This window comes from Protopterus annectens, chromosome 17.part0 (assembly GCF_019279795.1).
Source record: "Protopterus annectens isolate FY-2018-M chromosome 17.part0, PAN1.0, whole genome shotgun sequence".
Taxonomy (NCBI): Eukaryota; Metazoa; Chordata; order Ceratodontiformes; family Protopteridae; genus Protopterus; species Protopterus annectens.
In genome coordinates this window covers 619,171,767-619,301,902 of record NC_056751.1, presented here as the reverse complement: position 1 = coordinate 619,301,902, position 130,136 = coordinate 619,171,767, and the positions used below count along the sequence as shown (strand labels likewise).

The following is a 130,136-nucleotide window of genomic DNA, read 5'->3' as shown; positions in this document are numbered from 1 at the left end:
CAATCAGCTGTACTGTGCAAATTCTGTGGATGTAATAAAAGAACCATTTGGTGTTTTCAGCCTTCTACAGTGTTTTTTTTCTGTAATTCTTGACATATTTTGAATACTGCTCTCATAAACTGGGAGGATTGATAGAGTGACAGAATTTGTTTCATGATACACTTTTTGAAGGTTTTTAGATCTGACAATCAAATGTATGTCATTATTTGCTGACTACAAATCTGAGATCATCCCACTGATTTGCCACAGGGACAGAGGAACAGGCAGAAATATGAGTGAATTATCTGGACAGTCTGAAAGATTGCTTACAGTTGAGAGGTATATTTATGCATACAGCTTACTACCACTCCCAGGATTTGAACCATAGCTGTGTCTGATAAAAACACAAGTTAAGTATCAGCAGAGTGTGCTGTTTGGATACTGTTGTCTATCTCTTCAGTGGTGCTGTCTAAGTCTCTCATGGTTATACAGTCTGACCTTGTCATTACAACAGTCTCATACAAACATTACTAGATATATTTTTATGTAGCACAGTGTGAGAAACAATGGTTGACACAAGTACTATTTTGATATCCGATGTTACTGAATGCTACATGTCAGCCATAAAATACCAGAGTAAAAACTACCAGTCCAGGATTTCAGTCTTTATTGGCAGGCACACTTATCTTATCTGACAAACCTGTGGAGGGAATGTTTATTAACACTACCTGACTGTTTCCTCACATATTCCCAGATTCTGAGTTAATATTATGTACATACCTCTCAATCTCTTAATGCACACACTCTGGTCAAAGGGGGAACCATGAAGATGAAGCAAACATCTGGGCATTCTGCGAAAATCTGTACAGTTGAGAGGTATGCTTGGTAGGGACGATTGTCCCTTTTGACTTTGACCACTTTTGTTGGTTTCCTGACGGGTTGGCGATTTTATCAGCATTCTCGCTCATTTTTAATTGCCGAAAGGCAATTCTGGAGTGCAGGGGCATGTGTCTTGTGAGAGCTCAGCTCTCAGACACACCCCCTGCACTCGTATACAGCTCCATGTCCGTTTAACAGCAAAGGCAAAAAAAAAAATGAAGGATTTGCTAGCAGAGATACAACAGAGGATAAAAAACATTGAAAGTTTTGAAGCGGTGGTTAAGAAAGTAGGATTTTATTTTCATTTTTATTTTAATAAAAAGGAGATTGAGGTATTAGGTATACTGTTTGGGGACTATGAAAGAATAAAAACAGCAGTGGGAGAATTTACTAGAAGACCTACAAGAATTGATTAGACTACGGAAGGTTTTTTAATTAAGTCAAGAAAAAAGTCGATTTGATAAACATTACTATGCTAGGTAAATTTAGTTGTTTAGGATCAGTGGCAGCATTTCCAAGAGAAATGAAAAAAAAAGTTGTTGCTAACAGCTTTTTACTATTGTATGGTGACCAATGTTAAACCTTTTAAAGAAAGGTATTTCATATAATAAAGTGTATGTGTGTTGGGAGGGTGAATTTTAAAAAAATCCAGCTGTATTGCTGGCATTTTTCTGTCAACAATGGATTTTAAAAACTATAAAATATGACTTTATGGGATCACTAGCAAAATTCTTATAAAATATCAGGAATGGTGGGAGGAAGTAAAAGGTGGCAAAAGGATTTTAAATAATGTGAAACGTGTAGTGGAGAAAAATGAAAGAGTAGAATATAAGCATGGAAGAAGTAGAATAAAAAAGGTGTGGTAGGAGAACATGATAAAACATTATCATATTTAATCATGGAGGGATTTGGTCACAGAAGTAAAGTAGGCTGTTAGGAAGGGAAGAGAAGAGAAGAAAAATGCATTTTATTTTATTTATTTATTTATTTACATTTATTGGGCAGTCACGGTGGTGCAGTGGTTAGCGTTGTCACCTCACAGCAAGAGGTTCCCTGGTTTGATTCTTGGCTGGGGTGCCTTCTGTGTGGAGTCTGTATGTCCTCCCTGTGGTCACGTGGGTTTGCTCCGGTTTCCTCTCAAAGACATGCTGTAGGTGGATTGGACACTCTAAATTGGCTGTCGGTGTGAGTGTGTGCCTTCTGTGGAAGGTTGGGCACTGGGCTGGCAACTCAACACTATAAAACTCCACTGCCAATCATGAGTAGACAGGTGATCCACTGTGGCAACCCCTAACCGGGAAAAGAAGAAGATTTGTTGACCAGGAGATTCTGACTGGACATTGGTCAATTTTCAGCAGAGGCCCAGGGAGAAAAGCTCCACTGTTAAAATATTATAGACAGTAGTTTCATTGGATTTACATAGCAGTTAACAATTTGATCAACATAGCAATTAAAAATTACAAACATAGTTACAGATAAAGAACATAGTACATCAGTAGACAACTAGAATCTTTGTCATCTGCGAAGTACATAACAGACATTAACAATTGTTGCAATAAGAAGTTCCTGCTGTAAAATAAGTAGTTAGGCTTATGAGCATCTGAGCTTGCTATAATCAAAGTAGTTAGTGGGGTGGAAAGAGAGGTCATGGGTGGATGGGATGGACGATATTAGAGGGGGAGTCGCAAGGGCATAGCCAGCATGTTTTAAGTGTGCATTTAGTAAAGTTTTGAAGTGGGTGCATGATGGTATAGAGGTAATTATGGGTGGGAGGGAGTTCCATAATTTGGCTATGGAGCAGGAGAATAGTGCTTCTCTAGCAGAGTTATTGGCTCTAGTGACCTGTAATTGATTTTTGTTGCTGGATCTTAGTGGTCTGGTGGTGTGATAGGGTTGGAGTAGATTCTGGAGGGATGGGACTTTTAGTGGATGGTTTACTAGTTTGTGGGCAAGTGTGAGTTGATACCATTGAAGGAGGTAAGGGAGTTCTAGCCAGCCCAATTCAGCAAGTGAGATACAGTGGTGACTACAGCAGGATGCCCCTGTGGTAAATTTGGCAATTTTTTTGTAGCAGGTCTTGAGCTTGTTTAGATCGCATTGTCTTTGGTTGGTATATATTGGAGAGGCATAAAGTAGGGTGGAGATAAGGTGGAAATTTGCTACTGAAATATTTGCTGCTTTGGTGAGAAGTTGCTTATTTCTGTATAACACTCATAGTTTCTTGTGGACTTTTTTATGGTCATGGATATGTGAATGTCAAATTTTAGTTTATTATCTATTTCCACTTCTAGCAATTTGGTGTGTTCTGTTGGGTGAATAGTGGTGTTGTCTTTTGCTGTGATGTTAAAGTGAGAGTTGTTTTGAGTATGTTTGGTGGGTTGGAAGGTGAGTAGTTTAGTTTTGTTTGGGTTGAGTATTAATTGGGCATTGGATAACCAATTTTCAACAGAAGAAAAGGCTTCCTGTGTGACTTTTTGCAGTTTGGATATGGACTGAGCTGAGCAGATGATGGTTGAGTCATCTGCATATTGTATGAGTGTGCCATGTTTGGTGGCAGAGGCTAGATTATTGGTGAAAACAGAGAAGAGTAGGGGTCCAAGGATGGATCCTTGGGAACCCCTATAGAGACAGGTATTTGAGGAGATATGCCATTCTGCCATACAATGGATTGTTGGTAGTCTGACATGTAACTATGAAACCAGTTGGTGACTGACTGAAAGAAGGATAGGTTATTGAGAACAGAGATGAGTTGTTCATGTGGGACCATGTTGAATGCTTTAGATAGGTCTAGGAAAGTAGCAGAGGAGAGATGGCCATTGTTTTTATGCTGAAGGATAGTGTTAGTAAAAGAGAGTAAAACAGTGGTTGTGCTATGGTTTGGTCGGAAACCATGCTGAGTATTGGAAAGGAGGTCATTAGTAAGGAGGTAGTCTGAGACCTGAGAGTGAATGCATCTCTCTAGTATTTTGGAGAGTGGAGAGAGAATAGCTATAGGGAGTAATTGGCTAGTTCTGTGGAGGGGCCGCCTTTGTGGAAGGGAATTATCTGTGATACTTTCCATAGTGTTGGAACGTAGCTTTCTGACAGAGATTGGTTAATGGATACTGGGAAGGCTAGAGCGTCAGCTGCTATTTGTAGGTATTCATTTGGGAGGTTATCTGCAGCTAATTTGGTGGGCTTAAGTTTAGTTAAGAGTTTTTTATGTTGGGGGTAGGAACAGAAGAAAAAGAGAAGGCATTGGGGAGATTACTAGTTGAAGGTGTGGACTGGAGGGGAGGGGGGGTTGTGTTGTCTAGCTAGTGATAGCATGGTTTGTGTGAAGTGTGTGTTGAATGAGGTAGCAATATTTTTGGAGGAGTGAGGGATGTTTGGAGGAGGGGTACTGACTTTACCTGATTGGAGGATGGAGTTTATGAAGGACCAGAATTGTTTGGGGTTGTGTTGGGAGGAGTCTAGGGCAGACTAGTAGTACCAGATTTTGTCTTGTTTTATTAGCTTTCTGACTCTATTGCGTAGTTCTAGGAATTTCTGTCTAGTTGAGGGGATTTGGTTTTCCCCCAGTGCTCCCAGGCTTTATCCCTGTTTTTCATTTCTGACTTAGTAGTTTTCTGTAGCCATGGGGAGGGTTGGGCTTTGGTTCTGGAAAGTCTTATGGGGGCGTGGTAATTAAGGATGCTCAGGAAGGTAGTATTAAAAAATTACACTGCGTCATCAAGACTGAGGTACTTTAGAGGGTGCCAGTTACATTCTTTGAGGGATGAGATGAATGTGAGTGGGTTAAAGTTTAGTTTCTTTATGTATTTGATGGTAGATGACAGGTTTAACTTGGCATAGGTTTTTTTTTAGTAGGACTGTTGGGGAGTGATCACTGAGGCTATCTGATAGGCAGCCTGCTACATATGACTGGGGGCTCTTATTAACTAGTATCCCAGTCTAGGGTAGTGTGCTTGTTGGAGTTTTTATTTATCCTGGTTGGCGACTGGACTAGTTGGGTGAAGCCATGAAGGTTTAGATGATGGGTTGGATGGATGCCAGAACAGGATTGCCAGTCAATATTGAAATCACCTAAAATTATAGTTTCCTGGGGGAGGTGGTGGGTAGGCCAGTTGAGGAGGTTTTCTAGTGGAGGGATGTTTTGGCCAGGTAGGAAGTAGCTCCAGTTATATTGATGGTTTTATTTTGGTTTATTTTGAGGTTGGTATATATTATTTCTTCATTGCCTATTTGGGGAGCTGATGAGTTTAAGATCTAGATGTTTAGATGCTGTTTAAATATTATAGCTATACAGCCTCCTTTCTTGTTTAGCTGGTCTACTCTTAGTATGCTGTAACCGGTAGGGAGGATTTGCTCACTGGTAATGTGAGGTTTTAGCCAGGTATTTGTCAGGATGACTATATCTGGGGAGTACAAGTCTATGTTGGTATGCAGTTCATGGACCTTGTTGGATATGCTTCTAATGTTTAGGCTTAGCAGAAGGAGGTCATTTGGTTTTCTATTGGCTGTGATTTGGGAGAAGTTGTGGTTTTTAGTCTGATTATGACGAGTGGAGATGGAGATGGCGGGGCCAGGGTTGGGGTGGATGTCTCCACTTAGGGCTAGTTTTGATATGCATGAGGTTATTAGTTTTCTCAGTTTTTGAATGTGTTTGTTTATAAGGGAAACTTTATGATTGTGTTCTGTGGGTAATAGGTATGGTGGGAGGGTTACTATGTTAAGTTTTAGGGATGCTTTTTGTTTGAGTAATGTAGTTGATAGAATATGTGGGGGGTGCATAGGGATGGTTCTTGAGTTGGTGGGAGTGGAGCTGAGTGAGGGTGAGACATGAGTGGTGGTGTGAGTAGTAGTAAAGTGGAAGTGGTTGTGTGGGGGAATGATGGAGTTTTGGTATGATGTAAGATGTGCAAGGAGAGTGCATGCAGTGTGCATAGGTATGGTATGCTTATACATGTTAGCTGAGGAGGAGGGATAGTAGTGGGACGATGGAGGAGGTAGTGTTGGGTTTAGTGTTGTGGTTGGCTGTTGGACAGATAGGAGGGGGTTGCATGTGCAATAAAGGTAGGACCACTGGGGCTGGGTGGGACTTGGGGGCAGGGTGGGGAGCAAAGTGGGCAGAGTTAGTTGCTCTTAGGAGGAGGTTCAAAAAAGGGGATGACCAGCTATACGTTATGTTGAAGCTTTTGTTAAAACATTACCAGTGAAAGGGTTAATGTGCTATAACACAGTGAATGAAAGATCATGTATAAAATGTAGCACATATGAGACAAAAGAATATTTATTTTTGTAATGTCCTAGAGTGGTTAAGCAATGCGATATCTTAGAAAATATACTTTTTGAAGTTAGAAGGGGTGAAAATGGAAAATCTTGGTTATGGGTATTATAGAGAATGTGAAGGAAGTTTACAAGATCAGAAAGATAAATTCTACATCGCAACTGTCTTTCCAATATGGCAAAGTTCTTACATTCTTAAATGCATTGATGTATACTAGGCTAATGACCACTGGGCTTTTATAAGCCTCTCCATGCAGCCCAAATGTCTCCCACGAGTTATTCAGCCTTAGAGGTTATTTTTAAGGGGTGTGTGTTAGTTAGAGCATGATTTAATGACTGCCTCTGCCTTTCAGAGACATAGGCATCAGACCAGGGGGAATTTCCAATTTCCCATCCACTGGTCCAGTTTGCACTATTAGGGAAAGGCTCTGCTTTATATAGATGGGAAGCTTATTCCTGAGAATGGGGATTCTGAGTTACATACCCGTTCCTTCAACATATCCTTTTTAAGTTGCAAGCTAAGTTTAAATCCTTATATCTAGTAGTTCTGGTGATGTTTATTTTGTGGATATGCAAAGAGTCCATCAGGGTGGGATCCATACCTTGTATGCCAGACATAAATTGCCTCTTAGCAGTCTGTAAGAACCAGAGTAAAGAGATAGGGCTATGAGGCAATCTACATAAGGCATTGTATTTATGCCCTGTATTCTTTTTGTGAGAAACTTCTGCTGACATACCAGTTGTTGCATGTGCCTGGTCAGGTACATACAGAAGGGGGCTTTATACTCAATGATGGGCCTGATGATGGATGAGTACAGTGGCACAATTACTTCTCTGGACCTAGATACCATGCCCTTACTTATAAGCTGAGTGATATAAAATTAATTTCTTACAAACGTAGACACATTGTGGTCGAAAGTCAGGTTTCTATCTACATAAGTCCCCAAATCCCTGACTACTATGTCTATATTAAGATGTGCTTTATCACTGAGGTAGTTTCCCTGGGTGACCAACTTTAAGCAATGAATAAACAATTATTATTAAGTAAAATATGGGATGTGGTGGAGATTGTTAGAAGAATAAGATTCTGGTTATGGCAGAAAGAGTGGAGGAGGGAGTAAAATAAAGAAAAAAATAATTTGTTTATTTCTTATGCATGTAATTTTAAATGTCTGCTTTGTTTTTTATTTTAAACAATTATCTGAGATGTTTTAATTAGTTGTATATATTACCAAAGCACAGACTTTATTTATGAGATGAGGAGTATAGGATTTTGATAAAGTATACATTCTCTTTTCAATAAGTGTCATGGAATCCTTTACATCCACCTGAATTATCAACAGCTTAAGCAGATGGGACCTCAGTCTAATGTGTCATCCAAAGAACAACACACTCTGACGTAAAGTACCCCCAATGCTGCACTGCAGTGTCAGCAAATGAAATGGAATCTAGTCATCCGGAGTTGGATTACAACCCACAACCTTCTGATCTTCCAGCAACAAAGATAAGTGTGCTATACAATAAGCCACTAACACTAGCAGTTGCTTAAACTGAACTTAAAGGGGTTAGCACTGTGGGCGATGCCTATTCAAATACTGCTACCACTGTACACTGTATAGTAGTTGGTTCTGTAGATAAATACTGCACTGTTTATGATATCCATTCCTGTGTCACAAAAGGATAAAGCCCTTGCTGTGACCCAGATGACTTGGGTTCAACTAGTGGCATGGGCTCCGCAGGGAATGGACTGGGAGATGCAAGGAGTGAGTGACTGATGCTAGCTCACCCATCCTTGGGTGAGAGAGGCTGCCTAGACTCACTGCAATAGAGTATTAACAGCTATGCAATCTCTGCACTACAAGTCGAAGGCCATTTGGTATGATGTTATGCTTGGGTGGAAGTGTGTATCTCACATTGGCAGTAATTGCAGAGTCTGCAAGTCTGCTGCAGGATAAGAGGGAGTTAGGGCGGACTCCTCTCAACAATATAATGCCGCACCAGTGTCTTCAAATTCCTCACTGGCTACAGACATAGTTGGGATTAGTCTGGGAGAGGCTAAGGTGGGTCCAGCAGACCTGGAAAATGAGAATAGGAGCTGGTGGCAACTGATGGTCAGCTACAGGGAAGGGCAGCAAAAGAAAAAATATAATAAAAAATAAAAATACTCCTCTGTTTACAGTGTTCAAACTGGCTCTGTTGGTCTGCTGGCATATAGAAATAAAGCTCTGACAGCAACCCATTTAACCTGTGTTCATTTACAGGCTTGGACACTTGCTCGTTTAGAGGCCTGGACACTTGCTGGGGCTATTGTGAGGAAGGGGCAAGATTATTTCTGGTCAAATCCATTTCATAGGAGGGGCAGAAAGGTGCACAGGCTAAAGCAGATAGATCTACAGTCCTAGCTGACACACGGAATTAGGAGAGGCAGTTTTGTTACAGCTGCACAGCATTGATTTATGGTCACAGGCAAGCTTGGGGTGTAGCATTACTTAAGAGATGGTGTAGTGACTGTCCTAGACCATACCTTATTGTAAGCAGTGGCCTATGGATGTCTGCCAACATGGCTTGTACCAGTGATACAGAGAAATAAAGGTCTGATTATAACGTAAGCAACCAGAGTTTGAATAGCAGATCAGGAACTTGTCAGTGCAGGCAGAGAAAGTGAGCATGCCCATCTTTGGGTTGCACATGCTCAGGGAAAATCAAAGATATTGTTTATAGATATTTTAAACTAAATACAAATGTGTGATGCAGCCTCTGTCTGAAGGGGTGAAGTGTCCTTCTGGTATCAGCCCTTTGCTAAAGTGAGAGTCAGCTTAGCTCTGATACTCATGACCAATCCCACCCTGAGGGTGTTAATGTAATTGCATAGGGTGTGCTGGGAGTTAGAAGAAAACACTCCCTGTCAGCAGTCGGAAGCTGCCCATTGACTTCACCAACCTAGGAAGTGAGTCAGGGTAAGCCTGTGGGTGACTAAGGCAGGTCTGGTATTCCCTGTGAATGAGAAGGTGACCTACAAGCATCTGATGGTTAGAAGTGTAGAGCCAGAAGATGCCAAGAAGGGTAGTGACTGGAGGTCATAAAGATAACATTTGTTTTCCAGATAAAAATTAATTCCTTTCTGTCAATCTTGTAAAAGTAGCTGCTTGTAGCTGGTTGGCTTATATGCTGACAAAGCAAATTAAAACCATGGTCTAGCAGGTAATGCAACATTGTCTGTCTGTATATGGAACTACATAAGACAGGACATAATGGTGTATGACCATCAGCATTATTATGGGGTTTGGAAATGCCTCAAGGGTAAACAATGGTTAAGCAAACAAAAATCTGGCTTTTTTTATAGACAGTGTGGGTATAGCTGATTGTGCTGCTGGTATAACAAAGTTAGTGCACATCAAGTGTGAAGTGTGGGATGATGTGTCTGTCCTTATCAAAAGCTTTTAATAGCCTGACAAAGAGAGCGTCTAATGTTTGTGTTACAAATAAATATCTAGGATACTATTCTGAAATTCTGCTGCCTAGTTCTAATATATCAGCTCATTTTACAACACAAAATGATCTACTTTTCAAATGACCAGCTGCAGTATGTAAATTTATGGCTAAGTATGGAAAGCTATTTACATGTTACAAAGACATTGCTAGTGTGGTTGGTTGTTAGACACTGCACTGCCTTGAACAGTATAATTATCACAGGAAAAGCATCACTGTGCCTTCAGTAAAATATTATTTTTGCTTATGCTGTGTGAGCTCGTATCAACAGAATGGTTCAGAGAGAAAACGTTGTTTAGCTAAAACCAGCTGGGACTGACTCTTGTGAGGCTGACAAATATTTTCTATTCTACTGAAGCACATGTAACCAGATATCTGAGTTTGGTAATCATCTTCAATACAAAAAAATGTGCTTTCTGCATGTGAGTATTCTTAGTAATATGATTTTGCAAAACTGTATACCAGTTGATAGACTGTAATAAGTGTATATTTTGACATGGTTACAGAAGCTCTGATGACTGACTATTAATTTCAGGTATAATTATCCCACGATTAGTGATACATGATCTGAAGAGACTATATTTAGTATGACGGACCTTTAAAGCTAACAAAATCATGCTGTTTTCAAAATAATACATCTTGTGCCTGTGACCATTGTAGTATAATTTATTTTAGTAGTATGCTTTACATTTAACATTTGCGAGCAGTTTTCTATATTTAATTTGGAATAAAAGACTGTATGTAAATTTGCACGCCATATAAACGAATGGTTTTATGTCTGGGGTCAACAGTGTCATTGGTAATTTACCATTATAACTAATTCCTCATACTTTGTACTCTCTAGCTGTTTTCAAATTATCCCTATTTTCCTATTTTTACAGATTTAATGATTCCAACTACTGAATTTTTTTTTGATCCCCTTGGACCTCATGGTAAAGGCCCAGTGCCTAGTGCTCCATGTCCATACTGGGACTACCTGGACTACTCCTGTATTGCTGGGATGCAGCATATATCCTAAGTGTGTCCTCAAGGCTCAGCTGTCTGTGCTTCCATCTGAGGAGTTCTTTTATATGGCCTATCCACTCCCTTTTCCTACCCCCATGCTTATCGACTACATCTGAGGGCAACCCCCTCGTTGCTGTTTGGTACATGCCTCCCCTTAAGGAGCATCACTGATGAGTGCTCTCCCACCCATCTGAGGGAAACCCCCTCGTTGCTGTTTGGTACATGCCTCCCCTTAAGGAGCATCACTGATGAGTGCTCTCCCACCCATCCGAGGGCAACCCCCTCGTTGCTGTTTGGTACATGCCTCCCCTTAAGGAGCATCACTGATGAGTGCTCTCCCACCCATCCGAGGGCAACCCCCTCGTTGCTGTTTGGTACATGCCTCCCTTAAGGAGCATCACTGATGAGTGCTCTCCCACCCATCTGAGGGCAACCCCCTCGTTGCTGTTTGGTACATGCCTCCCCTTAAGGAGCATCACTGATGAGTGCTCTCCCACCCATCTGAGGGCAACCCCCTCATTGCTGTTTGGTACATGCCTCCCCTTAAGGAGCATCACTGATGAGTGCTCTCCCACCCATCTGAGGGCAACCCCCTCGTTGCTGTTTGGTACATGCCTCCCCTTAAGGAGCATCACTGATGAGTGCTCTCCCACCCATCTGAGGGCAACCCCCTCGTTGCTGTTTGGTACATGCCTCCCCTTAAGGAGCATCACTGATGAGTGCTCCCCCACCTAGGATGGGCACTCCCATACCGTCTTGCTGCTCTATCAGTCACCAGAGCTGCTAAGTGAACCAGTGTTGCCTGAGCCATAGTAAGAAATGTATCCTTCTGCACTTATTGACTGGTCTGCCTTCTGAATATTTTAACATCATTGTCATATAGTCATACTCAAAATTCCCTAACAGATGGACAGGCTGTCTACTAGACAGCCTTCTTCTGTTTGAATTAGTTGTGCTATTTCAGTTCATAGCTATGTGTACTGTCTCTGACTTACATTGCATTCATCTATCTTATTCCTGTGAAATATTAAAGTAAGGTTATGCTAAAATGGCAATTGTTAAAGCAACTGCGAGATGTTTAAATTTCACAGTTTTTGTCTGGCAATTAAAAAACAATATATATTAGATCTGGTAGAGTTTTTGTGGGCTTGCATTTTGGGCTGTGTGATGTCTGGTAGAAAGGTTATAGAGGAATGTGCAGTGACAGTTTTCAGCAGTCCTGGAGGAAATTTTGGTAAAAGTTTCAATTCTGATGTACATTTGGTCGGTATGAGCGCAGGAAGACAGGGCAGGAAAAGAGAGGTTAAGAGAGAGAGAGAGAATGGCAAAAAGTGAGGTTATATTTATAATACAGGAAAATATTTATGGCATTTGGAAACTGTAGGGCTGACTGGAAGGATTAGATATGGATGCAACTCCATAGGAAGAAAAGAGGGGAGAGGGATTTTTGAATTTTGAATGGTAACAATGAATATGTCATATTGCTTCATACTATATATATATATATATATATATATATATATATATATATATATATATATATATAATGTTGAAAATGTTTATGTAATACAGCATCTTATCCAATGGTATGTGTTAAAAAGTATTGTAATGACATGCTAATGATATCAAACATCAATAAAAAAATATTTTAAAAAGCTTCAAATCCAGATATAATTGTAATAGACTTGGAGGGAATGATGTAGATGTTATTGCTAAGTGCAGAATACTTTCTTATATAATGCATAATTTACTTAACTGGAGCCAGAATCTGCCAAGTTATGCACACAATCAAGTCACTACATCAAAGATACCAGTATGAATTTGTCATAGACCTTGTGGGCGTTAATGACCTGAGACTTACTTCCACAGATTATATGAAGAGAGGCATTGTTGATCTCTCTGAATATGTCTCAGGCAGGTATGTGCCTGGCATTGATCAGCATTCTACCTTCACCAAGGTTGATAGCACAGTACAAACAAAAATGACAGACTTCAATAACTGTCTTAATTTCTGATGTCTTTCCAGGGGGATTTAATATTTGTTAGCATGGGAGAACATGGTTAACAAGCCATGTTGCTTTACAAAGGATGGTCTGTACTTTTCTCACCCAGGGTTCCAAATATTGGCTAAAACTTTATCCAAACCCTCAGAGGCTTTCTTGGGCAATGCCACATTGATGAACCTACTGACATAGAAAATAAAAATCAAAGAAACCTAAAGGTGCTACTGCTCAGTGCTAGGAGCCTAAACATGAAATTCCACACCCTACAGGCTCTGCTCACTGTGGAGAATATAGGTGTCTGTGCTCTTACATAGACATGGTTCAAGTCAGCAGACAGAACTCCAGCAGTACAAAGCTTCAGTGCCTTCCATACATTCTCACTATCAGCTTCATAGAAAGGGACAAAACATAAATGAGTCTCAACCTATATTAGCAACAAGCATAACTCTAGGTTGGTTTAACAGGACAATGCCCTGGAATTTATCCACATGGAAATTACCATAGGCAAAGTCCTATACCATATCATATTGTAGGAAGCTATAAGTTACCCTCTGCATCCCTAGAATCCCATATCTCATACCTAGACCTACTGGAAAGACTAACCAATAAACCAAACACCCTATTAAGAAGAGACTTTAACAACCCCTCTCTAGACTGGAAAAAATACACTGCCTCAGACTTGCAGGTACAAAGACTTGCAGACCTTATTAACACAAATATCCTTGACCAGATAGTGCATACATATATCAGAGACTCAAACATACTGTACCTGGTACTCATCAATATGACAGAGTGCTGCACCCCTGTCTTCACAGTACATGTCCTCACTGGTGAGATCGGACTCCAAAGCTGTCTCGTACAAAATAAAAATCAACTTGGTAACCCCAGTAAACTCTGTAACAGATACAATCTATTCCAAAGAAAACCACATCCTATTAAGTTATTTATCTGTTTAATGGCATTTGTTTACCGGGAAAGTCCACTGGGCCAAAAGAACCAATTTTCAGTGGAGGCCTGGGGAGAAAATCTCCACAAGGAAATTAGTATAACAGTACATAAAATTGAAAACAGTTACTAGATAAAAGCAACATTAACAAAAACAGACAATATTATACAATAGTAGAAAATAAGTGTGTAAACACACAATATGTGCAGATATGTATGGTTAAAATTTACATACTAATGAAGTAATCATATATACATTTAGAGATAATATGGTGATAAAACAGTCATTTAGCAATATTTACAAGGTATTCTAAGAGTATAAGCCAGCACAATAGTACAGGGCAGAGTGGAAGAGTAGATAGATACATAATAAAACAAAGATAGATAATAAGGCAAAATAGATAAGTTATATGTGTTTTAAGTAGTGGTAAAAGAAAATTTGAAGAGATGAGGATGTAAATTAAGTTGAGTTTGTCAAAATTAAATTCCACTCCCAACACCGAGTTCCCAGCAACCTATGTGAAATTATTTACAGAGACCCTGTACAATCATGTAAATGGCTATATAGAGGCTGCTGTACCTACTAGAAGTAAGCCCAAAACAATCTCTAAAAACAAGCCATACTGGTGGATTCCTAACCTTAATAGGGTATATAACAAAAGGAAAAAAGTCATGGCTGAAATCAGGTACAGCAACTCCTATAATGATGCCAGCGCTCTAATTAGACTAAACAGGAAACTAAGAGGACTAGTTAAGTCCAACAAGGACAGTTATGAGGTCAGGATAGCTTCATAGGCTAAAGATGACCACAAGACCTTCTACAGCTATGTTGGAAACCACAAAGGCAGTACACATCAGTGTGCGAAACTGGTGGTCAATGGTGTCATCTTCATCGAGCAGAGCGACATAGCAAATTTGCCGGCAGAGAAATTCAGCTTAAACTTCAATTCACTTCAACCAAACCTATCATTAGGTATAGTGCCCTTTCAGCATGTGCCTGACCAGACATATGTAACAGGTGAAACACTCACAAAGGTTCCTTACCAGGAGAATACTGGATATAAACTCATTGTCCTATATGGATTACCTTAAAGCCCCATCTCTATATTTGGTCTCCTACAGGTTACTGACAGGTAATCTATGCCTGGCATATAGGACATCATTGTATCAAGCTCTGATGAACCTTTTGCATATCTGCAAAACAAGCATCATCAGAACCACAAGATCCAAATATTTAAATTTTGCTTGTGACATAAATAAGACATGTTGGGGAGACAGATATGTGTCCCAGAGGATCCCCATGCTTTGAAAAAGGCTCTCCATCCATTTGAAGTAGAATCCATCCCTAATCCTATTTAAGCCTAACCTTGACAAATGGATGGGAAATCAGAAATTTACCCTAGGTATGGCCTCGATGTCTTTGATAGACACAGGCAAACATTATTGCCCAAACTAACATACCCCTTACATAACCTCTAGAAAGTTCTTAACTAATATACCTTCTTCTAATAAACATCCATGATACATAGGGACACAATTGGAATGGATTGCATGGCAAGGCTTATAAAGACCATGGTGGTTGTTAGCCTAGTATATACCTATGAACCTATGGTGCAGTAAAAATGTCTGGGGGCTTGTGTTATTAGGTTGTCTAGTATTCCTAAACACAGGAAAGTAAGTATCTGCGGGAAGCAATAGCCAGGGAAGCATTATGGCTAGGTTTGTATAGGCCATAGGGCCGATAGCCTAGTACCTACCTGTGAACCTATGAACATGAGCAGAGTTGTAGCTAGATCATTTGGCATCTTGTCTGTATACAGCATAAGACAACTCAAAACACAATAATACTTTACAAAATGTGGGACTTTCTAAAGTAAAAATAGTCCTGATATGTCAATATGAGCAACTGAGCTGTCTTGAGTTTCCAAAGAAAATTGGCTTAGAAGTTTGTACCTTGCTATGCTAATATTTATTTAAAAATGTTATACTTGAATTCTCAGCATTCCTGCTGAAATGCCCTAATGATTCTATGTTCAGAGTTTCAGGGATTGTATGCTAAGCAGGACTACTTTCCTAGTGCCTGGAACAATAAATTCAATGTAGAACCTACATTTGTTCAGTATTACATAACTGTGCACTTCCCCTATGTAATATAGGATCTTCTTTAAAACACCGACATGCAAAACACCGACGACGAGAACACTGAGACCGGAAGATCGACACCTGAGATGACCGACAGTTTAAAAGCATGAAACTTCACATGCCTGACAAACCACAATCCCGACAATCAACAAAACAAAACAAATACCTTTTCCGAAAAACACACACACAACACAAGCACAACAAAAACCTTACAAACCTACACTAAACCTTACATACACAACTATCTATGCACGAACCTTAACCCAAACCCTAACCCTAAGGTCTGTCACTATCGCACACTCACCTAACCCACGCCCTAACCCTAACTCACTTAACCCGCCCCTAACCCTAAAGTCTGTCACTATAGCACACTTACCTTAACATGTCAGTGTTCTCAGCGTTGGGCTTTTAAACTGTCGGTCATCTCAGTTGTCGATCTTCCGGTCTCGGTGTTCTCGTCATTGGTGTTTTGCGTGTCGGTGTTTTAAAGTAGACCAGTAATATAATACCAGATGTAATGTAATTCCCAGCACTGGCAGGCATTTATTTGTTAAGTTTTCAGTAACACATTTCTGTACTTTTTTGTCTATGTGCAGTAAAAGAAGGTCTCGTGTTACTGTATGTGGGCAGCATTAATTAGTATTGTATGTCACTGCATGTAGTAATGTGTATATGTTATAAAACATAATCATATGTTATATCATAATCATCTACAGCAGAATATCATGTTTTTAAACATTTTGCAATTAAATTTTAAGATGCATTACCTGGCAGCTCTACATGCTATAATGCATGCTCATTTCCCAAACCAAATCACTGAGTATTGTTTAACTATACAGACTGAAATTTCCTTATACCTGTCCCAGGTAACATACCATGTGACTGCTTAAAAACTGCTGCTGATGCCCTAGCTTTTCATGTCTCTATTCTGATCAACCACTCCATCACTGAAAAATACTCAGATGAGCTCTAAAACGTCAGGCCTAGCCACACTGTCTCCACTCTCAAAAAGTCTGGAGAAGAGTATCCAGTCTCAACTCCTCAGCTTTGTCACTGACATTTACCTGTTTTCCCCTATACATTATGATTTCAGTCCTTTTCATAATACATATACAGCTCTCGTTAGTTTTATAATATATATTAACCAATATCAAAATTTTTGGAATTTAGTATCAGCACTTTGACTAGATTTATCCAAAGCTTTCAATATGTTATACCATCAGAAATTACTTCAAAAATTAGCTTGACTAGGAATACATGAAATTGCACTATCTTGGTTCTCCAGCTACCTCTGAAATAGGCAATATGTATTAAAATGGCAAAATAGCATCTCCTTTTTCCTTCCCATTACAGGGGTGTACCTCAAGGATCCATTTTAAGTCCCATGTTCTTCAAAGTATTGATTAATGATACCCACATAGCTTCTAAACAAGCCATTATCATACAGTAAACAGATGGGCCAGGCAGGTATGACCCTAGCCCTGAGTAGCATCCTGCCTTTGCCCAGAATGATACCACAATATAAGGACAAAATGATTGACTTCAACAATTGGCTAAGCTTCTGGTGTCATTCAAAGGAGATCCAGTATCTGTCTGCCTGGGATGACATGATCGACAGACCACGATACTTTGCCAGAGATGGTCTGCACCTGTTGCCCCTGGGATTCAGATTACTGGCTAAGGCTCTTGCCACCCCTATAGTGACTTTTTTAGGCAAAGTTCAAAGGACAAAACCACCACCGTAACAGGTACAAGCATGCAAAATCTGAAGGTAATGTTCTTCAGTGCTAGAAGTCTAAACCTCAAAATGCACTCTCTCGAGGCACTCCTAAAAATGGAGAACATCGATATCTGTGCAGTAACTAAGACCTAGTTCAAGGCTCCAGAGAGCACCCCTGCAATACCAGGCTACAACTCGGCCACCAAACCAGGATTGAAACACTATAGGTGGAGGAGTGTCCATATTCACCAAGGATATTCACACCACCAGGTTAGTTGCCTAACACAATGCATCTGAAACTCTCCAGGTGCAACTAACACTAGGTAAGACTGCAATCCAAATTGTAGCTTGCTACAGGTCCCCCACCATGCCCAAAGATTCTCACTACATGTTTCTAAACACACTGGAAAATATTAATATACAACCAAACACCCTAATACTGGGTGATTTCAACTACCCTGCCATTAACTGGGAAAACTACTCATGTACCAACACCTTTGCCCAACAGTTGTTGGAATTCATAAATTCCAATGCCCTGGATCAACTAATCCATAGTTCCACCAGGGGCTCCAATATCCTAGACCTGGTCATCACCAACATGGGAAATCGATGTTCCACACCTATGGTCACCCCCTCGTTGGTCAGGTCAGACCATAAGCTAATCACCCTTAACATCCACATCCCACCCCCACCCCCCAGTAAGGAAACCTCCATAAAAAACTTCTCCAAAGCCAACTTCATGCTACTCAAGTCAGAAGTTACAAACTTCATGACACCCATGCAGACAGGAACTGAAAGTTCAACTGCTGAGTCCTACACTAAGGCACTGTATGAGCATATCCACTCATGCATGAATCGTGCCATCCCAAATAGAACCAAGATGCTCTCCTCCAAAAAAAGGAAGCCAATCTGGTGGTCCCCTGCCATAAAAAAACTTTACAATAAAAGGAAGAAACTGTTGCAGAAAAGAGGAAAATCCCAGGATGCAAAATACTTCCTTACCAGCCTCAATAAGAAGCTGAGATCCCTCATAAAATCCTCCAAAGCTAGTTACAAAAATAAAATTGCCAAAGATTCCAAAGACAACCGCAAGGCATTCTATAACTATGTCAAGAATCTAAATGGCAATGTTCAGATCTGCTGTGAGCTACAGCAGAATGGCATTAGATATACTGATCCCAAGGATATTGCCAATATCCTGGCAGATCGATTCAGTGGCAACTTCATCCCCCTCTCACCCCCTAAATGTCCCATCTCAATACCGGAAGATCGCTAAATACCGGTAATAATGGCCACACAGGTAAAAAACACACTCCCCAAAGATAAGAATACAGCATCCATTGGGCCAGATGGCATCCCGGGCTGTGTACTACATGAACTACAAAATTAACTGGCACCTCACCTAAGTGTCATGTTTAATCATACCCTTATCTCGGGCTTCGTGCCCACTGAGAGGCGCACAGCTACAGTTATCCCACTCCACAAGGGGGGATCCACCTTGGATCCAGGGAACTACCTTCCCATCAGTCTGACAAGCCTGATCTGCAAGGCCATGGAATGCATTATCATGGAACTTATAAACAAAGACATTGGCAACCTTCAAACACTGGACCCCAACCAATTTGGGCTCGTGAAGGGCCAATCTTGTCTCCTGAATCTGATTGACTTTTTCGAATCAGTCTCCAGAGTCGTGGACAAGGCTAAGGCAGTCCACACAGCCTATCTGGACCTCACCAAGGCCTTTGACACCATCCACCACTCTGGAATCATAGATAAACTTACTAAGCTGGGCATTAATCCCTATGTCACTCAATTGGTTGCCAAATGCCTTACTGACAGAACCCACACTGTAAAAGTAGCTGACTCCAAATCCAGCTCCAGACAAGTGACAAGTGGAGTACCTCAGGGTTCAGTCCTGGGACCTCTCTTATTTGGCATCTACTTCTCTGAAGTACAGGCCAACACTAAGGGACTCTGGCTAACAAAGTTCACAGATGAATGCAAACTGGGAGCCATTATTGAGTCCCCAAATGATGTAGATACTCTACAAAAGGGCCTTACAGAAACAGATGCTTGATGCCAGAGCCATGGGCTCAAGCTCAATGCCAATAAATGTATAGTTATCCCCTTTGGGAAAAAATATGTACCCATGAATTACCACATAGGTGGCAGTACACTAAACACTGAAAGTGTGATAAGAGACTTAGGGACAAAGGTGGACAGTGGTCTCACCTTCAATAACCACATCGCCACAACAGTCAGGAAATCCTTCTATGTGGCACATCTCATCACTAAGGGCTTTTCATCCAGAAAAAAGGAGGTCATTGTCCCACTGTACTCATCCCTCATTAGACCCATTATAGAATATAGTGCCCCATTTGGTATGTACCTCTCAAGACATCTGCAACAACTGGAAGGGCCACAGTAATACCTCACTAAAAGAAAAACAGGCCTAAAGCAGATGCCCTATGCTGACCGCCTTAAAAAACTCCAGCTATACTCTATCACATATAATCTACTCCGAGGCATTCTCTGCTTAACATACAAGGCCATGTCAAACCCAGAGCTGTTGGACATGTTACACTTAAAGAAATCCCAATCCCTCAGAGCCACATGCTCCAGGGATCTAAACCTTGTCATCACAATAAACAAAACATGCTGGATGGATAGGTTCCTGACCCAGAGACTCCCCAGACTCTGGAATAGACTGCCCATACTTGTCAAGCAGAGCACCTTTTTGGCCCTCTTCAAAAGGAACCTTGATGATTGTATGGGAGAAAGGAAATTCACCCTGGGGATCACATCAGTCACCCTGCTATACAAGGGTCCAGGGAAGTAAATAGTGTGAGAAGAAATAGCCAGAAAATTGTTATGGCTAGGCTTGTATAGGCCCTAGGGCCGATAGCCTAGTACCGACCTATGAACCTATGAACCTATCATCTGTTCTACTACAAGCATAAATAAATCAAAACAACTTACCCAAGGGTCTTTGTCCACTACAGAAGCCTGGCTGTCTGATACACAGCTGATCCTTAACCCTAGAAAAACAAAACTGATCTTATTTACCCTAAAGCATTCAACTGACTATAAAAACAAATGCAAAGTCACTTCCTCCAACAACACTAACATTAAATTAATAAGTCAAACTTAGCTTCTAGGAATTACTATTGACAGAAACTTAAAATGTGATCATCCCATAAAACAAGCAGAAAAAACATCCACCAAAAGCTATGTGCGCCATATAGTGTCAAACAATACCTCATAGATAATGCCAGAAAAACTATTCTTCATTCCCTTCTCATCTCTATATTAATTTAAACTTCTTCCATCTAGATTAACCTACAACCCACTCAGTTCTCTCACTCTTGGAACAGTGCTATAATAATGTGGTAAACTTTGCCACCAATCGTCATTATAGGACACATCACTGTTTAGCACTAAAAAAATTAGTTGTTACAGATAAGGCGTTACCTTACACTTTCCCAGCTCAACGCTTCCAATAAACTGATATATTATCCAGACAAATGCCCTAGTTTGAAAAATATTCTCCAGTTTTATAACTCAAGTAGGTAGCTGAGATCTACTGACAAATGCCATTAACTGTTACAAAAAACTAACAACTCAGATGGTGACTGCTGTGAATCTTTGTACTCCTCTTTCCTGGACAAAATTTGGAACTCCTTTCTGTCTGAGAAACACAATAAACAAAACTCTTTTAAGGCACAACGAAGATAATACCTAAAAGATACAAGGTTCTGTACTTGCACAACTCCTGGATGATAAATGTCCTGCCCCTTCCTTTCCCTTTTTCTTTCCAAGCACTATACCTTCAGTCACTGGTCCAAAATCTCTACCTCGTCCTTTACCGGTCACTCTTCTTCCTTTTACCTATCCTAAAACATTCCTTTTCATCTCTTAATAGTAATCCTGCATTTCTTCCTTTTCTCTTTTTCTACCTGGAGCATTTCAAATATGTTTCACAGCTCCTTAGATGTTGCTGCTATTAATTTATAGGTTCTATATTAAATATTCGAATGCTTATACGTTCGAATCACTAAAGATCGAACTTTAGTGATCGTATGCCTAAATGTTCAAATATTTAAAAAAAAATTAAAAAAAGAAAATAAATGTAAAGTGTTTAAGCAGGGGGGCAAGCCCCTTGCACCCCTTACTTGGGTAGCTGTGCTCCCACACCCCCTGCTAATTAAATATATCAAGTCTGAGATCGCACTTCAGTGCACTACAGTGCGGAAATGGAAAATTTCCATTTCCTACACTGTAGCAAGTTCTTGGAGTTGGTATATTTAAGTAGTGGGGGGTGTAGGGAGTGCAGGGGGAATTGCCCCCCCCCTGCTTATACCCTTTAGTTTTCATTTATTTTTGTTTTATTTTATTTTTTTAATTTTTAAAATATTCGAAGATTTAAGCATTCGATCACTAAAGTTCAATCTTTAGTGATTCGAACATTTAAGTGTTCGAATATTTCATATAGACCCAATTGATAATCTATTTAAATATTGTATATTTGTTGATTACTTGCATACCTCTGTTTACTATGTTCTTTATGCATTTTATTTTTTTCTGGAGCTTTTCTAACCTCATTACATGATGCTGCTATTAATTAATGATATTCTGTACCCTACAAACATCGATTACAAGGTCATGTAATACTTCAGAGTCAAGCACTGAGCTACATATCTTCAGCTCATGCAGCTTAAAGCAGCATTCCTTTCAAGTCAATAAAGTATAAGTAAACAGAGATGGAATCACGCTAAACTTGGATGTCAAGACTGGTGCCCATTCCAAGAAAGAAAAATAAACAGCATGTCTTAAAGCTGCAAGGGGAGTATAGTAAACATATTATTTGCTTTAGTTTTGGAAGGGGAAGGAATATTTAAGAATGTGTTAAGATCAGTTCATTGATAGTTACTAAACATACATTCTTTGAGATTATTAATGCGTTTAGCTCAATTTCTAATTTGCACCAAAGCACTGTCTGGTTAAGTGACTCACTCAAGATCACACTATAGGTAAATGAAGACTGAGGGACTCGAACCTTGTAGCACAAGAAGCAGTTCATAGCATTAAAACTCTGCACTAACTGCCAGACTAGAGATCACTGAAGAGGGCTGATAACTACAGTTTAAAAATGTTAATGTTTGCAAGATGGATGGAAAAGGGGAAGATTCTGTAGCAGTATTGTTGGAAGGGTTTGCTCAAATAACACAGCTCCACCATTCTAAGAGAGGTGAATTATAACGAGAAAAGTGAACCCTGCTACACCATTAGAAAACTGAATACATCAGAGACAAATATCACATCATAAAACAGAGTACATGAAAATGTTGTGCAATGCCTTCACATCATACTCGTCACTGGACTGCTCTGAAACATACCTAGTATTCATGTTTATGACATTAAAAACTGGTACAGTTCAATGTATAGGGAGGCAGCTACACTGAAATTAATTGTAGGATCTGCCCGTGTATGAAGGTGTCATTGTTCTCACATATAGTCACAGTTCTAACAAACAGGCTGCAGATAATTCATATTGAATGTATATTGTCACAGTGAAGCATGTGAAGGTCTGGCAGCCTTGATCTTATCCTTGCATAAGCAATGCATAACTTTGCAAAAGTGTCTATATTTATTTTGGAGCTGTAGATGTACAAGACATCTCAGGCTCATGTGATTCTGCACTGCCAACCCTATCACCAGTATTTTAACACAACATTTAATACTTTTGTAAGCCACAGTTCCACCTTTTGTTAACATAGCTCTGGCTTCATCTGTATAGTTACAAATCACCAGTCCAGTGGTCATATTTATCCAGAGTTTTGTTTGTTACAAAATTGTGGTTTGTCCTGTTTATTCCTGCATTCTTTTTTATGCAGTATCAATTCCCTTCAATCAGAGGCAACAGTGGCTGAAAAAGTTATGCTCAAAAATATCATCATCACCAGTTGGGAGTGTGCACTAGAGACCCCAGCCAAAATGGCTAAGTCCAAAGCTTTGGACAGGACCTGTAAAAATGTGGATAAAAATATTATTTTCAGGCAAAGAATGGGAATTCAAAAAGTAAGTGACTTGGGCAGGACAATATATTTAACTGAAAAGATCTTCATCTTGTCAAGAATAACCCAGGAAAAATTAACATCAAAACTTAACTACCTGTTTTAAAAATATAAAAGAATCCAGCAAAAGGAGCAAGGATGGTAGTCTGGATCAATGTCCAGGCTAATGATGGGTGATGCATCCAAGGAAGCACAATCCAAGCTTGCAAAGTAAGCAGTATATTTGTCTTAGCTACTTATTGGTTTACAGTAAAATATAATAAATAGAAGCGTAATATCCAAGTCCAAAAATTACTGATGTGAAAACAGAAGGAAATGAAAAGGAATGTACAGGGGTAAAATATGTAATATAAATGTGAAATAAAGAAATGGTTGTGAATAAGTAGCTTAGTAAATAAAGAGCTATAAGACTGCAGAAAAAGGTGGGCCATTACACCAGACATGAACAACAGCTAGAAGGGGAGACCAATGCATGAGACTGTTGTGATATAAAAAGAACTGTGACATCAGTACTGGTTTAGCATGTGATGAGTGTGAGGGACAAATGAAAGGAACAAAATAACATTTTAAATGGCTGATATGCAGGGCATACCCAAGCAAATGTAAGCACCAAAAAGGCAAGGATCCAGAAGCTCAGATAGGAAAGACGATTCTAAGAATAAGAAGCTGCCACAGAATGCAATGATCAGCTCAAAGTACAGACCAATAAGAATGATTATACTGGAAAGGTAGAGAGAAACATAGACAAAAACAACAAAAAAAATGCAGATAATTACATAGAACATTGGGGGATCATCAAATTCTGTCAAAAGAAGGACAATACAAGAAATATTAAAGATAACGGGGCAGACATAACTCTATTGGAAGAGACAAAACTGAAAATCAGTGATGAGGAGAGGATACCGTGTTATGACTACCAAAAGAGAAAAATGAACAAGACGGGGGAGGAAAGAAAAGAGCAGCAAGTGTATTTCATGGGGGATTTCAGACAACCATAGAGAAAGTGATAAAAAGAGGGATAGACAGATGGATTTTCTGGTACTGAATGCTGGAAGGTGCACACTTGTTAAAAAGAAACATATGTCCAGCAAATGAGCAAAGAAGGATTCTACAAGATGTTTTTATTAAATGGACACACAAGAAGAAATTGAATAGAGATAATTGTGGTGTACAATGTCACCATAGAAGCAGAAAAGGACAGGTTGTACAGAAGAAAGGAATACAACAGCTAGATCAGACAAGACCTAGCCTAAAGAATGAAAGAGTGAAGGTGGCTGGACATATGGAAGGAAAGATACCCAATTGAGAGGGAATACATTTTCACAAGAAACATTTTGGTACAGGCACGTAGATTAGATAAGTTCATAGGGAAGAAACCCCCTAGAAGCAAAAATGCAATACATCCAAATACAGGAGAGACACATATCATGTAGCCCTGACACTTAAGGTAAGTGTGCCAGAACAGAAAGCAATATGAAGTGAGTGGAGGTAGGAGAGCTATAAATGGAAGGAAACAGAGGACAATGAAATACTACAAATATAAATAAATGAATCAGAGCAGTACAAAATAAAAATAGTGACTAACTGGAAGGGGGTGGTGGGATGGGATCAAGGTCACCTGATGAGTGCAGAAGGACAGAAGAGTAGGAAGGAAAGCAGGGTGACTGAGGAGAGTGACCTAGAGAGAGAGGAGCTACAGAAGGAAGTTGTCAAAAAGAGAGAGGATAGTACTCTGGAGAAAATGAAAGAGGTTAGGGAGGAAGGCTATGAGAAGGGAAAAAAGGAACAAAGTAAAAGAAGAAAGATTAAGAAAGAACTGGAAAGGGAGGTGGTCTGGAGGGGAGTTAAATAATACTGGCAGAAGCTGATTCATGCAGTGAAGCGCATGCGACAGTACATGGAGCTGGCATTCAAAGCCTGAGAATACTGCATAGGTGGTATTTAATACCCATGATATTCGTAAAGGGAGGCAGAAAGGAGGACAGTAGATGCTGGAGGTGTCAGGAGAAGGAGGAACAGCAGCAGTGATACACATGTGCTAGGACTGTAGGGATGCACAAGTCTGGAAGCAGGCCAAAAGATTTGTGGAGACATACATAATAAGGAAGCAAAGCTTATTTGGGAATTCTGTGTATGGAATACAAAGACAGAGAGAAACATCTGAAAAGAAAAATAAATGAATATTATCATACTGTTAAGTACCAAGGTTAAATTCATCATCACTCAAAGCTGGAAGGAGCGAAAAACAGTATGGGTGCAGAATTACACAAGAGGTTCTTGGGCATGGGGAGAAGATGGAAAAACTCATTAGAATGAGGAAAGGAGGGAAAGAAAAATGAAAAGGTATTGAAAAGAGAAATTAGAACACTACAAAAGTGAAAATAATACCAGAAGGAAGGACAATGTGAACACAAAGCAAAGCTGAGGGCAGAGAGGCAAAGAAAGGATAGGAGATGAAACAGCCAACAGTTGATGAGATACGGTGCAACATACACGCAGACTGCATGTGAATATACTATACTGTATATTGGAGTTGATAAATTTTTTTAAAAAAATTATCACCACCAGTTATCTTATTTAACCTTTCCTATATCCATTACATCCCATGCCTTTTGAAAAATGTCTTCCTATTAGGCCATTCATGCAGAATAAAACAAATGAGTGAGGTCCCACTCCTAGACTACAGATTCAAGACCCTGCAGAATGATCCATACAAAAAGTCCCATACAACCTGAGATGCTTTATATAAAGGACTTCATCAAAAACACTTTCTAAATATTTTAAGGAGCCCAAAAACTGAATTTGTCTCCTGCAAGGTTTGCTATATCACCAGTCTCAGTGATTGTGACACCATTAACCACCACTTCCACACAGTGCTGTGCTGCCCTTGAGGTTTCTGACATAGCTGTAGAAGGCCTTATGGTTACCTTTCAAATGGGAGGCTACTTGAACCACAAAGCTGGCTTTGCTTGATCTAATTAGCCCTCTTATTTTCCTATTTACTTTGATGAGAGTGTTTCTATTTTTACCCTTTCTGATTTTTGCCATTTTTTTCTTTTGTTGTATATCCTCTTTAATTTGGGATGCCACCAAGGTGATTTGTTTCCAGGGCTATTCCTGGCCTTACTTTCGGTAAGTACAGCTGCTTCTGTGCAGCCATTGACATTGTTATACAGAGTTTGTGAGAGAAATTCATCATGGGCTGCTGTGTTCTCTAGGTTTGGAAAGGCATTGAATTTTGACAATCCATCACTTAATAAAAGGTAATATGCCTTGGAATAGTTCCTAACTGTTACTGGTTTTAATGGGATTATGGAGTTAACTTTGATTTCAGAGGAGACAATTTTATGTATGGATCTTGCCAGGGAGGAAGAGAGACTGGGGGCAGGGGTGCAGTGTACTCCCATATTTGTAAGCACAAGGCCCAGTATGTTGGAACCTCTTGTGAGTGCATTCACTATTTCATCAAGGGTGTTTGTATTTATGAAGCCAGAAATATCTGTGCCTATAGATATGAGCCTGTGTAGGATTTCCAAACTATAGAGGGGATAATTAAATTCTCCCATGAGTAGAATATTAGGTTGGATGGTAAGTGTGCACAGTAGGTCCAAGTATGCATTGTGAGGTTCTTGGAACATGTAGGGTGACCTATTGCTGGCTAGGATATCATATGTTATCTTGTCTATGGTGATCTACATGTGCAGGAACGCTAGCATATCATTCTGTTTGACCACTCTAGAGGTATGCCTGTCATTGATGCATATTGAGACACCACCTCCATTAACTGTTTTCTGTGTAGCTACTGGTCTAAAAGTGGGGAAGGCACTGATATCCTGCCAGGGTACTCTCTGCCATTTTAAAACTATGTCTCAATAACCGAACAGAGGTCTATATTGCTGAATATGAGGAGGGCTTGGAGGGAGTGTAGTTTTTTTAGTTTCCTGGTATTGAGCATTAGCACCTTGAAGTTCAGTTGAGTTGATTTTGCTTTGTTGGCAGGTTTCTTAATTTGGATTACCTAAAAAAGGGCACTATGGGGGTGGATAAAGTTTTAGCCAGTATTTGAAAGTCTAGAGGAGAGAGATGCAGACCATCCTTGTCAAAGCAATGTGGTCTGTAAACCATGTCCTCCCAAGTTGACAAATATCGCATCCCCATAGACTGACACCAGAAAGATACCCATTTGTTGAAATCAATCATATTGTGGCATCATCCTTGGTAATGGTAATATGCTGCTCAATGCTAGGCTAGTACCAAGCTGAGGCACATAGCCTGAAATCTCCATAGTGTCTCTCTTCATATAGTCTAGGGTGGTACATCTCAGGTCATTTACACCTACATGGATTATGATGGAATCATACTGGTACCTGTGGTATAATGACTTGCATGCATGCATGAATTGGCAGATTCTGGTTTCAGATAAACAGCTAGCAATTACCTTGTCCTTGTTCAGCCTGGGTAGAAAGGCATCAGTATGTCTTACAATGGAGGGCTGTATGATGAGAGTCCTGAGAAGTGGGTTTAGTTGCCTAAGGGGTTTAGTATTTGTAGTGCCACTGAGAGGGACAGTATGTGTGGTGTTAGATGTCATTTTTTCTGACTGCCTTTGGGCTTGCTGAGGCATAGGTTTGACATCAAGTGATATAGGCAATGTTTGTTGTTTAGGAAGATTGCTTTTATATGCTTCAGCATACGTTAGTCTATGTGTGTGTTGTGTAATAGGTGAGGTGGGTGTTGTGTGCATGCTTTTGACAACCAGATGTGCATTTGTATGCATGGGTTTAGCCTTCAGTGTCACTGTGTAAGTACACCTGTCTCATAACGTGTCTGCTTCTTTAAGGATTAAGTGGTTGTCAGTGCACATGAGACAAATGCTACATTGTCAGAAGATGCCTAAATCCACCAGTCCGGTTACAGAAGCCCTTTGATTTGTGAGCTAAAAGGCGATGGTGTATTGGGGTTAGAAGGCTATTAAGAGTGCTTTACTGAAGCAGAGTATGCTAAACAGTATTAAATTCTACTAACGTTAAAACTTACACAATACTGAATTCAACTTAGCCTATAGTTATAGTCAATTGGCTCCCAACTAGCAGCTCTAAGCTTGTTGGCTCATAAGGTATCTGTACTATATAACTTTTCAGCAGGGTATAGCCTTATGAATCATTATTTCTAGGTGTTTCTCACTGTACAGGGCGTTGCTAACCCACACAAACTCACAAAACACCTAGTAACCAGGAAAAAAATGAAAACTATCTAATAAAACCTCTAGCCAATAAAATGACTATACTAAGAGGGGAAGACACTAAAATCTTGCCTTTCGTGTATTTCCCAACTCAGACCAGGCAAAGACCTGCTGCCAGAAGATGAATAAACCCTGTCCTCCTAATGTAAAAGCCACAGTAGAAGAGACCCACAGGTGCAATGTTTCCACAAACATTTAAACAACTAGTTGGAAATCCCTTGCTGAATGCAATTTCAAGATAGTCTTACAGCAGTAACAGTGCAAGAAAAAGCAATTTTTTACACAAAAAAAATCAGTTAAATGCACACATAAAAGCAGGAAACATCACTCAAATAACTTGTGTAATTTAGCAATCAAAGCAACTTAACTTTGCCCTTATGGCACTACATACAAGTAAAATACGACCTAATGCTAAAAATGCTAAAAGGCTAAAACTCCAAGCTTTGTTAAGTTCCTGGAAGGTGAGCAGGAGACAATATGTTGTAAAGGAGATTTAGTCTACAGCAATACTAGTTTGCTGGGTGGGCACTCATTATTTTATGCATCTATAGAGAACTATGGGTGAGAAGAGTACATAAATAGCTTATACAACAGTATATATCAATGAAAGAGGGGGAGGACGACTTAGAAATCAGATTATCATAAAAGATGGAGGACACAGCCTTGTTATAGAACAACACCAGCAATAAGGGTGGGACGGTTGGTGAAAACAAATGAGGCTAGCTAGAAAGGGATACAATCATATAAAGGCAACATTGGAGCACTTATTTTTCAGAAACTTTAGCTTATTGTGTTAGCGGAGGATTGGACAGACACAAAATGTAACTTTAAGCAGGTAAAAGATAAGTAGAATATTAAATCATTGAAATACAAACTAGCGCAGAGACAATTATCTTACTATTGACTTTCTAATACAGTTTAAAGTACCACTCTATGCAGACATTTACCAGTAAAGCTGTTCATGGAAAATGCAATAATAAATGACTAAGGCTAAAAATCTCACAGGATTATGCAGCTCTGCCACCACTTTGAATTAAACTACAACATTATAAGATAGCTGGGTTTAAGACACAAACAAATAGCTTTTACAAGTAATTCTACTCGTGGAAACATAAGCGCAAAATAATACAGAGAAACAATCTTCTCATACCTGTTAATAAACAAGAATAAGGTCCCAGAACAAACTTAAAAATGTAAACATATGGAATGAAGCAGAAAAGTACAAAGTATTTTTACCACGTAGGTTACTAAATGCAACTCAAATATTTAAGCAGAACTGAAATAATTAAAATAATTAATTATCTCTATATCCTATTTTTAAAATAAATGTACAACTGACTAGCTTTCTGGTCATGTGTTACTTTTAGAATAAAATACACATGAAAACCTTAAGTATCTTATCTTTTTCTGTCTCTGCTTTGGATTTTAGAAATGTTCAGATTACCTGAATCCAGGGTCTAAAAATTTGTTTGGTAGACCAATTCATATGTGTGCACTACTGAGGACAAAACAGCTCATACCACTTCATGTCATCTGTATGACAAATAAGCAATAACTTTTCTTTTAATATCATGGGATTTTGAAGACTTTTAACCACCCCATCCTCTTGTCAATTGGATGGCTATTTTTGTGGCTACTTTTACAGATAAACACTTTTAAATGTGCAAAGTAATCAGTTCAGTTCTGAAAATCAAGATGGCATGGTGCCATATGAGTTGCTGTAAATATTTTCTGATATTTCTCTGTTGTACATATGTATATAGCTATTGCTTTCAAACTCATGTTTGTCCTAATGCATTTCTACCTGTTGATAACACTTATAGACTGCCGATTTGCTAGTATTTAGACTCTGTATGTAGTGACTTGTTTCTTCCTAATCAGGTGTTTATTACTATGCTAATTCTATATGTTTAATTGGGTTTACTTTAGATAATCGAAATACCACTTACCTGACTTTCATAATGCTGAGACGACTTCACCGACAACCTAATTTCAATGACCAATTGGAATACTGACTGGAGACTCCAGGTAAGTAACCACTTGGCCACACAACAAAATAAATTAAAACCAAAGCAGATTGAAACAACACGATCCTATGTGAGGGACTGTGCCTCCCACACCCCCCAAACTAAATATACCAACTCTGAGATCAAACTACAGTGGGGGTAAGGGACAAAGTTCAACATGGTGGTCAAGTGGTTACTTGCATGGAATTTCCAGTTAGTGTTCTGGGAGGTTGTTTCAATTAGGTTGTCGGTGAAGTCATCTCGGTTCATAGGTTCATAGGTGGGTACTAGGCTATCTGCCCGAAGGCATTTATAAGCCTAGCCAGAATGTGTTGGCTTTCGCCGCCCCCTTAGATTAGTTCCTTGTGCCTCTGTTTAGCAGAGCCACTGAAGTGATCCCCGAGGTAAACTTTCTGTTTCCCATCCACTCGTCAAGGTTTCTTTTGAAGAGTGTTAGCGAGGAGCTCTGACTAATGTAGATTGGGATCTTGTTCCAAAGCATGGGAAGTCTCTGGGACAGGAATCTATCCCTGCAGCATGTCCTATTTATTGTTGTGGTGAGGTTTAGATCCCTAGAGCGTGTGGCTCGAGGGGATAAGGTTTTCTTTAGGTGGAGCATGTCCATCAATTCTGGGTTGCACATGGCCTTTGTATGTCAGGCAGTGATCATCTCTGAGTAGGTGGTATGCAGCCGAGTACAACTGGAGTTTCTTCAGTTGAGCTGCATAGGGCATCTGTTTGAAGCCATTGATCCTCTTGGTGAGGTACTTCTGTGGTCTTTCCAGCTGTTGCAGGTGTCTTGTAAGGTACATCGCAAATAGGGCATTGTACTCTAAGATGGGTCTGATGAGTGATGAGCAGAGGGGCACAATTACTTCTTTTGATCTGGATGCGAACCATTTTGTGATTAGGTGGACCATGTAGAAGGATTTTCTAATGACTTTGGCAATGTGATTATCAAAGGTATGATTACTATCTACTTGGGTCCCCAGTTCCCTTATTACGTTTTCTATATTTAGGGGACTACCACCTATGTGGTATTTTGTGGGTACTTTGTTTTTTCCAAAGGGGATGACTATGCACTTTTTGGCACTTAGCTTGGGGCCATGATTTTGACACTAGGTATCCATCTCAATGAGACCCTTTTGGAGGATGTCTGTGTCAGCTGGAGAGTCAATTATAGCCTCTAGTTTGCACTCGTCTGTGAACTTGGTCAGCCATATCATATTATGAATTATATTATTTGGTATTATGAAAGTTGGGTAAGTGGTATTTTGGTTATCTTAAGTAGACCCATTTAATTACATGTGCACTGCTGCTCACTGAGCTCATGTAATGGCTGAAAAGGATCAGTGGAGTAGCCCACCTACCTAAAAATAAATGGCCAGACTATTCTGCAGTACATTCTGCACATTTAATTCTTAATTCAATAAGCAGTAGTCAAAACATCTACAATTAATTTTCTTGTTTAACAATTTTAAATCAGTCTTGCATTACCAGAATGTTGTTTTATAAAATAGTGCGAACACGCAATTTATATGGTGAAACAAATCTTTTTACTGACTGATTGTTCTGTTATGCTTTTATTAGGGTCCTGGAGTTAAGTAGGTTTCATTAGCACTGAACATGCAACTTAAGTGCAACATCCTATAATATGAATGTTTTCCTGGTAAATAATCAAAATCAAAAGGATCATATCTCATATTGTAATGATATTAACAATAATGTACTTTTGTTTCTTTTTTTCTTTTGTATCTTAGGTATGCTAAGGCCAAGGCAAAATATATCCAGTTTTGCTGAGATAACTGGGATGAGATCCTACTGGTGATCTACATGAACTTTTTGTTTATTGAATAAACATTAATATCTAACAGCCTCATGGTTAATAGAGTTACACAAAGTCACATGCTGGAATAAGGCAAGTAAGTATATTAAGGCTTGCATACAAGATTGCATCTCTACTAAACTAGCCACTTTAAGACATAATGAGAACTAATTGCATATTTTTGTACTGAATTGTAGTTTATGTTGCCTTCATAATTTTAATAACAATTCATATTGTCTTCATAATTTTAATAACAATCACTTTCTGCACCTTACAACTCCAGGTCATTGTAATTATTCTATAACTTGTAGGTGTTAATTTTAACGTATAATTCTCACTACATTTCTTGAAAGGTGTTTTACCAATGTATGTACTGTCTTTTTATGCTAATGGCTATTATCTTAAATCTACAAATATCTACAGCTGTGCCTGATAGTTTAAAAGAGAACAAAAAATCTTTACAATGTTGCTAGTCAGTTTGCATAGTGTTGATGCTTGCCATGTTTGATTTCTAAATTTGCGTGCAGTAAATTCTAGAGACAGTTGTTGAAAATTCATTATATTTGCTTTATAAGCAAAGTTTATCGATTTTCATTCAGAGATCATTAATATAGCATCTCGACATTGTCAATGGGTTGCTGTTTGAAAAATGTTTATTATTATTATTATTATTATTTGGGTGCTACTCCCTGATTTTTATGACAATTTCCGTTAAATTAAAGCTAATTATTTACAGTGTGATATATACATATATTTACTTAGTTCAGAGTTATCCATGGATAAAATAGTTAGACAACATTCCACTATCTCCAACAGAATTTCTGCTGAGGCATTAAACAGTTCATTCCACAAGATGTTGAGTCGCCACACTATATACTCAGTGAATGAAGCTATATCTCCAGCAGTACAATAGTTTAGCAATATTAATGTCTTCATCCTCGGGCTGCAGTCACAAGGAAACATGCTAATAATAAATCCAGTCAGAAAAAAACAATATACTTGAAATAAAATCATATTTGGTGAATCCGTGATTATGTGCATTGACTCTCCATTCAAAAAATAGGATAAAGAAAGAGTGCTTTGGATCTAAGATAAAGGACGTCAAGTGTATTTAGGGTTCTCATAATAATTACAATTTTGTAGTTGTGCATATCAGAACCAATGTTACTGGATTCTTCTCTATACTCTTCACACTCTTCATTCGGAGGGATATGGCTGATCTTATGCGTACCTCAATGCAGGCTGTTAAATTGCTAATGTGAAGAAACTGAAAACACTGTCAGATGTGTTAGCATGTCTGGCAGGAGACTTGTGAACATTGGCACATTAACTTGTATTGTATGGCAGCATGCCTAACTGTGAAAATGTAAATAAGTTTTAAAATATTGAGTATTTTTCTGTTTAAACAGAATGTTTAAAGAATCTGTCACTGCTTTGATACTTTTCTAACTGTACACGTTTGAGAGGGAATTCTAAAGTACAAACTCTGGAGAATCAGCTGAACAGTGAGTGATGTAATTAGAATGCTCCTGGTTACTAAGAGACTACTTAAACAGCTGATTGACAGAAAAATCATTTTTTAAACTGCTAACTTTTATACATTGAAATTGAACAGATGAGACTGCAGTTTGTCAAGTACTGAGCAGTTTATCAAGTACTGAGCAGTCAGTGGACACCAAGAAAAGAGAACTCACTAAAACAACTGTAAGCTTGCCTTGGCCTTGCTATTATATGTCAGAGTAGATCAGGTACAGTATTCTTTAGCTAGACCAGGAAAGTTTAGTTATTTAGATAGAGTTTTTCTAAATAATGGACTCCTATCCTGTAGTTTGATTTTACATTTCTAGTCATTGAATTCTGGTGTTTATTGAGGGTTATTGATTTACAATCTGGTAATCATTTGTATTTATTATTGAATATTTTTCATTTCTTTACATTGTAGCTGGAAACCAATGTATTTCTTTAGAGATTAGAGAGAGTTTCTACCTGTTTGACACTCCCAAGGTCACCTCGATGGCCTGGCTGTTCTGGTCATAGCAATCATTTATTCTGATAATTAATTTTCATAATTGGACACCTCTTTAGCCTTTGAAATTGTCATGAAGGTAATGGGGAAGGAAATAACCAGACCCTAGAAGCTGAAAAGGTCAGTAAACCTTTTCATCAGTACAGGGTTGGAGATAACTTTGATAGTTGTATTCATATTTTTGAGATGGTATATAGACAATATGATGTTCACCATGAGCTCTGGGATCAGCTCCTTACTCCCTTACTCCATGGCAAAGCTGTTCAGACTGTAGCAAAGTTATTGTTTGAATTATGAAAAAGTGAAATGTTGCTTGCTTGACTGTTTCAAACTTACACCTGAAGCTTATAGAAAAAGTTTTGTGAACACAGATGCAAGACAGATGAAAGTGTACAAGATTATATTGCTGACTTAAGTACTTATTTTCACAGATGGGTGAGTGGGTGTTAGGTCACCCCTTTTGATGTATTGGAAGACCTTTTGGTGAGGGAACAAGCTCTCAGCACTTTGCCTGATGACATGATAATCTGGTTAGCAGACAGTGAGTGCAACTCTGCAGAGGAATTGGGGAGAAAAGGGGATCTCTACTTGGCAACCAGAGCACCACTGCATAGGAGAGGGATACCAAGTGCTGCACATGGACATAAGGGAAATTCATGTGGGGACAGTATAAACCACTCCAACAGAGTACACCATTAATGGGGGAAACTACCAATTTAAGTGCATGGTTAGGGATCAGCTGTTTCAAGTGTAACCAGAGGGGACACATAGCAGTCAAATGTCCATTGAGGCAAGGTGAGAAATAAAAAGTGAGCCAGCAAGTGGTGATGACAACCTGTCAGTATAAGTTGTTTAGGAACAATTGAGATGCCAAATTATCATGAACATTTATATCCAATCTTGGTAGATGATAAACATATAGCTGCTAAGAGGGACACAGTTTATGATATAACCCTTGTGAAATCTGTAGTGGTCAGAAAAGAGCAGTACTTCCTTGGGCAGTCTACTCCAATCAGAGCACTGGGAGGGACCCTGCTCCAAATACCTTTGGCTAGGGTTCATCTTGACTGGGAGGGTGGAAAAGGAAGCAAGCAAGTAGGTGTGTTTGAGGATATTCCTGCAGATGTCCTGATAAGGAATGACTTTGATGATGCAGTACCTTGTGTACATGCAGTGACATGCAGTCAGGCTTGGAGAAAGGCTTGTAGGTCCAGTGGTCAAGGAGGGTTCTATATCATGTCACTGAACGTGCTATTTAGTGAACACTTATTAGTTGAACACTCATACACAAAAACACTAAATAAATAATGTTTGTTTAAGCGAAATGTTTTGTTGGGAAAACAAATGGTCAGCCATCATCGTGGATTTGCCCTAATCCCCACTGTACTGTGATCTCATATTTGGTATATTTAGTTGGGGGGGGTGAAGCCTCCTACATTGAGGAGTGTGGGCGTAGCCCTCCACTACAATGGGTTTTATTTGGTGATGTTTTTCTGTAGATTGCTGGGTTTGACAACTCTTTTTAACCCAGTGAAATGTTCCACTTAAACATTTGCTATTTAGTGTTTTCACATATTAGTGTTCAACTAATAAGCATTCACTAAATAGTATGTTCAATGATATGAGAGTCCCAGATAGAGCTCATACCTGATGTGGGGACTGACATCTTGGCTGTTTCAGAGAAGGTGCTATCTGGTAGCAGCATGTCTGAATGTGAGCCACAGCTGCTGGGTGGTTTACTGATGTTCCCTTGAACACAGAGACTTTGAGGAAGGAGGTGAGTGGTGGTACCCAGAATGACAGAGAGGTACAGCTGCTGGAAGTGACCATGCTTCCTGCAGAAGGGGAGCTGTTGAAGGTCATGAAGGTAGAATTGAGACAGGCTCAACTTACAGATCCTACATTACAAAGCTTGAGAGAGATGGCTAAGTAGGCACCTCAGGCTCAAAGAAGATGTGAGTCTGTATACTGGAACAAAGGTTTGTTGTATAGAGAATGGACTCCTGCAGTTGTGTTAGAAGGTGAAGTGATTGGTAGTGCCTAGAGCTTACCATCTGCCATTCTTAGCCATAGCACATGACATTCCTTTCTCAGGTCATATGGGCATAAGACATACTAAGAGACATATTATGCAAAATTTATATTGGCCTGGGATTGTGAGGGATGTGGTAGGATACTGTAGGACTTGTGAACAGTGCCAAAAAGTTAGTAAAGGAGGGGACAATGCTAAGGCTCTGTTAATGCATTTGCCTGTAATCAAAGAGACATTTCAGAGAGTGACCTTGGATATTGTGGGACTCCTGAGCACTCCAAGTTCTACAGGAAAGAAATACATTTTGGTGATAGAAGACTATGCTAACAGATATCCTAAAGGGGTGGCTCTGTCATCTATTGATGCAGAGAAAGTGGCAATTGCTTTGCTAGAAATCTTAGCAGAGTAGGTTTCCAAAGGAAATATTAACTGACCAAGGTGCCAACTTCATGTCAGACCTGCTGATTTATCTGTGGAAGCACTGTGGGGTGAAACATCTAAAGACAACCTCCTACCATCCATAGACTAATGGTCTTGTAGAGAAGTTAAACTCCACATTGAAGACTATGCTACAGGCATTTGCAGACCAGTTCAAAAGGGAGTGGGTTAGGTATTTGTCCCATCTGTTATTGGTGAACAGGGAAGTACTGCAGGAATCTACAGGTTTTTCACCCTTTGAGTTGTCATACAGGCATAGGGTGGGGTATTTTAAAATGTTAAGTATTTCTCTGTTTAAACAGAATGTTTAAATAAGCTGTCACTGCTTTGTACATTTCTAACTGTACATGTTTGAGAGGGACATTCTAAAGTACAAACTGTGGATAATCAGCTGAACAGTGAGTGATGCAATTAGAATGTTCCTGGTTGCTAATAGATTATTTAAACAGCTGATTGACAGAAAAAAAATTCAAACAGCTGACTGTAATATTTTGAAATTAGATAGTTGAGATTGCAGCTTGTCAAGTACTGAGCAGTTTGTCAAGTACTGAGCAGTCAGTGGACACCAAGAAAACAGAACTCACCAAAAAAACTGTAAGCTTGCCTTGGCCTTGCTATTATATGTTAGAGTAGATCATGGACAGTATTCCTTAGTTAGATCAGGAAAGCTTGATTATTAAGATAGAGTTTTTTCTAGAATAATGAACTCTTATCCTGTAGTTTGATTTTACATTTCTGGTGATTGAATTCTGGTGTTTATTGAGAGTTAGTGATTTACAATCTGGTAATCAGTTTACTTATTATTAAATGTTTTCCATTACTTTACATTGTGGCTAGAAACCAATGTTTTTTTTCTTTAGAGATTAGAGAGTGCTTCTACCTGTTTGATACTCCCCAGGTCTCCTCAAAAGCCTAGATGTTCTGGTCATAGCTATCATTTATTTTGATAACTGGACACCCCTTTAGAAGGGCATGACAACCCTCTGATTGGTGACAGTGTTACTATATTACTTTGGGAAAGAGACACAGCTGGAAATCTGTGTCAGGCTTTCCCAAAAGTGTTTGGATGTGTGAGATTTAAATTTACTTTGTGTAAATGTATCAGAAGTCTTAAACTGGGATACTTTACATTTGAGTGGATAGAGGTATATAGTCCAGTATCAGGAAAATAGAGCATGTTCCTTTTGTGCTCTTAGGGGAAAATTGTGAAATATTACTTCTGCTTAAGTGACAGTCTCATATTGCAGGGTCAGTCGTGAGGATTGAAGCTCCTTAGTTACTGACCCAGGATAGTAAGGGATATAATTTAATTGTTGGCAGTCCGGTGAGGTATTGACCAGACATCACAACTTCTAATTACTTAAATCCACCCTTTCTAAAAATTACAACTGAATGAAATGGAAAATAGATTATTAGGTTCAACAACTGCCATAGATCATGTTCTTAATCCAGGGGGGTTCAGTGCCTCTCTACTTGCTAGGAAATGGTCAGGGCCCATACTTATTTTGCAGGGCATGGGCTGCACCTTTCCTCAAAAGGTGATTGATTATTTTATTCATCTTATTTGTTAACCAGATATGTGGACAGGTCCCCGAACACTTCTCAGCAATGACCCTGCCCACAAGACAGAACAAAATCATAACAAAAGTGTTTTAGAACTATACATTACAAAGAATTTATATACAATACAAAGAACTTCAAAGCACTTGAAAATAAAACAAAAATTAAATGATAAATATATATAGTTAATACAATTAAAAATATACACACACCATAGGAGTACTACAAAGAGTATCAGCAGCATATTTTTAATGGCAGTAGATGGAATTAGTTAAATATAACAGGAATAGGGATTGTAAAGCCATTTATCATCTGTAGAACTGACATCTTTATCAGAAGGTTAGTGTACTTAATAATTTGTGTTTCTTTCCCCTAGAGCCTTTGTTAGGCAGGGACAAATAAATGGACATCCCATGGGGAGGTCCACAGATTATAATATGCTGAAGTTGAAATTTATTGTTATCCATAGTCTAAATAAATCTTAAACTGCACAGAATTGCTATTTCCTTTTTGCGAATGTGCTATCACAGAACCATAGTTTAAACACTAGCCCTACATTCCAAAATTATCTGATTCTAATGCATTCCACTTGCCTTATCCCTCTGAGCAATAGGTGATGTATTCACTTGCATAAGTCAGTCATTCAAAAATCCAAAATTATCTGATTCTAATGCATTCCCCTTGCCTTAGCCCTCTGAGCAATAAGTGATATATTAATTTGCATAAGTCAATCTTTCAAAAACTGGGTTAACTAAACAAATTTTGAGCATGAGGTACTCTCACAAAGAAGTTAGAAAATACACAAACCAAAATTTTGTAACAATTTATTGCACTCCATGCATGTCACCTCAAGAACTTCACAGCTTCATTTCTAAACATACAACCCTTGTTATAACATAAAATACTTTTCTACACTATAGCCTAAATTATCACAACGATCATTTGAAAAACTGTGCCTCGAACAATAACAGAATGCAAAAACTAATAGAGTTAATAAACGTTAACAAGGTCCAAATGGAGAGATGGTAAAAGCAGAAAACAAAGGAGACTAGTATTGCTTGAAATTAATTCATCCTCAAATATTAGTGAGTATCTTCATGAGGTGGACTCTGCTTTTGCAAATTCTCACCAAGAGAACACTAATATATAGACTGTCCCCAGAATTCAGTAAGCTCTGCACAGTGTGCAGGAATAGTACAAGAGCTGCTGCACGCAATACGGCCGACAAGCGAGCCAAGAATGAGCTCCCGGGACATGCACGAGCGATCCTACACTATTCCTGCACAGACACAGTTCCTGTATGCTAATTACCCCATTTCAGGTGAAAACCATGCAAATGAGGTGAATTAATTATCCAGAAGGCAGGCAAGATTCTGTGCAGGAATAGTGTAAACTGCAGAAATGCATTCGGCTACTAACCGAATACATTTCTGCAAATTATAAAATGGAGGCATGTCAGCTCCAAATAAAACATGTATTCAATGTAGTAGGCATGCCAATGGCCAAATAGATGGTCAGTGGCATAGTAAATATTTGCAAAATTATAAAAAATAACTTTTATTTTTTTTTGGCTGATTTCGGCTGTTTAAGCGTAGGGCAGCAGTGGCAAACGGGATCGACCCGGAACCTGCAGAAATGCATTCGGCTACTAATCGAATACATTTCTGCAAATTATAAAATGGAGGCATGTCAGCTCCAAAGAAAACATGTATTCAATGTAGTAGGCATGCCAATGGCCAAATAGATGGTCATTGGCATAGTAAATAGTTGCAAAATTATAAAAAATAACTTTTATTTTTTTTGGCTGATTTCGGCTGTTTAAGCGTAGGGCAGCAGTGGCAAACGGGATCGACCCGGAAAAAAAAAAGTTGGAAATAAGCTTTTAAATCAAAATCAGCATTCTGCCATAATAGTCAATGGTATGCAGAAGACAACAATACCATTGAATTGTGGCTGCTAAGGGGGAAGGCTGAGTGTCAGTCTTTTAACTATTCAATAGCAGTCAGTTTTATGCAAATGAGGGAATTGATACTGAATCACAGATTTCTCCTCAGTGTTAGCAAGCACTCAACCATGTAAGTGCAGCAACACCATGGTACAAGCCTAAGAGGCAGATGACCTCATAAGGGGGGGTGTCATGCATGCTATAGGATTACTGGAGCTCTGTGGCTTGTGCTTGCCCTTAGCTAAGCACAGCTAAGGAGGAGGGGTGTGTCTGAGGCTGCCTAGCAGTGTTTACATTGCCTAATCAGGTGTGTGTGCTGCGCACCAGGTTTTAAATAAAACAGAACAAAAAAAGCACAGCAAATAGCAGCTCTGTTTACATCTGAGCACTGGGTATGCACAGTGCACCTCAGGGCTTAAATGGGAAGGCAATGGGAAAGGAAAACAGCAGTAGGAAGGCAATCAAGGAGAACTAGCATAGCTGGCAGGTGAAATGTATCAGAATCAGCGCCAATTACACAGGTAGCAGCCCGGCCCAGCCCAGCACACTACTATAAACTATGCAAAAATCTTTCACTCTGGTTTTTCCCACAAACTCTACACCACCAGTGTACACAGATGGGGAAATTTTACCTGACAAAACTAACAAAATGATAGGGGCTGCTGTTGCTCTCATACATCAATATGTGGAAGAGACTGAGGGTGGTGAGGATGAGAATGCTGCTGACCAACCCACAGTAAGGAGAACAAGAAGAGTGTACAGACTCAGGGTAACCTACCAGGGGCTACATGAGCTGGAGATAGTGAAGCAAAGGGTGCTAAAGGCTAAAGGGTGGACAGGGACATCCTACCGCAAATTGTTGAGCTGTGCCGGCCACACCTGACACACAGAACCAAAAGTGGGGAACCCATTCCAAGAGATACCAAGGTATGTGTAGGCTTAAGAATACTAGCCACAGGTACCTTCCAAAGGCCAAACTGGGGGTATCATGGGGATCTCACAGGCATCAGCATCCAGGGTACTCCACCAGTTCCTGCATGCCAAGTTAGCACATGCCAGTGAGGACATATATTTCCTCAACACCCGTGAGGCATTGATCAGCAATATGTATCTCTTCCACCAAATAGCAGAATACCCTGAGGTAGTGGGTGCTATAGACTGCATGCACATACACATCAAAGCATCACCTGGTGAGTGGGGTAGGGTCTAAATAAACCGCAATGGCTTCCCCTCCATCAACTGCCAGGTCATGTATGATGCACAGGGCATTATAATGAATGTGTGTGTGCTGACAGCCCTGGAAGCTATCACGACTCCCACATCTGGCATATGACACAGCTGTACCAGAGATTTGCCAGTGGGGACATCCCATATGGCCACCTAGTGGGGGATGCTGGTTATGCACTGGAGCCATGGCTGATGACACCCATCAGAAATGCACCCACACCAGAACAAGAGCTCCATAATGAGGCACATGCACAAATGAGAATCATAATAGAGCATTTGTTTGGGATGCTCACGTCATGGTTCCTGTGCCTGGATATATCTGGTGGAGCCTTGCAGTTCTCTCCAGCTATGTGTACACAGATTTTCATTGTATGTGCCATGCTACACAATATGATCCTGTGGAAACAGCTGCAGCAGGAACAGCACGGGGCAAGGCCACACCCTCCACCACCACTGCTAAGGCCAGCAGAGGCACAGAGTGACTTGGAGGAGGAACAACCTGAGTCTACCCATGTAGGCAGAAGTAGGCATGCCCTGTATGCCCAGGCTTTGGCAAGGAGGCAACGCATAGGACATACACTGACACGGTAGGAACCCAGGGAATGACACCTCTCTCTGACTTGCACATACAGTAAAAAGGATGCCAATCATGACATTAACTGTGCTTTACCATGTACAGGGAGTTTGCTATGTACACCTGACATAGTCAGCCCTCTAGCACCATCCTCAATACTGGCACAGCCACAAGTAACTCACTCTTCCTATCAATTGCTGAATGGAGTAGTATGTTCTGCTACTTGTAGCTATGGTAGGGATGTGAGCATGCAAGGGAATCAGGTGGCTGAATGGGATGGCAGCAGATAGTTGACACCTATATGGGCAGCATGGAATCCATAACAAATACTGGAGTCAACAAAGTAGGCAGTATTAGACAAGGTGGCAAATCTCACTGCAGTACATGTGGTGGCCCAAATGTGTATCCATAGAACACACACATGCATGTCAGTGAGTTTCACATACCAAACAACTGCCTCAGCCAGCGGGACAGAAAGAAAGGCTGTGCTAAGGCCTCCAATTAATAGCAATGGATAACAGCCCCCCTCCAGACCTACACAGGCAGACTGCAACAGGTCAGGCAGTTGTATGTTAGTTCTGCTGGGTATGATGTCTGAAACTGATATGTAGGTCAATAAAACCTAAGATCTGTACTCTACTGATATGCCTCTAGTTTTCATGATACGTCAGAATACAAAACAAAATGTAAGACAACAGAGTACCTGAAATACTAGTACAGTCATAGCAAATGTTTACAGTTGTCAGGTGTGCCCCCCCCTCACACAATCCTATGTAGAAATGCAGTAACATGTATGAGTGGGGTTTATAACAGTGGAGCACAGAAGACCTGAGCTGGCCAAATTTACAGGATAGATTGTTGCATGTGTACAATATGCAGAGCTCTGTGTGTTAGGTTGTTATGTGTTGTACATTGTGTGGATGTGGTCAGCATGTAGGCATAGAGGGTTGTGTCCTGGTGTCCTATGGCCAGTACTGTCGATGACAGGGTCATGTTCTGACAACTGCAGTGCCAACCATAATGCATCCCAGCAAGACCCAATTCAGCAGTCATCCATGCTCATTGTTCAGATGTCAATATCTGGCACCATCTGAAAGATGGACATGCCATAAATGTGGGCCCAAACATACACAAAGTAAACAGGTGGAAGTACCCTAGACAGAGTACATAAAATGTAACTGTCAACTGCACACACCTTTGGAATTGTGCATACAGGTTAGCAGCACATTAGTTGTCTGTGTAGTATGGAATACTGATATATTCTGGCCAATCACTGGCAGACCACAAAAGGCACAGTTATGTAGTAATGAGAAAATGCCTATGTCCTTGTACAAGGCAGCATAAGGGGAATATCCCAGGTATATCTGTGAGTCAGCTGCAAGAAGCCTTCATATCACACATGCACTCGACTTACTCCACCATCATCGGCAGGTTTATCACAGGTCATATCCCTGCTATCGGGAATGAGTACAGTATGACTCCCACTTCTGTATGGGAATACCCACAGAATGCAGCATGCTGAAGAGGTGTCCTATGCAGGTGTGTCCCTAGCAGTAAGCAGCACCCTGCCAGCATCCAGATCAATGGATTAATATGGACAGGAACTATTGCCATGAACACCTTACACACTTAACCTGTTATCCAGGGGAATACAGTGGCTCCCAAACTGGGACTGTAGGAGTGACAGAATGCACTGGCCTGCTACAGATGGCCTGCATCACTACCAAATGCCCTACAGTCCTCTGTCAAAGGCTTGTGTCTTGCCCGTACTGCCAATGTATGTTATCTCATGGGTTCCCAACTAACAACATAACACAGTCCACAGAACACAAATGCAAGGCCATGTTGACAAATCCCAGTAGCATGCCCACTATGTCCTACTGGATGAACTGTGGACCAACCCCTAAATAACGCTGGGATGAAGGGACGACTATAGGGATACTTCACAGATATCACTCACATAATGTTAGGAAGAGGATAGAATAACAGAGTGGGGGGGTGTAGAAGCATGGACGCCATGGAGTGTGTGAAGTCTGAAACTCTGATGTGTGCCCATACTACCCCTGTCTGCAAAGTCAGTAATGGGTGGCTACAAACACACTCATAAACCACAATGTGAACAGATATATGAGCCATGCCTCTGGGTAATCTGGGTGAATCTGTACATCTGAGAGGTACGGCCCCAGCAGGATATGGCCATTCTGTTATGTCAATAGATGTACAAGCAGGGGATCCTCACAGTACCAAGGTGCTGGACCATTTACACAGATCCATCAGTAAGTGTTTGCAGCTACCCCTCCAGAATGGCATGAGAGTGCAAGAATATGTAGGCTGCAGACCACAATACTGGGCACAGCTTCATTCATCTTGTATTTCCCATGAAATAACTGTGAGCAAATAAGTATATCTGTTGGTAGTTGATGACATAATACATCACAGTGTAAAACAGTACATGTCTGAATATCTCTGCTAATGCCAACCATGTAACACAAGCAGCACAGACAGCAATAGTTACAGTATCCCACTATCTTTCACACATTGTGACTCCATATTGCAGAAACAGGTTGCTATCTGTAGGTGGAGAACACAAAATCCTGCACTGCAGTACAACCTACCTGGAACAGATTCACACACTCAATACAGAAGGTCTTACTGGCCATGATCCTATACTTAGAGAAATGAAGCCCATGTCTGACAACCACAGTGAACTATACATATCTGTCAATTGCAGATGTCTGTGCCCACACACCACATTGCACAACCTTCATGCTTTGCACACACATTGGCTAGGAATACTCACACATATCCAAGGCCAACACACTATAATATGTCAAACATACACACACAGAGATGTGGGGAAGAGAGAGGTAAACAGTGACAAAGAGATTGCCATCATGAGGCCTGTCTCACTCACCACACATCCAATTGGCCAATATCACATGATGTGCCGATGTCAATCACTGTAGACATTTGCTTTTGATAACCCTCAGCCCTATAGTGTCTGTGGTGCTTGTGATAACTGTGTAACATGATAGTACAAATCAGTATTCATCTAGCATTTGTATACCCAGTCCTGTCAAATGTAAAGTTGTGTGTGACTGAGGGTTGTGTGTGTTACCAGAGGAACGGTTTATGGCCCATGCACACACACTGCACTTCCCATAGCCCATAGGTTCATAGGTTCATAGGTTCATACTAGGCTATCTGCCCGAGGGCATTTACAAGCCTAGCCCATAGTTTTGTGGCTTACGGCACCCCTTTAGTATGGGGAACTATACCCATTATTTTGCTGTGCCTCTGTCGAGCAGTGACACTGAGGTAATCACTGGGGTATATCTGCGATCTCCCATCCATTGGTCAAGATTTCTCTTGAACAAGGCCAGCGAGGTGCTCTGCCTCACATATACCGGGATTTTATTCCACAGCATAGGGAGTCTTTGGGTGATGAATCTATCCCTCCAGCTCGTCCTATTAATAGCCGTGTCGAGGTTTAAGTCTCCCGCCCTTGTGACTCTGACGGATCTAGATTTTTTGAGGTGCAGCATATTCATCAAATCTGGGTTTGACATGGCCTTGTATGTTAGGCAAAGGTCACCTCTGAGCAAGCGTGCGACTGAATAGAGCTGGAGTTCTTTCAGTCGGGCAGCATAGGACAGATGTTTGAGACCCTTTTGGTGAGGAACTTTTGTGGCCTCTCCAGCTGCTGCAAGTGTCGGGTCAGATACATTCCGAATGGGGCATTGTACTCAATCATTGGTCTGATGAGTGATGAGTATAGGGAGACTATTACCTCCCTTGATCTAGATGAGAATCCCTTCATGATAAGGTGGGCAATGTAGAAGGTCTTCCTAACTACTTTAGCTACATGGGTGTCAAATGACAGACTACTATCAACCTGGGTCCCCAGGTCCCTGATAACTTCTTCTGTGCTCAGTGGATTGCCACCTATTTGGTAGCTAGGGGTAACCTTGTTTTTCCCGAAGGGTATGACTATGCATTTTTTGGCATTTAACTTTAGGCCATGGCTCTGGCACCAGTTATCCATTTCTGTGAGACCCTTCTGAAGGATATCTGTGTCAGATGTGTTTTCTACTATGGCGCCCAGTTTGCAGTCATCTGCAAACTTTGTCAGCCATAACCCTCTTGTGTTTGCTTGTACTTCGGAAAAGTAGATGCCAAACAAGAGTGGGCCCAGGACTGAGCCCTGTGGTACACCACTTGTGACAGGCTTTGAGTCTGACATGGCGCCAGCAACTCTGACCCTGTGGGTTCTGTCACTCAGCCAGTTTGCAACCCATCTTGTGATGTATGGGTTAACATTTAATCTGATGAGTTTTTCAATGATACCCGAGTGGGGTATTGTATCGAAGGCCTTCGCTAGATCGAGGTAGGCTGTATGGACTGCCTTTCCCTCATCAATGGCTTTGGTGACTGTTTCTAAAAAGTCAACCAAGTTTAGAAGGCATGATCTGCCTTTGACAAAGCCAAACTGGGATGGATCCAAAGTCTGCAAATTCCCTATGTCTTTATTTATGAGGTCCATTATGATCCTCTCCATGGCTTTGCAGATAAGGCTTGTCAAGCTAATGGGCCGGTAATTTCCAGGGTCGGTGGAGGCACCGCCTTTGTGAAGTGGGACCACAGTTGCAGTGCGCCACTCCCTGGGTACGTATCCAGAGGTAAGACTATGATTAAACAGCTGTCCTAGCTGTGGGTTTAATTCCTCGTTGAGTTCGTGGAGCACACAGCCGGGGACACCATCAGGTCCCATGGATGCTGTGTTTTTTGCTTTGGAGAGAGCAGGTCTCACTTGGACGTTGGAGATGTTTGGGGGGGCTGCAATCGCTTGGTATAGATATCTCTCCTTTTGGGGGGGAGAAGTTTGCACTGAACCTGTCAGCCAGTATGTTGGCAATGTCTGTAGGATCAGTAATCTTCACATCATTTTGAACTAGTTCTGAGCATATCTGGGAGTTTCCTCCCAGGTTTCTAACATAGCTAAAGAAGGCCTTATGATTGTCTTTTGAGTCTTTAGCTATTTTTCTCTCAAAATTTGCTTTGGATGATTTTATGAGAGCTCTTAGTTTTTTACTTATAGTGATCAAGGGTGTCTTACCTTTTAAGGATTTTGCTCTATCTTGTAGTAGCTTCCTCCTTTTGATGTAGAGTTTGTTTATGGCTGGGGTCCACCAGACTGGACGCTTGCCTTTGGTACAAAGAGTCTTTGTTTTGCTTGGGAGTGCCTTATCCATGCAGTCCTGCAGGTGCTGGTAGAAGGCATTTGTAAGTGATTCAGCGGCTTGAGTACTGTTTTCCGCCGGCTCGGGGGCCTTAAAGGAGACCACACTAGTCTTTAGAAGTGTGAAGTCAGCTTTCGAGAAGTTCTTTACTGTGGTCTTTTTTATTTCAGGTGGGGTGGGATGAGGACCTCCAGCGAGATTAGTTTGTGATCTGATCTCACCAGTGAGGGGTATACTTCCGGTGTTGAACATTGTGCTCCCATGTTCGTGATGATGAGATCAAGTATGTTTTCTCCTCTTGTGGGGATGGTGACTAGTTGTTCCATGGCAATTGAGTTTATGAATTCCAGGAACTTTTGGGCTAGGGTGTTTGGGCTTGAGTAGTGTTCCCAGTCTATATTAGGGTAATTGAAGTCACCTAGTATGATGGTGTTTGGTGATACATTTATCCCCTCTAGTGTTTTCAGGAAGGCCATGTGAGGTTCCTGAGTTTGTGAGGGTGGCCTGTAACATGCTACAATTTGCAGAGCAGTCTTGCCTATGGTTAATTGCACCTGGATGGTCTCCAATGCATCGTGTGTTGCCACCAGTCTTGAGGTGTGGGTGTCCTTGATGAATATGGATACCCCCCTCCTTTCTTGGTATTGTCCGGATTTTGGGGCCGGAACGCATGATAAGAGGTAAAACCTGATAGTGCTGGGGTGCTCTCAGGAGCCTTGAACCAGGTTTCTGTCACTGCACAGACGTCGATGTTCTCCATACTGAGAAGGGCCTCGAGTGCGTACATTTTGAGATTTAGACTTCTGGCATTGAGCAGCATTACCCTTAGTTTTTTCCTTTTTTGTGTTCTAGGGTGGTAGGTTTAGAATTTGAGCCTTGCCTAAAAAAGACACTATGGGGGTGGCAAGAGCCTTTGCCAATATCCAGAATCCCAGGGGTGACAGGTGCAAGCCGTCCCTTGCGAAGCAGTGTGGCTTGTCCAGCATGTCATCCCAGGCAGACAGACATTGGATCCCCTTTGAATGACACCAGAGTTTAAGCCAATTGTTAAAGCTGATCATCTTATCTCTGTATTGTGGCATCATTCTTGGTGAAGGTAGGATACTGCTCAAGGTCAGGGTCATACCTGCCTGGGCTACATAATCAGAGAGCTCCTCAATGTCTCTTTTCATGTAGTCCAAGTAGGTACATCTCAGGTCATTTACACCAGCGTGGACAATGACTGAGTCGTATTTGTACCTGCTGTTGAGAGACCTGAGTGCTTGCGTTATGTGGCGGATTCTAGTGCCCGACAGGCAGCTTACTGTGACCTTCTCCTTACTCAGTCTGGTGAGCAGGACGTCAGTGTGTCTGACTATGGAGTCACCAATGACTAGTGTGTCTGGCATTGTGTTTGGCCTTAAGGGCTGTGACTGTTTGACACTCTGACTGTGAGGTCTATGTGTTGCAGGTGTTGTGTTCTGAGGTGGTGGCTGTTTGGGTGTCTGCTTTGGTGGCCTCTGCTGTTTTGGTAGATTTTTGATCAGAGCCGCCGAGTATGTCTTTGTGTGTTTATGTGTATGATTTGAGGTTGTGATGGTACTATGTGAGACTGGGTCTATAGTGTGTGTGGTAACCTTCTCCTCCTGACTGGTCTTGCCAGTCCTATGTTGAGAGAGCTCAGCCTCCAGTTTGGCCGTATAGTTGCATCTCTCGCATGTATTTGTGTTTTGTGGGAGGAGGAGAGGGTTGTCTGTGTACATGAGGCAATTGTAACATTGCCTCAATATTCCCAGGTTCACCAGCTGAGCAGGAGAGGACACTAGCAACTGATCCCTCGACATGCTAGAAGGACTAGACAAAAAACTTTAAAAGAGATTCCGGGGGACGTGGGTGACCGAGAAATGGGTGTTTGCCTTTTTGGGGTGCTTTCTATAAGAGTGCCGTATCAAGGTAATAAGTACTGTAGGAGCAAGTGCTAGGTTTAACAGATAGAGAAAAGTCTACTTGGAGTCAAGTAGAGATGATCTTTTTAGGTATTAGAGAAAGTGCTAGTGACAGGGATGCTTAAAGGTAAGATTGAAAAGAATGCACTCTGCAGTGTGCACTAGAGAAGTTAGATATGAAAGTAGGTAACTTGAGTTTTACCTGTTTAAACAGTTAAGGTTTAGTGGAGAGTTACTATTTTTAAAACAGCAAGATGGACTGAAAGGGGTGGTTACTTTTGTATTTTGGTACTATGAAATACTGTAGGATGGCCAATAAATTTAAATAATTGAAGGGGTGGGATTTCAAAAGTGATGGTTTTGTGATTACTCACATAAGCCAGTGAAAGTAGAGAGAAATGAGATATATGGTCAGATTAACATAAGAGGCGGGCAACTAGAAAGACAGTGGTATTTAACAAGACAACTTAAATGGGTGGGAGGGAGGGAAAAATTTCTGCCTGACTCAGAACAGAGAGAGCTGTGGTCTCTTTTGAAGTTTTAATATGCTGTTAAAACAGAATGCAAGCAAAACACAAGGTAAAGAAAACAAACTACAGTATTCAAAATATAGAAAGGCAATACAGAAATACAAAAAATAACAGCAAACTAACCTTTCCTTCACAGCAAAGTGTGGCAGAGTCTGGATGAGCCTTTCTGTTAGCACTCATGCTGATGTCAGTCACCTTGAAATAACCCTCTGGCCAGTTATCAGCCCTGTAATCTCTGTGGTGTGTGTGATAACTGTGTAATGCTGTAATGTAACATACTAGTTAGGTAGGAGTTCTAATCCAAGACATGGCAACTATGAGACTCTGTGTGCATGTAGAGGTTAGTCACCTTGAAATACACCTTTGGACAAGAGTTAACCCTGTAAGCTCTGTGGCATGTGCGATAAATGTGTAATGCTGTAATGTAACATACTAGTTAGGTAGGAGTTCTTATCCTAAACATGGCAACTGTGAAACTCTGTGTGCGTGTGTGTAGCGATTAATAATTTTGAGGCCAGTCACAGTCACTACACCTCCCATTGCCCTACTTTACCAAGCCTGCTGATGTCAGTCACCTTGAAATACCCCTTTGGACAAGGACCAACCCTATAAGCTCTGTAGTGTGTGTGATAACTGTGTAGTGCTATAGTGTAATATAACAGTTAAATAGGTGTTTTAATCCCAGATATATCAACTGTGAAACTCTGCGTGTGTGTAGCAATTAATGATTTTGAGGCCATTCACGGTCACTACACCTCCAATTGCCCTACTTTAGCAAGTCTGCTGATGTCAGTAACCTTGAAATACCCCTTTGGAGAAGGGCCAAGCTCTGTGGTGCATGCCATAAATGCAGAACAAAGTAATAGCAGTAACTGTACATGTATGGATTTGAATCTCATCTGCAGCAATTGTTTGTGTGTGTACCTCAAAGATTTAAGGCCCCATTTACAGCCAGTACACATCTCAAAGCCTAACTTTAGCAGTCCTGCAGATATCATCCACCTTACAAGTACCTGTTGCCAACCCCAAACCATGCCAGGTCATTGGTGCATGTGGTAAATGCATAACAAAATGGTCTGTAAAGATTGTTAGATAGAGGTTTAAACCTCCCCCCTGTCAAATGTGAATGCATGATTAGGGTAAAATTATCTTTGGGATCTGTCACCCACTACATCACCCAATGTCAGTATTTACAAGGGCTGGTGATGTTCCTCACCTTAGAAGTGCCTTGGGACAACATCCATGCAGTAAGCTCTGTGGCGTGTGTGATAAATGTGACACACTGTAGTAGCAATGCATAGCTATGTAGGGGGTTTGAATCTCAGTACTGGCAAGTGTGTGTGTCATTAGTATACTGTGTGGAGGTTGCTGCGATTTTGTAATAACAGGATGCATTGTGGGGTTGGTTTTGCTAAATGATTATATTGAGGACCTACTACATGTTACAATGTCCACCTTACAAGGACAACACATGTCAAACACCACAGAGGCTGGTGTAGACAATCTATAGCCCTACATGTGATGTTACAGATCAGTGAACAATATAGGCAACCCTTGCATTACTCAGAGAACACTCTCCACCCATGTCTCATACACAAACACACTTGGCTAGGCAACAACCACTATATTGGAAGTTCTCTGCATATTGCCTCACAGATAGTAAACATGGTGTGATTGCAGTGCACTACATGCCTATTGATCACAACAGTGCCACTGACATCAGAAAGTACTGTGATGTGTAACATCTCCTGACTGTGTGTTATCCAGCAAGTAAAAGGACATGGCACCCTGTTCCATCCCTACAGTAGACAAACGAATGCTTACAGAGGTCCTTTTACTATGTTCCCCACTGGACATCTACAACAGCTGTAGAGTCTACAAATGTAACCCACAAAATGAATACCATGCCTTATACACATGCCCTGTATGGACAGACACCACTAACTCACTGAATACCTGTATCATGCTGTCAATGTAGGTGCAAGCACAACCTCAGTTCCATAGCCAGGTCTCCCCAAATGAGATCAGGAATGCTACATCAGAAGATAACAATCTGTACACACAGCATGCCCTAGAGACCTCAAGTACACTTCCACATGTCAAAGAATATGTGTGTGAGACATGTGCACAACCCAGACACTGTCCATGTTATGGAATATAGATCACATATATGGGAAGCAGTGCACATTACTGGACACTTACAATAGTAACCCAGATGAGTGGAGGGTGAATACAGTACCCACCAGTGGGGATCACTCCAGGGACTACACTCCTGACACACACTGGAGACCATTGTTATGTGGTCTGGTGCCAAAGTATTCCCTTTGCTGCCTTGCACAGCTGTCAGGCCCATTCACCTACTACACACCTGCAATGAACCTATGCATCTCAGTACTGGCAAGTGTGTGCGTGTGTGTGTGTGTGTGTGTGTGTGTGTGTGTGTGTGTGTGTGTGTGTGTGTGTGTGTGTGTGTGTGTGTGTGTGTGTGTGTGTGTGTGTGTGTGTGTGTGTGTGTGTGTGTGGAGATTAATGATTTTGAAGCCATTCACAATCACTACACCTCCCACTGTTCTAGTTTAGCATGCCTGCTGATGTCATTCACCTTGAAATAACCCTTTGGCCATACATCAACCATATAAGCTTTGTGGTGCTTGTGATAACTGCATAATACTGTAGTGTAGCAAACTACTTAGGCAGAGGTTGTAATCTTGATCCTGCCAACTGTGATGATGTGTGTGTGTGTCTCCATTGACACCTGCTTTTGTGGACATTCACATGTACTACACTTCCCTTATCCCTTCTTTAGCACTGTTGCTGATGTCACTCACCTTCAAAGATACCTTTGAACAGCTTTCTAACGTGTAAGCTCTGTGGTGCATGCAGTAACTGCAAAACACTCTAATAGCAATACATAGTCAAGTAGGGGGTTGAAACCCAATACTGGCAAGTACGTGTGTCATCAGTATCCTGTTGGGGTGAGTGTGTGTACTGACAGGATCCATTGCAGTGTGGGTTTTTGTAACATCATTATACTGAGGATCAAAATGTCCCATTGTCCACATTACAAGGCCAACAGTTTTCAAATACTGTAGAGGTTGTTGTAGACAATCCTCAGCCATAAATGTGTACAGCCATGTGCAATTACTATGTGACAGTATGGATTAGTAAACAATATAGACAACTGTTATAATATCCAGATACCACTCTCCACCCATGGATCATACACAAACACGCTTGGCTCTTACTCTCTTACACCCTTCCTTTCTTACTTTGTCTCTGTCTCTCTGTCTCTCTCTCTCTCTCCCTCTCTGGTGGATGTGGAAAAGTACACCTGTTTTGCATAGACAGCAGCTTGAGTTTTGTAAGGAATGCTCATGATCAGCTGATGGCCTGTGCATGAATTGCAGTCCCCCGCTTGCTAATTGCATGTGGAACAGCTGTGGTATCATTCATATAGCCAAGTGTATGGAAACACTCTCCTATAACTAAGCACTTCATGTGGGTGTTGGCCCTTTTTCTTCACTGTGAGCAGGACTTAATGTGGGTGTTTGACAAACAGCATCAAAGAGGGTAGTTGGAAATACCTCTTACAACATACACTGTGAAGACAGGCCAACAAACAGGAAGGGGATGTTCCAGACATGAGAAAAGAATGTAAGTATTGGTGTTCTACATTTGAAGTAATGTTGGTTTAACAGGGTTTGTGTGGAAATGGCTGTTCTGCATGATTTCAAGTCTGGCATAACAGTATTATGTGGTTGAGGAAACTCTCACCTGTAGGGCTATCTGGAGACTGTCCAGAGTTTGGAGTCTTACATGTGTTATGTTACTCACACATTTCTTATCTTTAGATATGCAGTAGCATACTCCGATGACTGCAGACAGTACATGGTGACATCCATGTGAGTTACTGACTTCATATCCCTCAGAGAGATATGTCACAACAAACTCTGTTACACCAGGAAATTTCTCAGTTTATCACAGCAATATGTCAATATTGGCCCTGTGTTTGTGCCTCTGTCCCCCAAGTCTGGCACCCTTTGTCCATATGTCGTGCAGTAAGAGGTGCATATGTACAGTACATCATTATTTACTGACACCATACCTGATAACAAGCCAGTGAGATATCAGACTGCTAGACATATTATGTATATTAGGCCTCATATTTGAGGACAAAACCCGGACATTCTGTTGTAATGTGTACAGTAGTGAGGTCTGTGTACTTATGGTGATGTTGACGGAGTGTGTATTGTGAATATGTTACTTGGCCTATGTACAGATTGTGGTAGATGTCATCGCTCTTGGTCCTGTTCTAGCTGATGTTGCATGCTGCTCCAGTTTATGGTACCCTATCAGCGTACATGTTTGTAGGGCCAGACTGACACATGTCCCATATCACAGTCAGGCATCAGACTACACTGTGTATTGGCCCAGTATATGTAGGGTTATTGTGTGAGTGGCTCATATGAGGGTGGTTTTGTTCACACAGTCCATATAGTGTAATATTACTTAGGCTTACCATAATGTGACTGTGACTGTGCACAGATTGGGTGTGGGTATGTACTTTCACACTGGTATCTGTTATTCCGTGCTGTTATGTTCCTGTAGTGCCTGCTATATTTGCAAGTACATGTGTATTCCCCCATAGGAAACTTGGCTCAGTGGTCTTGCCGTCTGCCTGTGCATTGTGACATGCCTAGCAGCTCAGTGTATTTACCTAGTGTAATGTTATGTCACCCTTTGTCCATATGTCGTGCAGTAAGAGGTCCTTATGTACAGTACATCATTATTTACTGACATCAAAACTGATAACAAGCCAGTGAAATATCAGACTGTTAGACATATTATGTATAGTAGGCCTCATATTTGAGGACAGAACTTGGGCATTCTGTTGTAGTGTGTACAGTAGTAAGGTCTGTGTACTTATGGTGATGTTGACAGAGTGTGTATTGTGAATATGTTACTTGGCCTGTGTACAGATTGTGGTAGATATCATCGCTCTTGGTCCTGTTCTAGCTGATGTTGCATGCTGCTCCAGTTTATGGTATCCTATCAGCGTACATGTTTGTAGGGCCAGACTGACACATGTCCCATATCACAGTCAGGCATCAGACTACACTGTGTATTGGCCCAGTATATGTAGGGTTATTGTGTGAGTGGCTCATATGAGGGTGGTTTTGTTCACACAGTCCATATAGTGTAATATTACTTAGGCTTATCATAATGTGTCTGTGACTGTACACAGATTGGGTGTGGGTATGTACTTTCACACTGGTATCTGTTATTCCGTGCTGTTATGTGCCTGTAGTGCCTGCTATATTTGAAAGTACATGTGTATTCCCCATAGGAAACTTGGCTCAGTGTTCTTGCTGTCTGCTTGTGCATTGTGACATGCCTAGTAGCTCAGTGTATTTACTTAGTGTGATGTTATGTCCAGATATTTGTCAGATGTACTGTTGCCTGGCCACCATAACTGTTGTGTATTTCTGAAAAAGCAGTGGGATGTTGTATGTCACTAACTAGTGTGAAGTATGTGGGTTTGGGACATCAGCTCCTCCGGTTAATATGTGTTAGGACAGACAGGAGTGTGTGAATGCATCAACTGTGTGAGTTTATCTATTGCAGTATTTTTGTGATATCCCCATTTACATGGCTGTAAACATCCACTTTGTCAGGCTTGGTCCACACGTCTTGCACAAAGGAGTTCTGTGTATACCTCTGCACTGACCAGATTGTGTCAGACTATCCATGTTTATTAGTCATATCTCTGCTGTATTCCACAGGATCATTACTGTGATTTGTGTGGTACTTCATTATTATGATCTTATGATGTCTGTCAGTAACTGATGGCGTACATGTCAGTATCAGAAGTGACTTCCCTCACATGTCTGTTAACATAACATCTGTTACCGTAGCAACATTCCACATTTATACCTGCAATACCTACATGACATCCCCTTGCACTAAAAGGTTGTGACTACTGGTGCTGAGGCATGACTCCAGTACATGTTATGGGCATATGTTTTATATATATAATGCAGCACTCCGGTTTACAAATATATGTTATTTAGTAGGTAATACAAAAAAAATTGTTTATGCACTGCTGTTACATTTAAAATGTGTCTTGGTTACAGTGGGGATCAAACCAGAAATGGTTGCTTGCAAAGCATATGCGCTAACCCCTAGGCTATTGCAATATTGCTTATGTTGGATGTCTCCTGCTATTTAACTTCTTGTGCTGTTTAAGCTGGACTAAGCGTAGCTAAGCAATGCGCATTTATAAAAACAATTTTTGTTGTGTTATTTTAGCTACACCCTTCAGAATATCCCTGCTAATACTAAACCCTGTACTTTTATCAGCTTTCTGCTTTGTGGAGGTGGTGGGACATTTGTCCCTTTTGCCTTTGGCCACTTTTGTTTTCCTGACAGGTTGGGAATGTTATGAGCGTTCTCGCTTATTCGCTTATTTTAATTGCCAAAAGGCAATTTTGGAGTGCAGGGGCGTGTGTATTGTGAGAGCTCTACTCTCAGAAACACCCCCTGCACTCATACACAGCTCCACATCCATTTAACAGCACGGGCAGTGCGCCTTTATGAATATGCGAGGTGCACTGCCGTAATGTACAGGAACAGTCCCTGTCATGCAGGGATAACTTATTCCTGCACAGCTATTTGCTGAATCCTACGGTGTATTTTATATAGCATTTATCACGGACAGAAGTAGGTTAAAATATAAAAAAGACAGCTGGATGCACAAGTCCCAGTTTAAAAAATGCCCAGTCCTGGTATATGCACTGGTGCCAGGACTGGAAAAAAATCACAGTGTAGAATTCTAAAGACATGGAAACAATCCCTTCAATACTGTTGGACTAGGCTTGGGGGGAGCATGGTCCACCTTTTGTAAAAGGAAGTAGTAGTCCACAAAAAAAAAAAAAAAAAAAAAAAAAAAAAAAACCACAAACCTGACAGGCCAAAAAGAGCCATAAAGAGGACAGAGTGGGCTATCAAGGAAAATAAGGAAATTATGTATTTTTACTATTATGCAAGAAGCCCAACATTTCTGGATAGAAGATATTCAAAAAGATTAAGAGAGGAATTAGAGGAAAGGAAATTACTTGCACAAAACAAAACTGTCAAAAGCTTAAAATGCAAATGTGTGTCCATTAATACAACACATCTATGAAAAGCATTATATAGACCAATAGATTTTGGAACATTTAGAAAAAGAAGTGAGTGAGGAAGTACAAAAATATAAAGAAAAAAACCTAGAGATTTGTAAGATATAAAAGAGAAATATGGACATGAAAAAGGAAGAGACATCTGATATGGTGTGATATTTATGCAACAAAGAAAGCCAAACTAATTAATACAAAAAAACAGCTCCAAAGATATTTGAAGAGAAGTACAGGATAAGGCATCCAGATATGGAATATGTCACAATACAAAAAATAAGAAAACAAATGATGAAATTAGAAAGGATTAGTAATGGAGCAGTTAAGGAAATAGAAACTAAAGTTATGGATTACCTGCAAACTGAAAGATTTAGTTTAGAAAACCCATCTCTGGTAATGTCACAGCATGGTGGAACAAAGAGTCCCCAAATTATGTTGGAATGGGAAGCATCTGATCCACATGAAGATCCTCTGGAGCCTTCAGTAGGAAACCAGTACAAAAGTTCATTGGAAGTTGCACAGCAAGAGAAGGAGAAGGAAACAGTGGCAACTCTGACTCAGTCAATGATGTGGAGTGATAGGCTAGTGAGTTTCCATATTAAGCAGCAACAGATGAAGCAAAGGAAGATGTTCTGGAGCTTTCTGTATAATGCCTGCAGGAAATGGATGAAAAAAGAATGTGCCCTTAGTTTAGAAGAAAATGATCTAAGGGAAGAGTTGCTTCATTTAATAGAGATGGATAGAAAAATGAAGATCAATTAAAGAAATATATTACAGAAAGTCAATAAGACCTAAATCGTTAAAAGTCTGATACAACAAATGAAAGCATTAATCGAAACTATTAACAGAAATTCATGTGATATAACAGAAGTAAGTAGAATATATTAGTGTGCAACTAAATTAATAACAGATAAATTCTTTCCACAAACACACAAGGCAAAAAGGAAAGGACAGAAAAGAAATCAAATGTTATTATGGAAGTATCAAATAGAGAAAACTATAAAGCAGTTAAGACAAGAAGTGTCACTGTTGGAAGAGTATAGAGGGAACAGATCAACAAAAGTTCTTAGAAAGATAGACATGATAAAATGAATGTGTAGTATCTGAAAAGACCAGGATCTATCAATCTGTATTGCAAATAATAAACTAAATATATCAGCACAGGCAGAAAAACTTAGAAGATAAGCAGATAAATATAAAGGAAAAGTACAAAATAAGCAACTCATTATGACCCAAAAAAGTTTTATAGAAAATTGGGAAACAGAGCAAAAGGAATAGAAATACCACCAAAAAAAGAAGAAATCAACACATTTTAGAGAAATATCTTTGAGGACCCCGTGGAACAGAAATGCTGAATGGATAGAAAAAAGTAAAAGCAACAGTAAAAAGTTGAAATACATAGGATATGAAATACGATTAATAACAGCCACAGAATTTGAAACAAAATTGAGAAAATCTTCTAATTGGATAACCCACGGCCCAGATGCAGTACCTAACTTCTGGCTAAAAGTATTAATATCTTTACACAAAGATTTAGCCCAGAGTAAGATTTATTTATATGCACATCCCAAACAGATAGTACTCTGGTTATCAATAGGAAAAAAAGATACTCCTCCTTATAAGTGAACCTGCAAGCTGTCCTAAAATCTGTAGACCAATAACTTAACTTCCGAAAATGTTTTCAATCTTTTTTAATTTCTCCAAATCTTCTAGGTTTCTAATACCATGATGGAAATGGACCCCATTCCTAAGTCAAAGTATGACTAAAGTTCATGAAATTAGCATTGTTTCATTCTCTGATGTTAGCCAAAACTGCTCTTCACAGCACCCGCAGTTTGGCAAGTAATGACTCTTTCTGCAGTTTGTATGGAGTTACATGGATTGGTAACATATCTAAGTACAACTGTAAATTATTTTTTATAAAACATGGTGGTCCTACTACTATTGGAACTGTCTGAGTATCTTTCTTCCACGTTGCTCTCATTTCTGCCTGCAGATCCTGATATTGTATGACTTTGTGTCTCTGTATGCAAGACACTGTAGTCAATGGGTGTGGTGATTTCAATGATCAATGCTACTTTGTCTTCTTTTCTTGGACCACTGTATCTGGTTTTCTGGCATCTATCTTTTGAACTGTTGATAATGGGTGATCCCATGTAATATAAACTTCATAATTTTCTATGATGCTTTGTGCCTCATGTTTCCAGTGTTTTTCAGCCACTTCAATACCATAATGTTTGCACAATCCCCAGTTCAACAATCTTGCCACATTACTATGCCTTTCAGTATACAGTCCTTCTGCCATTAGTATGTCGCAACCAACAACAAGGTGTGCAACTGTCTCCAATTTGGTTTTACAAAACCTACATTTGTCTGTTTCTGCAACATGTTCAATAGACTTTGTAAACCAACATGTACATAGCCCACTGTCTTGAACTGCCATTAACCTTTCATCTCTTGGTATGAATTTGCCTCTACTTAACCATTTCCATGTTTGTTCCTGATCAACATGAGGTTCTTCCAGACGTTTTCTATACTTGCAACTATATTTATGCTTTTCCCACATTTCTTGCCTTCTCATCTGGTCCTTCACCTAATATTCTTTCTTTTTTTTTGGCTAATTCAGTTGCTGCCTGATTTTAATCTACTTCTGGTTTGATTTCCATTCCTGCTTGATGCCGATATGCTTCTACTAAATCAAACAGAGAAGTCATCTTAGATTTATTCTCTTCAAGTTTCAATACTTTCACTACATTTGGGTCTTGTGAGGTCAGCAGATATGTGTAGAGTCCCACAGTTGCAGATCTATACATGTAATTGCAGATCTATACATGTCATTGTCCATGTTGGTGTGAATGACCTCAGCTGTACCTCCCTGGACTACATGAAACAAGACATGGAAGAGCTCTCCGATCACATAGCCCAGGCCAGTATGACACTGATCTTGAGTAGCATCCTGCCATCACCAAGAATGATACCATGGTATAAAATAAAATGATCAATTTCAACAACTGGCTAAGCTTCTGATGTCATGCAAAGGGGATCCAGTGTCTGTCAGCCTGTGATGACATGCTGGACAAGTCACACTGCTTCCCTAGAGACGACTTGCACCTGCCACCCTTGGGCTTTCATGGCCAAGGCTCTTGCCACCCCCATAATGCCTTTTTTACAGAAGGCTCAAAAGACAAACCCACCACTGTAAATAGCACAAGTAACAAAAAACTAAGGGTAATGCTACTCAATGCCAGAAGTCTAAAACTCAAAATGCATGCACTAGAGGCACTCCTCAGTTTGGAGAAAATTGATATATGTGCAGTAAAAAAAAACTGGTTTAAGGCTCCAGGGAGCACCCCAGCACTACCAGGCTACAACTCATACCATGCATTTCGGCCACAAATCCCAGACCAAAATACAAAAGGCAGGGGCGTATCTATATTCATCAAGGATACACACACCTCCAGGTTAGTGGCACAGCACGATGCTTCAGAGATCATCCACGTGCAACTAACAATGGACAAAAATGCAATTCAAATTGTAGCTTGCTACAGAGCACCCACCATGTCCCAGGACCCCAATTCCGCATTTCTGTAAAGACTGGGAAACATAAGTTCCTACCAAACACCATGATATTGGTTGATTTCAATTACTCAAACATTAACTGGGAGAAGTACTAACTCCCTTGCCTAACATTTTCTAGAATTTATAAACTCAAATGCCCTGGATCAAACACCCCCACCAGAGGTGACAACATATTGGACCTGGTCATCACCAACATGGGAGACCGGTGTTCCACACCAGAGGTCAACCCCTCGCTGGTTAGATCTGACCATAAACAAATCACTCTGGATATCCACGTTCCACCCCCACCCCCGGTCAAAGAAACCACAGTGAAAAACTTTTCAAAAGCAAACTTCACATTACTTAAGACCGAGGTGGAAAGTTTCAAAGTCCCCGTGCTAAAGAATAACGCTGTCCAAGCTGCAAAATCCTTTACTAATGCACTCTATTGGCACCTACAAGAATGCATGGATCATGCTATCCCAAGCCAAACCAAGACTCACTCCTCCAAGAAAAGGAAACCAGTCTGGTGGACTCCTGCCATAAACAATCTATACAATAGAAGGAGAAAACTAGTACAGAAAAGAGTAAAATCCCAAGAAGGGAAGACATCCCTGATCAGTATCAGCAAGGTACTACGTTCCCTCATAAAATCATCCAAGGCTATTTTTGAAAGAAACATTGCCAAGGACTCCAAGGATAACCACAAGCATTCTTTAGCTATGTCAAGAATCTAAGTGATAATTCTCAGATCTGCTCGGAGTAAGTGCAGAATGGCACAAAATACACTGAACTGGATGATATCGCCAACATCCTGGCAGACAAGTTCAGTGCAAACTTCACCCCCCTCTCACCCCCAAAAGGGCCCATAACCATACCAGAAGAATGTAGTTCCCCTGAAATCACAGACACTAAGGGTAAAACAGCCCTCTCCAAAGCCAAAAACACAGCATCAATGGGACCGGATGGTGTCCCAGGCTGCATCCTACATGAGCTCAAAGATGAACTAACCCCTCACCTAAACACACCGTTCAAACTCAGCAATGGTTATTCCGCTACACAAAGGTGGAGCTACAACAGACCCTGGGAACTATTGCCCTTTAAGTCTGACTAGCTTAGTCCAGAAGGCTATAGAGCACATCATCAAGGATCTCATTAACAGAGACACTGGGAAACTCCAAACATTGGACCTTACCCAGTTCGGCTTTGTTAAGGGTAGATCATGCCTCCTAAACCTGGTGGACTTCTTTGAGACAGTTACCAAGGCTATAGATGAGGGAAAGGTGGTCCACACAGCCTACCTAGACCTCGCAAAGGCTTTTGACACCATTCCCCATTCTGGTATTATAGACAAGCTCACTAGCCTGAACAAAAACCCCTACATCATGAGATGGCCTCAAGGACATAACCCACATGGTAAGAATTGTGGGAGCTTGGTCTGACTCTAAACCGGTTACAAATGGCGTTCCCCAGGGCTCAGTCCTAGGACCCCTTCTGTTCGGCATATACTTCTCAGAGGTACAGGCAAGCACAGGAGGTCTATGGCTGACCAAGTTCACAGACGACTGCAAACTAGGGGCTATAATTGACTCTCTGGCTGACACAGACATCCTCCAAAAGTGTCTCACTGTGATAGATACCTGGTGTCAAAACCATGGCCTCAAACTAAATGCCAAGAAGTGCATAGTCATCCCCTTTGGAAAAAAACAAAGTACCCACAAACTACCACATAGGTGGTAGCCCCCTAAATATGGAAAATGTAATAAGGGATCTGGGGACCCAAGTAGGTAGTAATCTCTCCTTTGATAATCACATTGCCAAAGGGGTTAGAAAATCCTTCTTTGTGGCCCACCTTATCACAAAAAAGTTTACATCCAGATCAAAAGAGGTCATTGTGCTCCTCTACGCATCACTCATTAGACCCATCATAGAGTACAATGGCCCATTTGGGATGTACCTTACAAGACACTTGCAACAGCTGGAAAGACTACAGAAGTACCTCACCAAGAGGATCACTGGCCTCAAACAGATGCCCTATGCAGCTCAACTGAAGAAACTCCAGCTCTACTCAGTTACATACCGCCTACTCAGAGGTGATCTATGCCTGACATACAAGGCCATGTCCAACCCAGAATTGATGGACATGCTCCACCTAAAGAAAACCATATCCCCTTGAGCCACATGCTCTAAGGATCTAAACCTCACCACAACAGTAAATAGGATGTGCTGAAGGGTTATATTCCTGTCCCAGAGACTTCCCATGCTCTGGAACAAGATTCCAATCTACATTAGGCAGAGCTCCTTGCTAACGCTCTTCAAGAGAAACCTTGATGAGTGGATGGGAAACAGAAAGTTTACCCCATGGATCACTTCAATGGCTCTGCTGGACAGAGGCGCAGGGAACTAATCTAAAGGGGTGGTGAAAGCCAACACATTCCAGCTAGACCTATAAAAACCTTTGGGCAGATAGCCTAGTACCTATCTATGAACCTATAATCAGTTTCAAGGAGGCCCATCCCTCCTTTGGAATGGGGAATATATAATCTTGGTATACAATGATTATTTATAAATCATTTGGTGAGTATGAAGCATCCTTCTTGTTTACCTCTCCAGTCTATCCAACACATTTTGAGGTCAGTCAGTCACTCCAAAACTGTAAGTTAGGACAATAAGATATAATTGGTTTATAGCTTGGATTTTGTTCCTAGATGTCAATGCTGTTTTCAGAATTAATTTAAGTCTTCTAAAGTATTCCTTACAAAGTTTTATTCACATTGGTTCATGTTTTATTGTTGATCCTTCATCAGTTCCCAAATATATATACTCTCCTTCTTGCTCAAGTTCTTTTATATCACATTCTTATGTCAAATTGATGTTTTCTGGTGCTGCAGTTTTCCTGCTTTAAAGGTTGCTTTTGCATACTTATCAAGCCCATATGACATTCTTATATCATCTGAAAAAGTTTTGACAACCTGCAGCTGTGCTTTCAATTCCTCATCTGATGAGCTATACAGTTTTAAATCATCGACAAAGAGAAGATGAGTAGTCTTTACACTTATTTATTTTATTTATTTATTTATTGACATTTGTTAACCGGGTTTGTCCAACTGGGCTTGTGGCCCATTTTTAGTGGAGACCCGAGGAGAAAAACTCCAGTAATACATTTTAAAACAAGTACAATTTTAAACAATATTAATATAATAGCAGTTATAGCAAAACGATTCACATATGTTGGGTTACATGCATAAAGTTAAAGTTGCATTAAAAAGAAGCTAAGTAACAATTTTACATTGATATAGTTCAATAGGTCAACAATAAACATTTTTTGTTTGTATAAAGTTGTGCAAATGCATAGTGGACACATTGGAGAGGGAGGTGTAATGAGGTACTAAGTATGGTCCTCTTGAGGGTACATAAAGGGAAGGAAGACTAGGTAGGGTCATGGCAAGGTCAGGTTCTGGAATTGAGAAAATAAGCTTTTAGTTCATTTTTAAAGTGTGAGGTGTGGGAGATTGAATGTAAGTCAAGGGGAAACTTTGTTGTTTTTTAGGAGCCAAATTGTAGCCATGGCCTTAGTTGTTAAGTATTAATATTAATATTAATCAAGGTTTCTTGATCTATATACTGCTTTTCACTAATCTATTGTATTAATGAACCCAAATTATCATTTGAAGCTTCTGACAATTTTTCTTGCGGAAGTATTTTTCTTTCCTCTAATTTCTCTCTTAATTGTTTTGTATATCTTGTGTCTGGAAATTCTGGGCTTTTTAGTATAGTAGTAACAATACATAATTTCTGTCTTATCCTCAATAGTACACTTTATCGTCTTTATGGCTTTTCTTTGGCCTATCAGTGTTTGTGATTTTTGTGGACTAGTACTTCCTTCTACAACAAGGGGCTATCCTGGCCCTGGCCTGGTCCCATTGTAGTACTGTTTCTATGTTTTGAGGATTCTACACTGTCATCTTTTCCAGTCCTGGCACCAGTGCACCTACCAGGATTGGGCACTTTTTTATCCTGGGTCTTGTGCACCCAGATATCTTTTTTTTGTTTTTGAATTACTTCTATCTATGATATATGCTGTATAAATACAGTCTATATATCAGTGTCACCTTGGTGAGAATTTGGGAAAACAGGGTCCACCTCGTGAAGGTACTCACCAAGACTTGAGGGTAAATTCAATTTCAGCAATACTACTTTCCTTTGCATGCTGACTTTTCATCTCTCCATTTGGACAGTTTTCACTGTATACTTGAACTGATGCTGACAGAGTTTATAGTCATTTAGAGGAAAACCCGATCATGACAATATTACAAAAAGGTAATAAAAAAGTCATATGGAACAAAGGATAATTTGTTGTTAAATAAAGTCATAATGGAGAATTGTAAAAAGGGTAAGAAACTAATTATGGTATGGACAGACTACAAAAAAGCATTTGATAGCATCTCACACTCATGTATAAAGAAGTGTTTATAGCTGTATAAGATATACCCAGCATTGATTGAATATATTACAGTGACCAAGAAACAGTGGAAAACAACTTTACAGCCAAGCCATGATAAAGGACAAATTATTATCCCAGGGATAACAATTCAAAGGGGGGAAATTCCAGATTGACTCATTGTCACCACTGCTCTTTTGTCTTGTCCTTAACCCATTAAGCTGTCTACTTAATAGATTAGGCCATGTTTACAGTTTGGCTTCCAGGAAACAACAGTGTAAAGAATTTTCATCTTCTTTTTGAGGATGATTTAAAACTTTATAGTTCATCAAATGGGGAGCTGAAAGCACAACTACAAGTGTGTATACTCAAGAAAAGAATTTCTTTTCTTGAGTATATAGTGTTTTTTTAACAATATTCATTGGTTTACAATTCTTTATTTGTGGTGATTTTGTTGCTTGATAACTACAAGTGGTCAAGACTTTGTCAGATAATATAATATAAGAATGCTATTTAGTCTTGATAACATGTAAAAGCAACATTTAAAGCACATGATGTAGCACCAAGAAAATATCAGTCTGAAACAAGAATGTGACATAAAGGAACTTGAGTAGAAGGGAGTGTTTAAACATTTGTGAATTGAAGGACTGACAATAAAACATGAACAAATGTGGAAAAAAAAACCTCAGTAAGGAATACTTTCGAAGTGTAAAATGAATACTAAAAATAGCCCCGACGTGTAGGAACAAAGCCCAAGCTATAAACAAATTTAAAATGTATTGAATCAGGTGGACAGGAAAACAAGAAAAATACTTCACTCCTTTCAAATGACGTATAAAAATCACCGTGTATACTGACATTATATATTCCTTATTCTGATGTTGGTAGGGGCCTTTTCAAAATTGATTACATGTATAGATCTGCAATCATAGAACTGTACATATATCTGCTAACCTCATAAAGTACAAACATAGTGAAAGTTTTAAAACATGAGGAGAACAAGTCTAAGATGACTTCCCTGCTTAGTTTAGCAGAAGCCTATCTGTGTCAAGTAGGAATGCAAATCAAAACAGATGAGCAACTATTTCCATTTCTGTTTTACAACACCTGCATTTGTCTGTTTCTCCCACAAGTTGGTTTACAAAGGCCATTGAACATGTGGGAGAAACAGACAAATGCAGGTTTTGTAAAACAGAACTGGAAATAGTTGCACATCGTGTTGCTGTGTGTGATACACTAATGGCAGAGGGACTGTATACTGAAAGGCATAATAATGTGTCAAGACTGTTGCACTCAGGATTATGCAAACATTACAATTTTAAAGTAACCTAGAAACACTGAAAAAAGAGCCACAGAGCATTATAGAGAATGATGAAGTTTAAATAACATGGGATCACCCATTACCAGCAGTTCAATAAGAAAACCAGATATAGTAGTCCAGGAAAAGAAGACAAAAGTATCATTGATTATTGAAATCTCTACACCCAGTGACTACAGTGTCTTATTTACAGAGAGACCCAAAGTCATAAAATACTAGGATCTGCAGGCAGAAATGAGGGCAATATGAAAGAAGGATACCCAGGCAGTTCCAATGGATCTCATAAAAAAGTATTTACTGTCATATTTAGATAATTCCATATGAATTACAGAAGAATTCCTTTCTGGGCACATTGCAGCTGCTGTTTAGTGTACTTTTGGATAACATCAAAGATTGAAGCAATGCTAACTTCACAGATTTTAATCATACTTTAACTTAGGAATGGAGTCCATTCCTGTCATGGTATTTGAAACTCAAAAGACTTGTAAAAATTAAAATGGAAAAACACAAATAAAAGGCCAAAACATACTTGTTATCATATCAGACAAATATCCCTGCCAGCTACATTAAACTAGGCATTGTTCTATCCCCTTTTTGACAATAACCACAATGATGTGAATTTTATTATATATCATCCGCGGTGGTGCAGCGGTAGCATTGTTGCTTCACAGCAAAAGGTTCTCCCGTTCGATTCTCGGCTGGAGTGTGGGGAGTGCCTTCTGTGTGGAGTCTGCATGTCCTCCCTGCAGTTGGGTGGGCATTCGAAAGACATGCGTAAATGGGCATGCCTTGGTTGAATGTCGAGTTGGCACCTTGGCATTCATGAAAATCTACTGCCAATCATTAGTGGACCGGAGTTCTGCAGTGGCAACCCCTAACTGGGAAAAGCCGAAAGACAACAACAACATGTCAACATGTGAATTTTATTATATGCCAAACATAGCAAAATATGATGTCATCATAAAGGACTTTTAAGATGGCAATTATGGTGCTCTGCTTCATTATGTTGTTACTTCAATTAACTGGGACCATGAGTTAGCACTGCCCTTGTAACCTACTGATGAATACTTCACACCTCTGTATAACAACTTAAACTGCAAAACTAAAATATTAATATTTATAAGGCATAAATATATTGAAACATTTTGAAAATAAATATAAGTGGTGAAGTTACAAATATCAACACATTTTAATCTAAAGGAAAGTGCATATAAAACCTCAAACTTTACCAAAACCAGCACTACAAGGCTACAGTAAACATTCAGTGTAAAACTTGACATTAGGATAGATGTTAATAATATAAGCTTTTTTGACCACACCCTAACTTCCACCTTGGTGCCAATATTTAGGAGAAGCAATGTGCTAACTAGAAATGTGAAAACATCCATGCAGATAAACTCTATAACATTACACTGAAGATTTTTTCTTTATGCACAGAACTACCAGCATCTGGAAATCTCTGTTTGCCTCTATAGGAATTGTATCTAATGCAATAAACTTTAAGTTGCAACTATATCCGTGGCATGGTGATAAAGTCTTTAACCCATGCCATTGGATAAAAAAATTGTGATGAATGCCTGATAAGTTTCTCAGTTTGCTCTCCAAAATACAGAGTAATGTTATAATATCACATACAAATAAACACAGGTAAAGGAATAACAATGAGCTAGAATATAATGTTATTACCATAGCAGAACTAGCATATATAGCTGACACATTAGCATACGTATTTTGAGAAAATTGTAGGCAACAGAAGAAGAATCCCAGCCTCTTCTGCTAATTGATACTGGAACCCAGTTAAAATTACATTTGTATGGTCAGTCATGCCTTTATTAATGTACAGAACATTAGTTTTATGGGAGCAGACAAGACTGAAGAATGCATGAAGCTTAATATCTGAAAATAAAAACAAGCTAATACAAACTCATTACTCAATTTAACTGAATATAAATGCAGGTAACATTCCTGATATCATTCTGGAAATAATCTGTCACAATAAACAAGGGTCTTTCTACAGACCCCAACAATTATACACAGTTCAGGTCCACAAGAATATTGTCCAAGATTATGGTCAGACGCATCCTGGAAGTTGTTAATTAGAAACGTCATTTCCCATTACCTAACTTAGTATGGTTCTGTCACAAGCTGATATGGTCTGCTTACTCTCATAAATGTCTATGTGTGTGATCAATGCTCTGTATGATGGTCTATATATCCATACAGTTTTACTCAGTGTTTATAGCATGTATCCCATGATAGAGTCATGTATAAATCCACAAACCTAAAGGCAAATAAAGCCATAATAAACTGGATCTACAATGGTTACACGTTGTAAGCAACAGGTAAGAAGAGGAAAATACCTGTTGTCTCATCACGTCACCACTGAAGTCCCTCAAGGCTCTAGCATGGTACCTTTTTCCCAAGACATCAACTGACTCTTCTATTTTACTCACCAAATATTCAGATGGCAGATAGCAAACCTAAAATAATTGTCCTTAATCTTATTGACACCATCTTCCTTTAAGAGGCACATAGCATTAGACATAACTGTAGCAGTAAATATGTATTTGCCTTCAGTGTAAAAAGTGCCAGCTTTATATACTATTAATGGGCAACAACTTAAAGTTGACAAAACAATAAAGGAACCTGAAGTCCATGTAGATGAGGACATTCTCTTTAATACCTATATAGCCACTATAATCCATAAAATATGACCCCTTGATCTTCTTTGGGGTTGACAGCCATGCCAGGGTGATTACTCTCTCCTGTATATACTTCTCAATAGACCAGACATAGAATATTGCACTCTGTTCTATAAGTTACTCATACACCATCTGGTATGAGTGGAGGAGGTAAAAGGTTTCCTCATAATGAGGACTGAAACACCTCAAGGATTGATTTTAACCAAAATTACAGCAACTCTCTTTTCTATGTATTTCATGGTCTTCATTGAGGAGACATCTGACTGGCATACAGAAAACTAAAGGACTTTTTACTATTTGAAACCCTTTCTTTGCAATAGCCCACTGGTGAACTGAGCACAACAGGGCACTCACCTTCAACAGAAAAATAATAATAATAATCATACCATAAACAGGGACATCTTCATTATCTCAAATACTCCTTCATATGTGGAAACTCCCACTCTCAATTACAGTCAGAGGAATACCATAAATAAATAGATAGATAGATTAGATAAATAGATATATAGATATAAAAATAAATAGATATTAAAGTAAATAAAAGTGTGAAAATAATTAAGCAAAAATGGCTGCTTTCAATCGTACTGCAGGAAGAACAAACCAAAATGTTATAGAAATTGGCTGTCATGGTTAGAACAGGAGCAGTAAAGAGAATTTGAAACCATTATCTCATCTCAAAGATTACAATAAATAAATAGATAAAAGTAGGATTTAAAAATAAAAATAGTACTTAAATAATGCTGAAAACTGTTGAAGGAACATTCTGCCAAACTGGATGTCAGAAAACATGCTCAAGAGGAAAAATGTGAAAATTCCAGGTTATTCTTGAAAATAACTATATGCTAAGAGGAAATTTGAAGTTGACATAGATCACTCCTGAGTAGAAATGACAGTAAAAAACAATTTTCTTATGAAAATGAAAGAATAGATCAACTGAATAATAAAAAGCATGCTAATTTGATCACTCTCCAAGTTTTACCACTCCTTAATTCCTGTGAAACAAGAGTTTGTAATGTATATATCCAGAGCACCAAAGCAGGTCATTTAGAAAATGACACAACTTCCAAACAGAAAAAATGCAGTTATAGGTGCTGTTCTCCAGTAACAATAAAGGTTTTCCTCTTAATAAAACGTGGAAACTCAATTTCAATAAATTCAAGGTCCAAGTCCAAGAGACCACTAGGTAAAACATTTCAAGACACCAATTTATTTGACAAAAATTAATGACCAGCCTATTAGAAGTCAAGATTAATTAAGTGTGTTTTACTTAGATGTATTTAAACTAAAGATTTGTATGTGTAACAGATTCTGATGAAGTCTCCACATGGGAGATGAAAGCGTTAATCTGTTTTTTTTTTTGTCAAATAAATTGGTGTCTTGAAATGTTTTACCTAGTGGTCTGTTGGACTTGGACCTTGAATTTATTGAAATTGAGTTTCCAAGTTTTATTAAGAGGAAAACCTTTATTGTTACTGGAGAACAGCGCCTATAACTACATTTTTTCATTTAGAAAATGCCATAACTATTGAAATGACTGAGATTTTTTTTAATTTATCTTTTAAAGAATCAGCCTTCTAATCACCACTGTGATGAACTAAGACTGGCAGGAGCACCTTATTGCTGCCCACCAAATGATTACTAGTCATGGCAAAAGATAAAAGTTTTTTTGTCAACTTTATGGAAGCGGGTCAATAATCAAAAGCAGGACTCCATTGGCATTTGAAGACTAGAAGGATAAAAAAAACTCATGGATTGATCAGAAAACTCTCAAAGGAGAACATAATGTGGTAAATCACCACAGAAGCCGCAACAAATGAATTCCCGTCAGCTTTTGTTGCAATATGCAGGCAAACCATCTATTGAGGAGCTTGAAAAAGAGGACAAAAAAATCCTCCACAGGAAATATCTAGGTGGCCGAATATGCATGACATGAAGAGTATAAACATGTAAAAAGGCTCTCTAGTTACCTGAAGAAGCCAGAAACAAATATCAATTACAGACATCCTTGAGACAGACCATGAAGGGTAGATGATATGAGCGGAACCAGTTTTGGAGTACTACTTGGTTGCCCTAGAGCTGCACGTGTTTGCTGGGTCATGCTGGATTTTGTCAAATTCATGTGTCAAAGTGTTTAAGACAGTTTATGATAAACTGTTTTTTGGCTGAATGTGTAATGTGGAGTGTGTTTGGTTAATGTGGGTTTTGTCGGGTTTTATTTGTGGGTTTAAGTTTATTTTGCGTTGTTTTATTTAATTCATTTTGCTATTGTTTATTTATTGTTTTTGAGTTTCTTATGTGCTTTTTATTGTGGGTTTAGTTGCTATTGCTTGATTTAATGACTTTTTTCATATATTAAGCTTTGTTTAGGAAGGTTTAGTTGTATCACTATTAGTGTAAGACTGTTAGGTGCTGCAAAATAGAATTTCTCTCATGCATCCATTGCTGTCTGTGTGGAGTTAATTGGTATAATTAATGGGAGTGCGCAGGGAGGGTTGATGTACGTATAAGATCAATCATGTTTTCTTTTGTACAGTTGATGTCATGTAATGAACTAAAAGAATTACAACGATTTATCAAAAGGGTGGTGTGCTGTTTTTCTCAATGACTGTAATGATTTTGATTAATCCTGCTTGATGGCAAAAACAATTGAGTGCATTAATAGAGCCAAAGACTGGCAAGACATGTGCTGGCATGATTTATCCATGGGGGTGAAATTAAAATAATGAAAAAAAATAGCAATTCATGTGAAGCAGAGGTATGGCTTCATCTTTATTAAGGGCATATCTTTATCATGGGGCTGGAAAGGAGTCAGAAAATAAATGCCAGTGCTAAACAGGTAGAGACAGGAATATTTTAGGTGCAGCCACAGTGACTGAATTACTGTTAAAATTATAATAGGAGAAGTAGAACACAGACACTAAAGACTAAATTAGCAAGACTCAGGGGATGAGGGAATTCTAGAGCTATGTTCACCAGAAAATCCACACTTCAGTGAGAGAAGAGAGAGGAGGGACCATTGTATGGGTGCAGTCCAAAGGGGAGAGATTAAGAAGCATGGGATTATTTTTTCAGAGAATACCATGGAGAAGTGAAGACAGCTGGCAAAGGAGAACAAAAGATACTCCATTTAGATCTTTACATGGAATGGTGGGAATTATGCTCCTCATTAAAAGAAAAAACATGATATCTGACAAGCTGTTGGCAAGGTATTAAACTGTGGCATGAATGAACTGCAAACAATCATTGAAGTATGATCTTTAGAGAACATAATTTATGCCATCCAAATGGAGATATAAAAAGTCAGCAAGCAAAGTAGTGCTGAAATTTAATTCATCCTCAAGTCATGGTGAGTACCTTCATGAGGTGGACCCTGTTGTTCACAAAATCTCATCAAGATAACACTGACATTTAGAATGCATTTATATAGCATATATTGTGGACAGAAGTAGGTCACAAACTAAAAAAAATAGTTGGGTGCACAAGACCCAGGATAAAAAGTGTCCAATCCTGGTAGGCACACTGGTGCCAGTACTAGAAAATAATGACAATATACAATCCTCAAAATATGGAAAAATTCCTAAACTAGGCTAGGCCTAGAGACAGGATGGTCTACCATGTTGTAGAAGGATATAGCAGTCACATAAATCACAAAAAATGATAGGCCAAAGAAGAGCCATAAAAACGAGCCATAAAGATGATAGAGTGGACTAATGAGGATAAGAAAGAAATTATTTATTGTTACTATTTTCCAAAAAGCCCAGAATTTCCAGACACAGGATATACAAAAAGATTAAGGGATAAATTAGAGGGAAGAAAAATACTTCCACAATAAAACCTGTCAGAAGCCTCAAATGAAAATGTGTGTTAATTAATACAACAGATTTTTGAAAAACAGCATATAGATCAAGAAACTTTGATCTGTTTGGAAAAAGAAGCATCTGAGGAAGTGCAAAAAATGTAAACAACAAAACCGAGATATTTTTGAAAAGTATAAAGAAGAAATATGGACATGGGAAAGAAAGAGAAATTTGATATGGTGCAATATTTGTGCAATGGAGAAAGTCAAATTAATCAATATAAAGAAGACTGCTCCAAAGATAGTCAAAGAGAAATACAGGCAAAGGCATCCATATGGAAAATTTCACAATAAAAAAAAATAATATCACAAAGATGGAATATAGAAAAGAAGATTAGTAAAGCAGAAGTTAAAAAAAGAAGTTGACCATAAAACAGTGGCAGGCCACTTTGCAATTAAGTCATGATAAAGGACAAATTATTATCTCAGGGATAAAAATTCACAGGAGGATATTCCAGGGTGACTCTCTGTGACTGCTGCTACTCTGCCTTGCGCTTACCCCATTAAGCTGTCTACTTAACAACTTAGGCCATGGCTATAATTTGGCTCCTAGAAAACAACAAAGTCTAAAGACTTCTCATCTTCTCTTTGTTGATGATTTAAAACTGTATAGCTCATCAGATGAGGAATTGAATGCACAGCTGCAGATTACAAACATTTTTTCAGATGATATAAGAATGTCATTTGGTCTTGATAAATGTGTAAAAGCAACCTTTAAAGCAGGAAAACATCAGTTTGGGACAAGAATGTGATATAAAAAAACTTGAGCAAGAGGGAGTGTATAAGTATTTGAGAATTGATGAAGGATCAGCAATAAAAGATGAACAAATGAGAATAAAACTTAGACTTAGTAAGGAATATTTCAGAAGACTTAAATTAATCCTGAAAACAGTGTTGACATCTAGGAACAAAATCCAAGCTATAAACCAATTTGCTCTTTCTGTCCTAACTTACAGTTTTGGAGTGATTGACTGGCCCCAAAATCTGTTGGCTAGATTAGATAGAAAAACAAGAAGGCAGCTTCATGCTCACCAAATTATTTATTATATATTCCCTTTTCTGAAGGAGAGATGGGCCTCATTGAAACTGATTACATGTATAGATCTACAATCATGGGTCTCCACACATATCTGCTGACCTCACAAGCCCCAAACATAGTGAATGTTTTGAAACATAAGGAGAATAAATCTAAGATTACTTCTCTGCTTAATCTAGCAGTAGTATATCAGCATCAAGCAGGAATGGAAATCAAACCACAAGTAGATAAAAATCAGGCAGCAAACGAATGTGCCAAAAAACAAAAGAAAGAATATAAGAAGGACCAGATGAGAAGGCAAGAAATGAGGAAAACACATAAATATACTTGCAAGTATAGAAAACGTCTGGGAGAACCTCATGTTGATCAGGAACAAATGCAAGAATGGTTAAAAAGAGGCAAATTCAAACCAAGAGCTGAAAGGTTAATATTGGCAGCACAAAATAGTGGGCTATGTACATGTTGGCTTACAAATGGGAGAAACAAACAAATGTAGATTTTGGAAAACAGAATTTGAAACTGTTGCACATCTCATTGCCGGTTGCGACATACTAATGGCAGAAGGACTGTATATTGAAAGACATAATAATGTGGTGAGACTGTTGCACTGGGGTTGTGCAAACATTATGGTATTGAAGTGGCTGAAAAACATTGGAGGCATGAGCTGCAAAGCATCAAAGAAAATGATGATGTTTATATCACATGGGATCACCCATTTCCAACAGTTCAAAAGATAGATGCTAGAAAACCAAATATTGTGGTTCATGAAAAGTAGACAAAAATAGCATTGATCATTGAAATCGCCACACTCAATGACTACAGTGTCCTGCATACAGAGAGACACAAAGTTATAAAATATCAGGATTTGCAAGCAGAAATGAGAGCAATGTGGAAGAAAGACAACCAGATAGCTCTAATAGTAGTAGGAGCAATTGGGTCTTATAATAAAGAGTCTACAATTGTATTTAGATATGCTACCCATAAATGTAACTCCATTCAAATTGCAGAAGGAGTTGTTATTGGGCACATTGCAGGTGCTGCGAAGAGCACTACTGGCTGACATCAAAGAGTGAAACAATACTAATTTCATGAACTTTAATCGTACTTTGACTTAGCAATGGGGTCCATTCCTGTCATGGTATTAGAAACCCAAAAGATTTGGAGAAATTAAAAAAGAGGATAATCTTTCTCAGAAAGAGACATATTGACATACAATAATATAATCTTTCTTCTCCCAGGCATGGTAAAGGTATCTAATCTGCAGTATATGGATAAAGCAGTAGAGAGCTAAAGGAAGCACCCTCCATGTTATGATCATAATATAACCAGCCAGAGATGCCTTATCAGTGAGCACTGAAAGGTAAGTATCATATTTAAAAAGACAGTGAAAATGCTAAGCAATATACCCTTTGGTAAAACACAAGAGAAAGACAGCCAACTTGGTATAACAAATAAGGGTACCTAAGAGAACAGCTTGTTTGATATAGAGTCATAAATTCAAGCTGGCCAAATGGACAGGATTACAAAGTAAAGTACAGCGAAGGACATTACATCATTATCACACAGGAGTCTCAGCTACATTTAAGAGGGCTTAGAAGGGTGACATATTGGGCAGCATAGAAGGTGACTGGGGATGGGGTGGAGTGAGGTAGAGAACAATTGCCTGGATGGTCTGTCTAGGGAGATATTCTGAGAATACTTAGAGGCCATAAAGAAAAGAAGGTGCCTTACATACAAAAAAGTGGAGAGGAGGTGATCACTAAAATGTTAAATTGGCTTCAAATCAGAGTTCCATGGTACCAAGGTTTCTAGGGTTACATGAATTCCTCTGCACATGGACAATTTATCTCATTCATGTGAAGCAGAGGCATGGCTTCAGCTTAATTAACAGCCTACCTTTATCATGGGGGTGGGTCGGAGTCAGAAAATAAATACCAGTGCTAGACAGGTAGAGAGAGAAATATTTCAGGTGACAGCCACTGTGACTGAATTACTGTCAAAATTATAGTAGGAGAAGTAGAAAAAGGAATACTAAAGACCAAATTAACAAGATTCAGGGGATTGAGGGAATTCCAAGGATACAGTCATCAGAAAATCAATACTTCAGTGACAGAAGAGTGAGGAGGGGCCATTGCATGGGTGCAGACTAAAGGGGAAGGATTGAGAAGCATGGGAATATTCTTTCAGAGAATGCCATGGAGAATTGAAGGCAGCTGGCAAAGGAGAACAAAAGACACTCCATTTAGATCATAACATGGAATACTGAGAGTTGTGCTCCTCATTAAAAGGAAAGGCATGTTGTCTGCTAAGCTGTTGAGAGATCAAGGGGACATTATAATGAGAAACCAAGCTACAGGTAAGAGATGTGGGAAAACTTACCTGCAGGGACATCTTGAGGGTGTTTTCTCAGATCTAGATGATAAAGAGGTGGCTTTGTAATTCTACTCGGAAGGGGATCAGTATTTTACTCCAGAAGAGACTCAATAGGTGATGATGGTACATAGATAATATTGCTGAGAAGGATTATAAGGATAAGACTAATGCTGACAATGTATATCGACAAAAAAGCAAATCTAGGAATTTTATATCAACATTCTGAACCCTGGGAGGAGATAAGAGAGGGATTCAATTACAGATAATTTATGGAAATGTTAGCAATTCCAATGACCTGCAAATGGCCCACATATCTCAGAGAAGATGTTTTATTAAAAGCATATGGTGGGAAGCTTGCTGATTAGAACTGAGAAGGATGGTGCTGCATATCTGTTACAGGGACAGCAAGATGAGAAAAATAACAATATATGTTATTTGCAACAGTGTGGTGTAAGCCAGTTGCTTAAATCAACTTCAAGGGAGGAAAAATAGAGCCCAGGATGGAATTGGAGCAGAGATTAAGGACAATGGAGTATCTGAGCATAACTCAGTTGTCTTAAAGTTTATAACTGAAAGGCAGGAAGGATTTGAAACCAGACAATAATGGGCAATCAACAAATTGTGGAACTGGGTGCACCAAACTTTTCTTTGTGAAATAATGTATCAATAGCCAGAATAGATTCTGAGGGGTAGTCTACCATTATAGTAGATATGAGTGATTGAGATCATGGTAGCTATCAGATGGGGGACAGGGATTCTGGAGAACAGAAATAAACATTTGGGGAAGAACTAAATGAGAAGGACTAGGAGGGAACCTAAGGGAAGGCCAAAGTAAACTTTATTCAACTAGAGATGACTAGAACATATAACAGAAAAATTACTACCGCAAGCAGATTAGGGAGGGAAGGGAAAAAGTAAAATGAAGACAGAAAATACCTAAAGGAAGGACTTATTTTAGTACAAGAAGAAGTTATGGGGAAATATCTTGTTAAGGAAATTTAAAGCAAGTAAGTGGAACACGTGAATCAGAGCAATCAAGTGTCAAATAGGGGAGGTGAGTCAGACATGATTAAAACATAAGACAGTGATTTAGGGAATTGTATGCACAAAACTACAACAAATGAAACCACTATTTTCATAAGCAAACTGTAGCCTCATGGGAATCTTGTGTTTTTGAATTCAGGGAGACTCCCTGGGGCATGATAGTAAAGATTAAAACTGCATCAAGTGGAAAGCAGGGAGAGGGATGCAGATATGTAAGCACTACTGAAAAAAAAAACTGTAGGAGGATATAAATTCAAGGTGGGAAATGGACAACTTTAAAAGAATGTGAGGAAAATTATTAAGATTCTACAGTGTAAGGATAGGGTGAGTGAGACTATAAAATCATTTCATTGCTAAAACAATTGTAAATTATTCACAGATCGAAGCTGTTTTTGTTTTTCAAAGTAACAACTATAGTTCAGCATTCAAGTATGAGAAATCGGACCCCTCTGATCAATAGGTCTTACTTTGGCTGAGATGGTTTACATTTCATTCAGTTTTAAATATTGGAAGCTAGAATTATAAAGTCTTTCCCCAACTCAATGACTTGTCTCAACAAAACACTGTATGTGGTGCAAAAATGCTATACCAAGAACACCACAAGAAGCATGCACTTTTACAGACAATAAGTGCAGAAAAAATGCAAAGTGAAATACTGACAAAATGTAAGAAAAGTTAGATGAACATATTTCTTTCTTTCTTTATTGCAGTGAGAGATTAAAAGGAAAGTAATTTAAATCTGAAAACTATTCTTGAAAGCTCTGCCTTTGTTCAGACTCCAGGTTAGATTATTTATCTGAGGTGTGATACTAGCAATCTATAACTGATGAGACACATTCAATGCCATTGTTGAAAAGGAAAATGCCAGCTTAGTGTTTAAAAAAAACATTTTTGTATCTTTGTTTTCTAAGCTATTTTAATGCCTTAAAATCACTCCAAATACTTCTTTTACAGTTTCAATATATTTCCCACAAAATGGTGGATGATGGGGTCTGCCTTGGTAACATGATCTTGTTTCCTTGCTTTCATTCCTTCTTTCCAGAATACATTTTGTGTCCTTTTATATGTGTGATACTAGACACAAGGAAGTGGTGTTGTTTCCTCATGGCATTAAGATAAAATGGCAGGAGTATGACACACTGTCATCTGTCACACCTTCTGTAACAGAGCTGCTTCTATGTTTCCTTGAATGAGCCCCATTTATGTGTTTGTCAGAGCTTGTTCTTTGCTATAAATAACTATTAGCTATTTCCAGCAAAAGGAAAATAGGTAAATAGCAGGCTTTTGTAAAGGGATTATTTTGTAGTTCTAAAGGAATTGACAGACATTCCTCTACACTTCCACCCTGAGGTGTGAAAACTCTCACTGCAGTAAAGGATACTTGCTGTATTGTTTACAGGTGACAACTAATATTGGAAAGGACTCCAAAGTAAGTCTATCTGCTACTTTCTAAAACCTTCAGTTGGACTTCTCTTTCTCCTGTCAGAAATGATGCAGACATGCTTTACTTGTTCCTTAATTATTTATTTCATGTCCATCCTTTTTTTTCTATTGTGTATTTGTTTATACATTGCTAACCAAAAAGTGAACTGGTCAGAGGACCCTTTTCAGCCATGACCTGGATTACATCAGTAAAGATAATAACAAGTAATAAATGCACTTAGCAATACAAAGAAAAAATACTGATATAAAAACATTGACAAAGATTGCATGAACAACACAAAACCAAGGTGTGGCACTGACCAAGTAAAACATTGAGCAACATTTACTAGAATATATATGTTAATAATCCTTAATTACATTATGTCAACTTTATTATAAATAAGAAATTGTATGCACCCATACTGCACAACTCATAGCACTGTAAGATGTTACTCTTCTCTAAATGACTAGGAATCAGCAAGTAAATGTTTTATGGCTTCACAAAAGAAAACTGTAGGGGAATAACTATATCTGAATCACTTTTCTTGTCATAAGATAGTATGAAAACATACTAAATCTACAAATTTTGTAAAGGAACAACCAGTACAGTAGAGCCTAATAACTACCATGGTTGAAAAGATTTGTGTGTGTGTGTGTGTGTGTGTGCATGTGAGTGTGTGCGTGTGTGTGTGTGTGTGTGTGTGTGTGTGTGTGTGTGTGTGTGTGTGTGTGTGTCTGTGTGTGTGTGTGTGTGTGTGTGTGTGTGTGTGTGTGTGTGTGTGTGTGTGTGTGTGTGTGTGTGTGTGTGTTATGCATATACATACATATACAGTTATACAAAATTTCCATGTCAATTTGTTTTTATTTAAAGGACATGAAAAAGTACTTATGATTTCTTGTTCTTAATATTTTTAATGCAGAGGCACAAAACAAACATATGTTTAAGTAAATTCAGCTGTATAAAGTGGTTACCATCAATGGTCACATTTCCTTTGTGGATAAGAAAATGCTCATCCACTCTACCACTGCAAGGACTGACTCAAAGTCAGTGTGTGTCTCTTACCATGGATCTGTGTACTAGATATCCACCCTCCCATCTGGAAGGATGTCAAAAAAACATAAAAGATCTTTATATGAACAGTATCAGTGCACCTATTTGATAGGGTTGCCACCTGACTCTCTTTCTTCAGTTCTGTCATGTGTGTGTGTGTGTGTGTGTGTGTGTGTGTGTGTGTGTGTGTCTGTGTGTGAGTGTGTGTGTGTGTGTGTGTGTGTGTGTGTGTGTGTGTGTGTGTGTGTGTGTGTGGGGGGGAGAGGCTTGAAAATGATAAATGTGTTGATACTTTACAAGAAAAAATATTTTCTGACTTTTCTCTAAATGTGGCAGAAATCTTTGATACTATATTTAAGTTATCTTAACATATAAACTATGATAACCAACATTTAAAGCTTGGCATTTCAATACTGTGGTGCTGCTGATATACATTTATCAGTAGAGGTGACAACTGCCTTTAAATCCTTAACTGATCTAATTGCTTTATTCATAGGTTCATAGGTAGATACTAGGCTATTGGCTCTAGGGCCTATATAAGCCTAGCCAAAAAGGTACCCTGGTTTTCGCCACCCAAGAAAATTATTTTCCTGTGCCCCTGTCAAGCAGAGCCACAGCAGTGATCCCCAGAGTGAATTTCCTATTTCCCATCCAATCATCAAGATTTTTCTTGAAGAGTGCTAATGAGGAGCTCTGTTTGACATAGATAGGTAGTCTGTTCCAGAGTATGGGAAGTCTCTGGGACAGAAATCTATCACACCAGCATGTTCTGTTTATTGTGGTGACAAGGTTTAGATCCCTACAGCATGTAGCTTGGAGGGATTTTGATTTCTTTAAGTGGGGCATGTCCAACAACTCTGGGTTTGACATAGCTTTGTATGTTAGGCAGAGATCACTTCTGAGTAGGCTATATGCGATGGAGTAAAGCTGGAGTTTTTTTAGATGGTCTGCATAGGGCATCTGTTTGAGGCCAGTAATACTCTTTGTGAAGTATTTCTGTGTCCTTTCCAGTCATTGTAGATGTCTTGTGAGGCACATACTAAAAGGGGTGTTGTCCTCTATAATGGGTCTAATGAGTGATGAGTAGAGGGGAATAGTGACCTCATTTTTCTGGATGAGAAACCTTTTGTGATGAGGTGTGCCACGTAGAAGGATTTCCTGACCACTGTGGCAATGTGATTAGCAAAGGAGAGACTGCTGTCCACCTGTGTCTCAAGGTCTCTTATCACACTTTTGGTGTTAAGTAGACTACACCTATGTGGTAGTTCATGGGTACAGAGTTTTTACCAAAGGGGATGACAATGCACTTTTGTAGCACTGAGCTTCAGGCTATGGCTTTGACACCAGGCATCTGTCTCAGTGAGGCCCTTTTGTAGGATGTCCACATCTTTAGGAGTTTTGATTATGGCTCCTAGTTTTCAGTTATCTGCAAACTTTTTAGCCAAAGACCTTCTGTGTTAGTCTGTACATCAGAGACGTAGATACCAAACAGGAGAGGACCCAGGACTGAATCCTGTGGTACTCCACTTGTCACTGGTCTGAAGTCGGATTTGGAGTCTGCTACTTTCACAGTGTGGGTTCTGTCTGTGAGCCAGTTGGCAACCCATCTTGTGATATAGAGATTTACATCTAGTTTAGTGAATTTATCTATAATTCCAGAGTGGGGGGTGGTGTTGAAAGCCTTGGTGAGATCTAGATAGGCTGTGTGAACCTCCTTACCCTCATCTATGGCTTTTGTGACTGCTTCAAAGAAGTCTATCAGGTGTAGGAGACATGATCTGCCTTTTACAAACCCGAAATGGGTGGGGTCCAGAGTTTGGAGATTACCAATGTCTTTTTTTATGAGTTCCATGATGATACGTTCCATGGCCTTGCAGAGCAGGTTTTGCTATGAAAGAGCAGTGTTAAGTTTTCCTTCTATCTACAATAAAAAACAGTTCCACAGCTTTCTGTCTTTTCTATAGCAGCTACTATGCTTGTGGCATTAGCAGGATGAATTACCCATCTAAGATTGTCAGCTGTATCTGATAGGGGACACTACAGATTTTTCTGTGTCTATGGTATGTCATGCAGGTAGAGACAAATTCAATTGCAAAGTATATGAAAAGTTAAAATTAAAAAAAAAGTAGGTGGTCTTTCCCCTTCCTTTGATTCCAAGGCAAGGAAATGAAAGTTTTAAAATGTACAAGATGGGTACTGGTACCCATCCAATACTGGAATCATATTGTAGGGAGAAAAGAAACCTAAGGATTGAGTTACACTGTAGGAGAGGGTGGCATTTTCCTTTACGAAGCATTGTTTTCTTAATGGCTCTGTAGTTGGGATAAGTGATCCAACCTAATTACTATGCCTTAGTGGTGTAACAGATGTGACAAATGCAGGGAAGAAAGGCAAATGCAATTATTAAATGATGCTTTTTCTGTATGTGAAATGCTTCGTGTTGGATTACAGGGAAGGAAAAGCACTTATTGGAAAGAAAGAAAAACTTGACTTTTGAGTTTTGTTCTCTTTTAAGCAAAGGGTTAAAGCATGTTTTAAACATCTGTATTTGTAAGGGCTACTGTTATTTCTCACAAAACACATTTAAATGTAGAAAAGAGTTGATTATAGTGTTCTGCTGTACCTGAAGAGACTGTGTGTGTGTGTGTGTGTGTGTGTGTGTGTGTGTGTGTGTGTGTGTGTGTGTGTGTGTGTGTGTGTGTGTGTGTGTGTGTGTGTGTGTGTACCTTGTGCTAGGTGTCTCTCCACCATAGATTCCTAGTATGCCGTATTTGCCTGGAGAAGTAGCAGAGACCAGTCCATCTTTGCTAGCTGTCTTTTGAAGAGTCAATGACAGACATTTTAATTTGTGGAGAACCTTGTTCTACTTTGCAATTCAAATTTACATGCCTCTGGTGCTATTTGAGAAAATGTGGGAGGAAAGCTCTATTACACTATATAAAACAGCAGATGAGTATATCAAGAGCTATCAACTCATTCAAGCCTGTAAAGCTTTTTTTGTATACTTTGAGTTAACACCCCAAGCTCTTTATGGCATCCACACATTTTTCACTCTGGCTTCTTTAACTAAAGGACTAATAGGCAATATTAGAAAGGGAATGAATAATTAATTAACACAATGACACCAATATTCTTAATCTAGGTTATCTTGCAACAGAGAAATTAATCATTGTTTGCCACTAATTATTTCATATATTTATGTTTTAATATTTATAGATTATTGACCTACATTCTATTAAGGGGTATAGTGTGAAATGTTATGGTGTTAAACAGAAAAAATACTTGTTGATGTCCATTTATATCACATTATACTGGAGATATTAGTTGTTTGTTATTAATTAAGAAAATAATCAGCATTCCCATATGTCCTTAAGATTTCAAAAACAAGTGACTTACAAATTATTGCATGGCATCAGGTGAAACCTTAAGTGTTGTTGAAGAAAACTAATATTGATATTTGCACTATATTTTTTCACATTTTGAGAGATATTAGGTGTTGTTTATATTACTAATTTTACAAATATGTATTTCTTTTCATAGTTCTGTAAATATCTCAAAAACATGCACTCCTAGTGGAGTTTCCTTCTGTCATGTGAAAGCTTACATCTGGTTAACAAACGTGTTCTAACAATATATGTCTAGGGTACTTAACTTTCAATAAATGACAATTTGTTTTGGAAGGTTTAGCAAAATATATAATTCTGAGTTTGTGCACATTGTAATACATTATAGCATTTATGGAAAGACTATTAATGTAATGACTATTATTACTGCAAAAAGTACTTCTTATTAATAATATTGTTATTTTTACAGTTTTAATAGCTTGTATTACACACAAAATATTTACATTTATCTTATGTTTATAAGTTGATTTTTCTGAAAAGGCTCTTGGAATGCAAGTGCTGTATGCATGTGTGTAGGCTACTAGAGGTGTGAAATTGCTAACCACATAGGTGTTAACAGAAGTAGTCATGCTGGAGAAGTTTCTCTTGACCTTGCAGTCTGTCACCTTATCTTCCTGTAAGCTGCAGAAACAATCATTATCTTTGTGGTTTACAGTGATGTGTCATACTGGAAGTATTCTATTTTCACTAATGACAGTAGTAATGTTAATTGACTTTGTTGGATAACAACAGACATTACACAGAGTCAGTTTCTACTGATTTGAATCTTGCTTTATGCAAAGTTAGACAAAATAAGGAAATATAACACAGCTGCCTGTGTAAACACTTGCATAAAACAGTTCTTTATATAGCTCTTCTGGTGTTGATTTGGTTTTAAGGGATTATGCATTTTTCAGCAGACCTGTATAGATTTGCAAGCTTGTACAAAGGTCTGTAAATTAAGCAATAACAAACTGAATACAAATGTGAACTATAATTACTGCTTTATAATTCTGGCAAGGAACAGTTGCAGTAATTTTGTGTGCATCATGGGTCAACAACTATGCAGGCATAAACACCAACAACTTCTGAATCTTGAGGAAAAAAACAGCTGAAACAATGAAATTAAGTGCTTTCATTATTGTTTAAACATAAGAACTTCATCAAAAGCATATAACACTGAACATGTAACAGCTTTTAAAGCTGTATAGACCAATCAATGCAAAGGATTAAAATGACATCACTTCCTAATGACTCCATTTAAGGGCACATTTTATATTTAAATTGTCATTAAGCCCTGGAAATACATCTGAGTTAAATAGCAACTGTCATTTAAGTTCTTTATGTTCTAAAAGTATATTGATGTCACCCATAAAATGTACAACTTGCTACAAAACAATAAACTGAAATCTGATAAAATTATTACAAATATCGCTATGCTTAGCAAATGCATTTCTATGGTCATGCTTTTTATTGACTGAATAGAGTTCTTAAATTCTATCTGCTAGTCTTCGAGTAGTTTTGCCCATATAATAACAAAACAGGTCATACACACCCCTGACAAACTACATTTATAGAATTGCAAAGTGCCAGTGGACATGGACTAAATAGGCATGATGTTGCACTAAAAATTGTTTGCAAACATGAATATACTGCCATACTTTGCAATGGCCACACTTAAATATATCATTATTTTTGTGCATTTTAACTCTGTCACAATGTTTATGATTACTGTTCTCAAATAAATTTTTAAGTCTTCTTGTCTTTTTGTAGCAAAATTGTGGTCTGGAACTAATATATCCTTGTTGCCCTGAATGATGCACCAGTTTTTCACAAGAATATCTGTGATGTATACATACCTTTGCTAATAGGGAATGAGAAACTAAGAACAAAATCTTTTTTCCGTAGTAACTTGTTAGCATCAAATCCATATTTAAATATGGGAAAATATTTCTTGTATCTACGTTTGGTAATCTCATGCATAATTTGTTCAACTAACTTCATTGGATAATGTCTTTCTATAAATAACTGCTTTAAATATATGCTTTCTTGATAGAAAGTACTTCACTAATAATCATTGAAAGATGGATAAAATTCCCTTTTACAATATTAGTCTTCATAAAAATGGATGTTGACTATTGAAGTATAAAAATTATTTCTAAATGTCTTTTTATGGGAAATATTAAAAATAAATCTATATTCAGGCTTATCCAATATAAGTTCTATATCCAAAAAATTCCACCTTATTATCTATATCTGAAATTGTAAACTTCAAAAAATCTGAGCTTTGTCTAAAATCTACTAGAAATACATCCAATTCTTCCTTGCCTTCCTGCCAAATCAAAAAGATGTCATCAGTAAAGTGTTTGTATAATTTGATCTGTTTGAAATGTGGAAGCTTAACTAAATGTTCTATTACACATGCACTAAGTACAATGCTGGCATCAGAAGGGACCATTTTGCTACCCATCGCTACCTTTTTTGATGATAAATGGTATCATTAAAATAAAAAATTATCTAAAACTATTGCTATCAAGTTGCAGAGAGTGAAGACTTTCATTACATATAAATGAATGTTTGGTGAGGAAAAAGTTAACTCAATGCCTTGTTCATGAGGAATACTAGTCTATAAGGATTCTATGTCTAACATTAACAACAAGTTATCTTGTTTCATAGTTTCATAGTTTAGTACTAGGCTATCTGCCCTGGGGCATTTGTAAGCCTAGCCATAGTGATGTGGCTTTCGCCACCCCATGAAATGGTACAAAAATGCACAAAAATGTACAGAATAGATTTAGAATACTGTGCCTCTGTCTAGTAGTGACACAATGAAGGCCCCCTTATATAATAGAATTAGTTTTCTGTGCCCCTGTCTAGCAGTGCCCCTGTCTAGCAGTGATGTGATTTGATATGCAAAAAGTTATTTCAAAAACATCCAAGAATCCCTTAGATAAAAATATGTACTTTGAACAACCAGGTTCAAAAAATGATCAATAAACTCTGATTTGCTGATTTAAGTACCTGGCTTACATTACACTGTTGCAAATAACATGTCTGCTTATTTTTCTCATCTTGGTGTCCCTGCCACAGATTCTGAATACCACCGATCTCAGTTCTTATCAGCAAGCTTCCTGCCATATGCTTTTAATAAAATGTCTTCTCTGAGATATGTGGGCATATTTGTCCATGAAACACATAACCAGATTGAAATGCTAAAAACAAAACTATCAGCTAATCTTAAAGAGAGAAAAAGTCATTCACTGATAATGGCATATATAGATAAAATAATGATTTGAAGTTGCTACACAATCAGCTAATGCTTCAAAGTTCAAACAAAAATCTGCAGTTGAACAAAAGCATAAATCAATACTATACATCAAACAGTCTGAGGCCATTAAACTCTGGTATGAATACTGTTACATGTTAAATCAAAAGAAAGGTGTGAGGAAGAAGATGTGTATTACTAGTCTCATCTTACAATGTGGTTATCATTTTCCAAAGATGTGATGAATGCAGCAAAATTCTTAGACGTTATTGGCATGGTAACTTACATAAGCCAACATTTAGAGGCTATGGACTGGTGGAGAGAACAGTTGTTGTCCCTTAAATATTAAGCAAAATCAAACCACTCAATTGTACCTGTTTTGGAGGTACATGCCTATTTTCAGGCATTGTTTACCTTTTTTCCTGATGTACCTATTTTTGAAGGTAAGTACCCATTTTCAGGCTTAATTTATTCCTTCCCATGATTTAATCGATCTGACCATCCATCACTTATGATTGTGAAGCTGTTTAGTACACAGGAAACTAGACTACATAACCAGCATACTGGAGGCACCTATAACTTATAGAAAGAGAATCTACATTTTTCATCTCCCTGTTTCAGAAGTAAAAATAAATGATCAGACAGACAGATTTTACACTGTGCTGTATATAATATGAGGATATATTTGTCAATAAACTTTTTTAAACTTGTGTTTCTGAGTTGTACCCCATAATCCTATTTGAAGTAGGAACTGTTATGTGCTATTTGGTACTTGATTTGTATGCTAATTAAGTGTCCAGATTTTTGGCCAGATATACTTACTTTTCAAGAACTTCTGTACTTATTTTCAATGTCTGCAGGTTAAGAGCTATGGGAGAAGATAATGCATTCAATAATTAGCTAACAACACTGTATATGCATCAAGGTATCCAGTATGTTATGTACTTGGGTGGTATATGTGCTTCCCTAGCCCTGCAACTATTTTCTTGGTTGATAGTTTTCACCTTTCTTCTATGGGTATGTACTTGCTGAATGCGAAATGTAGCACTTCAGTCCTAGTCATTTATTGGCCCTTACTGCAACACTTCCAGATGTAAGATAATTTGTGATACCAATAAGGACCCAAAGGTAAGAATGGTGCCTTTAAATCTGTAATGATTAACCAGCAGACTATCCAAGTAAAAGTATTATTATTCTTACAAAACACAGCATATCATATTGTAATGGAACTATGCTTGATGATACTACCAGGATATTCCAGAGAAAAGTTAAGTTATGCTTTCCACTGTGATAGAATTTGGAAGAGAGAAATAGAGATTACTATTTATTTTAAAACTTGCCTTCATTCATGCCCTATGGATTGTCAGGTAACTCAGAAATATTGTATGTGGTTGTTAGTACTAATAACAAATATACTCTTTCCCTTCCATCAGTCCATCCATGAACTATCTATTTATTCATTTTAGTTCACTTGTCTGATGAGTGTCACAATAGTAATAAACTGAGCAGGTATGACCGGACTTGCCTATCCTCAGGAGCAGTCCACAGTTTATTCTGTTGCACTACTAGGTGTTCACAGACAAGTTGAGAGATATAATCTTCCCAGTACATCATGGGACTTGCCCTGGGGTCTCCTCCCAATAAGCCATGCCTATCATCCTCATTAATGAGTCACACACTGAGGACTCTCGCAAGCTTCCCAACCACCACATTTGACTCTTCTCATTTAAGAGGAATAATGAATCTACTACAAGAGGTTTCTGAATTGTCAAATTACTCAAATTGTTATACAGCACAAGACAAGTAATCCTGTAAGGGAGCCTCTTTTTCCAGACTTTTATCCAAGATCTCATCCATTCAGTTACTACCCAAAGCACTTTACCAAAGGAGAGGATGCAGGCATAGGCAGACCAGAAGATAGAAGATGTGCCTTGGATCCTCCTTTATCACCATAGTTTAGCACAACACATGCAATACCACTGCTGCCACACCAGTTTACTAGCCAAGTTCTCCATCTCCTCTACATCACACATGAACCAGTTACCTTAGTAGTCACAACAGTTGTCGGTATCTACTGCTTTAGATTGAGTGTGTCAATCTCCTTCCAACTTATTATATGAATACGGAGAGTCTTAGGAATAGCTTTCCGTTCCTTGTGCTCTCACAAATGGAGCCCAGCTGTTACTCAAAGAAATTGTACTACAGGCACTCTTCTGCCTGTCTCACAGTTATACAGCATAATGACTTATTATTACTTCTTTTGTCTCCTCTCTGTCTCCTGTGTGCTAGTTGCGACTCTCTCCTGACTCCCAGTCTACTTTTTCAGATTTTGTTCTGGCTTCCTGGTCCTGTTCTGACTCTTTCAGCATCCCCTTACTGATATTTTCTGCATTGTCCTTTTCTGCCTCTTGCTGATATTATCTTGCCTATCTTTCTTATTAATACTCTCCATATTTTTCTGTTTGCTTTTAACACTGCAACTGCTATTGCTGTTCCCTAGTCTATAAAGCATTTTACTTACCTTTTGCTGATACTGACTGCAATACTGACTGTTTTCATACAGGACATAGTTTGATCTCACTATAGTCAGCTTTGTTTTATTCCCATTTCCTTACAGCAATCAAAAAAAAATTCCTAAAAATTATTTGCCTTAACGTTAATAACCTAAACAACAAATTGTCAGCCCTCGAAGCCTGGCTTTGCTATCTAAAACCACACATTATGGGAATAGCAGAAACTTGACTAAAGGTCAACCATTGTCCTTGCCAGCACTTTAAGTCTAACTGTACCATATACTTAGGCAATAGACAGGGTCCCACACAAAATTACAGGGTAGCAATACTTAATAGCAATAATCTATCAGCTACTATCAATAAGATAAACCTTGCTTTGCTTGTAGTAAATCAAAATATAATTGGATATCAATGTGTCTTGCATTTGATGGATATACCAACTTGAATTTGTATGTAGCTTACTTCTCACCCATTTTCATTAATAATATTACAGCAATTAAAACAGGCCATATTTGTTAATGGGGTACCAAGGAACACAATAGTAATTAACAACTTTAATATTAATATCTGTATTGCTCCCAAACACCCAATTAACAAAATTCTCTTGTTCCACAGTTTTGAACAAGTCAAAGAACCTACAAGACCCGATTAGCTGAAAAGCAATAACTCTATTCTCAACATCTTTATAACCACCTTAAAAATTAATTGCAAAAAGCCATAATACTACCTATTACTCTGTTTGATCACTACCCACCTCTTTGTGCATTAAAGCACTAAAGAAACTAGCTTATACAATCTCTTGCTGACCATTCCTAGAAACTAAACAACTGTTAAATGGGAATGCATAAACCATTCATTGGTCCAATCCTTACAGTTGCATAGGTCCAACCAAAACCTTTGTCCACTTCTTGGAAACTTTGAGCCAAAATTAAAACTCCTTATTCCCATTTGTAAAAAGGAGGATAAGGGAGAAGAAATCTCCTTGGCATTCACACTAACTAAAACAACCTCTTAAATTCAGGAACTCAGCCTAGAATGAATGGAAACATCTACCCTCAAATGGCCAACTACATGAAAGAGTCCACCACCTCAAGAAATGGGCCAGAATTGCTTTAGGCAAACAGACCTTAGTAGCCACCATTCCAAAACTCTTCTGAAAAGAGCCAAAATCTTTAACAGGCAGTATCACTGACTCCACACCATTAGCCAGTAATACAACAGGAAGCCTCGACTTTAGTAAAGATTACATACCTTCCTTAATAGACACGATTAATGACCTAACCAAAGACTACAGCCATGTTCTTACCCTCCCCCCATTGATTGACAATATAACACATGATTCCCAAATTCAGTCCACCCAACTATACACCTTAGCAGGTTACTGGCCAACACTATAGTTTAGGCAGTTCACTGTGGAAATTCACTGTTAAAGAAGTTAAAATAACTCTTCTCAACATAAATATAAAATTCAGATCTAATCTCTCAAAACTGAATCCCACCTTCATGAAAATATCAGCTCTATTTGTAGCAGAATCGCTCGCTCGTATATCCCACATGTCCTTAAGAACTTCTAGTTTTCCCCACAGCCAATAAGCATTCACACATCCCCTGAAGTCTAATATCAGACTGTTTTTTTTTCTATAAATGCATTGTGCTACTATTGGAGCTTTTCTCCCTGGGCCTCTACTGAAAAAGGACATATATCCAGTTAGACTCGCCCGGTTAACAAATGTTGTTGTTGTGTCTTTCGCTTTTCCCGGTTAGGGGTCGCCACAGCAGAACTCCAGTCCGCTAATGATTGGCAGTCAATTTTTACGTGCCGAGTTGCCGGCCCTGACGCACAACCTTGAACGAAGGTACGCCCATTCACGCATGTCTCCACACAGAAGATGCTCTAGTTGAGAATCGAATAGGACAATGTCTTACTGTGAGATGACAACGCTACCGCAGCAAATGTAAAATAAAATAAATAAATGATATTTGTCACACCACAAACACTTCCTAAATCCCCATATCTTATTATTACTGATGCAGACAGCAAATCACTACCACTAATAACAGAACAGAAGTAGCTAGGGATCACCTTGTATTCTGCTCTTTCACTGACCAAGCAAACTGACAATATTATTATCAAAACACTTCACCAACTAAAACTATGCTACATAATGTCTTAAATCCTCACCTCTACAGCTCATAATGCCTTAGCTAAAAATGTGCTTATCCATAAAATCAAATATATGAATCCTCTTGTAACCTTAAATTCCAGCTCAAACACGTAAAATACAAACCACTATAAACAAAATCTGCCGATATGTTCTTCTTGCAGAACCCCAAATGAATCACAGCTTACTTCTACAGCTGTGCAACTGGCTACCTGTAAATAACAGAACCACAGTTCTAATTAGCTGTCAAATCTACAAGCTGTTAAGAATGTGACAATGCCACCCCACGCCCCCCCATAAAAAAATAAAACTAAAAATTACAAATCAAACAGCCTAACTACACAATTAGAGACAGCAGAGAAGATAACATTAACCTCATTTGGTCTTCTTTTCAAACTTTCACCAAAGAAGGAGCTAGGCTAGGTCCAGCTGTTTGGAATCAGCTGCTTGCATAAGTGAGGCAGCAAGAGACACCAGTTATTTAGAAACAAACTAAAGGAACAGCTGTTTAAGGATACCAAATGCTCTTGTTTCCATGGCAATGGCTAGTCCTTGTAGTTCATGCTGAGGTCACCTCTTCCATGTAAATACATACTTTTAAAAAACTCACCACTAGTTGAATACATACCTTAACTGTATATACTGTAAAATAATAATAATAATAATAATAATAATAATAATAATAATAATAATAATATTACTTGCATTTTCTAATTGTAAATAACACTGATATGTATTTTATCTACTTTGTTATTGCATTGTGCACAACTCTGTGTATTCTTTATGCTATGTATAACTTGCTGTTTCTTTCTTGCACCCTGGTACCAGTGTCATGGCTGGAAAGGGTTTGTTGACCTTACTAGATTATCAAACTAAAATAAATACAATAAAAAAAAAATCCTTCAAGTGTGGGAATTGTTTCTCATCTTACCTGCAGGCAGCAATCCACTGTTTTTGACACAAGCCATGACTTTTGATTTGGAGGTGCTGATATTCATTCCGTTTACTTCATATTCAGCACATACTCCTGCAATTACTGTATCTTGCGGCCAAAAAAGACAGAATTGTCATCAAACACAAATATGCAATCATCAAATCTCTAAACTGTCACAACAGGCTAAATAGCAGACAAAGATGGATCCCCTGCTTATGACTGACTTGACCCATGTTCTCTTAGTGGCCCGGGCATGGGAGGAACCAATTTAGAAGAGAAACAAATGCATAAGCTATGCTGACTTCACTCCTTTTAGTGGTTTACCACAGGGTGTAGCTCCTGCTAATCCATCCACAGTGGTGATTGGAGATCAAGTGGTAGCAGTCTGCTCACGGAGGGGTTGGCTGAGAGGGCTACGTCACTCGCAATGGTGGTCAATTGCCCCATACTACATGTATTTATATGCCTACCCTGGAGTGCATACACAACATACAAAAGGGAACGACTATAAGGCTGGAAAATAAAAATCCCCTGATAGTTACCTTGATTGTGTCACAGGGTAAGCAGGAGACCAAATAAATTAATAGTGCATGTCATTATTTTCTCTTGTTTAAATAAATAAAAACATGAGATAATCTACAAATCTAAGCCACAGCATATCATATTAAAAAAAAAAATATATTGAAAAGAAAGAGAGGCAAAACATACCCTTCATGGGATCAAACCTGAAACAGACACCTACAGTTGAATTAGTGCTTGGGACTGCACTGATACCCTTCCCGTACAACAGCTGCAGTACTGATTTAAAAACTCATTTGCATGCTTGAAAACCTTTAGGAAATGAAGTTGCTTATGGTACAGGCAAACCTGCCACCACAACCACATAAAGTCCCTGGCATCAGCAGTGATACAGCGGTGCTCTAGACTGTGTACCCAGTTCCACAGTCAGGAAAGCAGAGGATAAAGCCTTTATACATTTCTTCATGCTAATACTATGGTGCAGGGTGCAGACTTGGTGTGCTGCCTTTCCATTAACAACATCATGGTCAAGCTCTTAAAGTAAGCTTAATGCTATTCATCAACAATCCTGCCAGCAGCGTGAGTCACTAACTGAGTCTCACAATTGTCATGCCTAGGGAACAGCAAAAGAAATAGCCAGGCTCAGTGTTTTGAAGTATAACAAAATATCAGGAAAGGCAACAATTTCACAAAGCATATCTGTTAAAAACCAAAAGGATGGTGTTTGTGACTTTATCTTATAGCAGCTAAGCTAGTGTGATAATGTGTGGCTTGATGTGAAGCACAAGGATATGAGCAGTGATAATAAAGATGTTCCATCCTTCTCTGGGATAGTATTCAGGATAACCGTGCATACAGAGATAGAGGAGACTAAAAGTTAGATAATTTGATTAAAGAGTGAAAACAGAAAGATACTTGTGGGGTGCCTAGAAGAAAAAGGAGTTTGAAGGAAATGTTTAGTTCTATCTAACCTGCACTGTGCTCATACTGAAGAAGATTGCTTACTGAGAATTAAAGGCCTGTGTTAAAATGGGGGATATACACATTGGAAAACCAGAGTCTAGGCCTTTATGGTCTGCCTTAGTAAAGAGGCAGCTTGAGCTCTCATTTGATGTAAAAAATCTCACCAAGACATATCATAATGTATCCAAAGTGATATGAAAAGTAAACTTACTTGTCCTAGTGAAAAATTTTGATCTTTTTAATCTGTCACTTGAATGATTACATGGCTGAATTCAGAATCTTGAGGTACAAAGTATTTCTCCTGAGAAAAGCAATTAAATAAGAAGATGAGCTCTTTGCCGACAGGAAATAATGTAACACATTTATTGAGCATTAACTGTGATGCCAGAAGGGTGTAAACCACCATTTTACTAGAAGATTTGCCAGCATAGGAGGAGACCAGTGGGTCTACAAGACCCTCTGAAGTAAATGTAAAAGTAGTGAGAAGTAACTCACACTATCAAAACCAGAGCTTGATGGAGAGGGTGTACCATCCTGTCTGTATAATGCCTGATCTTGTTCAAAAGTCTAACAAATATTTTCAAGGCTTTATCTACAAGGGAAAGAAATGCATTCCTTTGAGACAGACAATGAGCTAATAACTACATAAAAGGTAAGATACACTAGTTTAGACATTTTGTGACCTGTTAAAAGTTGTTACTAACAGCGCCTTATAAGGAAATTATATAGAAACAGTTCAGCATAGGTTTCAGACATAGGACTCTAATCCACCATCCTGACTATTTGATTGCCATCTGAGAATAAATTAATTAATGAAAATGAAGTGCTACCATCATTGAAAACATTATCCTTAGTTTAATCCCTATGTGAAGACAACTGGCTTGATTATGTCATATTAATGTTGTCCATGTTTGCAGTTTAGAATAACAAATGTGCTATCCACTGAAAAATATATTTTGTAACTAACAACAACTTTATGTTGCAGTCTAAATATCTTAAATGAGTGGATGGGTTGGAAATTGAGCTTACCGAGGGAAAGAATCCTTTGGGATATTTATGCTATTACTTTAGTCCTACGTGAATGCAGGTCAAAGGTTAGACTGGACAAGTAAGAAAGCCTTGCTTTGTGATGGAGAAGGGGATGGCTAATATTATAAACTTCCCAACTGAGAAGAAGTAGTAGTAATGGACAGTGTTTCAGCTTAGTCATATGCAGATATGCACAATGTGAAGGAAAAGGATTGATGAAGGTGAGATGTAACGTAAAAAGAAAGAAAGAAAGAAAGAAAGAAAGAAAGAAAGAAAGAAAAAAGATCATTGGATTTGAATATTGGTATACACTGAATCATTTTCATTGTAGTTTTATAAATGTAATGCAAAGGGAAATGGTTTTCTTTAGGGAAATGGCTCTGCACTCAAGCTGGTTTACCAAGTTAAATATGCAAGCTGGTTTATCAAGTTAAATATGCTTTGCTGACTGTTGGGAGTGCCTCAAATGATGCATTAGACAAATCTCCACCAAGGTGTAGGCCTAAAATGTAAGCATGGAGATGGCTGGGATGTGCTCTGCATTAGAACTACTTTGTTCAAAAGTGCAGGGCCTAGTGTTAGACCTGTGATCTTGTATTCCACAGTGCACTGAAAAAGATATTCTGAGAGTGATTTTATTTTTGCTTTTCAGCTGGTGAACCAAGGAAGGCGAGGTGAATGACAGGAACTAGATTTCATACCATTCACAGGATTTCCTGAAGTAACAACCTTGACAGTAGCTAACTAGGCCGCAGAGCTGAAGAGTGAGAGAAGTGTTTAAACTTACACTGCGAAGGGTTATTTCTGAGATGAACAATGTGGAATACTAAAGCAAGATCAGATGAGTGACAATAAAGTACGTATCTTTTGGTACTCAAAATAACAGATTCAGCTAATGCCCTTACCTTTATTAGAAGGATAAGTGAAATGAGGGAAGCAATCAAAAAGTTCCTGGTGGATACAGCTATTCTTCTCTTGAATAGTGAGTAAGAGTAGGGGATCAGGAAATGAATTTGCATAATGGCAGATATCACTTTAACATCTCTTATAGGTCAAAACAGATTGATGGGTGGAGATAATAATGAACAGATACCATCTTTAAAATGATGGCATTGGAAGTGCATATGGCTAGGCATCTTATGGTTCTCGTGATCACTTGCCTGGTCCTGTTTCTATGTCACTGTCTTCCTATGGCAGGGTACCTGATGAAAGAGATGAAATGACTAGTTTAGAGAACAGCAGACATTTAACAATGTTGTGGTACAAAAAGAAAGTACTAGGTCTGTTGATAATTGGGAATAAATGTAATTGATCACCAACCCAGTTACATGAAACTGAGGGCTGATGGACTATCTCTAGGTTTATTTTATCGATCTCTCCACTTTCAAATAGCAGACCCATTTTTCAATGGAGACTAGAAAAGAAACACCCTAAAAGAATTACACCCCATGCAGTTAAACTAAATTAAGTACATCTTTGAGACATTGTAGCATGCAATTTAAAACTGCCCTAACAAAATAACCACTGACAATAGTTAAATAAAAAGTATACATTAAACATCATATGATATAAATTAGTAGAGTTAATGGCTATATACATGGCATATACTTCAGATGTGTATACTTCAGAGATATACTGGAATGTATAAATAACATTTCAGAGTAAACAGTACAAATAAACATAACTGACACAACAGAAAGGAGCACAAAATATCCGTACTGTAAAAAATAGTGCAGTGAAGTTAACACAATGCAATCCAAAAGGATAAAGCATGCATGAGTGTTTATATAAAGTACTCATGCTTGGGACAGGCCTACATAATCAATCGCACAGTTGTGAAAATGACACTAACTGTACAACTGATCTGACCACACTATGAACAATCACATGACCTGTAGACAACAGCATACAAGCAGCATGCTCAACAGTATGTCAAATTATTATCCTTTGCACTGCTCAAAGTGTAATTAATCCATAATGCTTATCTTTAAATTTAGCTGGCTTACCTGTTAGCCAGTGACATAATAATTAAACCTAAGAAGCAGTAATACCATTCAACAAAGTATTCTGCACTTATATCAACTATTTAATTGTAGCAAAAAAAAATAAAATAAAATAACAGTCCTCACAGCCCATTGCATATATGAGGAAAATAGCATCCTGTTTACCAAATAAGCAGTACCTATCCTAAAACACTTCCATGTGTTTCTATATGCTTTGCGTAATGAAAGCAATGTTTGTTTTCTCCTATTAATAATTTGATGTACTTTATATTGGTATAGGATTGTCAGGTGAAAGTTGGGCCCACTGTAGAGTTTACTGGTTTTCTTCTTTCTGGGAGAATTCCACCATGCTTTCAGGGATTGTATCAATTTGTGTTTGGTCTCTGGACCTTTACCATTCCCCACACCAACTTCAATTTTGCACTGTCCTTCTTATTGTAGGTATACTTCTACTTCCATCTTTACTTAAGCTAGAATGATCACACTCTATAATAGTTTTAAATCTGCATTGCTATTACTACTTTCACTCAAAAATACATAAATTAATCTTTTATGAGTTTAAGTAGCATTTTACCATGGCTGGATACACACCTATCAAGACCACCCTTGTGAGGCTTAAATATCATGGTTTTCTTACCCATCTTAATCTTTGACAGTTATAAGCATCTGCCGTAGAACTAAATTTCAAATTGTCATTGTAACTCTGTTGGAGCTTTTCTCCCCGGGCCTCCGCTGAAAAAGGAAATGTATCCAGTCGGACTATCCCGGTTAACAAATGTAAAATAAATAAATAATAAATAAATTTCTCATCATAATGAAAAACTGTGGCTTCTGAATCTGCCACAGATGATGAGTGACCAGGTAACCAGCAGAATGTAATCTCCCAGTCTGATCATTTTAGTTCTACATATTCCCATGGTTTCATTGTCCTTGTGCCTAGCCTACCTAAAGTCTTATTTTCCACTATACTGAATGTACATTTCATTTTATTTTATAAGAAGCTGAGGGCTGATGGACAATCTATAGGTTTATATTGTCCATCTTTCTGTGTTCTTGTAGCAACTCCATTTTCTGTAAAGTCTGGGAGAGAGACACTCCAGAAAAATTGCATTGCATGAAGTTAAGATACATCATGAACATCTTTCAGAAACTGTACTCCAGAACTGAAGCATTCATCAGTACTTTAGCACATCTAGGTCCAAGAAAGTCATTGTTTCATTGTATTTGGCATTCACCAGACCTATCATTCAGTACAATGACCCATTTGGTGTGTACGTAACCAGGCATATCAAACAACTGGAATATTCACAAAGGTTTCTTACTAAAAGAATACAGGGTGTAAGTAACAGGCCCTATGCAGACCACCCCAAGGCCCTATCCCTATATTATTTTTCCTACAGACTGTTGAGGGGAGATTTATGTCTGACATACAAGACATTGTCAGACCCAGCTCTGATGGACCTCCTGCATATCTGAAAAACAAACAGCGCCAGAATTACCCATTCTAAAGACGTAAACCTTCCTTGTGTTATAAACAGCACCTGCTGAAGAGACAGGTATTTGTCCCAGAGACTACCCATTCTATCATACAGGCTCCCATCCATGGGAAGCAGAGTTCCTCCCTTACCCAAGTCAAGTCTAACTTGGACAATTAGATGAGAAACAAGAAATGTATCCCTGGTCTGGCACCTATGTCTCTAATGGAGACAGGCAGCCTGTAAATAGTTCATTTCCCCGGCCCCTGCTTTTAAATGTTTTATTTCCCAAGCCCCTGCTTAGACTTATCAAGGGTACCAGAACTTGTCAGAAATTTGGGATGCATGGTTAAGCTTAAAAAGACCCATTTGTCATTAGCCTAATAAACACCTAAGAACCTATGAACATCATGGCTTTTCGGTTTTCTACGTAGGTATGACCTTATTAGTTCTGACATGGTGCATTATTCCAGGAATTTTGTCAGTTTTGTAATATGAACAGCATTTGTTTTTTTTATTATTTACTATATCCATTGATGAAAAGGTTCTACCCTCTAGGCCAACAGTCTCTTCATAGAAGACACAAAGTGATATTCATAATGACTGGCTGAAATTTGACCAGGGTACTGGGGAAGTACCCTAATCTTTTTTTTTCCAATAGCTGTCATGGGATATTTAACATCCATGTTGTTTAACATCTCATCTGAAGCATAGCACACACATGCTTGCAGCACACCATTATACTATACTGTAGTTTTAAGAGTGAAGAACTAATCCAGTCATCCAGGTTGGGAAGAAAACTAACAGACATCTGATTGTTCAGCACTAAAGGTGAGTGTGCTGTTGATCTGTTGGGACTATCATTTTGTTGTGTGAAGGCTGACAGCCTATTCAAATAGAATTTGATACATATTTCTATCAACTGTATAAATAAATGTAAAATACAGGCATGTTTTCTTGATAATAAATGTAAAATACAGGCATGTTTCTTGAGTGTAAATAATACTGTGTAATGTGAACTGCAAAATATGTGACAACATTGCACTCTACTGGACAAGTGAAACATGTTGTACCCTTTCATGTTAGAATTCGTCTCTAGGGTGGCTGGATGAAGATTTCATGCCCATTGTTTTAAGGCTAAAAGTTATGACTAGAATTTAGATGTGGAAGGTGCTTTATTGCTCTGGTTTCTGCTAGCATATACATACGTAATGTCTTGTATTGTTGTAAGTTTCTGAGGAGGTGTTAGATTGCTAAATTATGCAGTTTGTGGCCTGAGAACTCAGACCAGGTTTTAAGATGATGCAATATGAATACTGGGAAAACCTAAGTGTCAAAAATGATGTAATTTTGGGAGGGCCTTAGAGACATGTTTGTTAGTAATGTTTAAATACTATTTTTCACAAGAGACCAAGATGGCATTTTGATCTAGATATCCATCTTATCAGCACTCTGCCTTGTGCTCACATGTAAGTTTTAGCACTGTGAATTCTTGTAGGAATAGTTAAAGCTAAAGATTAATTTGGTAGTTTTCTTTGAAATCAGACCTGTCCTACTGTAATATTTTAAGTTGATGTGTGATCTCTGAACTCTTAGATATCTCTGTGGTGTAGTAGTTTTGTCCTGTGTTTTAATTATTTATTATTAAATATTTTTAAAACCTTCTACCTGTGGTTGATTTGTGTAGAGATAAGCTCTAGAGTACATTGCATATTTATAGAGGCTGTTGTAATATGCCACTCTAAAGTAAGCCTTGACTGTTAGTCATACTACCATTGGATGTTAATATTGCACAGAAATAATTGGACACCCTTTTAAGGGCCTTTTAGTAGCTGATATTATTAACTTGTTGGTGGCAGTAATTACTGCCATATAGTCTGGGTAAAGGGGCACAGTTGGAGAATCTGTGTCAGCCTTTTCCAGGAGTGTTTGTGAAGTTGTATAAATATTTATCTCAAAGTGTGTGTGTGTGTGTGTGTTGTGTCAGCTACTTGGCAGGGACACGAATCACTGGTTGGACAGAGAGGGTATTGGAGGTTTTAGCTTGCCCAGTTAGGCTGAGAACTGGACCCTATAGCTGTGCCAGTAGGGAGTCCTATTGAGGACCTGGTGAGTAAGGGAGCAAGCAGCCCCAGACTGACTGTGTTCTCTGTGTGCACTTAAGGGAAATTGTACTTTACTGTTTGTATTAGTTATCCTTTCCTCTTCTATGAGACGACTTCCCTGGTGTTAGTGGTAAGGATTGAGGCTCCTTGATTGCTGGGCCAGGGCACGGTTGTTACAAGTGGTTTAACAGTTGTGGGATCTACTTCACATACTAATTGGCTTGTAGCAGTGTGGGTAGAGCGAATTCCTGTAGCTTATGTACAGTGATCTCTAAAAGTGTTTTGCACTCTAAAACAGCCATGCATTGTATACTCAGAGTTCAGATCACAATTGTTTTATTTCTTTTGTTAGCTTAGTGTTAGTCAGGGTGAGCAGGCAGCATGTCAGCGGAAGAGTATGGAAAGCTGACAAGGACCCAGCTGGTGGAAATGTGTCAGGCTAGGGGACTTTTGTGTGGAAACCTGACTAATGCAGACCTGATTGCAGCCTTGGTTACAGATGCATCAGAAAACAGCAGCCTGTAGGACAATCAGACTGACAGTGGAGATACAATATCCTCGGGGAATGGACAGCTCAACCTTTCTGCAGTGGACTTAAAAATCCAGCTGGAGCTAAAGAGACTTGAGTTGGCAGCCAGGCGTATGGAACTAGAAGCAGACGAGAAAATGAGGAGTCTACAAGCTGAGGAAAATGAACGACAGAGGAGGCATGAGAGGGAAATGCTGACTCTTCGCCAGAGTCATAGAGGTAATGGGGAAGGGAGTAACTGGACCCCAGAAGCACAAAAGGTCAGTAAATTTCTTCCACAGTTTAAAGAGAGGGATAATTTTGATAGCTTCATTCATATGTTTGAGCAGGTATGTAAACAGTATGAAGTTGACCAGGGGATCTGGGTATGGTTCCTGACCCCCTTACTCCATGGTAAAGCTGTAACTTCTTTAGCGAAAAGGCATGACACTGACTGTTTTGATTATACTGATGTAAAAAGACATTTATTAGAATATTTTAAGCTAACACCTGAAATGTATAGGAAAAAGTTTTGTGAGCATAGATGCAAGGCAGGTGAAAATGTATGTGAATATGTTGCTGAACTGAGCACTTATTCATAGATTCATACTAGGCTAACTGCCCTTTTGAGCCATTTTAAGCCTAGCCAATTATCCTCTGTGAGATTCAAACCCTGTACCTTGTGTTTGTAAGGCAAACATCATAACCATTAGGCCACCCTCCCAACCCTATTTATTATTTTCATAGCTGGGTGAGTGGATGTCAGGTCACCACTTCTGAAGGGCTGGCAGACCTTTTAGTGAGGGAACAAGTCCTTAGCACTTTACCTGAGGACATGAGGATCTGGTTAGCTGATAGACAGTGTGCTTCTTCAGAGGAGTTGGGGAAGAAGGGAGATCTATACCTAGCAAGCAGGGCAGCCCTGCAGAGGAAAGGGACTCCCAGTACTGCTCATGGGATTAAAGCAACCCATGCTGGGCAGCACAGCCTGTCTCAACAGAATCCACCAGTAGCAGGGGAAGCCACTAGTCCAGGTACACATCCAGGAGCTAGGGTTAAATGTTTTGAATGCAACCAGTGGGGCCATGTGGCATACAGATGTCCACGGAGTCAAGGTGGGGAACCAAAGGTGAGGGAACCAGTAAGTGGGAAAGACAAAATGCCAACAGTGGGTTGTCTTGAGACAACAGGGGTATGGAACTACCATCCTGCAGATGTCCTGAGAGGGAAGGATTTGGATGAGGCAGTACTATGTACTTATGCAGTTACATACAGTGAGGCTAGGAGACAAGCATGTGGGTCTGGTAGCCTGGGGGAGACCCAGACAGATTGCATACTTGCAGCCAGGACTGCTGAGGAGGTTACTTCAGGGAGTGAGCTATGCTGTAGCAGTGAGACAGAATGTGAGCCACAGCTGCTTGTGGGTACTGATGTTCCCTTGGACAGGGTAACTGCAAAGGTAGAGGTGAGTAGTTGTACCCAGGCTGACAGTAAGGCACCGCTGTCAGAGGATGCCAGACTTCCTGTGGAAGGGGAGCTGGGAAGGGTTACAAGGAGAGACTTGAGACAGGCTCAGCTCTCAGACCCTTCCTTGCAAGGCCTGAGGCAGGTAGCTAGGGAGGCACCTGATTCTCAAGGGAAGGGGGGATCTGTATACTGGAACAAAGGGTTATTGTACAGAGAGTGGACCCCTGAGGGAGAGCTCGAAGGTGAAAGAGTACAGCAGTTGGTAGTGCCTAGAGCTTACTGTCTGGCGCTTTTAGCCATAGCCCATGATATTCCCTTTACAGGTCATATGGGCATAAAACATACAAAGAGGCGTATTATGCAAAACTTCTATTGGCCTGGAATTTCCAGAGATGTAACAGGGTACTGCAGGACCTGTGAGCAGTGCCAAAAGGTAGGCAAGGCAGGAGACAAGGTGAGAGCTCCTTTGATGCTATGAGGTGATTAAGGAGCCACTTCAGATGGTAGCTATGGATATTGTGGGTCCTCTGAGTACTCCAAGTTTCACAGGGAAAAAGTATATCCTACTGATTGTAGATTATGCTACACGATACCCTGAGGCAGTGTCTTTGTCCTCCATTGAGGCAGACAAGGTGGCAAATGCTTTGCTAGAGATTTTCAGCAGGGTAGGTTTTCCAAAGGAAATACTGTCTGACAGAGGTGCCAATTTTATGTCAGACCTGCTGGCTTGTCTGTGGAAGTCCTGTGGGGTGAAGCACATGAAGACCACCCCCTACCATCCCCACACTAATGGTCTTGTTGAGAGGTTAAACTCTACAATCAAGTCCATGCTACAGGCATTTGCTGATCAGTTTAAGAAGGAGTGGGACAAATAGTTTCCCCATCTGTTGTTTGCTTACAGAAAGGTTCCCCAGGAATCCACATTTTTTTTTACCCTTTGAATTGCTGTATGGGCATAGGGTGAGGGGACCTCTAGATTTAATTTGAGATGAGTGGGAAGGTGAGTGTGAGTCTCACAAGGAGTCTGTTGTGGCATATGTCATGAACCTCAGGACAAGGCTCAGGGAACTCATGGGCCTGGCCCAGGAGAACCTGGCAGAAGCCCAACAACAGAAAAAGGTGTGGTATGATAGGAATGCTCGAGCTAGAGAGTATGCTGTAAAGCAGCAGGTAATGGTTCTCATTCCTGTCAGACACAACAAGTTGCAGGCAGCTTGGGAGGATCCCTACAAGGTGGCAAGAAAGGTAAGAGATGTTAACTACATGGTGGAAGTGCTAGGCAGATGGCAGGGGCACAAATTGTACCATGTTAACATGATGAAACATTACCATGATAGGGAGGCCCTTGTTCTGAGTATTTGCAGTGGATTGCAGTAGAGTCTGAGGGAGATCTGGGGACTGATCTCCTCAGTGAGGCTCGGCTGACACCTCAGTGGAAGGGGTAGCAATGTCCCAGCAGCTATCTCCTACCCAGGTTCAAGAAATCCAAGCAGTGTTGCAGGAGTTTGGGGGCATGTTCACCAGAAAATCAGGGAGCACCCACCAGGTGCAGCACCAGGTGGATACAGGACCCCGAAGGCCTATCAGGCAAGCCCCTTATAGGTGCCTGAGAGAGTCAAACAGACTCTGAGGGAGGAAGTACAGGAGATGTTGGAACTAGGGATGATTCAAGAATCCAACAGTCCCTGAGCCTCACCAGTGGTGTTGATGCCAAAGAAGGATGGCAGCAACATGTTCTGTGTGGATTACTGGAAATAAAATAATCACACAGAGGCAGATGCTCACCCCATGCCTAGGACAAATGAGACCCTAGAGCAGCTGGGTGGGTCTAAGTATCCTACAACCATTGATCTTACCAAGGGTTACTGGCAGGTGCCCATGACTCCAAGTGTTAGAAAGAAGTCAGCCTTTGTGACTCCTTTTGGCTTGTATGAGTTCACAAAGATGTCCTTTGGGATGAAGAATGCCACAGCGAATTTCCAGAGGCTGTTGGGTAATATCCTATTAGGAGCAAGAGGGTTTGCCCTTGCTTACATGGATTATATTGCTATCTACAGCCATTCCTGGCAAGAGCACCTTCAGCATGTCAGGGAGGTGCTGCACAGACTACAGAGGGCAGGGTTGACCATTAAGCTGAGCAAATGTCAGGTGGGAATGACAGAGGTCTCCTACCTAGGACACAGAGTGAGGAGTGGTAAGATAAGGCCAGGACCTGCCAAAGTGGAAGATATTCAGGCATGGCCTGCACCTGTTACCAAAAAGCAGGTGAGGGCATTCTTGGGGACAGCAGAGTACTACAGAAAGTTAATTCCCAATTATAGTACCATAGCTGCTCCCCTCACAGACCGGACAAGGAAGCACTGGCCAAATAAGGTGGTGTGGACCCCAGCATGTGAGCAGGCATTTCAGAAGCTTAAGGAAGCTTTGGGAGGATCCCCTGTGTTAGCAAGTCCAAACTACAGCAAAAAAGTTGTTGTGCAGGTGGATGCTTCAAACTATAGGGTGGGGTCTGTACTTAGCCAGATTTCTTCAGAGGGAGAAGAGCACCCAGTGGTTTATCTCAGTTGTAGGCTCCAACCCAGGGAGGAATGCTATGCAGCAGTAGAAAAGGAATGTCTAGGCAGAGTGTGGGCACTACAAAAACGTCAGCCTTATCTGTATGGAAGAAAATTCACTGTGATGACAGATCACAACCCTCTAACATGTTAAACAGAGCCAGTCAGCAAAATGCCAAGTTGCTAAGATGGAGTCTGGGGTTGCAAGCATATGATATGTTAGTGCAGCACCACAGTGGGAGTAGCAATACCAATGCAGATGGGCTCTCAAGACAGAGAATGGGGTGAGGTACACCCAGATAGACCTGACACTCTCAAGCGATGTTTCTCAAGGGGCACTTGAAAAACTTGCTTAAGTTCCCCAGGGGTGGAAGAGATATGACGATTGGGGAGAGATGGGCGAAGGCTGCCAGCCTAGTCAAATAGAAGTTGATACATAATTCTATCAACTATATAAATAAATGTAAAATACAGGCATGTTTTCTTGATAATAAATGTAAAATACAGGCATGTTTCTTGAGTGTAAAGAATACTGTGAAATGTGGAACTGCAAAATATGTGACAACATTGCACTCTATTGACCCAGTGAAGCCTGTTGTACCCTTTCATGTTAGAATTCGGCTGTAGGGCAGCTGGATGAAGATTTCATGCCCATTGTTTTAAGGCTAAAGTTTATGACTAGAATTTAGATGTGGAAGGTGCTTTATTGCTCTGGTTTCTGCTAGCATATACATGTGAAATGTCTTGTATTGTTGTAAGTTTTTGAGGAGGTGTTAGATTGCTAAATAATGCAGTTTGTGGCCTGAGAACTCAGACCAGGTGTTAAGATGATGTGATATGAATACTGGGAAAACCTAAGTGTCAAAAATGATGTCATTTTGGGAGGGCCTTAGAGACATGTTTGTTAGTAATGTTTAAATACATTTCTCACAAGAGACCAAAAAGGCATTTTGATCTGGATATCCAACCTATCAGCAGTCTGCCTTGTGCTCACATGTAAGTTTTAGCACTATGAATTTTTGTAGGAATAGTTAAAGCTAATAAAGATTAATTTGGTATTTTTCTTTGAAATCAGACCTGTACTACTGTATTATTTTAAGTTTCTGTGTGATCTCTGAACTCTTAGATATCTCTGTGGTATAGTAGTTTTGTCTTGTGTTTTAATTATTTATTATTAAATATTTTTAAAACCTTCTACCTGTGGCTGATTTGTGTAGAGATAAGCTCTAGAGTACATTGCATGTTTATAGTGGTTATTGTAATAGGCCACTCTAAAGTAAGCCTTGACTGTTAGTCATACCAGCATTGGATATAATATTGCACAGTAATAACTGGACATCCTATTAAGGGCCTTTTAGTAGCTGATATTATTAACTGGATGGTGGCAGTAATTACAACCATATAGTCTGGGTAAAGGGGCACAGTTGGAGAATCTGTGTCAGCCTTTCCCAGGAGTGTCTGTGAAGTTGTATAAATACTTATATCAAAGTGTGTGTGTTATGTCAGCTACTTGGCAGGGACACGAAGCACTGGTTGGACAGAGAGGGTACTGGAGGTTTTAGCTTGCCCAGGTAGGCTGAGACCTGGACCCTATAGCTGTGCCAGTGGGGAGTCTTATTGGGGACCTGGTGAGCAAGGGAGCAACCAGCCCCAGACTGACTGTGTTCTCTGTGTGCACTTAAGGGAAATTGTACTTTATGTATTAGTTATCCTTTCCTCTTCTATGGGACAACCTCCCTTGTGTTAGTGGTGAGGATTGAGGCTCCTTGATTGGTGAGCCAGGGCATGATCATCACACTTCTCAAGCTTTAATTTTTTGGTACAATTTCTTTTCATTTCTTTGTGTTATTCACTATGCTTAGACTTTGTAAAATATAAAGGGTTCTGCATCTCATAGGATAGGTAAAGTTCTAAGCAGGCTCACAACAATGAAGTACAATTACTGTATAGTGTGCCATTAAAGCTGGAATAGTAACTTTTGTTCTACCTTATCAAAAAGTAGTCATATGCTAGGAAATTATTAAAAGCAAAGTATGCTCTTTTTTGCACATTCAGGACTTTCATTGTGGCAAAACTTCTACTACAAATTATTTCTGGGCTAGATACAAAATGACTGGTCCTGAAACATGGGACATATATTAATTGTATTCATAAATAAGTGATTCAAATCTAAATTTGCTTGCTAAATAGGCTCATTCTTTTTTATTATTTCTGCAGTATGCCGATTAACGATATGAAGACTTCTGTTTCTGAGCAAAGTGAAAATAGAACTGTGCGCTCGCCTCTTGCTAAAGAAGACCCTAGAGTTTTAAGAATACTAAAGGAAAATCTAAAAGTAGACACTCTGTGCCCTGAAATACAAGTTCATGAATATTTTGATGAATATTTGAAGAGTGATTTCAAACCTGAAGAGAAACAAAACACATCTTGTGATGTGGACTATTTATTTTTCTTTTCAAGGAGTATCTTTGCATGTTCTGCTGTCTTTGTACTGAATACAATATTACCCTATAGACTTGGGGCTTGGGAAAAGGCTGCATTGACTGGGTCAATCTGTTTTGTAGTTTACTGTTTCTCTGTTCATAAACGCAGTTCAGGAAAACTAAATGTCATGAAGACCTCAATCTATGGTAATGATAAAAATGTTATCATCGATACATTAGACAAGTACTTTATGAAGTACCAGAGAAGACAGCAACGAAAAAATACACACCAGGAATGGAAGGCCTTTTTGGAAGATTTCTGCACAGAGGTGACTGAGGTCACTCTGAGTGCTTTGCAATGCAATAAAAAAGACAGCATCAAGCTTGTAAATGACTGGGCAAATGCTGCATTTTGCCATCTGGTTCTTGTCAAGGAAATGGTTCAGTTAGGGGAAGCAGAAAGTCATGACTTCATAGACACTGCTGTATTCTACCGAAGAAGAGTTAAGGAAGTGCTACAAAAACTGGAAAGAAACGTAGCACCAAGGGTTGTAAAGGGTGATGACAACAGCATACAGATAAAGAATGATGTAATTGGAGCAATCACAAAAGTCCCAGGAAATGATCCTGTAGTGGTACAAATTCTCATGCACCCCTTTAGGGAGACTCTGAAAGAGTGGATGAATAACCTAATTAAGGATCTTGAGAGTCATTTCCAGTCTGTTCTTCATCAAAGCAAATTAAAATAACCCATCTCCCAGCAACCCCACGATAATGTACTGTATAAGCTTGTGACTAGCAAATGAGGCAAAGAAAATTAAGGAAAATATGTTTTAGGCAAACTCTTTTATTTCACTATTACCTAGTTCTGTACATGTCAGCATTACAAACTGGATTACTACAGTAAAATATGAATAATTTAAGCAAAAATATGCATTCAGAACCTCTGTGTTATATTTAATACAGGACATATAATGTTGTCTTTGCAGTATAGTTAAGTCACTACCATTTAGAGGGAACTCACAATGCACACATATGTACACACATACACAAACATTCACACCCATATATATGGCTTATATATATGCATGCAATTTTATACATGCAAACATATCTGTATATCTTCATCTATATTTTTATATAGCTGATTTGTATGTAGTAGTCTGTAGTACAGTCACAGTGGTTTCCCTTTGGTTGTGGTTGTGGGACTGTGGTGTCAGTACATTTAAGTAAGGGGTGTGACGTGTGTGGGGGAATCTTTGAAAACTTGACATAGGTGCATGAACTGAGGAACAGACACACTTTATGCTGGAAAGTGAACAATTGAAAAAGTATACATCTAGCTACTTTGGCATATTTCAGACACAAATCAGGTATGGAATGTTGAAGAATAAAGTTAATGAAGGCATCTTTAATTTGACTGCAGTCAGCAACATTAGATGGTTGAGCCTGTTATATATGAAGATGTATACAAAGTAAGAAAATCACTGGGAACTGCTGCTGTACGAACACAATAAATATTTATTAAAACACTGAGAGTAAAAAACAACAAAGTGAGCTTTGGCTAAACCCTTCATCAGACAAAAGTGCTCTTACAAACATCTCATTTTTAAAAAATACTTGCACCAATCAGTACTCAGAAAAAACCCGCCTTTTTCTGTGGGTTGTCCTAAATCAAACTATTCAATTAATAATTAAAGGCACATATTACTGCTGATGTGTATTCAATAAAATGAAATAATAATAAAAATGAAAATAAAAATAAAAATTCAATAAAAAGCACGCCTGTTTTTGAGAGTGGGTTTCTGGGGTACCATATCATTCAGCCCTGGTTTAACATGGGCTGTTAGATCTAAAATCCATTGTGATTCTATAGCCTCTGTTTTCAGCCTGATATCACCACCTCTCTTATTGAGAAAAACATTAGCAATCACCCTAAATTTAAAATTATGTGTTGGGTGATCCTTAACATGATTATATAGTGCATTGTGCTCATCACAATTCCTAATGGAGCCTAAATGTTGCAGGACCATGGTCTTTAACATATTGTTGGTCTTGCCAACATGATATCCTTGACATGATGTACATCCTGCCATATATACCACATTAGTGGTCCTACAGGTAGCTTTCCCCTTAAATGTAAAACTCTTCCCTGTTAACGGATGTATAAAAACTGTCTCCCTATTAATATATTCACAGGCCTTACAACTACCACATGGCACAGTGCCCTGGGACCTAGGTAAGCATATGACATCATTATTGCCCCTATCTCGACAGAGTATATCCTTCAGATTCTTGTTCCTCTTATAACTAAACTGTGGGGCTTCCTCTACTATGTCACTCAGGTTCCTATCACTTGTAATGATATTCCAATTTCTCTTAATGATGTCACATACCCCTTGAATGTTACTCCCATAGGTCAAAGTCACTCTAGGTTTCATGTCCTTGTTCCTATCATTATTATTATAGCCATTTTGACTGCTGTCATTACTTTCTGACCTTGTATCTATACTAAGCCATGGCTTATATTTCCCTTTCCTATTATCACTGCCTCTTATAGCTGCTGCTTCCACTAAGTCATGTCTATATCCCCTATCCTGAAAACACTTCTTCAAATTCACTACCTCCTTCTCAAATTGGTCATCCATCAAACTAAGTCTAGATATCCTGCCCACCTGCCCTTCCACTATGTTGGAAAAGGTGAACCTAGGATGCATACTATCAAAAGAGAGTAAGGAATTCTTCCAACTCTCTTTTCTAAACAGTTTTGAACTAAAACCTTCAGATGTAAGTTCAATAGTAACATCTAGAAAGTCCAGGGCCACAAACGAGCTCTTTATATCAAATCTCAGGAAGGAGGTAGTGGAATGCAAAAATTCCACAAAGGAGGTCAGCCTTTGTTCACCTCCCTTCCAAGCAATAAAGATGTCATCCACAAATCGTAGGTAAACCCCTATGTGTTGATTCCAGTCAATGTTATTTAATACATGTTGCTTTTCCCAATAAGAGAGAACTAAATTAGCATAGGAGTTAGCACAGGGGGTTCCCATAGCTACCCCCTGTGCTTGCCTATACATTGTGCCATTGCTCAAGAAAACATTGTTCTCCAGAACTAATTTCAATGACTCCTCTATGAGAAAAAGTTCTCTCTCTGCAACACCCATGTCCCTTAGAATCCCTACACAGGCCAATATTCCATACTCATTACCTATCACTGTGAATAAACTATGTGCATCTAAACTTACTAACATAATCCCTTCCTGTCTGCCTTCCCTAATCATCTCACCCAAGATCCTTAGGAAGTGTGCTGTATCCTTCAAAACATTATCCATGAGATCAACATAGGGTCTAAGTGTGCATTCCAGCCATATAGATAAATTCTCAGTGACCCATCCCCTACCCGACACTATAGGTCTAAGTGGTGGGTCAATCAGTGACTTGTGTACTTTGGGTAGAGCCTTGAACACTGGAATGACTGGTTTATCTACATGAAAAAAGTCTTTAAGGTCCTGTGTTATATACATGTTAGCAAATAGCCATTCTACACGTACATGTACCTTACTTATGATGTTCTTAATTTCTACTGGATTCATCATATGATAGACCTCTCTTTCTGATAGCAGTTCTGATGTCTTCCTATTGTACCAGTCAGTGTCCAAGACAACTACTCCCCCTCCTTTGTCTGCCATCCTTATCGTCAGATCTTGATTTTTACTAAGTTTCTCTATGGCCTGTCTTTGCTCATTAGTTAAATTATAAAAACAGTTTTTCCCTTTTTCTTGCAAGAGCTTACACAAATCACTCTCACATTTGTTAATAAATAAATTCAGTGCTGGTGAAAATGGGGAATATAGCTACTGGGTTTCGAGGCCCATACTAGAACCTTGTGCCCCTCCATATATCTTATTCAACATTACCTTTCGGCAATACAACATTAAATCCAGCACTATATCACTATACATACAAGGTTTACTTGGTACAAATGTCATTCCTCTATTCAAAACATATATTTCGGCAGCATTTAGTGTATATTTAGATAGATTAAATACAATACCATGAATAAAACAACATGGAGTCAATTCAAAGTCCTCCTTTTGTTCATCGAGTCCCTGTCGTCGCTCCGTGACCGCTTCCACGGACCTTTCCTCTTGACATTCATGGGCAACATGCCCAAAAAATTATCCTGTCCTAATAGCACTTTAGGACGCGCTCCCATGTCCCCTGAAACAGGCACTGATTCTACCCTCTCATTAAAAGTATCTTGCAAACTAGTCAAGGGAGTCACAGATGTAATCAATGTCCCTCCCTTAAATGAATCACTTTGATTACAGTCAGTGTTCAACGGCCCTTCCAAATTCGCCGATTCTTTGCCCGTGACTGCTAAGTCACAAGCAGTAATCACATTTGAAGTTTGTGCAGATTGGGAAGCTCGTATTTCGCTGTCAATAGCTACCACTCTTTCATTAGCCATTAACGGATTCCCCGCCAAAACGTCAACCGGAACTGTTGTTGCTGTGAGTGTCTCTGTATTAGACGTCAAACGACCGCGCTGCTCCTCTGCATTCATAGGTCTCCCTCTGGGTCCCTGTGGCCTCCATGTATGATTAGAGGATCGAGGGGTATTCTTCGGCCACACGAAGATATTACCCCTCGAAAAATCTTCATAATCTCGCCTTAATTTACCCATTTTCAAAGTTCTTAATTTATCCTCATTATTCAGAAGACCCTGATGTATCTGCTCCAATCGGGTCTTATGATGTGGTTCCCGGAAGTTATCAGTCAACTTCTGCTTTGCATTGGATACCTCACATTTCAAATCTGCAACTTCTGAAGAGAAAAAAGTTATCAACAACTCCATATATTGAAAGCTTGTTTTTATATTGATAGCCTGCCACTTAGCTAATAAATCTGGATACTTGTCCCCTTGTGTTGGCATGCACATAACACGCATGCCCCTCGGGACAATACCATAATCCAGACAAGCCTCCAAGTGGTAGGCTTGCCATTGTAGTCGTTGTAGCCTCATGGCCTTAAAATTAAGGTCACGAGCCAAGTCTTCAAAAGTTTTGTCCATCGCTAGCGGTTTCAACGGCTCTTCACCATTGTTCCTCAAAACAGAGAAACCCAAATTAAGCAGAGGATTCTGCTGCGTTGTCAGTTTATCTGTGCACCAAATATCCATAGCCAAACCATGACTGCCTACTGCTGACATTGTATTCAGTCCATTGGTTACGGTATTTCCTTCAGCAGCATGCATAGCACAATAAGCCAAAAGTAGAAAATCCAAGAAAAAAGCTAGTGCTTAGCCTAATCCCAGTGCTTCCAAATATCAACAAATACAAAGTAAGAAAATCACTGGGAACTGCTGCTGTACGAACACAATAAATATTTATTAAAACACTGAGAGTAAAAGACAACAAAGTGAGCTTTGGCTAAACCCTTCATCAGACAAAAGTGCTCTTACAAACATCTCATTTTTAAAAAATACTTGCACCAATCAGTACTCAGAAAAACCCGCCTTTTTCTGTGGGTTGTCCTAATACAAACTATTCAATTAATAATTAAAGGCACATATTACTGCTGATGTGTATTCAATAAAATGAAATAATAATAAAAATGAAAATAAAAATAAAAATTCAATAAAAAGCACGCCTGTTTTGAGAGTGGGTTTCAGGGTACCATATCATTCAGCCCTGGTTTAACATGGGCTGTTAGATCTAAAATCCATTGTGATTCTATAGCCTCTGTTTTCAGCCTGATATCACCACCTCTCTTATTGAGAAAACATTAGCAATCACCCTAAATTTAAAATTATGTGTTGGGTGATCCTTAACATGATTATATAGTGCATTGTGCTCATCACAATTCCTAATGGAGCCTAAATGTTGCAGGACCCTGGTCTTTAACATATTGTTGGTCTTGCCAACATAATATCCTTGACATGATGTACATCCTGCCATATATACCACATTAGTGGTCCTACAGGTAGCTTTCCCCTTAAATGTAAAACTCTTCCCTGTTAACGGATGTATAAAACTGTCTCCCTATTAATATATTCACAGGCCTTACAACTACCACATGGCACAGTGCCCTGGGACCTAGGTAAGCATGTGACATCATTATTGCCCCTATCTCGACAGAGTATATCCTTCAGATTCTTGTTCCTCTTATAACTAAACTGTGGGCTTCCCTACTATGTCACTCAGGTTCCTATCACTTGTAATGATATTCCAATTTCTCTTAATGATGTCACATACCCCTTGAATGTTACTCCCATAGGTCAAAGTCACTCTAGGTTTCATGTCCTTGTTCCTATCATTATTATTATAGCCATTTTGACTGCTGTCATTACTTTCTGACCTTGTATCTATACTAAGCCATGGCTTATATTTCCCTTTCCTATTATCACTGCCTCTTATAGCTGCTGCTTCCACTGAGTCATGTCTATATCCCCTATCCTGAAAACACTTCTTCAAATTCACTACCTCCTTCTCAAATTGGTCATCCATCAAACTAAGTCTAGATATCCTGCCCACCTGCCCTTCCACTATGTTGGAAAAGGGGAACCTAGGATGCATACTATCAAAAGAGAGTAAGGAATTCTTCCAACTCTCTTTTCTAAACAGTTTTGAACTAAAACCTTCAGATGTAAGTTCAATAGTAACATCTAGAAAGTCCAGGGCCACAAACGAGCTCTTTATATCAAATCTCAGGAAGGAGGTAGTGGAATGCAAAAATTCCACAAAGGAGGTCAGCCTTTGTTCACCTCCCTTACACACATACACAAACATTCACACCCATATATATGGCTTATATATATGCATGCAATTTTATACATGCAAACATATCTGTATATCTTCATCTATATTTTTATATAGCTGATTTGTATGTAGTAGTCTGTAGTACAATCACAGTGGTTTCCCTTTGGTTGTGGTTGTGGGACTGTGGTGTCAGTACATTTAAGTAAGGGGTGTGACGTGTGTGGGGGAATCTTTGAAAATTTGACATAGGTACATGAACTGAGGAACAGACACACTTTATGCTGGAAAGTGAACAATTGAAAAAGTATACATCTAGCTACTTTGGCATATTTCAGACACAAATCAGGTATGGAATGTTGAAGAATAAAGTTAATGAAGGCATCTTTAATTTGACTGCAGTCAGCAACATTAGATGGTTGAGCCTGTTATATATGAAGATGATATTAGGTTTTCTTTTGTGTGGTTTGTGTCCTGATGTTTTGCATAGACAACTAATCTGGTTATATATGTAATTATATACTAGTTAGCTGTTATTCACTAGTTAGATGATAGTGGGAAACTAGTTTCCCATTTGAGAAAATTATCTGTAGCAATGTCATTAATAATTTAGATCTGCTGCATGGAAGCTTTTACTAGTCACTTTAATGGTCAGATCTGCTTGTAGTAACATATGAAAAGTGATGTAGTTAGCCAAAATAAAGCATGTAAATCACACATCTTTCATAGTATTATCATTTTTCTTACCCAGGTGCATTTTAACACTATAGACATGTCAATATTTGCATGCATACACTGAATGACTACCATTCCTCCAAAGAATGCAGTCTGGTCTGCTTTGCTCCTCTCCCACCCCATCCCTGACCATGTCCAGGGTTGGTTACCTTTAAACTTAACAACACCATTCCCATTTAGCACTAGCTACTGAGATATATAGGTTCATAGAACAAAAGGTTCATAGGTGTGTACTAGGCCAACGGCCGTGGAGCCTTTACAAACCTAGCCCATAGAAGTGTCCTGGCATCATGCCGCCATTAGTTCCCAGTGCCTCTATCAAGTAGAGCCACTGAAGTGATCCCCGGGGTGAACCTTCTATTTCCCATCCACTCATTAAGATTTCTCTTGAAAAGGGCCAGTGAGGTGCTCTGCTTGACATGTATGGGAAGTCTATTCCAGAGCATGGGCACTCTCGGGGTTATAAACCTGTCCCTTTAGTGTGTTCTGTTGTTGATTGTGGTAATGAGGTTGAAGTCCATGGAGTGTGTGGTGTGGAGGGATTGGAATTTCTTTAGGTGTAACATTTCTAACAGGGCTGGGTCAGACATGGCTTTGTAAGTCAAGCAGAGATTGCTTCTTAATAGATGATATTAGACAGAGAAAAGCTGGATATTTTTGAGTCTGTCCATGCAGGGCATGTGTTTAAGGCCTAGCATCCTCTTCATGAGGTACTTTTGTGGCATTTCCAGCTGTTGCAGGTGTTTAGTGAGGTACATGCCAAATGGGCATATGACATAACCATCTAAAAGCAAAAGTACACCTTTTGATACACACACACCTATCTCCTCTTTACAACTTCCTATTATACTCTGTGATCTCTATCCCATCTACCAAGTCACTAATTGGTTATATTCAGCTCCTGTCCTCATAATTACCACCAACTCTCTCAACCCTTTTTATGCTGGCAAAGACCCTGATAACATGCCTTGATGTTCCACACTTCCTACACAAAACATACTCTTGTTTTTTCTCTATTTTTCTTTGATTTACTGTCTTCCTTATATAATGTGATTCTTCTTCTCACACTTACACTCCTAAATACCCTTTACACAACACATTTCATTAACTCAGCCACCACATCTTGCACTACCACTATCTCTGACACTACTCAAATACATATTCACTCCCCGACCGCAAACAAACTTAATAAATTCTTTATCCTACCCAACATTTCTTTTATCCCCCTCAAAGCAAGCACTCTGTCACACACCCTCTTATCCCCAAAGAGCAGCAACCCTGACAAGCATTACTTAAAGCTACTGAAATGTATTTATAAATTCACCCAAATAATTTTTATTCTACTACTAATGTAGGACATAACCCAGCCCATTTACTTCTTACACTTAATATCCTAAACTTCCTCCTCCAGCCCTTGTTCATTGACCAATGTCAAGGGCATCAGAAACAAATTTCATCAAATAAATTCCTTCTCAATATATAATCTCTTGATCTTGTGGCACGTATGGAATCCTAGTTAAAAGCAGCCCATTGTAATCTACAGCATTTCTCCAATATTACAACTATGCTTTTGATGCCAGACCACATGAAATCTATTTCAGAATTACAATTGTAGCCAATGCTGCTATTGATTCAGATCCCATATAGCTTCTTGTAAAAATCTCTTATAACCTAATATGACACCACTACTTGCAATTACCTATCTACCACGGCCCTCCACAATTACAAACATCCAGTCCATAATTCAAAACATCTTCAACATTCCCAAACAAAGCAGAAAACAATCCTAGGAGACTTTACATTAACTTTGTAGGACCTAATAAACATTATCTTAAATGAATTTCAGTCAGACCTTAACCTCATCCAAGTAATAAAAGAACCAACACAACCTCCACTCTGTGCTTCACTTACTTCTACACCACCTTATCACCAACACACCATCTGGCATGTCCTTCATTACCATCCACTCCCTTCTTTAGTGACTAATGCCTTATCATAGCCTTTGAAGTTAACAAATTTCTTGTCAAACAGCCTCCTAGGCTTATGACCTTTAGATCTATCTCTCCAGCTTAAATCACACAATTCAAAATCTTCCTCTCCACCATAGACTTGTCACTCTACTCTCCACACAAAATGCAACAACTGCAGCTGACTCTCACTCAGACCTCCTTGCAAATGCAAGATGCTTTTCCCCTATTAGTACAAGATTATTGATGCACAGCAACAATAATGGCTCAATATCAGACTAAAATAGTTGCTACACTTATGAAATAAAGCCAAGTTTAACTGGAAGCGAAACTCAACCTCAGATACCCATAACAGACTTACCCTAGCTTACGTAATGTTGTGAAATAATCCATTAGACAGCATAAAAAAACAAACTTTATAAAGTCAAATAATTCTGAATCGTTCACTTCCTGAAACAATTTTGGAAAGAAGTCACCCTCTTCACTGCTCATAAATGCCCAACTCCAACTTTGAAAATAAAATCCAGCGGTCTCAATGCTACCTTTTTTCCCACTGATTTTCTCATTCACTAATCTGCCCTCTAACTCCTCATAACCCAACCCTGCACCACCCAATCTACCCTTATACCTACCCCATTTTACTTTAAAGTGGTTAAAGCCAAAGACATTGGACAATTTCTTGAAGAACTCTCATAAGATACATCAACCAGAGCAATGAATCTCAATCCATGACTCATTTATCATGGCAGAGAATACTTTAGTCCACATCTACATAGTTATAACATATGCCTCACCTCTAACTTAGTATTTGATATATGTATAATCAAAAATATCAAAACTTTCCAAGCCCTTTTACATTTGCTCTACATGCATTCTAGTAATCTTTGTGAAAAGCCATCAAAAGATAGTATACATCCAGTTATCCACATACTTGTAACAATGATTTCACCACTACTAAGAAAGAAGTTTCTAACCAAAAATGAGTACAATAACTGCTCTGTGGATACTGACAGATGACACCATGTTTAACGTGGAAAGGTCACCATACAGGAACTTTCTTCATAGCTCTAATGCAGGACTTTCATCTGGTAAATTATGCCTTCCTTCCCAGTCAAATTATGGACATCAGATAAGCCACCCACTTTAATCCAATTCTACAACTTCCACAACAACAGAATATTTAGGGTTAAGACTGAAACATCTCTCTCCTTAGAAGCTCCTATTGTTAGAGGAGTACTCCAAACAGTAGTTTTACTGTTGATAAAATAAGAATGAATTTATAATACTTGGTGACTCAAAACTGATATTGTCAAACATAGAGATATTGTAGCCATATGATCAGGTTTGAAGTTAATTGACATCCTGGCTTTACCAAAAAAATGCTGCAAGATGAACATAAATTTAAATATGTCTTTCAACATTCAGGTGCTAATGACATAAAACATACTTCCAATATTCATATGAAAAAAAATAAAATATTAGAGAGAGCATAAAATTCAAATAAACTGAAATACTAGAAGTAGTTTTGAGCAAATTTCTCCAGCTATGAATTAGAGTTATTATATTACAAAAAAGCTCTCATTCTCAATACCTGGTTTGCATGCACTGCTCTATTAAATTAATTAGGTACAGGGAAGAATGTATAAGTGATTACAGACTGTAAACAGAAATGACATTCACTTAAACCCCAAATATGAAAAAGTAGTAAAAGAAGATTTGACTAAACAGAGCTAAAATCATAAAATTTAACATTTGGTAAGCACTTTCAAGCCAACAAGCTCTTCATCAGACCAATACAATACAACACATTGAAGCAGAAACACTTAAGTACTAAAACTAACAAATCAAATGATAAAAAACAATTAGTCAATAAATGAATTTCCTAGCTTTCAGCAAAGGTCTTAAAGGCACCATGGCATTCAAGCCATTGTTTTTATCAGCTCACAGTTCCACTATCCATCTGGTCTCCATTTTCTTAGTGAAATTCTTGACATCTCCACCCCTCGGACTCCTAGTTAGCAGCTAAAGCATCATAAACTTAAAGAAATGTCCAGGAAACTCAGATACATGTTTAGCCAATGCATTACTGGCTTTACATGTCTGGATATCATGAAGATGCTCTAAAATCCATTCTTTAAGGGTGCAGTTAGTCTTCCCGACATAAAAGTTACAACATTTCTGGCAAATAGATAAATAAACCAAATGAGAACTTTTACAATCAGCATACAACTTTGATTGGTATCTCTTCCCCATTGTTGGATGTACAAAACATTTATTCTCAGATACAGAACTATAAGCACTGCACATATGGCAATGAAATGTCCCTGTCCTCATAGATCTATTATGTGCACATGTCTGCTTGCATCTTCGGCCATAACAAAGCTGCCTCTTTAGAGACAAAGAATTCTTGAAGCAAAACAGAAGAAAATCACCAACAATCTGAACAATGGTGTCATCTGCCCTTAAAATAGACAAATGTCTCTTAATCACATCACAGACCATATTGATGTTACTAGAATCTCTGTTCACTGACCAATCAATAGAATGTCTGGATTCCCTTATAATTCTCTTAGATAAATAGGGCTTAGCCTTTTTCTAAGGTCAGATACTTCAGATCAAACCTGTCTATCTCACAAGCTATATATCCCCTGTCATTAAAATTAGAAGAAAGTATATTGAGAGCACAACAGACTTCAGATTCTTTACTGTACAGCCTAGAGGCTCTTATAAATTGTCTTTTCATGACATTCTTATAGGTATGTGCAGGATCCATGCTCATTCTGTGAAGGCTGTTATTTCTCCAACACCCTTTCCTAAACAGACTAGTGTTGTAGCTTCCATTCTCTTCCTTGTGAATAAAAATATCTAAATAGTTAATCTCACAGTCAGAACATTCAAAAGTAAACCTTAAGAAACTCATGCTCTCATTCAGGTAGCGAATAAACTCATCAAGAACTTCCCATGAACCATTGCAGAATATACAGATATCATCCACAAAGCACCCATAATATTTGATGTAGGATGAAAAAAAATCATTCCCCAAGATATGTTCTCTCCCCAGTTGGCCATCACTATGTTAGCATAGCTGTGAGCACATGGTCTCCCCATAGCTATACTTGACCTTTGAATATAGCATTTTTCTTCAGACACAAAAACATTGCTGGTGAGCACCAACTCAAGCAAAAAACACAAAAACTTTATCTGGTCAGTCATTATTATACTAATTTCTTCTGGTTAAAAATGATCTCACTGCCTCTATCCCAAGGTCACTGGGGATGGAAGTAAACCAGGACTGAACATCCATAGTAAGCATCTGTGATGCCTGCACCCTGGCCCAGCAATCTAGGATCTTCAATCCTCACCACTATCACCAGAGAGGGTGTCTCATATAAGAGGAAAGGATAACAAATAAACACAATAAAGTACAATTCCCTTAAGTGCACACAGAGATCACAGTCAGTTTGGGGCTGGTTTCTCCCTTGCTCTCCAGGTCCCCAGTAAGACTCCCCACTGGCACAGCTATAGGGTCCAGATCTCAGCCTAGCTGGCAAGCTAACCTGCAGTACCCTATCAGTCCAACCAGTACTTCATGTCCCTGTCCAAGTAGCTGACACAGACACACACACACAGACTTTGAGATAAGTATTTATACAACTTCGCAGACACTCATGGGAAAGAGTGGCACAGATTCTCCAACTGTGCCCCTTTACCCAGACTATACAGTTGTAATTACTGCCACCACCAGCTAATAAGTATCAGCTACTTAAAGGCCCTTAAAAGGGTGTCCAATTATTACTGTGCAATATTATTATCCAATTGGTAAGTGTGACTAGTCAGTCAAGGCTTATTAGAGTGGCCTTGTACAATACACTCTATAAATATGCAATGTACTCTAGAGCTTAATTATCTCTACATAAACCAGTCATAGTTGAAAAGGGTTTAAATATTTAATAATAAATACTAAAAACACAAGACAAAACTACTACACCATAGTGCTATTCATGAGTTCAGAGATGAAACAGAAACTTAAAATCAATCGGTAGTACAGTTCTGATATAACAGAAAAACATTTAGTCTAATCTTTATAGTCCTAGTGATTTCTACAAGAAAACATACTTCTAAAGTAACTTACTTACACAGAGCAAGGCAGTGCTGAGTTAGATAGTCAGGCAAAAATGCTCAATAATCTCTGGTTCTCACTGTTTAAATTGATTCTGCAGTTCTGATAAACATTACATCATTTGTTTACACTTTCCTGGTTCTCAGGCCACACAGAAACTGCATTTACATTAATTTACACTTAGAGCAATAAAGGACATTCCACATGTAAATTCTGGTCATTAACTTTAGCCTTAAAGTAATAGACAGGCTGCTTACTCCAGACTCATCGACTCCAAATTCTAACTTCAAAGGAATAGACATAAAGTAATTTTAATTTCAAAGGACCGATAACAAATGCTTGATAAGTTTTCCTTACAGCAGATGGCACTGTTGCCACATTGTTGAAACAGCATTTCTTTACATTTAAGACACAAGCCTGTATTTTACATTAATATTTACAAATGCCAGAATTATGTATCAAATTCTATTTGACAAGGCTGGCAACCTTCACCCTTCTCTACCAGTCTTCATATTTCTCCCCCCCCCCTCTGGAGAATGCAAGCTAGTTTTTTATGTGACCCTTGATAAACACTTATTGAGAGGGTTAGGTCTATCTGAGGGTACCTCACCCCATTCCCTGTCTTGAAAGCCCATCTGCATTGGCATTGCTATCTCCACTATAGTGCTGCACAGAAATATATGATTGCAACTCCTATGCTCCATCTTAGCAACTTGGCATTTTGCCGGCTGGCTCTGTTTAACCATGTTAAAGGGTTGTAATCTGTCATAACAGTGAATTTGCTTTCATACAGATAAGGCTATTGTTTCTGTAGTGCCCACACTATGGCTAGACATTCCTTTTCTACAGCTGTATAGCATTCCTCCCTGGGTTGGAGCCTACAACTGAGATAAACCACTGGGTGCTCTTCTCCCTCTGAAGAAATTTGGCTAAATACAGCCCCCACCCCATGGTTCGAAGCATCCACTTGCACAGCAAATTATTTGCTGTAATCTGGACTGGCTAACACAGGAGGTCCTCCCAAAGCTTCTTTAAGCTTCTGGAATGCCTGCCCACATGCTGGGGTCCACACTACCTTATCTGGCCTGTTCTTCCTTATCAGGTCTGTGAGGGGAGCAGCTATGGTACTTTAACTGGGGATGAACTTTCTGTAGTACCCTGCTGTCCCTAAAAATGCCCTTACCTGCTTTTTAGTAACAGGTGCAGGCCATACCTAAATAGCTTCCACTTTGGCAGGTTCCGGCCTTATCTTACCACTCCCAACTCTATATCCTAGGTAAGAGACCTCCGCCATACCTACTTGACATTTGCTCAGCTTAATGGTCAACCCTGCCCTCTGTAGTCTGCCCAACACCTCCCTGACATACTGAAGGTGCTCTGTCCAGGAATGGCTGTAGATTGCAATATCATCTAGGTAACCAAGGGCAAACCCTCCTGCTCCTGATAGGATATTATCTACCACCCTCTGGAAAGTCACTGGAACATTCTTCATCCCAAAGGGCATCTTTGTGAACTCATACAAGCCAAAAGAAGTCACAAAGGCTGACTTCTCTCTAGCAATGGGAGTCAAGGGCACCTGCCAGTAACCTTTGGTAAGAACAATCGTTGTAAGATACTTAGTCCCACCCAGCTGCTCTAGGGCCTCATCTATCCAAGGCATGGGGTATGCATCCAACTCTGTGTGACTATTTAATGTCCTGTAGTCCACACAGAACCTGGTGCTGCCATCCTTCGTTGGCACCAGCACAACTGGGGAGGCCCAGGGACTGTTAGAGTCTTGAATCACCCCTAGTTCCAACATCTCCTGTACTTCCTCCCTCAGAGTCTGTTTGACACTCTAAGGCACCCTATAAGGGGCCTAGCTAATAGGCCTTTGGGGGTCCTGTATCCACCTGGTGCTGCACTAGGTGGGTGCACCCTGCTTTCCCAGTGAACATGTCCCCAAATGCCTGAAACACTGGTCGGATTTCTCTAACCTGGGTAAGAGATAGCTGCTGGGACATTGCTACCCCTTCTACTGAGGTGTCAGCTCCAGCCTCACTGAGGAGATCAGACTCTAGATCTCTCTTGGAGTCCTCCTGCAATCCACTGCAAATACTCAGCACAAGGGCCTCACTATCCTGGTAAGGTTTCATCATATTAACATGGTACAATTTGTGCCCCTGCCATCTGCCTAGCAGTTCCACCATGTAGTTAACATCACTTACCTTTCTTTCCACCTTGTAGGGTCCATCCCAAGCTGCTTGCAGGTTGTTGTGTCTGACATGAATGAGAACCATTACATGCTGTCCCACAGCATAATCTCTAGCTTGAGCATTCCTGTCATACCACACCTTTTTCTGTTGTTGGGTTTCTACTAAGTTCTCCTGGGCCAAGCCCATGAGTTCCCTGAGCCTTGTCCTGAGGTTTTGGACATATGCCACAACAGACTCCTTGTGAGACTCACACTCACCTTCCCACTCATCTCAAATTAAATCTAGAGGTCCCCTCACCCTATGCCCATACAGCAACTCAAAGGGTGAAACAACTCTGGATTCCTGAGGAACCTCTCTGTAAGCAAACAACAGATGGGACAAATATTTGTCCCACTCCCTCTTAAACTAATCTGCAAATGCCCATAGCATGAACTTGATTGTAGAGTTTAACCTATCAAGAAGACCATTAGTCTGGGGATGGTAGGGGGTGGTCTTCATGTGCTTCATCCCATAGGACTTCCACAGACAAGCCAGCAAGTCTGACATGAAATTGGCACCTCAGTCAGTCAGTATTTCCTTTGGGAAAACCACCCTGCGGAAAAACTCTAACAAAACATTTGCCACCTTTTCTGCCTCAATTGAGGACAAAGTCACTGCCTCAGGGTATCATGTAGCATAATCCACTACCACTAGGATATACTTTTTCCCTGTGGAACTTGGGGTACTTTGAGGACCCACAATATCCATAGCTACCCTCTGAAATGGGTCCTCAATCACAGGCAAATGCATTGAAAAGGCTCTCACATTGTCTCCAGCCTTGCCTACCTTTTGGCACTGCTCACATGTCCTACAGTACCCTGTTACATCTATGTAAATTCCAGGGCAATAGAAGTTCTGCAAAATACTCCTCTTTGTATGTTTTATGCCCATATGACCTGCAAAGGGAATATCATGTGCTATGGCTAGAAGCACCAGATGGTAGGCTCTAGGCGGTAGCAACTGCTGTACTCTCTCACCTTCTAGCCCTCCCTCAGGGGTCCACTCTCTGTGTAGTAACCCTCTGTCCCAGTATACAGATTCCCCCTTTCCTTGAGAATCAGGTGCCTCCCTAGTATACCTGCCTCAGGCCTTGAAATGTAGGGTCTGAAAGTTGAGCCTGTCTCAAGTCTCTCCGTGTAACCCTACCCAGCTCCCCTTCCACAGGAAGACTGGCATCCTCTGACAGTGGTGCCTCACTGTCAGCCTGGGTACTACTACTCACCTCTACCTTTGCAGTCACTCTGTCCAAGGGACCATCAGTACCTACAAGCAGCTGTGGCTCACCTTCAGTCTCACTGTTACAACATAGCTCACTCCCTGAAGTGACCACCTCACCAGTCCTGGCTGCAATATGCAGTCTGTCTGGGTCTCCCCCAGGCTACCAGACCCACATGCTTGTCTCCAAGCCTGACTGCACAAGCACAGGGTACTGCACTATCAAAATCATTCCCTATCAGGACATCTGCAGGTATATCCTCAGACACATCTACTTGCTGGCTTCCTTTTCCACCCTCTCAGTCAAGGTGAACCCTAGCCAAAGGTATTTAGAATGGGATCCCTCCTAAACCCCTGACTAGAGTAGACTGCCCAGGCAAGTAGTGCTCCTCTGTAACCATTGCAGGCTTTACAATGGTTATATCAGAGGCTGTGTCTCTCTTGGCAATGGCCTATTTGCCATTCACTACAATAGGATATAGCCTTTGGCGGTAGTCTGGTACCTTTGTTGTCCCAAGACAACCTACTATTGGTATTTTGTCTTTCCCGCTTACTGGCTCCCTCACCTTTGGTATCCCACCTTGCCTCTGTGGACACCTATATGCCACATGGCCCCACTGGTTGCATTCAAAACATTTAACCCTAGCTCCTGGACATATTCCTGGACTAGTGGCTTCCCTTGCTACTGGCAGATTCTGTTGGGGTAGTGTGTGCTGCCCACCATGGGTTCCTTTAGAACCATGAGTAGCACTGGGGGTCCCCTTCTTGTGCAGGGCTGCCCTGCTTGCCAGGTATAGGTCTCCCTTCTTCCTCAACTCATCTGAATTAGCACACTGTCTATCAGCTAACCAGATCCTCATGTCCACAGGCAAAGTGCTAAGGGCTTGTTCCCTCACCAAAAGGTCTGCCAGCCCTTCAAAAGTGGTGACCTGACATCCACTTACTCAGCTATGAAAACAAGTGCTCAGTTCAGCAACATATTCACACACACTTTCATCTGCCTTGCATCTATGCTCAAAATGTTTTCCTGTACATTTCAGGTGTTAGCATAAACCATTCTAAAATACATTTTTTACAGCAGTATAATCAAAACAGACAGAGTCGGGCATTTTTGATAGAAAAGGTACAGCTTTCACATGAAGTAAGGGGGTCAGGAACCGTACCCAGAGACTTTGTTCAACACTATACTGTTTGCATACCCTCTCAAACATATGACTGAAACTATCAAAATTATCCCCCTCTTTAAATTGCAGAAGACATTTACTGACCTGTTGTGCTTCTGGGGTCCAGTTACTCCCTTCTCCATTACATCCATGACTCTGGCAAAGAGTCAGCATTTCCCTGTCATGCCTTCTCTGACACTCATTTTCTTTGGATTCTATCTCCTAACACCTGGCCTCCAACTCAAGTCTCTTTAACTCCAGCTGGATTTTTAAGTCCACTGCAGAAAGGTTGAGCTGTCTATTCTCCTAGGATATTGTATCTCTATTGCCAGTCTTCTGGTCCTTCATAGAAAGGTTCAGCTGTCCATTCTCTGAGGATATTGTATCTCCACTGCCAGTCTGATTGTCCTCCTGGATGCTGTTTTCTGATGCAGCTGTAACCAAAGCTGCAATCTGGTCTGCCTTAGTCAGGTTTTCATGCACCAGTCCCCTAGCCTGGCACATCTCCACCAGCTGGCTCCTTGTCAGCTTTCCATACTCCTCTGCTGACAAGCTGCCTGCTCACCCTGACTAACTAAGCTAACAAAAGAAGTAAAACAATTGTGATCTGAGCTCTCAGTGTTCACTGTGCGGCTGATCTAGAGTACAAAACATCTTCAGAGATCACTGTACATAAGCTACAGGATTCACTCTACCCACACCACTACAAGCCAATTAGTATTTGTCAACTAATTAATATGTGATGTGGATGTCCACCACCACCACAAATGTGAAGTGGATCCCACCACTGCAAATCACATGTGACACCCGCACCCTGGCCCAGCAATCAAGGAGCCTCAATCCTGACCATTAACACTAGAGAGGTCATCTCATATAAGAGGAAAGGATAACAAATGCACACAGTAAAGTACAAATTCTTTTAAGTGCACACAGAGATCACATTCAGTCTGGGGCTGGTTGCACCCTTGCTCTCCAGGTCCCCAATAAGACTCCCCATTGGCACAGCTATAGGGTCCAGATCTCAGGGCAAGCTAACCTCCAGTACCCACTCCGTCCAACCAGTGCTTCGTTCCCCTGCCCAAGTAGCTGACACACACACACACACACACACACACACACACACACACACACACACACACACACACACACACACACACACACACTTTGAGATAAGTATTTATACAACTTCACAGACACTCCTGGGAAAAGCTGACACAGATTCTCCAGCTCTGCCCCTTTACCCAGACTATACAGTAGTAATTACTGCCACCACAAGCTAATAATTTTCAGCTACCCAAAGGCCCTTAAAATGGTGTCCAATTATTACTGCGCAATATTATTATCTAATTGGTAAGTGTGACTAATCAGTCAAGGCTTATTAGAGTGGCCTTGTACAATAAACTCTATAAATATGCAATGTACTCTAGCGCTAAATTATCTCTACATAAACCAGCCAGAGTTGAAAAGGGTTTAAAAATATTTAATAAGTCATGCTAAAACACAAGACAATACTACTACACCACAGTGCTATTTAAGAGTTCAGAGATCACACAGAAACTTAAAATAAATCAGTAGTACAGTTCTGACATAACAAAAAACACTTAGTCTAATCTTTATAGTCCTAGCTATTTCTACAAGAAAACATACTTCTAAAGTAACTTACTTACATAGAGCAAGACATTGCTAAGTTACATAGTCAGACAAAAATGTTCAATAATCTCTGGTTCACACTGTTTAAATTGAAACTGCAATTCTGATAAAACATTACATAATTTGTTTACACTTTCCTGGTTCTCAGGCCACACAGACCCAACATTTGCATTCTTTTACACTTAGAGCAATAAAGGACATTCCACATGTAAAGTCTGGTCATTAACTTTAGCCTTAAAACAATAGGTGGGATGCTCACTCCAGACTCATTGACTCCAAATTCTAACGTCAAAGGAATAGACATAAAGTAATTTTAATTTCAAATGACCAATAACAAATGCTTGACTTAGTTTTCCTTACAGCAGATGGCAATGGTGCCACATTTTTGAAACAGCATTTCTTTACATTTAAGACACAAGCTTGAATTTTACATTCATATTTACAAATGAAAGAATTATGTATCAAATTCTATTTGACTAGGCTGGCAGCCTTCACCCTTCTCTACCAGTCTTCACAGCATCAAACAACTGGAGGCAGAAACATTGCCTTCTGTACTGTTTTATATATCAAATAAAAATAATAAGTAGCTTTCAGTACATTTGGGCACTTATCCAGTACTGGTCTCAACTTCTTTTCAATAAAAATGATAGTGGCTCTGTCAGCCACCCTCTTCCAGAGTCTGGTAGTCTCATCTGGAGCTTACTTAAGCTTTTGTGGACCTTAGGCAAACCATGTAAGGTGGGAATAAGTTGTTCATCAACCAGTAAAAAAGTCATATTCCTCCTGAGTAAGTAGCCTCATCATAAGAAAATCATATAGGTCATCTTTCACTGACTGTATCAAAGAACTGATTTCAAGTCTGCTGACTAAGGAATAAGTGTCAACATCAGACAACATCCCCCACATATATTTCAACTAATCATCTTTATCAAAAATTACTGCACCTCTGCCTTAATCTGATGGCTGTAATCATACATTGCTATTATTTTGTAATTCAAATAGAGCCTCTCACTTTTCCTTGGTCATGCTATAAAAATACTGGTGCTGTGAGCCATTCAAACATTTGTAAATGTCTGATTTGATCACCTTCAAAAATGCTTCAGATAGTGGATGAGGTGGAGGGACATTCTAAGCTCTGCTGGTGTAGACTGGGTATGAAAAAGAGTTTCCAATAATACATTTCTAGTGAGCAGTCTAAGGTACAGCATGATGTCACTGAAAACCGAGGGCTTAGCAGAAAATAATGAGAAACCCTTAAGGACCAATAATTGTGCATTAGTTAATTCATGTTGTATCTTTCAGCTTTTCCCAGTTAGGGGTCACCACAGCTAAACTCCGGTCCGCTAATGATTGACAGTAGATTTTTACGTACCGACTTGCCAGGCCTGACACACAACCTTCAACGAAGGTACACCCATTCACGCATGTCTCCACACAGAAGACACTTTAGCTGAGAATCGAACAGGACAACGTCTTACTGTGAGGTGACAACGCTACCGCAGCATCACCACTGCAGCACATTAGTTAATTCATGCAAAGATAAATTAAAAACCAGGGAAGTAGAGCTTATCTCAGATCTCTCGTCAGTATTCTCTGTTTCTGTTCTACTGACACTTTCCTCCACTTACACCCATGACTCTTGGGTGTGCCTCGTTTGAATGTTTTCAGTTGTTTGACTGATATTGGTAACTAGAGAAAAACTGACTTCCTGGTAGATACATTGGACATGCTCCCAAATCAGAAGCAGCAACTTTACTATTTGAACAACTGCTGATATCCAGTGTAACCCCAGTAAATTTATTGGAACCCTCAGGGGTAGAAGCCTTCCTAGTGGTCAAGGTAGTAGATACTGCCTGTCTCAACTCATCACCAGATACTACAGCTTCATCTTCTTCCAAATGATTACCCCTGGGACATACAAAATGTTATCATTTTTAAAATCAGTGACATTATGTTCAATCTTCACTTACACTACAGCTCAGGCTTTGTTGAGATTAAGGCTAAAGGAGTTGTAAAACAGTATATAGAACAGGATGTTGCACTCATCAAAAGGGAATGCAGATTTGATGATATCTAGAGACTTATGTATGTAATGCTAGATGCATCAATAGGAAATGGAATGAGTTACTGGCACTAATTTCATATGAAATCAACAAAATCAAAAATTGTAGCTATCATACAAGCAAGGGATAGCAGTGACTTTAAAATTTAAGACTGCAGTAAATTTCAGTGTTTAAGAAAAGATAGACATGATGGGGGCGTAATAGTATTAATATACAACTCTATTCATACTAGGGTAGAAAGTGACTTAGACTATCCTGGGGATTCAGAAAGAACAACCAAACCTAATGCCTTGCAAGTATGGCGTGCTCGGTCAAACCATAATAGACAAACTCCAACGACTAGCAAAATGTGATACATGACACCAATATTGAGTCAAGATGATAATTTTATTACATAATCTTGTATATTCATATGTCCAGACTGGTTTCGGCTACCCAGCTTTCCTCAATGGATAGAAAAAAAAATAAAAAAGGACAGTTTACAAATTACAGCAATTTGCAATTCTGAGTTATGTTAACCACAATGAGGAAAAACTCATTGTTTAATTTGCATATCTCTGATCTAGTCTTAGCTACTGCTAATACTAATCAACACTTTTCTGTAGTAATTGAGACTGACACTCCATGCATCATGTTGGCGCATGCATCCCTCTCATTCACTCTCCCACACACAAACGCCACATTGAAGCAAACATGAACACAAACGCATCACATGCCTCTTATCTGTCAAAGAATTGATAGAATGTCCCAGTATCTCTTCTTTTTTTGATCCCTGTGCTTTTAAATCATGGATCCTTGAAGTTAGTCAATAATGTTCGTAGGGTGTATATTAATGCTAAAGATGTTGCTCTATAAACTTTTATGTTATTCTAGGTAATAG

The 130,136-nt window shown here is 39.4% G+C and overlaps 1 protein-coding gene across 1 annotated transcript; it reads left to right on the top strand.

Moving 5' to 3' along the window:
* The first annotated feature begins 9,879 nt into the window (after nucleotides 1–9,879).
* Nucleotides 9,880–108,811, top strand: LOC122791786. The gene is made up of 3 exons (XM_044059719.1): nucleotides 9,880–10,037; nucleotides 32,513–32,674; nucleotides 107,146–108,811. Exon 3 carries the CDS (start codon nucleotides 107,147–107,149, stop codon nucleotides 108,098–108,100), a length of 954 nt encoding a protein of 317 aa, XP_043915654.1. The 5' UTR covers nucleotides 9,880–10,037; nucleotides 32,513–32,674; nucleotide 107,146; the 3' UTR covers nucleotides 108,101–108,811.
* The last annotated feature ends 21,325 nt before the right edge of the window (nucleotides 108,812–130,136 follow it).

Excerpts from the sequence above, each read along its gene's own strand:
- LOC122791786 (XM_044059719.1), top strand. The coding sequence starts at position 107,147 with ATGCCGATTAACGATATGAAGACTTCTGTTTCTGAGCAAAGTGAAAAT.